The sequence below is a fragment of the Diceros bicornis genome, chromosome 5 (genome assembly GCF_020826845.1).
Source record: "Diceros bicornis minor isolate mBicDic1 chromosome 5, mDicBic1.mat.cur, whole genome shotgun sequence".
NCBI classification, from domain to species: Eukaryota; Metazoa; Chordata; class Mammalia; order Perissodactyla; family Rhinocerotidae; genus Diceros; species Diceros bicornis.
The window spans coordinates 28,346,659-28,490,837 of NC_080744.1; the positions used below are offsets into that span (position 1 = coordinate 28,346,659).

Genomic DNA, 144,179 nt, shown 5'->3' on the forward strand with positions numbered 1-144,179 from the left:
TTCTAGTTACAGCCCCAGGGCTACTTCAGGGAGCAGGGCTTGGGGAGAGCAGAGCCAGGATGGAGGCTGGCTTGTTGCTCAGGCTGGGTTGCATTTGGCCAAAGGATCTATGCTGTCTAGTTAGGCTCTGTTCCTCCTTAGCCACTGCTCTTCTGGCTAAAACAGAACAAGAGGACCCCTTCCTCATATGATCCGAGGCTAAAAAGAGGCTCAGGGAGTGAAGACGACTATTTGGGGAGCCCAGGAGTTGGGGCTGCCTTCCATTTGCTTGTCTTCACCCTCCAGGCCACGTGTGGGTTTGATTTCGCCAAGCACCACTGGGCTCCTGCTGTGCCGTCTCCCCACACATTGCTGCAGGTCCTCTTTGAGTGTCAGGCCTGAAAGTCTCAACTTTCACCTCTGGGAGATAAAGTGGGGGCAGTACGCCTTATTCAGCCCCACTGCCCCGTCCCTCCCTGTAGCTGGGCACTATAACAATACACTTGGGAGGAGAGACCCTCAACACCTCTCCAGCCGCAGATCCCCAACTCTAACTCTGCGGGACCCTTAGCCCAGGGCCTAGTACAGGGGGCCGCACGCAGGGGAACAAGCCTATGAATGTGAAGATTCTCATTGGAGGGTTAGAGAGAGCTGTGGCGATCCTTCTGTGGTCCTGGGGAGAAGAGTGGATAAGGGGCCGGGTGAGGTATTTATGAATCAGGTGAAGTGAGTGAAGAGGGAGAGGAAGCTGGAGATGCTTTCCCAGTTTGCGGCATGAAGCAGGTTTCTAATGGTGGGAATTTATTTTTATTTAATTTGAAGGGCTCGCCACTATTCTAGGCTGCTTCTCACTTCTTAGCTGTCTCACTTCGAAACTTTCTGAGAGTCAGTCCTCTCTTTATAAAATAGGATTGTAGAAATACTTGCCTTAACTCACACAGTTGTGTGAGAATCACATGAAAAAAGTTTTGTCATCCCTAAAGCCCTTTAGAAAAGTAAATTCTGGCAGTTACTGAGGAGCAGTGAGGTGAGGATTGCAGATCCTTCGGGATAAGATGGGATCTCTGCCCTGCGTCTAGAAGGAGGTAGAATGTGGCCCTTTTCTTGTGTGACAGCTCCCTCCACCTCAGCTCCTGGAACGAATCTAGACACAAGAAATATGATTAGGAATGTGCTGGGCCAGGGCAGAGGGATGGGAAGAAAGGAAGGAAAAGCTCTAGAGAAGAAAAGGAAGGAGGTGGGTCAAGGAGAAGAGGGTGTGATGGAGTGAATTTCTGAGATGGAGCATAAGAGGGAGTGTAGAAAAAGTCGGGGGGAGAGTGGAGAGGATTTGCAATATTACATTTCTTGACTAGGAGGAGGGGAAGACACGTGTCTCAGGAAGGGATGATCCCCACTTCATGTGTTTCACAGAAAACATGGTGCTGATGTGGGCCCTCCTCCAGTTCTGCTGCTACACCAGACTGTTTTCTCCCAGGCCCCGGGGCTTCTACAGGGTCCTCGTGACTACTAGAGGCCCGGGATCCCGCGCGGGTCCAGCCTGTAGGGCCACGTGAACGACGCAGCGCAGGGGAATGGTCTCCGGGGTCTGCAAGCCCATCAATACCTTCATTCTTCAGAGCTTTGGAAGGCGAAATGACACATGCAGCGCCCACCTCCGAGGTCTCAGAATCCTGCAATGGACAGCTGTCACCTCAGCCTCTGAAAACTGGAGATCACAAGCGCGAGGTCTCTCCAGGGTCCCGCCCCCCTTACTGACCTCACAGGTCGAGGGTGTGGTCCCGGAGCATCACCTGACCTGTGCGGAACCAGGCCCTTCATCTGGAGGGCTGGGTCCCGGGACACCACGCCCTGCCGGCGGTCTGGGGATCCCAGCACCCTAACTGGACTGCCTTCTGTGGTCCTCCCCATCATTCGACTTCTTCCCGGAATCTGCACCCCTCACTGACCCCAGTCCGCCAGCTCTCTCAGGGCGTCTCACGTGGTAGGGGGTGGGGTGAGGAGACATGGGTGGACCGCGGGAGAAAGGCACTCTGTTTCCTCCAGCGCAACTGCCCTTCCTGCCAGATGAGTGCAGGGGGCCCTGCGACATCCTAGGCTGCGACTCGGCTCTTCTCCAGCTTTTCCTTAGTTCCTCTTTCACCTGGGCAATCTTCGCTGCGTGCGCAGTGTGTCGGGGGGCGTGGGGGGAGCATCTACTTCTGCCAGCCTTGATCCCGCCCTAGGGTGCTGCTTTCTGAGTCATGGAGCCAATTTGTTCACGAGCTGCTCTAATAAAACTCCCGGAGGCGCTGATCCTTATCCAGGCTGGCGGCGTCTGTCTTCTGGCAGCTCCGCCGCCTTCTCGCCCAGAGGCGCCGCCCCCGCACTGGCCGGCAGGGGGCGCGGTGCTGCCTGCTCCCTGCGAGCTCAGAGAGCACCAGGTCTTTCCCTCTTGGTTCTACTTAGCAAGGCTGAGACCGGCTTTATCTTTTCAAAGTCTTTCTGAGCCCTAAGGAGAGCAACAAAGAAATAAACATATAAGATTTAAATATCGCAAAGCAGAATTAGCTCCCAAAGCCCAAGATTTTTACCCTTCCGCAGCAAACTGGCCCTCAAGCTCTCATTCTATCTGTGGCCTTGGGAGAGTCACACTTTTTTCCAAAGAGAGAAGGGCAGCAGCAGACACATCTAATGAGCATCGGCTGTGTGCCTTGAGCCTCCAACAGTGCAGCGAAGATGGAGGAGGATGAGGGGAGGAGTGAGAGGGTATAAGCAGAGCTCTTCGCTTTTCTGCTCCAGGAGCAAGGGTTCTCTTTGAGGAGATGACAGATAGATAGACAGCTAGACAGACAGATATGACAGTAGATGCATATGGTAAAAACATAAATTCAAACATTAGTGAAGCATATATAGTATACTGGAAAAGGATATCTTCCTTTAATCTGTGTCTTTTAGGGTCCAGTTTCTTTTAAAAAACAACAAGTATTCACTTTCTTTGTATCCTTTCACAGTCTATACGTAATATATAAGCCTATACACATATATAAGCTTATTGGTATGTATATTGGTTTGTGTGTGTTTGTGTGTATCTCGTCCATTTTACCTCCCACATAGTAGCATCCTATGCACAGCGTTCTGTGCATTTTTTCATTACTAAGAATATATTTTGGCAAAGGACGTACCTCACTCTAGTTAGTGGCTGCATGGTATTCTATTCTATGGCTATTTAATAATTTCTTTAACCAGTCCCTTATTCAGGGGCATATAGTTTGTTTCAATCCTCTACTACTGTAAACAAGCTGGAATGTGTATCCTGGAACAAAACAGCAACAACAAACCCTGTGTATTTAGCTGTTGACAAGCTCACTCCCATGCACTATCAGCGATCCTAGGACCTGGCATACTGAAGCTCCTGCATGGGGTGGGGTGGGGGAGCCATGGGTTGGCAACACCAAATCTTCCAGATGCACATCTGTGTCACTGACCCCAAGGAATCCTGGGAGAGTATTATTTTCCAGAATATAAACATGACTACCGGAATGATTCCCCTGTAACAAGAGCCCAGTAACATCTCTGCACATAGAAGTCAGCATTATCGTTTCAAAGCTCAGGTCTTTTAATACCGGAGAGAGAGAAGGTAATACCTGTTTATACGTGTTAGATACACTTAGATACAAGTAAGGACAACTAATTTAGTTTCTAATCACATACAGAAAATTTTAGAGCAAATTGCCAGCTCTCATTTTCAAGCAACTTCTATGGGGTAAGCACTTTACTTAAATGGAGTCATTTAATCCTCACAACAACCCACAAAGTAGAAATGCTACTGTTCTCATTTTAAAGATGACCAAACAGAGGCCCACACAGTTAACAGACAGTAGTGGCAGAACCAGGAGTGTCTCCCTCAAAAGCTGGAGTGTTCCCGTTTATTCCAGCTGCCTCTTAGAGGGAGCTGGGTGCACAGTACAATTACGATAAATCCTTTCCTTCTTGTTGCTGCTGTTTCTTTGTTTTTAAAATAGGAAAAGTTGACCAGGATAACCTATCGGTATTATCAGGCTTATTTTCTAGATTTACTATGTTTCCATAGTAAAATATGTATTCTAGAATGTGAGAGATGGGAGGGGGTCTTCATTCTGCTGATTCTCACCCTTTACAGCCCCAAGGACCCCTATCATCATCCCTGCCTGTGAAACACATGTTTTTGGAACATACTAAGTAAACTAGCATGTGTACTTGTGGCCATTTTTAGGGTCACATACATATGTAGTTGTCAAGCAGCACTTCCGATTACCTGATTTAAATGGTCTTATCTCTACAAAAACACTTTACATCCAAATCCTTCGTTAGCTCATACCATTCATCTGTAATGTGAGTAAATGTGTGTTTTCATTAGGGTTTTGGGGCTGTTAGGTTATATATCAGTTTCATCAAGCATAGCATCCTTAGGCAGAGGGGAAGGGGTTGTTCCACACTGGCACCTGATTTCATAGCTTTCCTACAGCTGTTTCTCTGCCCTGCCACTCTTTAAGGCTGAAAATCCAACACGGTTATCCATTATAGGCTATTATCCAAGGCAGTGGGAGGAGGATGTTAGTTGGAGCCGAGCTGTCAACAAAAACATCTGGGTTTGGTCACTGGGTCAGTGACTTTTCCTAGAGGTGCAGAACGGCAGGTGTTGCATTAAGGACTCAAATAAGGTTGGATTCCTGGAGGATTTTTTGAGTATTTACTAGGACACCCAAGAAGACTGTAAACCTATGTGGTGATCACTAATATATAATCCTGTGTTTGCCTGATTCATGAAGATTCCTGTATTAAGTGAGTCCTTTTCCTCTATTGCATTTGGGAAATTGCAGAATTTGGAGGCTTTAGAAGTATTGTCCTTATAGCCCTGCCTTCAGTAAAGATAAAAATAAACTGTCTTCATAAAGCTCTTCATTGCTAGAGAGACCGCAGGGAGAGAGGGGCCCTGGAGGTTGAAAGATCATGAAGAGAAACAGCTTATTTATGATATGGAGATAGTTTTGATTATTTTTAATTTCTGAATTAGTGGAATTCTTTACTGACTGCATTCGATATGCCCATCGTTGTGTTAAGGGCTAATACCAGGAGAGGAGTGGAATGTGTCATGGAAGGTGGTATCTTCTTTTCTTATACAAATCTTGTTCCAAATTTACATTTTGAACTTGGTAAGATGCCTTTATCCAAGCTCTGAAGGTACCGTGGGCGTCAACATCAACAAAATCTCCCGAGATTCTACAGGCCAGTGCAGCCTCTCTCCCTTCTTTTTAGTTCTACTCCAGCCCACCAAAGGGCCACGTTACATAAAGAGAGGCCTATACTTGGAACAAATAGAACCAGCGAGGGCTGTCTGCAAAGGAGGAACCCAGGTTCCTCTCTGTTTTAGTAACATCCTTGTTTTCTCCTCACACAAACACTCTCCGTCTGATCACCTCCCGATGCTGGAGACTCGAGTCTCTGAGTTTCTTGCTTTTCAAAATTCTGCAGAGAGTAAAGAAATTTGTTAAATTCTTCTGAGCTTTCCCTCTGCTCCACTTGCATTGGATTTACTTTTAGTTTTTAGTCTTGAACTGGATGATTGCCTCCACTCCGTGTCAACTATCAACCTGAGGAAACACAGGAGTCGTTCTGTAGAATCCGTAAAGAATGCATATCTGGTGTCGCATAAAGGACTCCCACCGGGGTTTCTAGAGTCCTGTATTCCTTCACATTGTGCTGTTTTCTACACAACTGTCGTTATATTCCCAGTGCTTGTTTTTCTTTATGCAAAATGGGAACTTTATCTTTACATATAAACCAGCATTTATGGACTGTGCACCCTATTCCTGAAACTGTATTAATCACAGGGTATATTAAGATACACGAAATGTAGTCTTGATCCCCAAGTAGCTTATGGAAAAATAGAGAAACTAAACATGTGATAGAAGTAATAACACTTGTATGAATGTGGTTTTATGGGAGATCAGGGATGAAGGAAGTTACTTTCCCTGATGGGGCCAGGAAGGCTTCCAGGAGGAGGCTCCATCTGAGCAGGACCATGAAGATGAGCAGGCATCTGCTGGGGCATTAGGGAAAGGATGGGCATTCTACACAAAGGGACTGGTGTGGAAAAACGCACAAATGTGGGGAAAGGCCTGAGTATGAGATAGATGTTAAATCCCTGGACCAGCTTCTAGGTGACAAAATGTGGAATTAGACTCTTGAATTGATATAATATCATCTTCCAACAAAATTAATTCACATAATTTTTTACTATCTTTCCATATCCTTGTTCCCTAAAATGCGATCACACCACTGTTGATGTCCTTATACAAATATGGACACGGATGGTGGTCTGGACAGGACTGAATGCAGAGCTAATAGTGCTTTCCTTTGTCATCTTGTTTTGTGGAATTCCTTAATTCCTTCAATTATTAAGCAATTTTTCATATTTATTGTGTGTGAAACATTTCTTTGGTGATGAGGATGTAAACATGAATTAGGTATAGTGTACCCCCTCTGTGATGCTCATCCGTAGTCTCAGTGGGTCGAAACAGCTGTACTCAGGGGCTTATGATATGAGGCAATAAACCACACACTGTATACCTGGCTCAAGAGCTGCTCTGATTGGTCTATTCAGTGGGTTTTGTTGTTGTTGTGTGTTTTAAAATAATTTTTGGAGTTGGTAGTGACCTTTCCAAATGGGGATTTTCACATAGAAAATTTGGATTCCTGGATTGCCTTAAAATAGCCCAAAATGTGGCCGCCATTACCTCAATGTAACTATCAGCTAGCGCTGAGTAGCAGCCACCGCTTCTCAAAGCTCAGGAGGTCTTCACTGATGCACTCCTCCCTCCTGACGCCCATCCTGCCTGTTCACTCAGCGATGACACCTGCCTGGATCCTGTAGACATTTGTGTTGACGAGCCATCAGATGTGTTACGTGTCCTGAGAGGGGTCTAGATGATACTCTACCCAATCCCTCACTACTCTCCTTTAAATTGTGTTCGGAGAACATCCCCCAACACACTTGCTGATAGTTTCTTCTTTCAAAGATTCCCTGTGCACATTTTTAACTGCCCTCCATTGCCTCCAAATTGAATCCACATGACAAGTTGACAGGAGAGATCTTGGGCTGTGGACCTGTGTATTTGAAACAGGAATCAGTACAAACCCATGTTAATGAAAGTACCCTGGATTATCAGACTGATTTTGTCTCTAGCATCAAAAGACGGGTAAATGTGAGCTTGGTCTGTTATTTCATTTAGTTTAATGACCACATCAGTGTCACCGTAACCACTGAATTATCAGCTAATGTCATTATGCCATTATTTGTAATCAAAAGACTTTGTAAGATGTAGTCCCAGGAGAAGGCCTTCTGCATTGTGGTAAGAACTACTGTTGAGGACATTGGCCACAGGGTTGCTCAAAGCCATCTCAGTGTCCAGCACTTGCGATTTCTTCAGCCCCTGGGTACTCTTGCAGTGTCCGCCCTTAACCTGCTGATAGGGAGATGCCAACCGTCCATACTTTCCCACACACGGCTTTCCTAATGCCACGGCTGTCTATGGGAATGACAATGCACACTGCTTGCTGGTACCACTGGAAGGACTGTCATAATAATAACACGGTGCAGGTTAATTTAGTTGTGATGAATAGAGGGAACGAAGTAACCTGAGCTCAAAAGTTAAATGGTGTACTGGTTTCTCCCTGGTCTCTTGGGCTCAGCAAGATGGCCAAGGCCTTCCTCCTTCTTGTATGGAGCCTCCTATATATCTCCTCTGAAGGCCATTGAAGTAAAGCAGATTTTGATCATTCTGATCAAGTTTCTGGAATGAAACAGGAAAGTACAGGAAAGACTGCAGTGACGTATTTGAGGTAATAACTTCCTGAGGGATGCTCTGAACGGATCACATTGCCACTGACACAGACGTGGGCGGTGGAGTAGGTCAGTGGTTGGGCCTCACTGAGGAAAGCTTTTGTATGGGAGGCCTTGTTGAGACTTCCTAGGGATCTCTCTCGCCAGTTTTCATCATTCAAGAGGGAATGGGAACGAACTAACTTCACTGTCTTACAGGGCCTTTTTATTTATGTTAGCCATTTCGGTCTCAAAAAACTCTGTGATGCTGACTTATCACTGTGTATCATAATTGTCTGTGAGCTTCCATTCTTTTGACTGGAGCTCTGGAGGACACAAATTGTTGTTCACATTTGTATCTCCAGTGCCTAGAGGAGGGCCGGGCACATTGTAAAACTTGAAATGTGTATGCTGAATTAATGAACAGTTAAACATTGTTAGAGTCCCTTAAAAATAAGCAAAGACTTATGAAATCAAATACACACAGCTAGGATGTAAGGATGTGGCTAAAACGCAGTTGGAGGGGCCGGCCCGGTGGCGCAGTGGTTAAGTTCACATACTCCACTTTGGCGGCCTGGAGTTCGCAGGTTCGAATCCCAGGCATGGGCCAACACACTGCTCATCAAGCCATGCTGTGGCAGCATCCTACATACAAAATGGAGGACGATGGGCATGGATATTAGCTCACAGCCAGTCTTCCTCAGCAAAAAGAGGAAGATTGGCAACAGATGTTAGCTCAGGGCCAATCATCTTCACCAAAAAAAAAAAAGAAAAAGAAAGGAAAAAAAAATGAAATGCAGTGGGAGCTATTCCCATTTGATGACATAATGGCAAAAGAAAAGTAATTTTACACATATTTTCATCATACATCTAGACCAGTTGTTTTCAGTAACTTTGTGGCTTTGAAATTTCTAGACATATTTTTGGTAACTATAATGATTGGGCAGGGAGCCAGTACTGGCATCTAATGGGTAGGGGCCAGATGTGCTCAGTGTACAGCAACAATGTGTAAGAGATCCCTGAAAAATGAAGAATTAGTACATGTCCTACACAACTTATGACTGTCCTCTTGGATATTAATGTGGGCAATAGGGCCGGCCCCATGGCTTAGTGGTTAAGTGCGCACGCTCCGCTACTGGTGGCCCAGGTTCGGATCCCGGGCGCGCACCGAGGCACTGCTTCTCCGGCCATGCTGAGGCTGTGTCCCACATACAGCAACTAGAAGGACGTGCAACTATGACGTACAACTATGACGTACAACTATCTACTGGGGCTTTAGGGGGGGCAAAAAAAAAGGAGGAGGACTGGCAATAGATGTTAGCTCAGAGCCGGTCTTCCTCAGCAAAAAGAGGAGGATTAGCATGGATGTTAGCTCAGCGCTGATCTTCCTCACAAAAAAAAACAAATGTGGGCAATAAATAGCTTATAATTATCTGAGACTCTAATCTAACTTCTTTACATTTTGCATGGTTTTCAAACACAAAGAATTTCTGGGAATGTAACTACCATGTATATTGAGGACTTCTTTCCTGAACTCTATGAAAAATACGAGGAACTGTCCTAGCCAGCAATTAGAAATGCTTCCTTAATGATGAGAATATAGAGCCTGCTTGGTTTAGCCTCTCTTTTGAACAGATTTGGATAAGTATGACCAAATCTTTGACCTTGGGCTTCATTTTTCCTACTGTCTTTGGGTCTTTTGTTCGTCTGTAAAAGCATTTTTCCAGGTAGAATTTTTCGAGTTCAAGCTCGAGATAAAGCTGTTTGCAAAAGTATGAAATGTGTACAACTGGTGGCAGGTGAGATGACTGACGTTAGGGAGTACATAGATAAATATTTCAAGTGTTAATTTTAATGTGAACGAATAATCAATATATCAAATCTGTGGTTTCATATGTATTATTGCTTAAAACAAAACTGAGAAAAAGTGAGTTGATAAAAAGGAACTATTAATCAATAATACAGATGGAAAGGAGCCACGGTGGAGAATGCCTGATGTCTGGGAAAGCCTGAGATAAACAGTCAGGCTTACCTGGCTCTATACCATAGCTGTCTGGTTTCTCTATTTGAGCTATTCCACTTGTTTCCCAACAACAATCATTACTGCTGATACTCTTAGTAGTTGGGGCTTTCCCTTGAATGCCTTTCAGAGCCTCTTAATTATCAAGGCATGTTCTTCCTCTAAAGTGGGCTATTTTCCTGCATAAAGCATCATTTCTCCTCCACCTTGGTCTCCTACTTGCCTCACATCCTCCCCTTAAGAAGGACAAACTTAGTTGTCTGTTAAAGTGCATGGGCTTTTTAAAAAGACAGATCAGAGTTTGACTCAGAGCTCTGCTATTCACCAACCATGTGACCACAGATAAGCAGCTTGCTTTCTCTTTTCTACCAGGGGAACAGTGTAATTCTCCATGATGCATAGACATACTAAATCTGACGGTGGTCACCCTGGATCCTGAGCACAGGTCAAAACACTAGAAATTGTAGAGAGCGTTACCTACTGGACAGCATTATTGTGAGGCTTAATCTCGATTTCCTTGTATGGAATAGGTGCATCAAAGAGGTGGTGGCGTCCTTGTCTATTTTCAATACTCTTTGCATTTATCTTCAATACTCCCTAAGGCAGAAAAATTGTGAATGATGCTGAGATATTTTAGGCCTTACAGCACCCATCAAAGCCTCCTTGTAGGTTTATTGAGTTTTAGGCCTCTCGTTTTCCTGTTAGACCAGAGGTTGGTGAACCCTATTGGAGATAGCCAGGGATGGGAGCTACTCCATTAATGTTTGCTGACTGACGGATATCCCCCAGTGCGTTAGCCAACTACAAGGTCTTCACATCTTGATGGTCTCAGAGGCGTAAGATCACCCTGCAGTCTTCTGTGCTGATCTTTTCTCTTGCTCAGTTGAACAAAAGCTCTGAGGGATAGGAATTTGCATGTTGCCTGCAATATAATAAATGTTTTTCTTGGTAATCTTAAAGCAACAACAACAACGGCAACAATAATAAACATACATGCTGCATTAGTCAGGTTTCCCCAGAGAAACAAAACCAATAGGATATATACTAAATATATATAAAGAGATTTAATATAAGGAATTGGTTCATGCAATTATAGAGGCTGGCGAGTCCCAAGATCTCCTGAGTGAGTTGGCAAGCTGGAGACCCAGGAGAGCTGATGGTGTAGTTCTAGTCTTGAAGGCAGGCTCCCTTGAAATCCAGGAAGAGCTAATATTTCAGTTTGAGTCAGAAGGCAGGACAAAGTCGATGTCCCAGTTTGAACGCCATCCAGCAGAAGAATTCTCTCTTATTTGGGTAGGGTCAACTTTTTTTTTCTTTTATTCAGGCCTGCAACTGATTGGATGAGGCCGACTCACACAGGGAGAGCAATCTGCTTTACTCAGTCTATTGATTTAAATACAGTCATGCGTCACTTAATAATGGAGATACATTTCAAGACATGGGTTGTTGGGCGATTTCATCATTATTCAAACGTCATAGAATGTATTTACACAAATCTAGATGGCATAGCCTACTATACACCTAAGCTTTATGGTACTAATCTTATGGGACCATCATGGTATATGGTGTTCCTTGTTGACCAAAACGTCGTTATGCAATGCATGACTGGATTAATTTCATCCCAAACAACCCTCATGGAAATACCCAGAATAATATTTGACCAAACATCTGGGTACCTCATGTCTCAGTCAAGCTGACCATAAAATTAACCATCACATATACCTACATATATGTATACATAATACAATAATTTTATTTCAGGTAATCAGGCTATTTCTTCTGGATTTAGGTATAATCTTGTAAGAAAATCAGATTTACATATTAGAAAAATTCAGAAACGTGGATTGCCCTTTCTGTAGACATTCCTCTATACACACACACACACACACACACACACACACCCCTACTCCTTTATCAGGAATTCAGAGAACTATAGGGGTCTGAGCTGGAAGGAATTTGTGAGTTCTTTTGTTCCAAGTCTTTCATTGAACAGCTGAGGACCAGAACAGTGGGATGCTTTGTCTAGCTGAAACAGAAAATTAGTGACAGAACTGGGAATTAAACACACAGCTCCTTGATATGAGGATTCCATTGGTACTATGTGGCAATTTAAAAAATGGGGTGGGTCTTTGTGCAACCTGTAGAGATCTCCAGGAGAATGTGCAGAGTCAAGGCAGTGGGATAAAGGAAGGAGGGAGGAGCTGAAACGGGATGCCTAAGAGGAAGGAGGATATGACAAAGTGAATTCCTCAGGTGAGTCCTTAGAGGAGTGTGGAGAGAGAAGAAAAGGAGCGAATGTGAAGTACTGAGGGTCTGGGGTCTGGGAAATGAGGGACTGGTAAATCAGGGGAAGTGAGACACAGATGCCCTGCCTTCTGTCTCTTCATTCCCTCTTCTAGGACGGAAAACATGACCCAGATGCGGATCCTCTTCCTACTCACTCCTGGACAAGACAGTCTTCTAGGCCAGGAACTTTGTAAATCTCCTCAATCGACACTCTAGACTCCTCAGCTCCAGCAATACGGGTAATGGGGTGCTCCTTGCATTTCAAATAAGCCCTCCCCACCCCAACAGGCTTGATTCTCTGTCCTCAGCAGCTCGAGGCACAGTTGGTCACTCCCTCCTCCTTGATGAGGCTGACCTGGGAATGGGGCTTCTTGTGATAGAAGCAAAGATGAAAAGCATTGTGAGATCAGTCCTGCGGCCCTCAAGGCACACAGTCATGTCAAGCTGCATTTTGGTCTCTGGGACATCACAGTCTCCTGGCTCTTCCATGACCTCACAGGGCTTTCATTCTCAGCCTCTTCTGCAAGTTCTTCCCCTTCTCCTTGGTATCTGGATTTTGGAGAGCCCCAGGGGTCAGTTATTTGTCCTCTTCTCTATCTACACACAATGTCTTGGTGACCTCACACAGTCTCAAGGCTTTAAAAGGCACTGATTCTCCAACAATTTCCAAATTTACACCTTTAGCCCAGCTCTCTCTCCTGAACTTTAGACTCGTATATCCAACTGTCCAATTGACGTCTTCACTGGATGTCTAACAGCACCTCAAATTTAACGTGTCCCAGATACAAACAATTTTCTTCTCCCCTACTCCTCCCTTAAAACTGCTCCTCCATTAGCATTCCCCACCTCAGTTGAAGGTAACATCATCCCTTCCATTCTGAGGCCAACAGCTTTGGTATTATTCTTGATTCCTTTCTTTTTCTTTTGTCACACTTCCAAACTGTTAGTCAAGTCAATTGTTGTCACCTTGAAAACACATCCAGCAACCAGTCATCTCTCACTGCCTCCACTGCCACCACCTAGTCTGAGAGACCATTTCTTCCCACTAGGGTTATTATAAAAGCCTTGGATCTGGACTCTCTGCTTCTACCCTTGACCTCACACACAGCAGCCCGAGAAATCCTTTTAAAACATAACTCAGATCATGTATCTCTGCTTAGAACCCTCTAGCACCTCTTTCATTCCGCTCTGAGTAAAAGCTAAAATCCTTACAAAAGTCCTTATGCTCTTAAGTGCGTTGCCTTCCCACACTCTTACCTTTCAGAACAAATCCCCTACTATTCCCGCTCTCACTCACTCTTCTCTAGTATCTGACCTTTTTGCTGTTCCTGAAAGACACTAGGCACATTCTCGCTTTACATTTCACCCTAGATATATGCAAGGCTAACTACCACACCACCTTTAAGTCTTTGCTTAAACGTCACCTCATCAAGGAGGCTTACCTTAACAACCCCATTTAAAAATGCTCTAACAGTGCCCAGCACATAGGTACTCAAGAAATGTTTGCTGAATAAGGCTCCCCAAATTAAGGGCCCAATTGCCACCGTACAATATTCCTGGGACGTGAAGGTCACTGACTGATTTGGGTTCCAGGCCAGCCCTTACCAGCTGCTTGTGTGACTGAATCTCCACCCTGGTCATCCAGGAGGCCTACTGGGGGCTGGCGAAGACCACCCCATGCCCTGTATGATAAGTGCTGGTGATCAACTCTTCTTTACCTGTGGGGAACTGCAATCCTTGCTTCTAATGCTTCCTCTCTGGAATCCGCACCCCTGGCTGACTCCAGCCCGCGGCCTCTCTCACAGCCTCTCGGATGGCTGAGGGCCCTTGACTGGAAAGCCCAGAGGGAGCTGGCCGCCCTCGGCGACCCTCAGTGACCGCCACGTGTAAATGCGCCTTCCTGCCAGGAAAGGGCGGGAGCTGCTGCGAGATCCGGTGGTGGGCTTGCGCCCGGCTCCGCTGGTTCCCCACCTCCCCAAGTCCCGCTCTCCCCCTGGGCGGGAATAAAGGAGGAGAGGAGGGCCGAGGAGTCAGTGCGTGCCTGGGCGCGTGCGCGGTGGTAACGGGGTCGGGGGCGTCTACTTCCGGAGAGCCGTGTTCCCATCCCGGGATGGGTCACGAACGGATTTGCCGGCGGTGTGCTCTAATAAAACTCCGATGGCGCTGACCCTGGGCCCCGAGGGAAGGGCCCACCGCGTTATGCTTCAGTTCCTTTCACCCCTAGAGGCTCCGCCACCGCGGGGGCGGGTTACCGGCTCCTAGGGAGGGGTCTGGAGGCTCTACACGGAGGTCCTCCCGCTTCCTTCATAGCAACAAACCCAGACTTTCGGGCACAGCCCGGAAGCGAGGCTCGGCCAGGAGAGGAGGGGGCGCGGAGCGGGGCAACCCCACCTCTGCTCTCAGCGCCTTTGCTGGCTCAGGCCGGTTTCCGCGGCCGCCGCCGACCTGGCCGGCAGGGGGCGCTGCGCCGCCTGGACCCCGCGGGCCAGAGGGACAAGAACATTACCTCCTGCTCCTTCTTAGAGATGACCTCGAACTTTCAAAAGCCTTTTATAGTCACTGAGGAAAACCGCTGGAGAATAAACAAATAGGCTTCAAATAATGTAAGCCTGCTGTGTACCATGAGCTCTCCTATACGAAGGTGGCTGGACGTGCGGAAGGAGGGCAGGACGAGGAAGGAGGGGGTGTCTGTAGCACTCTGCTTCTCTGCTGGCTGAGAGTGGGGGTTTCAGGTCAACTCTATGCTGCATCACCATGGTAGTTTTAAGTTTTATTTCATAACTTAGTTGTTTAAACTTTCTGTTACCAGGGACCCTTCCTTACCCAACTGAAAAAGGGCTACAGTGAGGCAGTCTGTTTCTTTCGTTTACGTATATAGATGCATTGGACATGCAAATGGAAGACATAAATTCAAACATTAGGAGAACAAATCTAGTAAAAAGGGTGTCTTCCTCTAGTTTTTGGTATTAGGCCCCAATTTTCATTTCCAGTCGCAATAATTATTCAGTTTTTCTTGTATCCTTTTACTGTCTTTATATATCTATATATAACAAGCATTTATAAGCTGATTGACATGTATATAAGATGTGACTATCTCCCCCTTTTCCCCATAAATAGTAGCATTCGATACACAGCACACTACACCATTACCTCTTTCCCACTAGCAATATATTTTGGACATATTCCATGCCAGTAGCAAGAGTGCATCTCATTCTATTTAATGGTTGCATAGTATTCCACTGTAAGGATATATGGTGGTATTCTAACCAGTCCCATATTCAGGATATTCTGTTTGTCTCCAAACTTTTGCTAGTATAAACAAGCTGGAATGAATATACTGGAACAAAGCAGCAGCATGAAGCCCAATGTATTTATCTATAGTGTGTGTGCTGTTGACAAGTCACCCCACGTACTGTCAGTCTTCCTAGGACCTTCTGAAGCTCCTACCTGGGCGTGGGGTGGAGAGAGCTGTGGGCTGACAACAGAAAACCCTTCCAGATGCACGTGTTGTCGCTGGACTAAATGAAGCCTGGGGAAAGTGAACATTTTTGACACGACTCAGTCATTTTTTCTAGTAAGGGGAACCCAGGAAGTCAGTATAAATTGGATCAAGTTTTAGTCTTTTAATACTGGAGGGGGTTAAAATAATAACCATTTTTATACATAGTGGACAAACTAAGATACCATGATGGACAACTAACTTCTTTCTATATTCACGTTGACCATATTCTAACGCAAATTGAAAGTTTCCATTTGTAGAACAGTTTCTTTATTTGAATTGACTCATTTAATCCTCACAAGAGTCTACCAGGCAGGTATGATTATCCTCATTTTAGAGATCATAGTAAGGCCCAGATAGTGATGTAAGAGTGGGTAGTAGCAGAACCATGAGTATCTCCCTCCAAGCTTGTGTATTCTCCTTCACTGTGGGCTGCTTCCTAGGGGGAGGCAGGATGCACGGTAGGTTTGAGGTAAGTTCCATCCATCCAGGTGCCTCTGATTCTCATCTCTAAGATGGGTATATCATCTAGGCTGAAATAGCTGCTTTATCAGCGTTTTGTTTTCTAGGTAATAGTGTTGTTTCCTTCATAAAATGTATTTGTGGAATGTGAGAGATGGAACTAGTCTCCATTCTAACGATTCTCTCACCTTTTACACCCCCAAGGATGCTTGTCATTCTCCCTTCATGTGGAAGCTATGTTTATAAACATATCAAATAACTGTATTTAAGAAGTAATAAAATTACTTTTGCCATTTTAATTGATCATCTATATACATATATAATATATATTATATGTAATTATTATATGTATATATAATTGTTATGTGATACTTTTGAGTACCTGAGTTAAATGGTTTTACCACATCGTAGACAACTGATGTTCAGCTATTTCGTTATCCTCCCCTATTCATTCTTATTATAGGTAGATGTGTGTTTCTTTTTGGGTATTTGTAATATTGTATAGTACGCTACTTGTCTCTAGTAAAGCAGTTGTCAAAGTGTGGTCCAAGGACACTGATGATCCCCCAAACCCTTTTCGGGTGTAGTTGAGGTCCTAACCTATACAACAATATATCTGTTGGAGGCTGGACTTTCTTTATACAGTTCAACAAAATAATGTTGTGCAATAAATTCAATGCAAAAGCAGATATGACAATCCAGCTGTCTATTTTTTTTTTCCTGAGGAAGATTTGCACCGAGCTAATATCTGTTGCCAGTCTTCCTCTTTTTGCTTGAGGGTCGCTGCCACAGCATGGCTGCCAACGAGTGGTGTAGATCCACGCCCAGGAACCAAGCCTGCCCTGCCAAAGTGGAGCGTGCTGAACTTAACTACTAGGCCACGGGGCCAGGCCTCTGGCTGTCTATTTTTAAGCCAGGAATTAAAGGAATTTTCAAAAATGTAAAACAATGCCATTCTTCATATTGATGTTTTGTTTTGGACAATTGGATTATTTTTCATAAAAATATGATATTAATGTCAATATACAATGGGTTCATTATTGTTATTTTAAAATGAATTAATGAGTAAATAGCAAAAGTTTTCCAGTGTTAAATTTATAATATGGTGAATATGAATAGATATAACCCCCAAAAGTTCTTTGGAATCCTCACTAATTTTTGAGAGTGTAAAGAAGAATCAAGAGCCAAAAACTTTGACTCCTGCTGCTCTTTGATTCCCATCTGGGTCATTTAGCTGGGCACTGTCCATTGTGGTGTGAAAAGGTGACGTCGGGTCATTTAGGTTGCTACTGTCCAGTGTAGTGTGAAAAGGTTACATTGTGTCATTTAGCTGGGCTCTGTCCAGTGCAGTGTGAAAAGTTGACATCCATGTCATTTAGCCTGACACTGTCCAGTGTAGTTTGAATAGGTGACGTCCAGAATATTGGGCAGAGTCTTGGAGTGTGTGGACGAGGTGGGGTTGTCCCACAGAAACGTGAATTCATATTGACCCTGCAACTGCTATTCTGCTTTAACACCGTGTAAGCCCAAAAATCCAAACGTGGTTTATCTGGCATCTGGCTGTTCTCCTAGGCAGTGGGAGGAGGATGTTGGTTGGCGCTGATCTGTCATTTGGAAACAACTGCATTTGGTCACTCATCGATGACTTCCCCAGAGTCTCAGAATGGGCACTGAGAAGTCAAATAAGGTCGTATTCAGTGAGGCTTTTCTGTGGTGTCTATCAAGATGCCTTAGTAGAAACTAAGCCTGTGTGGTGATCACTGAGATCTAATGCTTGTGTTCCACTCAGTCACAACTGAATCCTGCCTATACTTTTGTTGCATTTAGAGAACTGCAGATTTTGAGGACTAGGGAAGCATGTTCTGTTGTTGCCCTGCCCTCACTAAGAATCAATGGCAACTACCTTCATGAAGCCCTTTTGTTCTGGTAGTGTAGGCTTTAACATTTCTTCTACATGGTGAATAAACCCTGTTATAACTTGTAATATCAGGAGATCCAGAGTGGCTGTCAATAGGAACTCAATAACCTGCTTAACTGGGATTCAGAAAAGTGAAGTGGAGCCTGTAGTGACGGAAGAACAACAATGGCACTTGTGTTGTAAGGTACCAGTAATCTAGCAATGGGGCCCAGCTAAGGCATTGCATTTTCCCTCTCTAGTAGATTGTTATGGGATGGCCCCAATCTATAACCCTTCCCTGCATTCAACCCCTTGTGCAATACCTTCCCTGCTCACCAGTGACTCTGGGCTGGATTTGTGACTTATCTTGACCATAGAGTGTGGCGGAAGTGACTACATGCAGTGCTATGGATAGGCCTTGCTGCATCTGTTTTCACCATCTTGGAGACCTGAGCATCATGTGTAGAAGTTTGGCTCCCGTGCTGTAGAGTTCATGGCGGAAGTTGCAGGAGAGAAGCCCTAGATGGTGAATGACCATGAGGAGAGAGAAGGCCCTGTGTTCCAGCCATTCCAGCTGGGGGACTAGACATGAGACTGATATCATCCTGAATCCTGCAGCCTAAATTAGAGTTGCAGTAGTAAGCCCAGCTGACACTACGTGGAGCCAAACGACCCTCCTAGTTCAGCCCAGCTGACCCATAGAATAGTGAGAAATAACATATTGTTGTTATGGGTCACTGAGTCTGGGGGTATTTTGTCTGGTGGGGAGAAAGAGAGAGAGAGACAGAGAGAGAAGGACAGAGAGAGAGAAACAGAGAGAGAGAGAGGGAGGGAGAGAATTGAAAATTCATTTATTTTTGCAGTCCACCATTCATCTAATGGCAGACCCTAACAATGGCTTCCTCCTCTTGTGGATAATTCCTCCTCTGTGGATAGAAGGAATGACAGCTTCAATCTGATCATGGCACTTTCCAGCACCTTGTGAAACATCATTTGCTCCTTGGAGACGTAGCTACACCTTTATTCTATCTCTTGTCAGCCACTTGACAGCACCTCTCTTTGGCCTGGAGAAACTACTTTACATCTTCCCTTGGCTCTTTGGCTCCTTGACTGCGTGGCTATGTGAGCTCCAACAATTCCTGCCTTCTGGTATTTAGACCATTGTATAATCTCCTTCCCTTGAGTGTAGGTGGGACCTGTGACTTGCTACTAGCCAATGGAATAGGGCAAAAGTGATGGGACGTCACTCTCAGGGTTATGTTTGTTTATAAAAGACTCTGTCTTAGCAGATGGGAGGAAGAGACTCACCTTTGCTGGTTTTGTGAACTAAGCTGCCATGCTGTGAGAGGGATTATGGAGAAGAAGGGCTGTGGACAAGACACTGTTGACAGCCTCTAATAGCTGAGTGTGGCTCCTTCCTGACAACCAGCAAGAGAATCAACCCTCAGTTATAGCTGCAAGGAAGTAAATTCTGCCAACAATCTGAGTGAATTTGGGACTAGATTCTCCCTTAATGGAGCCTCTAGATGAGAATGCAGCCTGGCCAACACCTCTGTTGCATTCTTGTGAGACCCTGAGCAGAGGATCCAGAGAAGCTGTGCCTGGATTCCCGAGCCCACAAAAACTGTGAGATAATAATTGTATGTTGTTTTTAAGCTGTTAAGTTTGTGGTAATTTATTATGCAAAAATAAAAAAATAATACAATCTGTATCTCTTCATTTGTTCAAAAACTTTAATGAGCATCTGCTCAGCGCCAGGTACTGTTCTAGGCACATGTGATATAGCAATGAGGCTGGGGCATTTTATTCCGCATAGTGGGTCTCAGTCAAAACCTTCAACTATTTCTCCTTTCACTTAAGGGGAAAATGTCTCCATGACAGGTAGGTCAGTTGTGTGCACTCACGTGCTGACTGGGTCAAGTTAACAGAGGCCTATCCCAGGATATAGGTGGTTGATTAGACGTGTTCATAGCTGGACTTGTCTTGGGGCCCCAAGGCCAGTAGTACCTCTGCTTCCTCTCACCTAGGAATAGCCCCAATATCAAGACGTTACCAATTTCCATCATAGGCTTCTGAAGTCCCGGTCAGATAAAAGTGGGTCCCAAATGTCAGGCTGGGGACAGGTTATGTTGGAACCACCTGAAGAAAGATTTGGACGTGCTGAATCTTGAGCATCCAGACATTCTGTGTCAGTACATCTGGAGTGGAGCCCAAGAATCCATAGTGTGAAGACCTCCCCGGTGATTGTAATAGAAACTAGTCATAGAAAGTTTTTCACATGGGGCACTCTGCAAGCATGTTGGCAGAAAGAGCTACTCATGGGTTTTATAGTGTTTGATCATATAACTTACTGTGAAATAAAGTTGGCTATTGGTCCTTAGGGATTGTTCTGAAATATCTCAGTGAGACAGATTGAGTGACCTGAGTGTGGGGTTCTATGGATACCACTTACCCGTGGCTTCTTTTTAAGATAAACAGTGTTTTCCCTCTTGCTTCTCTATTAGACAAGACACCAGTGAAAGGAAGAAGAAAAAGCGTTTCTGTTCCAGGGGTATCAGATAAATTTGTACTTGATGAATGACTGATCTCTCTAGGTTTTCCGCAAGTCCACCAACCCAGATGGTCTCACCATCTCTTATTCCTAAGTATTGAAATAATTCCTCAAGCTTTTGTACTAGGTTTTCATCTCACCCAAATGCAAAGACAGTTCTGAGAGTCAGATCAAAACAGTTTCCTGGGGCTGGTCCAGTGACATAGTGGTTAGGTTCCAGCACTCTGCTTTGGCTGCCCACGCTTCATGGGTTCAGATCTTGGGTGCAGACCTACACACCCCTCATCCAGCCATGCTGTGTCAGCACCCCATATATAAAGTAGAGGAAGACTGGCACAGATGTTGGCTCAGAGACAATCTTCCTCAAGCAAAAAGAGGAGTATTGGCAACAAATGTTAGCCCAGGGCCAATCTTCCTCACCAAAAAAACACCACCAAAAAATAAGAAAAACAACAAAAACCAGCTTCCCTACTGTAAATATATTTTAATTTTAATGTGGAGTCTTAAAGTAATAATAAACTATGCATATGCAATTATTTAGTTTTATTAGTCATGTTTCTTCTATCAAATTCATGACTCATAAGAAAAAGCCAATATAATCATCAAACAATTTATGAATATGCACCCAAATACCGCACATACACCTCTTTAATAACATAGACACCTGCACACAGAAAATCATTCCCTACTTATAAACTCAAAGAACTGAAAAGTATCTGAGCTGGAAGATCATTTAGTACAAGAATTTGTACTAAAATTTGTACCATCATTTGTAAATGATGAACAGAATGTTGCATCCCAACATTCCAAAATTCCACAGCCAGGTAGTGGAAAATCTGGACTAAATCCCACAGCCTCTTGCCCTGGGAATTCTATTCCCTTAGTTGAGATCATGTCATGGCCCAATACCACAATCAGAAATATGGACATGCACTGTGCTTTGTGAAATAATATCACGAAGTGATTCCTTGTAGGCAATTTGTCCAAGGAAATCACTAGGTCTTATGCGTTTTCATCATGACTCACCATCCGACTACTACCTGTGTAAGGTCTTTGCACAATGTCTGTGCTCCAGGATTGGAGAGAGGTAGAAGAGACTCAGGTTTTACTTCTGCTGTGAGGATCCACAACTATGGGAATGACCCCTTCGAACATAACCTGTTGGGGATTCTCAGTCTTTTCTCAGTTCCCCTGAAGCAGTAGGAGCCATGTTGACTTCATCTCCACATGCCCAAAGCCTCACTCTGCTCTGAGGTCTTGATAGGAGCTTGATGTTTGCTGAAGTGACCGTGTCTGATCTACACTGTCTGTGAGTCTCAGTGTATACCCTCTTCCTCCACTTGGGCCACCAGTGAGACCAAAGAGAAACCAGATCAAGGCACAGAGATGAGAAACTTGTTGGCCAGGCATCCAACCCAGGACCGTGTGCAACAGGAAGTGCGTATCCTGACGGACTGTTCTCACGGAGGAACTTGAGACATTTTTCTGGGTCAGAGTTATAAAAGGGAAGACTTAAGATTGTACTTATTTAAACTCCAAATGTTCATACTTTCAACTGTGGAGCTTTAAGTAATGATGTAAATGTGAGATTAGAGAACACACCTACACAGAATAAGTTATAGGTATTAGTCAATCCACCTCATCCTTCCAGCTAGAAAAAGGGGGCAAGTTCTATGTCAAGGAATGAGAGGAGGTTTATGGTAGAGTTGAGAAGCAGTTGTGGAGAACAAGGGGATCGGATAGGGGAACAGTCAGTAAAGGAAGGTGCAGAGCTTCTTTCTTTAGGGAGATTCGACTGGCCCCTTTTTCCCACTTTTAGAGGACGTTGGGCCTATTGATCAGTTAGGACTTTTTTATGGCCATGTTTCCATCCCTCTTAGTCAAATGCAGTCTGATCAAAATGGAATGTAATAGTATAGACAGAAAATTCATGTACTTTAGGAATGTATATGCTGTTATAAGGATTGAGTGAGGGTCAGGATGCCTTAGAGAAACTAGAAAGAGAGTCTGGATCTGAATTCCGTCACAAGCTAGGTCCCAGCGAAAAGGTGAGGAAACATTCATTTTTGGCACAGCAGCCAAATTAATCTCAGGGCACTTTAACCTACCATTTAAACACTCCATTTGACCCTCATTTAGAAACCGTCTTCACGTCTCCACAGCCCTGAAGGGTCTGAATCTCATCAGCCTCCATCATTAATGCTCCTGGTTGTCATTGCTCTAGTCCTGTTGCAGTAGACTTTTATTTTTCCACCATGCCAAGCCTGTGTCTATTTTAGGGCCTTTGAACATGCTCTTCTCTCTGCTGGAGTGATTCTCCTCCTGGTCACTGTGTGACCAGCTACTTCTCATCTTGTTCAGATTTTGTTCCCTTGGAGGAGTCTTGCCTGCCTACCCTCTGCTGTCACTTCTGTGACACATCCAGACCCTTTCCATCATATTGCTCTGTCTTATTTTCCTCATGACACTTATCATTAGGGAAAATAACCTTATATGTTTAGTACATAGCCCCAGGATAATGTGGCACCATGAGAGCAAAACCTGTCTTTGTTTGCTTTGCAACATCAGTACCTAGAATAGTGCCTGGAACACACAGTGTACCCAATAGATAAGTACTGGATGGATGAAGAAACAACTGGGAGAAGGGATGAAGACAGAGGTGGAGGGAGCTTGGGACAGGTGGGTGACTGATCAGCCCTCTTCTGGGGTGTGGGAGATGCTTGTCCCTGACTGGGATGAGGCATATGATCTGGTGAGTGGAGTGACCGTGTTCTTCACAGGCCATGTGATTCCATCTCCTCTGTGTCCAGCGTCCTCCTGCTGTTCTGTGTCTATATGAAGGATGAACATACTTATGCCATGACTTATTTTACCTAAAGTCCATGGGTTCAGTTGAGTACTGCAATTTTCCAAAACCAGAGTCCCCGTACAATATCTTCAGTCAACAGACACTCCTGGAGGTGCAAAGCCACCCATGGCTTCTGCAGAGAAGATGCTTAAATGCAGCTGCTGTCTGTAATGATAAGAAGAGCAAGACTTAAGCCATCGTGGAGTGGTGCTTGGGATGGAAACACCATCTCTGGTCAGGGAGGTCAGGACTCCCAAGGCCAAGGACAAAAGTACAGATTCGGTGACATGCTCCCTCAGGTCTTTCTGAGTCAGACACCCCAAAAAAACCCACACTGTCACCAGAGCAATCCCTTGAATGCTGCATCTGAACACAGCCTGTAGGGGCTTTCCCTTCATGTTCCTCACTGATTCCTGAGTGCAGCCTTGTGATGGAGGTGGGGCAAGGGGCTCTCATTATTCACCCCTTCTTTCTGTGGGTCTACAATTCCATAATCCTGGAGCTTGGGCTCCTTCCTGACCTGAGTGTGAATGAGCCACTGATTCACCCTTGGAGACAGCCGTGGATGACAGAATGGGCCAGAGTGACTCATCCCCGATGAGACCCAATTCCCTGTTCTCCTCCTTTCCCTTCTTCCCCCAGGTGACTGGCTACCCCCTTCTCCAGGACGTAGAATTTTCTGGGAGAGATTCCCACCTCTTCTCCTCATTACTAGATTAGGTACACATTGCTCCCTGGACAATTTATTTTATTCCACATTTGACTTGGGCCATGGGTCACCCCTAGTATAATTACTCATACTTGGAGATTTGATGCACCAATTTTGAAAAAATAATCCTGAGGGTGAAATTTTCTTGATCTCATGATATTGATGGCATTCTTTTTGTCTTTTCCTTTCTTTTTTGTACAACCAGGTTCCCTTCTAACTTAAATTTATGATTCATGAATCAGACAGAATCAATCACATAAGCTTTGTAGTTATTCCCTATGGCCCTTTACGTTCTGGGAGGCAAAGAGGCAGATACAAATTGAGGCTTCAGCCTCTCAGCCTGAAGGAGAGACAGGGAAAAAATCTGTGCTGCTTCACGACACAAGGAGCTGCTTCTCTTCATTTCTCTCTATATCCCACAAACCTCAGATTGGAAGGTTGGAAAAATGTCCCAACCGATTCTGACTGAATGGCAGGAGAGGGGCAAAAACAGACACATAGTCTACGAGATGATTCTGTAAAGAAGTTTATTGCAAGAAGAATAAGGAGCTTCAGCTCAGCAAAGCTTAGAGGGGGTCGAGGGCTGGCGCGATGATGACTGATGCTGATATCCGGGGTGGATGGTGGGGTGGGACCGTGGCTGTGACTGTGTGGCCTGGCAGATGAGCTTCTCACAAAGCGCTGACCCAGAGGTTAGAAAATCGCATCCAGGTGAACTGGAACCACTCGATAGGTGCCATTGTCCCTTGGTGAACTGTTGTTACAGGCAACTCTGAAGTACATCTGTGCCTGTGTCTGTCCATATCTACATTTTGTATATCGTGGTGCCGGTGCTGTGAGGTTGCAGTATGTTATATTTACCCGAACTGGGCTATTATGACAATTTGTTGAGCGGTTCGAGCAGGTTACATTTGCGGTGCTACAAACATTAGCTACAAAAGCAAACGTCGCATTGAGGAATGTGTTCTTATCTTTGCATCTTTTCCAATACCAGTTAACCGCTCTCATTGCATCATCGCATCGGTTGTGTGTCATATTTATGTGCTGAATTTCAAACCACTGAGCCTTGGTTAACCCTGGTGGGACATGGAATGAGATCACCATTCCCAAGAGCCCCAGCAGCAGAAGGAGACAAAGCCGGGAATCCTGCTGTGTTGGAACCATGCTTCCTGTAAAAAGAGAAGAGAAGTATGTCCTGCGTCTGGCCCAGTAATGACACGCTCCCTCCTCACTCACCCTGCAGGACCCTCTGTTGTGACTCTGGATCTTATTTCCTTTCCCCTCCCCTCCTCCAAATCTGTCCTGTGTCCTGGTCACTAACTTCACCTCAGCCCTCCTGCAGTTGCTGTCCCATCGCGGTCCCTCCTGTCCCAGCTCTAGGGCTCATTCTCTTACCCAGTCTCTGCGCCATGGCTCCTGTGAGAACAGACTCAGCTGGTTGTCCTGGGGCTCGGGGGCTGCTGGTCTCCCCGCTACCTGGGACTGGAGATATAGAGCAGCCCTGTGGGTGGAGCCAGCAGAGACCGGGGGGATCTGAGTCTAGGAAATGAAGAAACCCACAGACTGGCACACGGCCCACTTGTGCGATTAGCCTTTTTGTTGATCATTTTCCAGTCAACACACACCCAAGGACAGCACAGCTCCTGCTTCTGTTGTAACAAAGCTAGTTCCAGGCATCCTGTGCAGGGCAGAGCTCTCTCAATGGTTCCGGTCTCCGTTGATGAAAAATATACACTGGCTGCAGAATGGCTACAGATTTTGTAACTCAACTTGGGGCAGGGCACTGAGGGATTGAAGTGCATAAAGGCAGGCCCAGGACTTAGAACAAATGGAGCCAGGGAGCGCTGTTTGCACAGGAGGAACCCAGGTCCACTTGTGATTTTAGTATCTCCCTGGTTTCCTTTCAGCAGATGTTCTCCGTCTCATCACCTCCCTGTGCTGGAAACTTGACCCTGAATTTCTTGCTGCTCAAAATCCTGCAGGGATCTAAAGTAGTTTGTTATATATCTTGGAGTTGCTTGTTGTTTCTTCTGGTCCCACACGTTGAATTCACTTTCTCTTGTTTTAACGATGGCCTGATTTTTGCCTTCACTTCCTGTGAAGCAGCATAACCTGAAAACACCCAAAGGAAAGTCTTTCTGTAAAACCTGCCAGAGAATGAACAATGGTGTCCTGTTAAGGAGATTGTGCAGAAGAGGAACGTGCATCGAGGTGGGAAAGGCCTCGAGCTAAGAGATGTTAAATCTCTGGTCCAGCTTCTAGGTTAGGAAACTGAATTAGACCCGTAAATGGTATCATATAATCTTCCAACAAAATTAATCCAGATCACTTTTTACTACCTTTCTTTTTCGTTTTTTTTTTTTGTGAGGAAGATCAGCCCTGAGCTAACATCCATGCCAATCCTCCTCTTTTTTGGCTCGGGAAGACTGGCTCTGGGCTAACATCCATGCCCATCTTCCTCCACTTTATGTGGGATGCCGCCACAGCATGGCCTGACAAGCGGTGCATCAGTGGGCGCCCAGGATCCGAACCCGGGCCGCCAGCAGCTGAGCGTGCGCACTTAACTGCTACGCCACAGGGCTGGCCCCTACTATCTTTCTCTATTACTGTCTTCTGGAAATGCAATAATCTTACTGTTGATGTCTTCATGTTAACAGGGACACAATGGTGACCTAGTCAGGACTCAGTGCAGAGCTAATAGCACTCTGCTTTAAAATCCTGTTCCTGCTGAGATTCACTAATATATTTTATCATGAAGCAAATTTTTTTAAATGTATGTTTTATCAAAATAAATTTTATAAGTGATGAGGATGAAAAAACTTAATTAGATGCAGTGTCTCTCCTCTGTGTTGCTGACAGCCACTTTGGGTAGAAAGACCTGTACTCAAGTGTCTATAATAAGAGGTAAAACACGTACCCTGCAGTCACAAGGGGTGTATCTGGGTCAAAAACCTGTTCTGATCAGCATATACAGTGTTACTAATAGTATTGCGTTTTGGATATTATCTCTTCAAATTGGGATAGTTCACATAAAAATTTGCATTCCTGTCTCATTTAAAGAAATCGGAAAATGTTGATTGTCGCACATTCTCCATTACCACAAGGGATCAATTAGAGCTGAGTGGCCACCACCTCTGTTGAAGGGGCGAATAGTTCAGGGGTCTCCAGTGACTCTGCTCCTACCTACTGATTCACTCAGTGATGACACCTGCCTGGCTCCTGCAGACAATCGTGTTTATGTCCCATCAGGCTTGTTACAAGTGTCCTGAGGAGCGACTCACACAACGTTCTGCCTCATTTACAACCGTGCTTCTCCTTAAAATGTATTCAGAGCACATCTTCTCAGATTTTTCTGATTGTTTCCTCTATACATTTTCAACTGCCCTCCTTTGCCTTCAGGACTAGTACGAATGATTTAGTTTGGTATTTGAGGCCTTTTGGAGAGGACTTCTTTATATAAAGCAGGAATAAATATAAGCCTATGTTAACCAAAGTACATTATCACTGCAGCATGATTTTGTCTTTAAAAGACAAAAGCCAGTTCTCATGGGCTCTTTCTGTTGTTTCACTGGCATAACTTCCCTTGCAGCCGAATTCAGTGGCATGATTCTGGACCTGATCTATACTTCCACTGAGGAGGAGAGCCAGAACTATGCTCTAGTATCATTAAATCAGTGTTTGGAATCTAAGAACATTGTAAGATATTGTCCCAGGAAAAAGGTTTCTGCATTTGTGGTAAAACCACTGTTGAGAACACTGGCCTTGGAGTTGATCAATGTCTCCTTTTACCAGGCCCATGTTCAAAAATGTGATGTTCAACACTTTCGCTTGCTTCAGCTGTGGTACTCTTGCAACATCTGCTGATAGGGAGATGCCAACTGTCAATACCTTCCTGCACACGGCTTTCCTAATGCAGCAGGTGTCTATGGAATGACAATGCACACTGCTCGCTGGTACCGCTTAAAGGACTGTGGTAATAACATGGTGCAGGTTAATTTAATGGCAGCGAATGGAGTGAGATTAACCAAACCTAAGTTTAAAAGACATTTGGTGGATGTGTTCTCCCTGGTGTCTTGTAGTCAGCAAGGTGGCCCCAGGCCTGCCTTCTTGTGTGGAGCTCCTACCTATCTCCACTGAAGACCATTGAACAAAAACAGAACTTGACGTTTTTGATCAAGTTTCTGGAATGAAATAGGAAAGGACTGAGTCTTTCTTTTTTTCCTCCACTATAACAAGTTCTTCCTCTTCCTAGAGAGGGCAGAAAGAGAGCTCAGATGGAATTATAGAGACGTATGTCTGAAGAGGGATGATAAAAAGCGTTTTCCTAAGATCTCGGAAAGGTGCCTGCAAGTGAAATTGACCCATTGCATACTGAGCATATGGAGGCGTTAACTGAGATCTCATGGCTCACAGGAAATTAACTAACTACATACGTAGGTTGACATCTTTGTAAATGAAATGATGATATAAGTTCTGTGGCACAGTCCAGGTGCCTTGCCCAGGTACCAGTCCTGACACCTATAAGAGACTCTTATTATTAGAGTTGGGCAGTTACTCATCCTCTCTATGCCACTGTCTTCTAATCCTTTAAATACTGATAATAACATATAGATACATAACAGTTTTGTGGGGGAAATTTAATGTGGTAATATACATGTGTGTGTAAAATATGTAGCATAGAGCACTGCACAAGGTAAAAAATTATCTCAGGAAGGAACGTCAGTCTTATTCATCAAGGTGTCAGTGTGGATCCAGTACTGCTCTCACCCCTCTGTGATGTTCACAATGGGCCAGAACATCTTGTTTGTTTTCCTTACTCCCAAAGGTGAAGGCGTTAGAACTACAACTCAGGGTTTCATTTCTTTTGACCAAGTTCTGCTTGGGGGGACAGCAACTCATTGGCAACTCTCTATTTCTCAGGGACCCTTACCCAAACTGAAATAGAAGACATCGCCTTTTAACATCTTGCTTTACTCATGAAATCAGAGCAAAGAGAAATCGGGGATCACAAGAATTACATCTTTCATCAGTTTAGTGGAAAATTTGAGGAACTCTCTTAGCAAACAATTAGAGCACCATTTCATAACGAAGAGAGCACTGTACCTGCATGATTTCGTCTCTCTATTGTGCAGTGCAGAATTTGATAAATATGGCCAAATTACTGACCTTGGGCTTTGTTTTTTCTATTGTCCTTGGGTCCTTTATTCTTCCGTGAAAACCTTTTTCAAGGTAGAATTGTTTGAGTTACAGCTCTAGATAAAGCTGTGTACCAATTATGAAATGTGTACACACGTGGGAAATGAGATGATTGATGTTAGAGGGTACACTGGTAAATATTTAAAAGTATTCATTGTCATGTGCTATGTGTGTAATTAGCACAGCAGCCCAAAATTTCATGTATATTATTGCTTAGGACCAAGTGGTATAAAGGTATGAGTTGATAAAATGGAGAATATTAATTGTACAGGTGGAATGGAGCTGTGGCCAGGGATGCCTGACTTCTAGAAAACCCTGAGATAAACAGTCGGACTTGCCTAGGTCTATATTCTACTTGCCTGAATTTCTCAGTTTGTGCTAATCCACTTTTCTCTCAACAATAGTCATTATTGCTGATATTTTTAGTAAACAGAGCCCTTCCTTCAGAGGCATCCTTGGCCTCTTACACTGTCAAGGCATGTTCTTCCTCCAAATCCGGGATATTTTCGTGCATGGAGCAGCACTCCTCCTCCACTTCGGCCTTCTGCTTGCCTCACATCCTTCCCTTAAGAGGGACAAGCTTTGTTGTCTGTTAAAGTGCATGAGCTTTTGAAAAAGACAGATTAGAGTCTGATCCACAGCTCTGCTATTCACCAACCACTTGACTGCAGACGAATAGCTTGGCTTCCTTTTGTACCAGGGAAATGGTATAATTCTTTATAATACAAAGACATACCAAGTCTGATGGTGGGTCACCCTGGATCCTGAACACAGGTAAAAGTCTATATCATCTCTAGAAAAGTGGAGGAGAGGCTTACCTACAGGACAGCATGGTTGTGAAGCTTAATAAAAATGTCTAGAATGAAATAGGTACCTCCATGTGGTGTTGGGCCCCTTCACTTCCAATGCTCAATGGAAAATTATAATGTATATAAGTGGTGAGTGAAGCCAAGATATCCTAGGATATATAGCACCTGTCAAAGTTTCCTCTAGGGTGCAGTAAGTTTTGGGCCTCTTGACTGCCTATTAGAGCAAAGGTTGGTGAAGGGAAGAAACCTTATCAGAGATAGCCAAGGATGACAACTACTACCTTGATGTTTGCTGACTGAAAGGTATCTCCCAGTGTATTGACCAGTCCTCTGATCTAGATGTCTCAGAGGCTAGAAATCATCACATAGTCTTTTGTGCCGATCTTTTCTCAATTGAATGACAGTACTGAGCGATAGGCCTTAACATCTTCCCTATAATAAAATTAGTTAAAAAATTGTTTGCATAGTCTTAAAATAATGATGCAATCTTTATATAAGAGCAATGTTATTTCAGATAATCATATTTTTTCTGCCTAAATTCATAATGATTTAGGAAAATCAGATTTACATAGACAAATAATGCATAAAGGTCAACCAAATTTCTCATACACTTTCTCCTACACACACACACACACACACCCACCCACCCACCCACCCATACTTTTTAATCAGGGTACTAGATTACTAAATACAGTCTGAGCTGAAAAGAACTCCTAAGGACCAAACCCCTCACTTTCTAGCCGAGGAACAGTCAAAGTAGGATGACATGTCAAGTTCATTTAAAAAATTAATGATAGAAATGCGTGTTGAAAAACACATCTTCTTGCTCTGAGAATTCTATTAGCACATAGTGAGATGGGTCTATCTGTCATCTCTAGAGTTCTCCAAGAGAACCTGCTGGGTCAGGGCAGTGAGATGGGAGGGAAGAAAAGAACTGGGAGGTAGAGATGGATGTGTGAGAAGGAAGGAGGATGTGATGGAGTACATTGCTCAGATGAATACTTAGAGGAGTGAGGAGAGACGGAGACAAACACAGAGAAAGTGAAGTACGGAGGGCCTGGGGGTATGAATAAGGAGAGATCCATGTCTCAGTAGAATGCAGGTGCCCTACTCTCGTGTCTAGGACAGAGACATGACTCAGGTGTGGACCCTCTTCCTACTCATCTCCTGGACAAAACAGTCTTGTAAACCCAGAAATTTGGACATCTCTTCAAACAATGCCCCAGAGTCCTCAGCTCCATCAATAGGAGTCATGAGGAGGCCCTTGCATTTGGAGTAATACCCCTCATCTCCTGACAGGGTTAATTCTTTGTGCTCAGCAGCATTTGACAGAGCTCACCCTGTGCGGGAAGGTATGGACGGTTGGCATCTCCCTATCAGCAGGTTAAGGGCGGACACTGTAATAGTAACCAGGGGCTGAAGAAATCGCAAGTGCTGGGCACTGAGATGGCTTTGAGCAACCCTGTGGCCAATGTCCTCAACAGTAGTTCTTACCACAATGCAGAAGACTTTCTCCTGGGACTACATCTTACAAAGTCTTTTGATTACAAATAATGGCATAATGACATTAGCTGATAATTCAGTGGTTACGGTGACACTGATGTGGTGATTAAGCTAATGAAATAACAGAACAAGTGCACATTTAGGAGTCTTTTGAGGCTAAAGACAAAATCAGTCTGATAATCCAGTGTACTTTCACCAACATGGGTTTGTGTTGATTCCTGTTTCAAATACACAGGTCCTCAGCCCAAATCTTTCCTGTCAACTAGTCATTTGGATTCAATTTGGAGGGAATGGTGGGCAGTTAAAAATGTGCACAGGGGCTCCTCAGAAGAAGAAACTATCAGCAAGTGTGTTGGGGGATGTTCTCCGAACACAATTTAAAGGAGAGTAGTGAGGGATTGGGTAGAGTATCATCTAGACCCCTCTCAGGACACGTAACACATCTGATGGCTCGTCAACACAAATGTCTACAGGATCCAGGCAGGTGTCATCGCTGAGTGGACAGGCAGGATGGGCGTCAGGAGGGAGGAGTGCATCAGTGAAGACCTCCTGAGCTTTGAGAAGCGGTGGCTGCTACTCAGCGCTAGCTGATAGTTACATTGAGGTAATGGCGGCCACATTTTGGGCTACTTTAAGGCAATCCAGGAATCCAAATTTTCTATGTGAAAATCCCCATTTGGAAAGGTCACTACCAACTCCAAAAATTATTTTAAAACACACAACAACAACAAAACCCACTGAATAGGCCAATCAGGGCAGCTCTTGAGCCAGGTATACAGTGTGTGGTTTTTGCCTCATATCATAAGCCCCTGAGTACAGCTGTTTCGACCCACTGAGACTACGGATGAGCATCACAGAGGGGTACACTATACCTAATTCATGTTTACATCCTCATCACCAAAGAAATGTTTCACACACAATAAATATGAAAAATTGCTTAATAATTGAAGGAATTAAGGAATTCCACAAAACAAGATGACAAAGGAAAGCACTATTAGCTCTGCATTCAGTCCTGTCCAGACCACCATCCGTGTCCATATTTGTATAAGGACATCAACAGTGGTGTGATCGCATTTTAGGGAACAAGGATATGGAAAGATAGTAAAAAATTATGTGAATTAATTTTGTTGGAAGATGATATTATATCAATTCAAGAGTCTAATTCCACATTTTGTCATCTAGAAGCTGGTCCAGAGATTTAACATCTATCTCATACTCAGGCCTTTCCCCACATTTGTGCGTTTTTCCACACCAGTCCCTTTGTCTAGAATGCCCATCCTTTCCCTAATGCCCCAGCAAATGCCTGCTCATCTTCATGGTCCTGCTCAGATGGAGCCTCCTCCTGGAAGCCTTCCTGGCCCCATCAGGGAAAGTAACTTCCTTCATCCCTGATCTCCCATAAAACCACATTCATACAAGTGTTATTACTTCTGTCACATGTTAATTTCTCTATTTTTCCATAAGCTACTTGGGGATCAAGACTACATTTCGTGTATCTTAATATACCCCGTGATTAATACAGTTTCAGCAATAGAGTACACAGTCTGTAAATGCTGGTTTATATATAAAGATAAAGTTCCCATTTTGCATAAAGCAAAACAAGCACTGGGAATATAACGACAGTTGTGTAGAAAACAGCACAATGTGAAGGAACGCAGGACTCTAGAAACCCCGGTTGGAGTCCTTTATGCGACACCAAATATGCATTCTTCACGGATTCTACAGAACAACTCTTATGTTTCTTCAGGTTGTTAGCTGACACGGAGTGGAGGCAATCATCCAGTTCAAGACTAAAAACTAGAGAGAGTAAATCCAATGCAAGTGGAGCAGATGAAAAAACTCAGAAGAATTTAACAAACTGGTTTAACCTCCTGTGGAATTTTGAAAAGTAAGAGATACAAAGACCCAAGTTTCCAGAATAGGGAGGTGATGAGATTGAGAATGTTTGTGTGACGAGAAAACCAAGGATATTACTAAACCCAGAGAGGCACCTGGGTTCCTCCTTGCAGATAGCCCTCACTGGCTCTACTTGCTCCAAGTGTAGTCCTCTCTTTATGTAATGTGGCCCTTTGGTGGGCTGGAGTAGGACTAAAAAGAACGGGGGAGAGACGGCACTGGTCTCTAGAATCTTAGGAGATTTTATTGATGTTGATGCCCACGGTACCTTCAGAGCTTGGAGAAAGGCATCTTACCAAGTGCAAAATGTAAATTTGGAACAAGATTTGTATAAGAAAAGAAGATACCACCTCCCATAACACATTCCACTCCTCTCCTGGTATTAGCCCTTAACACAAAGATGGGTGCATCTAATGCAGTCAGTAAAGAAAAAGAAAAATAATTTCCATATCATAAATAAGCTCTTTTTCCTCATGATTTGTCAACCTCCAGGTCTTCTCTCTCCCCACGGTCTCTCTAGCAACGAAGAGCTTTATGAAGACAGTTTATTTTTATCTTTACTGAAGGCAGGGCTATAATGACAATACTTCCATAGCCTCCAAATTCTGCAATTTCCCAAACGCAATAGAGGAAAAGGACTCACTTAATACGGGAATCTTCATGAATCAGGGGAACACAGGATTATATATTAGTGATCACCACATAGGTTTAAAGTCTTCTTAGGTGTCCTCGTAAATACTCAAAAAAACCCTCCAGGAATCCAACCTTATTTGAGTCCTTAATGCAACAGCTGCCATTCTGCACCTCTAGGAAAAGTCATTGACCGAGTGACCAAACTCAGATGTTTTTGTTGACAGCTCAACTCCAACTAACATCCTCCTCCCACTGCCTTGGATAATAGCCTGATAATGGATAACCATGTTTAGATTTTTAGCCCAAAGAGTGGCAGGGCAGAGAGGCAGCAGTAGGAAAGCTACGAAATCAGGCGCCAGTGTGGAACATCCCCTTCCCCTCTGCCTAGGGATGCTATGCTTGATGAAACTGATATATAACCTAATAATCCCAAAACCCTAATGAAAACACACATTTACTCACATTACAGATGAATGGTATGAGCTAACGAAGGATTTAAATGTAAAGTGTTTTTGTAGAGATAATACCATTTAAATCAGGTAATCGGAAGTGCTGCTTGACAACTACATATGTATGTGGCCCTAAAAATGGCCACAAGTACACATGCTAGTTTACTTAGTATGTTCCAAAAACATGTGTTTCACAGGCAGGGATAATGATAGGGGTCCTTGGGGCTGTAAAGGGTGAGAATCACCAGAATGAAGACCCCCTTCCATCTCTCACATTCTGGAATACATATTTACTATGGAAACAACATTAGAATCTAGAAAATATACCTGATAATACTCATAGGGTGTCCTGGAGAACTTTTCCTATTTAGAGCTGAAGAAACAGAGGCAACAAGAAGGAAAGGATTTATCGTAATTGTACTGTGCACCCAGCTCCTCTAAGAGGCAGCTGGAACAAACTGGAACACTCCAGCTTTTGAGGGAGACACTCCTGGTTCTGCCACTACCGTCTGTTAACTCTGTGGGCCTCTGTTTGGTCATCTTGAAAATTAGGATAATAGTATCTACCTTGTGGGTTGTTGGGAGGGTTAAATGAGTCCATTTAAGTAAAGTGCTTACCCCATAGAAGTTGCTTGAAAATGAGTGAGAGCTGGCAACTTGGTCTAAAATTTTCTATATGTGATTAGAAACTAATTTGGTTCTTGTTACTTGTGTCTAAGTGTATCTAACACATATAAACAGGTATTACTTTCTCTCTCTCCGGTATTAAAAGACCTGAACTTTGAAACAATAATGCTGACTTTGTGCAGAGGTTACTGGGCTCTCATTACAAGGAAAACATTCTGCTGGTCATGTTTATATTCTGAAAGATAATACTCTCCCAAGATTCCTTAGGGCCAGTGACACAGATGTGCATCTGGAAGATTTGGTATTGCCAACCCACAGCTCCCCCCACCCCACACAATGCAGGAGCTTCAGCACCCCAGGTCCTAGGACCACTGATAGTGCATGGGAGTGAGCTTGTCAACAGCTAAATACCCAGGGTGTGTTGTTGCTATTTTGTTCCAGGCTACACATTCCAACTTCTTTATAGTAGTAAAAGATTGAAACAAACTGTATACCCCTGAATAAGGGACTGGTTAAAGAAACGAAATAGCCGTAGAATAGAATACCATGCAGTCATTAACTAGAGTGAGGTACACCCTTTGCCAAAATATATTATTAGTAATAAAAAAATAAGGTGCGGTCCGGCCCCGTGGCTTAGCGGTTAAGTGCGTGTGCTCCGCTACTGGCAGCCCTGGTTCGGATCCTGGGCGCGCACCGATGCACCGCTTCTCCGGCCACGCTGAGGCCGCGTCCCACATACAGCAACTAGAAGGATCTGCAACTATGACATACAACTATCTACTGGGGCTTTGGGGAAAAAAAAAGGAGGAGGATTGGCAATAGATGTTATCTCAGAGCTGGTCTTCCTCGGCCAAAAGAGGAGGATTAGTACGGATGTTAGCTCAGGGCTGATCTTCCTCACACACACGCAAAAAAAGGTGCGGAACGCTGTGTATAGGATGCTACTATGTGTGAGGTAAAATGGAAGATATACACACAAACACACACAAACCTGTATACATACCCATAAGCTTATATATATGTATCGGTTTATATATTGTGTATTGACTGTGAAAAGATACAACAAAACTGAATACTTGTTGCTTTTATAAAAGAAACTGGGGCCTAAAAGACAAAGACTAGAGGGAGATGTCCCTTTCCTGTATACTGTATACACTTCCCTAATGTTTGAGTTCATATTTTCACCATATGCATTTACTATTGTATCTGTCATCTATCTATCATTCTATCTATATATATGTAATCTATCTATCTATCATCTATCTATCTATCTATCTATCTATCTATCTATCTATCTATCTCTATCTATCTCATCACAAGAACCCTTGCTCTTGGAGCACAAAAGCAAGGAGCTCTGCTGATACTCGCTCACTCCTCCCCTCCTCCCCCTCCATCCTCACTGCACAGTTGGAGGCTCAAGGCACACAGTGGATGCTCATTAGATGTGCTGCCCTTCTCTCTCTGGAAAAGAGTGTGACGTTCCCAAGGCAGCAGGTAGAATGAGACCCAGCTTGGGGGCCAGTTTGCTGCAGAAGGGTAAAAATTTTGGGCTTTGGCAGCTAATTCTGCTTTGAGATATTTATATATAACACATACATAATTTAGATATAGATATAAATATATAATATATTTATATAAATATAGAAATAAATATATTTATATAAATATAGATGTAATTAAATGTTATTTATATTTATATCTTACGTGTCTGTTTCTTTATGGTTCGCCTTAGGGCTCAGAAAGCCTTCAAAAAATAAAGCCGGTCTCAGCCTTGGTAAGTAGAACCAAGAGGGAAAGACCTGGTGCTCTCTGAGCTCGCGGGGAGCAGGCAGCACCGCGCCCCCTGCCGGCCAGTGCGGGGGCGGCGCCTCTGGGCGAGAAGGCGGCGCAGCTGCCAGAAGACAGACGCCGCCAGCCTGGATAAGGATCAGCGCCTCCGGGAGTTTTATTAGAGCAGCTCGTGAACGAATTGGCTCCACCACTCAGAGAGCATCACCCTAGGGCGGAATCAACGCTGGCCAAAGTAGATGTTCCCCCCACGCCCAGGCCACGCACTGCGCACGCAGCGAAGATTGCCCAGGTGAAAGGGGGAATATGGAAAAGAGCCAAGTCTCAGCCTAGGATGTCGCAGGGCCCCCTGCACTCATCTGGCAGGAAGGGCAGTTGCGCTGGAGGAAACAGAGTGGCCTTTCTCCCGCGGTCCACCCATGTCTCCTCACCCCACCCCCTACCACGTGAGACGCCCTGAGAGAGCTGGCGGGCTGGGGTCAGTGAGGGGTACAGATTCCGGGAAGAAGTCGAATGATGGGGAGGACCACAGAAGGCAGTCCAGTTAGGGTGCTGGGATCCCCAGACCGCCGGCAGGGCGTGGTGTCCCGGGACCCAGCCCTCCAGATGAAGGGCCTGGTGCCCCACAGGTCACGTGATGCTCCGGGACCACACCCTCGACCTGTGAGGTCAGGGGGCGGGACCCTGGGGAGGCCAGGCCCTTGGTGATCTCCAGTTTTCAGAGGCTGAGGTGACAGTTGTCCATTGCAGGATTCTGAGACCTCGGAGGTGGGCCCTGCATGTGTCATTTATCCTTCGGAAGCTCTGGGGAATGAAGGTATTGATGGGCTTGCAGACCCTGGAGACCATTCCCCTGCGCTGCGTCGTTCACGTGGCCCTACAGGCTGGACCCGCGCGGGATCCCGGGCCTCTAGTAGTCACACGAGGGCGCTGGAGAAGCCCCGGGGCCTGGGAGAAAACAGTCTGATGTAGCAGCAGAACTGAGGAGGGCCCACATCAGCACCATGTTTTCTGTGAAAGACATGAAGTGGGGATCAGTCCCTTCCTGAGACACGTGTCTTCCCCGCGCCCTAGTCCAGAAGTGTAGTATTGCAAATTCTCTCCACTCTCTACCCGACTTTTTTCTACACTCCCTCTTCTGCTCCATCTCAGAAATTCACTCCATCACACCCTCTTCTCCTTGACCCACCTCCTTCCTTTTCTTCTCTAGAGCTTTTCCTTCCTTTCTTCCCATCCCTCTGCCCTGGCCCAGCACATTCCTAATCATATTTCTTGTGTCTAGATTCGTTCCAGGAGCTGAGGTGGAGGGAGCTGTCACACAAGAAAAGGGCCACATTCCACCTCCTTCTAGACGCAGGGCAGAGATCCCATCTTATCCCGAAGGATCTGCGATCCTCACCTCACTGCTCCTCAGTAACTGCCAGAATTTACTTTTCTAAAGGGCTTTAGGGATGACAAAACTTTTTTCATCTGATTCTCATACAACTGTGTGAGTTAAGGCAAGTATTTCTACAATCCTATTTTATAAAGAGAGGACTGACTCTCAGAAAGTTTCAAAGTGAGACAGCTAAGAAGTGAGAAGCAGCCTAGAATAGTGGCGAGCCCTTCAAATTAAATAAAAATAAATTCCCACTATTAGAAACCTGCTTCATGCTGCAAACTAGGAAAGCATCTCCAGCTTCCTCTCCCTCTTCACTCACTTCACCTGATTCATAAATACCTCACCCGGCCCCTTATCCACTCTTCTCCCCAGGACCACAGAAGGATCTCCACAGCTCTCTCTACCCCTCCAGTGAGAATCTTCACATTCATAGCCTTGTTCTCCTGCGTGTGGCCCCTTTTCTAGGCCCTGGGCTGAGGATCCCGCAGAGTTAGAGTTGGGGATCTGCGGCTGGAGAGGTGTTGAGGGTCTCTCCTCCCAAGTGTATTGTTATAGTGCCCAGCTACAGGGAGGGACAGGGGGCAGTGGGGCCAAGTAATGGGCACTGCCCCACTATCTCCCAGGGATGAAAGTTGAGACTTCCAGGCCTGACACTCAAATAGGACCTCCAGCAATGTGTGGGGAGACGGCACAGCAGGAGCCCAGTGGTCCTTGGGGAAATCAGACCCACACATGGCCTGGTGGGTGAAGACAAGCAAATGGAAGGCAGCCCTGACTCCTGGGGTCCCCACATAGTCATCTCCACTCTCTGAGCCTCTTTTTAGCCTCGGGTCATATGAGGAAGGGGTCCTCTTGTTCTGTTTTACCCAGAAGCAGTGGCTAAGGAGAAACAGAATCTAACCGCACAGCATAGATCCTTTGGCCAAATGCAACCCAGCCTGAGCAACAAGCCAGCCTCCATCCTGGCTCTGCTCTCCCCAAGCCCTTCTCCCCGAAGGAGCCCTGGAGCTCTAACTAGAAGGCAGGAAATCAAAGGGCTTGGGGAAAATAATACTCAGAGTTTCCCAGTGAGGAAGGGTCCCCTCAAAGTCAGCTGGAAGGAAGGGAAGAGGGCCTGAGGGGCCGTTGTGGGGTGGGGGGAGCAGGAGCTAAGATCTGAGGGAAAGATCCAGTGCTGATTCTGTGGGCACCACCCTCTCTATTGCCCTCCCAGCTTCCCTGAAGGAGATCCCTGACCCCCTAGTGCTCTTCTCCTTGCACCACCAGAGCCAGAGCTTGGGTCTCAAGACTTTTTGCCGCGGTCCATGCTCTGGAAGAGCTCTCCAAATGCCTCAGCAACCTTATGCACTGCAGCCTGGCTGCCCCCTGGGACAGGCCACAGTCTTTGTTTCTCTGTTAGTTGGTCCTTTCAGCCTGACCCCTCAGTCCTGCCTGGCCTCCTTCCTCCTGGATTCAGGGCTTCCCTTGTGATTCAGACTCCACTCTGATCTGCCATAGGCCCTTAGACAGGAATCATTACCCCTCATCTGGAAAATGGAAGTAAAAAGATACATATTCACCTATGATGCATGGTGCATAGCACATGCTAAGTCAACCTTTACTGAATGGAATGGGGCCGCCTCAAGTGAACGGAGAGAGCCTGAGTCCTAAATCAGGCACCTCCTCCGCATACCTCTTCACAACATGGCAGGGTGATGACAGGGCTTCTCCCTTTTGTAGAGCTCTCCGGAGTCTCCTAGATCCCTGTTCTTGCGTCCACACGGTTCACTCCTGGAGAATCCTTTCTCACATGTGATGCTTACCTGAACACCTTTGGAACCATTGCAGTTGTGACCCCATTTGACTTGTTCTGTTTGAGGAGGAGGCACAATGTAAAAACAAACTGTATGTGACTCTTCATAGTGTTGCCAAATTTTTCTTTCCCCAAGTCCTCTCTTCTAACTTTTCCTTTGGTTAAAATTCCTAAGCTTTCAGTCATGTCTGCTGACCTTCTCTGGCTCTTCTACAGGGTCCTCCACCTCACTCTTGGCAATGCTGGTGAGCAGGAATGAGTCCATTCCTCTCTGGAGACAGTTAGGATGTGTCCCCATCACTTCCTCCTATACTGTGGCCTGATTTTTCCCCTACCAAGCCACCAGAGGCCCAGTGCCAGATGACAATGCCATGGAAAAGGGCAGGTACTGCCTATCCTGTGCCCTGTGGCCCCAGCTGCCAGTCTTTCCTACCCAAGGAGTCATCTCTGCTTCCTCTCAGGGGATCAGGGGTCATGAAGTCCTGCCTGGTGCTAAAGGGACCCAGGGAGCACAGCTCGTGCTTGCCAGTCGCTGCCACAGGGGGGTTTGTGGCCAAGGTGGCACGATTTGCCTATGTGTGTCCCAGGAAAGAGAAGGGATGAATATGCACCTCTGGGCAGAAAATAAAAACCAGAGTCAACGGAAAGAAACTAAATGTGTGAAAACTTTTTCTAAAGTCAGCCTGGAGAATGCCTGAATGACTTCCTGAAGTCCCCTCCAGGCCTGTCCTCCAGCCATGCTGAACCCTGGACAGCCACCTCCAGCTCTGCCTGAACATCCCTCCCCTGGAACTTCGTCTTCTAGGGAGAGTATTATTTATCCTTCCAGGTTCAGTTTGGTGTCATTTTCTGCAGGAAACCTTCCCTGTCCCCTGCCACACACTCCCCAGACCTGCAGTTAGGCCCCTTCCCTGCTCACCTTTGTGTTATTATCATCCAGTTATAGGTATGTGTTCCCCCAGCAGACTGTCAGTTCCTGAAGGGCACAACCTACAACCTCAGTCTCTGATGTCTCTGCCTAGAATGTTATCTGACATATGGAAGGGACTCTATAAATATTTATGGAACAATAAAATTGGTATCAATAGATCAATGGGCATGAATATCCTTTTGGCTCTTGACACATTGCAAACTCCTTTTCAAAAGGTTTGCACCTGTTTATACTACAATGCCATCTGCTATGCATAGAGTGTAGGTTTCACTGCAAACTTGCTATTTTATTAGGAGAAATTGTGACCTAATGTTTTAACATGTATATCACTACTAGTGAGATTTATAATTTCCCCAATGTTCGCTTCACTAATCATAATTCTCTACTGTGGATTGTCTCTTTATATCCCACTAATGTTTTCTGACAGCTTGTCAAAGCTACAGCCAATTTCTTTCTCCCCCTAAGCAAGGAGCCACAGGATCCTTCAATGGAGGACTTTTTTCTCTACACTGTGTAAATACATATCAATGTGCCTAGAAGGCAGTTTACAGTCTAAGTTTGCTGCAAGGCCTAAGACAGTTGAGATTCTCCACGGTACAGACTCTATTTTCTTGGTAGGAGCTACAGATAAGATATACAGTCTGATCATTTTCAGCAGATGCTTAAAATTTCTGGAAAAGTGCAAGTCTATAAAAATGATCCTTCCCTGCTATCCCTTGAAAGTTGCCCAGTGTGTTCTCTAGAACTTATCCCCTTAAACTTCTCTGTGGAGAGGGAGAGCAGGAGTAGGAGGAAGTGGCATCGTCAGAGCATAGCTCAAGGACATGTCCACACTGAGAATGTCTTAGCCAGCTTTGCAGTCAGTTGGTTAAGTTGTTGTGATATAAATTTGAAGGACAAAGTCTTTTTCTCTAAAAAGTGTAGCCTGAGATCCTATTCTATCCTTATACCTCCCTGGTATGAGTCTCCTGGTTTCCTCTGATGGACAGTTATGGAAAGAACACATGGTGTTTTACTATGGTAGTTAGGATGTGTCCCCATCACTTCCTCCTATACTGTGGCCTAATTTCGCCCCTGCCAAGCCACCAGAGGCCCAGTGCCAGATGACAATGCCATGGAAAAGGGCAGGGACCATGCAGGTACTGCCTATCCTGTGCCCTGTGGCCCCAGCTGCCAGTCTTTCCTTCCCAAGGAGTCATCTCTGCTTCCTCTCAGGGGATCAGGGGTCATGAAGTCCTGCCTGGTGCTAAAGGGACCCAGGGAGCACAGCTCATGCTTGCCAGTCGCTGCCACAGGGGGGTTTGTGGCCAAGGTGGCATGATTTGCCTATGTGTGTCCCAGGAAAGAGAAGGGATGAATATGCACCTCTGGGCAGAAAATAAAAAGCAGAGTCAAGGGAAAGAAACTAAATGTGTGAAAATTTTTTCTAAAGTCAGCCTGGAGAATGGCCGAATGACTTCCTGAAATCCCCTCCAGGCCTGTCCTCCAGCCATGCTGAACCATGGACAGCCACCTCCAGCTCTGCCTGAACATCCCTCCCCTGGAACTTCGTCTTCTAGGGAGAGTATTATTTATCCTTCCAGGTTCAGTTTGGTGTCATCTCCTGCAGGAAACCTTCCCTGTCCCCTGACACACACACTCCCCAGACCTGCAGTTAGGCCCCTTCCCTGCTCACCTTTGTGTTATTATCATCCAGTTATAGGTATGTTTTCCCTCAGCAGACTGTCAGTTCCTGAAGGGCACAACCTACAACCTCAGTCTCTGATGTCTCTGCCTAGAATCTGGCAGATTATCTGACATATGGATGGGACTCCATAAATATTTATGGAACAATAAAATTGGTATCAATAGATCAATGGGCATGAGTATACTTTTGGCTCTTGACACATTGCAAACTGCCTTCCAAAAGGTTTGCACCTATTTATACTACAATGCCATCTGCTATGCACAGAGTGTAGGTTTCACTGCAAACTTGCTATTTTATTAGGAGAAATTGTGACCTAATGTTTTAATATGTATATCACTACTAGTGAGATTTATAATTGCCCCAATGTTCACTTCACTAATCATAATGCTCTACTGTGGATTGTCTCTTTATATCCCACTAATGTTTTCTGACAGCTTGTCAAAGCTACAGCCAATTTCTTTCTCCCCCTAAGCAAGGAGCCACAGGATCCTTCAATGGAGGACTTTTTTCTCTACACTGTGTAGATACATATCAATGTGCCTAGAAGGCAGTTTACAGTCTAAGTTTGCTGCAAGGCCTAAGACAGTTGAGATTCTCCACGGTACAGACTCTATTTTCTTGGTAGGAGCTACAGATAAGATATACAGTCTGATCGTTTTCAGCAGATGCTTAAAATTTCTGGAAAAGTGCAAGTCTATAAAAATGATCCTTCCCTGCTATCCCTTGAAAGTTGCCCAGTGTGTTCTCTAGAACTTATCCCCTTAAACTTCTCTGTGGAGAGGGAGAGCAGGAGTAGGAGGAAGTGGCATCGTCAGAGCATAGCTCAAGGACATGTCCACACTGAGAATGTCTTAGCCAGCTTTGCAGTCAGTTGGTTAAGTTGTTGTGATATAAATTTGAAGGACAAAGTCTTTTTCTCTAAAAAGTGTAGCCTGAGATCCTATTCTATCCTTATACCTCCCTGGTATGAGTCTCCTGGTTTCCTCTGATGGACAGTTATGGAAAGAACACATGGTGTTTTACTATGGTGACAAAGACTTTTCACAGTACATCCTAGATAGCATTAGGGAAAATTTATGGATACCATCTCATGATGGTATCCATAGATCAGGTGTGCCACACCTGTTCGGGTGGCACAGTCTCATCAGGTTTTGAGGCCTGCTCTGGTTCATCTCCAAGTTCACATGTACTGCCAGTCCCTGTTGTAGGCCATAGCTATTTATCCCTTGACTTCAGAAGAAGCAGGCTTCTTTCAATCTCAACTCTGGGCCCAGCCTTCAAGGCTCAAGCAGAAACTACCTTCCTTATGTCCATGCAAAGCCAACTCAAGAGTTTGCCTATGTTTTGTTTAGAGAACATTTCTAAACTAGTCTCTTCATGGCCAACAGTTCTAAACTTCTCCTGCCCAGAAAGCTTTCTCGCCCTTATCTGTGCCCTAAAGAAACTCTTAAAATTCACCAACTATAGGGCATCCAAAGAGCCAGCAACACATCTTTTTCAGGCACTCATTCCAGTCACTCAAAAAATATTTGAGCAGGTACTTATTAGGAATCCGCTATGACCATGTACCTGACTTTGCCTAAGTGCTGAAGATACAGCCAGAACTATTCTTGGACCCAGAATATATAAAATAATAAATTTATTAATGAATACAGGGGTGCCTCTGTCCTTGGGGTCCATTGCAACCCATGATCCTAAATCTCTGTTTCATGATGGACTGGGCTCTAGTCCGAGGGAAACACTTCTACACGTGTCTTGCCCAAGATCCTTGGAAGGTGACAATGTCTGAGTGACAAGACTACTTGTAGATGGTGCCCCTACCAGGATAGGAGACAGACACTGCTTCCAAGTGCTAGAAGGATCTGGGCAACAGAGGTGTATGGGTAAAAGAAAAGACTAACTTGTCAAATTCTTCCTCTCAGATGGTGTAACTGAGATGCATTTTAACATTGTGATGTATGGTGGTGCCAAGAATCTATTTTCTTCTTTCCCTTTACGTTCCAGTGAACTTTTCCATGGGTACTCACGTATTAGCACAATGTTGCCGACAGTTGTACAGGGCAGCTGAGGCACATTCTGGAATATTCAACAATTTTACTTTTAAATTTATATATATGTGGGTTTGGACAACATGTGTGAAATTTGACACTAATTCTTTAAAAAACTGTGTATATCTAGATATTGTTTTAAGAAGTGGTAAAAATCACAATATAAGTCACAGTGCTTCATATGATAAAATTAAAATAATCCATAATATTTCCTGTGATCATGTTAATTTAATATATGCAACTCCATTCCAATTGTCTTGACATGAGTACAGCCATGTTTGGCCGCTCCATTGACCTACAGCCACCAGCACAAAAAGAAATATGAAAGCTGCTTTCTGCGTGGTGGGAACTGGCCCTTCTCTCACGGAGGGAGTTGCAAGTTGTAACATTTCAAGGCTCTTGGAGTGTCGTAGCACGGGATGGACTGGCCATCTGTGCCGGGCTGGGACGATAACCAAAGAGAACAATGCACGTACACAACTACTGGGCCGGGATGTTAGCCAGGGGGCTCAGTGCACGTACGCCACTGATAACCATTTTGTGCATGGGAACACTAAATGCTTGCTCTGCAAACTCTGTAATTGCTTACTCTGAAAATTACTGATGGTATAAAAACTGCTGGAAACTGAGACCCAGTGAGAGTTCCACCTGTGGAAGGGACACCTTGCCCAGGACATGTGATCCTTGCCCAGCCGCGTCGATTGACAGGGCTCTCCCGGCAGTGGGGCGTGGATGTTGTAAGTAATTGATTTGATATGAAGTAATTGATTTGATGTGTTCTCTTTTCGGTCAACCTGGTGTTTATCTTTCTGGTTGATTTGTGTCATTTCTCTTCAGTCAATGTGGGTGTTTTCCCTTTCCAGTCGGGCTGATGTTTTTTCCCTCTTAATATTTGACCTATTTGGATCTGTTTGCAGACTATCGCCTTTACTATCCTCTATATAATAAAATATACCTTCAGTCCATTTGTTTGGAGTGGAAAGTGTCTTTTACGTCTCCGATCGAATCCCCGAACCTCTCATAACACCAATGTTAGAACATGATATGTGAAATTCCAGGTTCATTTCCAAATCTAAATATTGCTTTAAAAATTTTTTGACACTACCAGTTGCTATGGCCTTCACAGAGCAAAATGTCTTCAAATAGAAATTAATTTTTAGAAAAATATGGAATAACTCCAGTGATTTAGGAAAGATTGGCTAATATGACATCCATTGCTGTCAGAAGAACATAAGTTATGTGAAAATCTAGACTGGAACAATACAGGGCTTTGGAAGGGATCAACTGGAAGGGAGACAATTAAATAGACATTAGAGAGCTATTTCTGGTATAGAGGGTTTGTATGACTATGGAAAGGAGGCTTGAGGAGAAGTACATTAGACTCCGGGGCTCTTCATATATTCCTGAGTCACTGATGCTATCAGCAGTGGAGGTAATGAGCAGAGGTTGGGAGATTTCAACCAAGAGTAAGTCATACACTTTTCACCTCCTCCCATCCCAGGAGCCCTTAGAATCCTCTTCAACTGCTTCTGCTTTCAGCGATTAATGCTTTCTTTTCTTCCCATGACCATTTCCTTTTCCTTTCCCAAGATCCTTACCAATCAGGACCAAAACCATTTTTAGTTGGAACCATATTGTATCAAGAGGAGGAATAAAGCTAGAGAGTGGCTCCATAGAGGGAACATTGGGATCAGGAAAAGGAACAATCTTGATCATTTTGAAAAGATATGAACCCCCAGCAAGGAGCCAGAGAGGACTATGAGGGAGCGGAAGATGAATGTGATTTCTGAATGAGCTTGAAATGAGGAAGGATGCAATGAGAACCACAGAACAGGAGGGAGAGCTGTGTTAGCCAGTGTGTGGTGACTAGAAGCCAGATTCAGGAGTGAACCTTGATTCACTCACCCTTGAGAGATATGTTGCAACCGAAGAAAGTCAGAATCATGAGAGTTGAAAAATAAAAAGAGGAGGGAATATATGCAATATAGAAAAGAGATAAGAGGAAGGCTTGTTGGAATAGTCACAACACAATTTATCTGGAAGTGTTTTCAAGTCTCCTCAACTCCTGTGCCCCTTCCCCACCCCTTATTCTCCATGCCCACACATGTATTTTTTATATATTTAAACAGGAAAAAAAAAAAAAACCCAGAAAACAGAAGAATGGGACCTCCAACTGCCCTCCCACCTGAAGCCAGCTTTCCATTTTTGCACCAATAAACGGTTCTCTGAAGTAACACTTTGGAGCTCCCCCACCTTTCTTTTATTTACAGGTTGGGTTGGATGTTCTAAGATGATAGTTTGTGAAGCAAGGGAGGTGGGGAACAGCACCAAAGAGAAACCAGAGTTCAGGGACTATCCCTGAGCAGGATAGGAGGATGTTGGTCAGAGACTAAAACACCGGAACCAGATACACCCAGGAACAAAAACCTAACAGCTTCGGACTCACTCTTATGAAACAATTCGTGCTATCTAGCTCCTCCCTGGAGGGCAGTTTCCCATGTCTTGCCTCTCTCACCATAGGAAACAGTTCCTGGCTCCTGGCTCTGGTCTGTTGGAGCCCAAAGAACGGCTGCTGGAATTGGAGTGGGTTGGTTTGTGTGAGCGTGCCAACCAGCCAGGCGCCCTGACATCACCCCGACTGACCAGAGTGTGAAAGCCCTGGCCACTAGCAAAGCCAGGACACAAAAGGGGTGCGTACAGGGCTTATGCCCCCAAGCCCCAGTCTGTGGGGATGCTTAAAGATGCTAGTTGTAGATCATTTCCTTTTTATTTCATTTTTGCTCTGAGTTACTTTCTTTAGATTTGTTGAATGTCAAATACAGAATGCATTCTACTTTTACTATATATTTATCCAATTTGGGGAAAATTCTCCTGTTGGTGAGGAGAGAGGATGCAAACAACTTACATTGCTCTAGGTGCCATTTACCCTGACCACACTCCTAGCCTCTAATCAGAACTGATTCTCACTTTCCAGCTGGCCCTAAAGTCTCTCTAGAAAGGCGGTGTCTGCCCCTAGGGCATTTTCCTTGACTATTAGAGGAGTGCTCTCTGAAGCTCAGCATCCTTCTCTCCTGCTTCAGTCCCACAGTTTTCTGTGTACCTTCAGAAAATCACCCTTTAAAATCTCTTCATGAGTTCCAGAATTCTCAAGCTGCAACCACAAGTCTCTCATCATGTGTTCTTCTAGTTTATTCTCCTTCCCATTGAGCCCTCTCTTCCCATCGAACCTCTCTTGTTAACTATCTTTGGTTTCTGTCCCTAAAGTCGGCGAAATGTATTCCTTGAGAATGAGAGGAAGAGAGAAACAGGAGTCCTAAGCTTGAAGCAGAGAGAAAACATAGGGATAGGGAGTTTGTGGCTCAGCTTCTATGAAGTCACCCCACCTCTCCGCTGAGCCACTGAACTCTGTTCTTGAGAATGGGCAGGAGCCGCAGACCACGGTATCAGGCCCTCCCTATGTAGCTTATTCTAGAATCACAAAGAACAATGGGAGACTTAGGAAGGGAACGGGCTGGGGAAAGTTAGGAAGAACCATGCCAACCACAGGGGGGCACTGTGTCCCCATGGGCTAGACTGGAATGTCCAGGACCAAAAATGAGTTCAGTCAAAGACAGCAAACTCCCTCTCTCTTGCTCCTAACAGAGAGCATCTCTCCGTCTACCCAACTCTAGGGTTTCTTATGCAGAGACAAATATAGGAGAAAGACACACAGTCACCACCCATTTCACACACCACCTCCATGACGGGTACATACACACACACTCACATATGTACACGTAAATGTAATTTTCTCCCTCTTCTGAAGATTACCCTACTAACAGTGTTATCTGTGCAGGCAGATGCGCTGAGAAGACGTGCCTTCCCTTCCATAATGCAGAGCAGCAATATTGTCAGTGAAGGCTGATGCTGGTTGGAGGTTTTTGCCTTTTCCTTGTGTTTTGCCACAGCTTAAAAATATCAGGGCTTTTATTGATACTCTGTCTGTCCTCATACTAAGCTCGTATGTTCTTCCTGACACCATGCTTTGCCTCATAAGAAAGAATGGCAGGAGACCAAGGGAGAAGTAAGTGATGATTCATCATTTAGAAAAATATTCTTACATCAAGAAGAGGTTCCCTGGATGCTATGTGCTCCTAATCAGCCTTCTGAAAGACAACAAAAAGAAAATTCCAGTTATGTAGAGAGTGAAGCATTTTTCTTGAGGAGTGCTTGGGGAAAAGAAGTGGATTTATCCCATAAAAGTCAGTCAAGAATTCTCCAAGCAAATCCCAGGTTTCCGAACACTCCTCTATCAGTATCACCTACCTGGAGGAGGAATCAAAAATTCTAGGTGAGTGTGTGGTCTCCACTGCAGCAAGAAGAGGAGTCTTTTGGGGCAGGAAAAGGCCTCAGAATGCCTGATTTAAGGAGCTAATATTTTAATTAACATTTTAATTTTTTTCTTATGAGAGAAGTGACACATATTCAATACCGAAATGTTAGAAAACCAGAAAAACTCACACACAAAAACAAAACAAAACAAAACAAAACAAAACAACACAAAACAAAACAAAACCCATAGCTGTAATCTCACCAACCAAAGATAAATTCTCTTCATATTTATAAATTTCCAACTGGTATTTTTTTTCTGGTTATATTTAAAACTAAAATGTGTGATATTGCATCCAGGTACCTGAGTGTTACTGTAAATAGTCAATAAAACATGATTACCCTTCGACCTTGTTCCCAGTACAGACGCAGATGAAAAGAAGTTAATCTTGTTAATTTGCTGTTTTCTTGTTTAACCTGAGGGATGACTCAAGGGTTACAAGGATTTATGAGCTTGTTTTCCAGAAGAAAAAGAATGCCTTTAAGGAGGTTATGACCACCAGATAACCAGTCCCCAGCTTCCACTGATGCCCAGAAGTCTGGTTGCCCAAGGGCTCAGCTGGAGTGAAAGAAACATGGACTTCCTCTTTGTTTCTCCGAAATTCCGCCTCAGAAGCCCATTAGCTCTAAACAGAACACCTGCTTTCTTGTTTCCTTAAGATGGATTTGAAAGAACCTATGGTCCCACCTTTTTGTTTTGGCCAATTTGAATAAAACTTTCTTCATCTCCAAGCATCAGTGTCTCAGTGATTGGCTTATTGCACATCAGGCATGAGAACTTGAGATTAAGAGGTTTTTTATCAATATTATGCATCATCTTATGGTCTACTTTGTGGCTTAACAATGTAAAGGGAATGTTTTCCCCTTCCCATAAACTCTCCTAGAGTGTAATTTATAGTGACAACATAGATTTCCATCCTAGAGATGTGCCATCACTTATTTGTCCTTTCTCACATAGCTGAGTATTTCAGTTATTTTCCGTACTCAGGACAACAGCCTGAAAGCTGTTAACTGTGCTTGAAATTTTGTCCTTAGTGGTGGTGGCCTCTTCCCATGAGATGTTTCAAGTGCATCTGATTACCAGGGTGGGGACTTATTTTCATGGAAGTTCTTGTTCTTTGTTTCGGTTTAGAGTGTCGACAACATACCTCACTGCTGGCAAAACACAAATTCATGCTCTTCTAACTGAAGACCCTTATTGATCAATGCATGGGAGGATAGCTGGGCCAGCCTAAAGGCTGCTGCTACTTTACAGATGAAAAAATGACAGTGCAGGAGGAGCAAGAACAACCCCAGTCTCATGACGTGCTCGCTTGACTTCACCTACGTACAATTTCATTCTTCTAAAACTTTTCTCAAAGTGAGCATAGAAGAAAATGGATGTACTGTTCCAGACTTTTCCTTTACCTATTTTATACAAATCATCATTATTTCACTTTCTGCCAGATTTCAGAGCTGACAGCCCAGCTCGACTCAGTAAGTGGTGTCCTCCAGGGTAGAGATGTTGCTGCAGGCTCCGTGGGAAGGGAATACTCTTTGCATTCTTTTTCTCCCATTGGTGAGGCTCTGCGCTAAGCCACTCATATTCCATCAGCCAGGTTTCCTTTAGGCAATGACAGGGAGCCAGGGATGGACACTCAGTTCCCTCAAAGGTGCATCGGTGCGCGCCCGGGATCCGAACCCGGGCCGCCAGCAGCGGAGCACGCGCACTTAACCACTAAGCCACAGGGCCGGCCCCAGTGGGATTGTGTTCTTGAGTTTTCTTTCTGCTAGTTCATTATAAGAGTATAGAAATGCAACTGATTTTTGTAAGTTGATTTTGTACCCTGCAACTTTGCTGTAGTTGTTGATTATTTCTAATAGTTTTCTGATGGATTCTTTAGGGTTTTCTATATATAGAATCATGTCATCTGAAAACAGTGAGAGTTTCACTTCTTCCTTTCCAATTTGGATACCTTTTATTTCTTTTTCTTACCTAATTGTTCTGCCCAAAACCTCCAATAGTATGTTGAATAAGAGTGGTGAGAGTGGGCATGGTTGTTTTGTTCCTGTTCTCAGAGGGATGGCTTTCAGTTTTTCCCCATTGAGTATGATGTTGGCTGTAGGTTTGTCATATATGACCTTTATTATGTTGAGGTACTTTCCTTCTGTATCCATTTTATTGAGAGTTTTTTTTTTTATCATAACTGGATGCTGGATCCTATCAAATTCTTTCTCTGCATTTATTGAGATGTTCCTGTGATTTTTATTCCTCATTTTGTTAATGTGGTGTATCACATTGATTGATTTGTGGATGTTAAACCACCCTTGCATCCCACCTGATCATGGTGTATGGTCCTTTTAATATATTGCTGTATTCGGTTTGCCAAAATTTTTTTGAGGATTTTTGCATCTATGTTCATCAGCAATATTGGCCTGTAATTTTCCTTCTTTCTGTTGTGCTTATCTGGTTTTGGGATCAGGGTGATGTTGGCCTCATAGAATGAGTTAGGAAGCATTCCATATTCTTCTATTTTTTGTAATAGTTTGAGAAGGAGAGATATTAAATCTTCTTTGATTGTTTGGTAGAATTCTCCAGAGAAGCCATCTGGTCCTGGACTTTTGTTTTTTGGGAGGTTTTTGATTACTGTTTCAATCTCTTTATATGTGATTGGTCTTCAGATTCTCTATTTCTTCTTGATTCAGTTTTGGGAGGTTGTATGAATCTAAGAATTTATCCATTAGTTCTAGGTTATCCAATTTGGTGGCATATAATTTTTCATAGTATTCCTTATAATCCTTTGTATTTCTGTGGTATCTGTTGTCATTTCTGCTCTTTCATTTCTAATTTTGTTTATTTGAGCCTTCTCTCTTCCTTTCATAGTGAGTCTGGCTAAGAGTTTGTCAATTTTGTTTATTTTCTCAAAGAACCAGCTTTTAGCTTCATTGATCCTTTCTACTGTTTTTTTTTGGTCTCTACTTCATTTATTTCTGCTCTAATTTTTATTATTTCCCTCCTTCTGCTGACTTTGGGCTTTGTTTGTTCTTATTTTTCTAGTTCTGTTAGGTATAGTTTAAGATTACTTATTTGAGATTTATCATGTTTGTTGAGGTGGGCCTGTATTGCTATGAATTTCCCTCTTAGAACCGCTTTTGCTGCATCCCATAAGAGTTGGTATGATGTATTTTCATTTTAATTTTTCTCCAGATATTTTTTGATTTCTCTTTTGATTTCTTCATGATCCAATGGTTGTTCAGTAGCATGTTGTTTAGTCTCCACATATTTGTGACTTTCCTGGCTTTTTTCTTGTAGTTGATTTCTAGTTTCATAGCATTATGGTCGGAAAAATGCTTGGTATGATTTCAATCTTCTTACATTTAATGAGGCTTGCCTTGTTTCCCAACATATGATCTATCTTTGAGAATGTTCCATGTGCACTTGAGGAGAATGTGTATTCTGCTGTTTTGGGATGGAATGTTCTATATATATCTATTGAGTCCATCTGGTCTAGGTTTTTGTTGAATTCCACTATTTCCTTGTTGACTTTCTATCTGGATGATCTATCCATTGATGTGAGTGGGGTCCCCTACTATTATTGTGGTACTGTTCATTTCTCCCTTTAGGTCAGTTACTAGTTACTTTATGTACTTTGGTGCTCCTGTGTTATGTTCATATATATTCAGAAGTGTTATGTCCTCTTGGTGGAATGTCCCTTTTATCATTATATTCTGCCCTTCTTTGTCTCTCAATGTCTTTTTTATCTTGAAGTCTGTTTTGTCTGATATAAGTATGGCAACACTTGCTTTTTTTTGCTTGCCATTTTCTTGGAGTATCACCTTCCATCCCTTCACTCTGATCCTGTGTTTGTCTATAGAGCTGAGATGTGTTTCCTGGAGGCAGCATATTGTTGAGTCTTGTTTTTTAATCCATCTGGTCACTCTGCATCTTTTGATTGGAGAGTTCAATCCATTTCCATTTAGAAAGATTATTGATATATGAGGGCTTAATATTGCCATTTTATTTCTTGTTTTCTGGTTGTTCTGTATTCTCCTTGTTTCTCTTCCTGTGTATTTCTTTTTTTTTTTTTAATTTTTTTGTTTATTGCAGTAACATTGGTTTATAACATTGTATAAATTTCAGGTGTACATCATTATACTTCTATTTCTGCCTAGATTACATCATGTTCACCACCCAAATACTAATTACAACCCATCACCACACACATGCCGAATTATCCCATTCGCCCTCCTCCCTCCTCCCTTTCTCTCTTGTAACCACCAATCCAATCTCTGTCTCTATGTGTTTGTTTATTGTTGTTATTATCTACTACTTAATGAAGGAAATCATACGGTATTTGACCTTCTCCCTCTGACTTATTTCACTTTGCATAATACCCTCAGTGTCCATCCATGTTGTCACAAATGGCTGGATTTCATTGTTTCTTATGGCTGAGCAGTATTTCATTGTGTATATATACCACATCTTCTTTATCCATTCGTCCCTTGATGGGCACTTAGGTTGCTTCCAAGTCTTGGCTATTGTGAATAATGCTGCAATGAACAGAGGGGTGCATGTATCTTTACGCATTGGTGTTCTCAAGATCTTTGGATAAATACCCAGCAGTGGAATAGCTGGATCATATGGTAATTCTATCCTTGATTTTTTGAGGAATCTGCATACTGTTTTCCATAGTGGCTGCATCAGTTTTCACTCCCATCAGCAGTGTATGAGAGTTCCCTTCTCTCCACATCCTCTCCAACACATGTTGTTTCCTGTCTTGTTAATTATAGCCATTCTGACAGGCGTGAGGTGATATCTCATTGTAGTTTTGATTTGCATTTCCCTGATAGTTAATGATTTTGAACATCTTTTCATGTGTCTGTTGGCCATCTGTATATCTTCTTTGGAGAAATGTCTGTTCAGGTCTTTTGCCCATTTTTTAATTGGGTTGGTAGTTTTTTGTTGTTGAGATGCATGAGTTCTCTATATATTTTGGAGATTAAGCCTTTATCAGATGTATGGTTTGCAAATATCTTCTCCCAATTGTTAGGTTGTCTTTTCGTTTTGTTGATGGTTTCCTTTGCTGTGCAGAGCTTTTTAGTTTGATGTAGTCTCATTTGTTTATTTTTTCTATTGTTTCTCTTGCCCAGTCAGACATGGTGCTTGAAAATATGTTGCTAAGACTGATGCCGAAGAGCGTACTGCCTATGTTTTCTTCTAGAATTTTCATAGTTTCAGGTCTTACATTCAAGTCTATAATCCATTTTGAGTTAACTTTTGTGTATGGTGTGAGGTAAGGGTCTACTTTCATTTTTTTGCAAGTGGCTATCCAGTTTTCCCAACACCATTTGTTGAAGAGACTTTCTTTTCTCCATTGTATGTTCTTGGCTCCTTTGTCAAAGATTAGCTGTCCATAGATGTGTGGGTTTATTTCTGGGCTTTCGATTCTATTCTATTGTTCTGTGTGTCTGTTTTTGTGCCAGTACCATGCTGTTTTGGTTACTATAGCTTTGTAGTATATTTTGAAATCAGGGAATGTGATACCTCCAGCTTTGTTCTTTTTTCTCAGGATTCCTTTAGCTATTTGGGGTCTTTTGTTGTTCCATATACATTTTAGGATTCTTTGTTCTATTTCTGTGAAAAATGTTGTTGGAACTTTGATAGAGATTGCATTGAATCTATAGATTTCTTTAGGGAGTATGGACATCTTAACTGTGTTATTCTTCCAATCCAAAAGCACAGAATATCTTTCCATTTCTTTGTGTCTTCTTCAATTTCTTTCAGCAATGTTTTATAGTTTTCCGTGTACAGCTCTTTCACCTCTTTGGTTAAGTTTATTCCTAGGTATTTTATTCTTCTTGTTGCAATTGTAAATGGGATTGTATTCTTAATTTCTCTTTCTGCTACTTCGTTGTTAGTGTATAGAAATGCAACTGATTTTTGTATGTTGATTTTGTATCCTGCAACTTTACCGTATTCGTTTATTACTTCTAAAAGTTTTCTGGTCGATTCTTTAGGGTTTTCTATATATAAAATCATGTCATCTGCAGATAGTGACAGTTTCACTTCTTCCTTTCCAATTTGGATCCTTTTTACTTCTTTCTCTTGCCTGATTGCTCTGGCTAGGACTTCGAGTACTATGTTGAATAGGAGTGGTGACAGTGGGCATCCTTGTCTGGTTCCTGTTCTTAGAGGGATAGGTTTCAGTTTTTCACCATTGAGGATGATATTAGCTGTGGGTTTGTCATATATGGCCTTTATTATGTTGATGTACTTTCCTTCTATACCCATTTTATTCAGAGTTTTTATCATAAATGGATGCTGTATCTTGTCAAATGCTTTCTCTGCATCTATTGAGATGATCATGTGATTTTTATTCTTCCTTTTATTAATGTGGTGTATTATGTTGATTGATTTGGGAATGTTGAACCATCCCTGCATACCTGGAATAAACCCCACTTGATCATGGTGTATAATCTTTTTAACGTATTGTTGTATGCCATTGGCTAGTATTTTGTTGAGGATTTTTGCATCGATGTTCATCAGTGATATTGGCCTGTAATTTTCTTTTTTTGTGTTGTCCTTGTCTGGTTTTGGTATCAGGGTAATGTCGGCTTCATAGAATGAGTTAGGGAGCTTCCCTCCCTCGTCAATTTTTTGGAAGATTTTGAGAAGGATAGGTATTAAGTCTCCTATGAATGTTTGGTAGAATTCACCAGAGAAGCCATCTGGCCCTGGCCTTTTATTTTGGGGGAGGTTTGTGCTTACCGTTTCGATCTCCTTACTGGTAATTGATCTATTCAAATTCTCTACTTCTTCTTGATCTAGTTTTGGAAGGTTGTATGATTCTAAGAATTTATCCATTTCTTCCGGATTGTCGAATTGATTGGCATATAGCTTTTCATAGTATTCTGTTATAATCTTTTGTATTTCTGAGGTGTCTGTTCTAATTTCTCCTCTTTCATTTCTGATTTTACTTATTTGTGCCTTCTGTCTTTTTTTCTTGGTGAGTCTAGCTAAAGGTTTGTCAATTTTGTTTATCTTTTCAAAGAACCAGCTCTTGGTTTTATTAATTTTTTCTATTGTTGTTTTGGTGTCTATTTCATTTATTTCTGCTCTGATTTTTATTATTTCCCTTCTTCTACTGATTTTGGTCTCTGTTTGTTCTTCTTTTTCCAGTTTCTTTAGGTGCATGGTTAGATTGTTTATTTGAGATTTTTCTTGTTTGTTGAGATAGGCCTGTATTGCTATAAACTTCCCTCTTAGAACTGCTTTTGCTGTATCCTATAAATTCTGGCCTGTCGTATTTTCATTTTCATTTGTCTCCAGGTATTTTTTGATTTCTTCGTTGACCCAGTCGTTGTTCAGTAGCATTTTGTTTAATCTCCACGTATTTGTGGCTTTTCTGTTTTTCTTCCTACAGTAGATTTAGTTTAATACTGTTGTGGTCAGAAAAGATGCTTGGTATTATTTCAATCCTCTTAAATTCACGGAGACTTGTTTTGTGGCCTAATATGTGATCAATCCTGGAGAATGTTCCATGTACATTTGAAAAGAACGTGTATTCTTCGGTTTTTGCATGGAATGCTCTGTATATATGTACTAGGTCCATCTGTTCTAGTGTGTCATTTAAGGCCAATGTTTCCTTATTCATCTTCTGTTTGAATGATCTATCCGTTGGTGTAAGTGGAGTGTTAAAGTCCCCTACTATTATTTTGTTACTGTCTATTTCTCTTTTTATGTGTGTTAATAATTGCTTTATATATTTAGGTGCACCTACATTGGGTGTGTAGATATTTACAAGTGTTATATCCTCTTGTTGGATTGTTCCCTTGATCATTATGTAATGTCCTTCTTTGTCTCTTTTTACAGTTTTTGTTTTAAAGTCTATTTTGTCTGATATGAGTACTGCAACCCCAGCTTTCTTTTCATTGCCGTTTGCGTGGAGTATCTTTTTCCATCCCTTCACTTTCAGTTTGTGAGTGTCTTTAGGTCTGAAGTGTGTCTCTTGTATGCAGCATATATATGGGTCTTGTTGTTTTATCCAATCAGCCACCTTATGTCTTTCAATTGGAGCATTTAGTCCATTGACATTTAAAGTAGCTATTGATAAGTATGTACTTACTGCCATTTTTTAACTTTTTTTCCCCTCAGTGTTTTAGTAGTCCTTCTCTGTTCCTTTCTTCTTCTATACAGAATTGATGGTCTCTTTAGTTTGACCTCTGTCTGAAAGCTCTACTCTTTAACTCCCCTCCTCCCTCCTTTTATGTTTTTGATATCATATCTAACCTCTTTTTTGTGCATTTGTATCCATTACCCTCTTATCATGTAAATAGATAATTTTTCCTATTTGTGGTCTTCTCTTTTCCCCTTAAGTCAGTCCTTTTAATATTTCTGGTAGCACTGGTTTCTTGGTGACAAACTCCTTTAATTTTTGCTTGTCTGGGAAATTTTGATCTCTCCTTCCATTTTGAATGATAACCTTGCTGGGTAGAGTATTCTTGGCTGTAAGTTTTTTCCTTTTAGCACTTTAAATATATCGTGCCACTCTCTTCAAGCCTGTAAGGTTTCTGCTGAGAAGTCAGCTGATAGCTTTATGGGGTTTCCTTTGTATGTAACTTGACTTTCTCTTGCGGCTTTTAGGATTCTCTGTTTATCTTTAATTCTGGACATTTTGATTATGATGTGTCTTGGTGTGGGCCTCTTTGGGTTTATCTTGTTTGGGGCTCTCTGTGCTTCCTGTACCTGGATGTCTGTTTCCTTCCTTAGGTTAGGGAAGTTTTCATCTATTATTTCTTGAAATAGATTCTCTGCCCCTTTGTCTCACTCTTCTCCTTCCGGGACACCTATAACACAGATGTTAGTGTGCTTGATGTTGTCCCAGAGGTCCCTTAGACTGTCCTCACTCTTTTCAATTCTTTTCTCTTTTACCTGTTCAGCTTGGGTAATTTCTTCTAGTCTTTCTTCCAGCTCGCAGATCCGTTCTTCTGTATCCTCTACTCTGCTTTTGAGTCCCTCTAGTGAATTTTTCATTTCCAGTATTGTATTCTTCATTTCTCATTGGTTCTTTTTTATATCTTCCATTTCTTTGTTGACATTCTCACTGAGTTCATCTATTCTTCTCCCCAGATCAGTGAGCATCCTTGACACTCTTTGTTTGAACTCTCTGTCGGGTAGGTTGCTCATTTCTGTTTCACTTAGTTCCTTTCCTGGGGTTTTGTCCTGTTCTCTCACTTGGAATGCATTCTTTTGCCTCCTCATTATGCCTCTTTCCTTGTGCTTCTGTCTACATATTAGGTAGGTCAGCTACGTCTCCTGCTCTTGGATAGGTGACCTTATGTTTAATGACGCCTTAGGAGGCCAGTTGTGCGCTTCCCTCAGTTCTCAGTGTTCCAGGGGTGACCCCTATGTGGGCTACGTGTGTCCTTCTGTTGTGGCCTGTTTGCTCTCCCTGTAGGCGCCCAGGGAGGCCGAGTTATGCTCCTGGCCAGCTGTTGTAATGCTCAGCTGCTTATAGTTGTTGTGGGCCCTTCAGTCTCTTTATCAGGTGTGGGGAGCCCCAGCACAGTTGGCTGCAAGTTCTAATACCACATTTGTGTTGCAGTATTTCTTTTAAGTGAGTAGGCCCCCAGCGTGGCAGCTTGTTAGGCTCAGGACCTTACAATTGCTATAAGCATCCAGACTTTAGGTCTCTTGTCAGCTCTCTGAGGATTGCAGCTGGGTGGGACTGGCCTCAGGCACGGGAGCACCCAATTGTTTCAGGCTTTGGAAGGTGGGGCAAACCCCCTATGTGGGTCTTTGAGAAGCACAAGTCTTCTGCAGCTGACAAGCCCTGCCGCCCACTGGTCCACACACGCAATCAACACAGTCCTGCCCCATGTGCGCTCTCTGACCCCCCAAGGCGGACTCAGTCTCTCCATAGCTGGAGCCCCACACACTCGACCACCCCTCCACACTCTCCACCCGCTTCTTGTGCATGTCCTGCCCCAATGAAGTGGGCTAAGTTGCCAGGCTGCAGAGAATCCAGTCACTAATCCATGCAGGCCCACAAGTTGCCTGAGGGCTTGTTGTTGGGTGGGGCCAGTCTCTCTAGGGTGGGCTGCCTGCCCTGGCTGAGCTGAATTAAATCAGTGCTCTAGTGGATGGGGCAGACCCTGGGCTAGCACGCCCCAGGGAGAACTCCAATGGCGTCTGTGTCAGCACACCCGAATCAGGCCACAACAATGGCTGCTGCCAATGTCCCAGTCCCTGGAGAGGTCTCACCTCTCACCGAGATGCACTCAGGGCCTATTAAGTGAGTCTCTTTTCACCAAAGCACTGTGCACCTTTCTCTTTGGTGATTTTAGGTTGCTTTCTCAGATGGGTGAGTTTGCGCATGGGCCCTTTAAGAGCCGTTTTTAATTTCTTTGTGAACCAGCTTTTCTGGGGGTATTCCCCAATGTTTTAGCAGCAGGCAAAGTCAGATATTATGCCACTTGTCTCGATTGTGCTGGGTCCACAAAATGCCCACAGTGCGGGCACTCCCCGGGTCGGGGCCCCGCTCCTCCAGGGAGGGCTGCATACCTTTGGGCTGCTCCTGGGTGGCTATGAGGCGCTGCGGCTTGTGAAGGCAGCATTTTTCCTCTCCAGAAGAGAGTTTCTGCCTCTTCTACCTCAATTAGGATTGTCCTTTGTTGCAGGAGTTCCTCTTATCCAGCTTTCACTTCTCTCTCAGGGGTAATTTTTCCACGAGTAGTTGTAAATTGGCTGTGTCCGCGGGAGGAGGTGAGTTCAGAGTCTGCCTATGCCACCATCTTGACTTCATCCCTCTCTTCCTGTGTATTTCTAACTGCCATTTCAGTTTGGTGATTTTCTATGATGGTTTTCTCAGTTTTTTCTTTCTTTATCATTTGTGTCTCTGTTCTGATTTTTTGTTTAGTGGTTACCATGATGTTTGTATAAAAGATATCATAGATGAGCTAGTGCATTTTCTGATACCTTCTTATCTCCATTAGCCTAAGCCGGGCCATCTCTTTCCTCTTCTCTGTCTAAGTTATTGTTGTCACAAATTATGCCATTTTGTGTTGTGAGTTTGTGATTAAAATGAAGTCTTTATAGTTATTTTTGATACTTTCCTTCCCTATGTCTTTAATTTTATAATTAATGTTTGCTAACCTATTCTGATATAGAGCTGCAATTTGCTGATTTTTTTCTGTCTATTTATGTCCTTGCCCAAGGCTTTGTAAACTTTTTCGTTTTTGTTTCAGGAGTGAGGCATTCTTGATTGTTTCTTGTGGGAGGGGACTTGTGGTGATGAACTGCTTCAGCTTTTGTTGATCTGAGAAAATTTATTTCTCCATTGTATCTGAAGGATAGTTTTGCTGGCTAGAGTAATCTTGGCTGAAAGTTTTTGTCTTTCAGTATTTTGAATATATCATTCCACTCTTTCCTGCCTGTAATGTTTGTGCCTAGAAGTCTGCTGAAAGCCTGATGGGCATTCCTTTGTAGATTATTCTCTTCTGCCTTTTTGCCCTTAATGTTTTTGGTTTGTCATTGACTTTTGCCAGTTTTACTAATATGAGTCTTGGAGAAGGTCTTTTTGCATTGATGTAATTAGGAGTTTTATTGACTTCATTTACTTTGATTCCAGTTCCTTTCCCAGGTTTGGGATGTTCTCAGCTATTATTTCTCTGAACAAGCTCTCTGCTCCTTTCTCCCTCTGGAATACCTATAATCCTTATGTTGCATTTGCTAATTGAGTCAGATAGTTCGCGGAGAATCTCTTCATTTTTTTTTATTCTTAGTTCTCTCTCCTCCTCCGCCCGAAACATTTCTATATTTCCATCCTCTAAATTACTAATTCTGTCCTCCATAATGTCAGCTCTGTTTGTTAATGCTTATAGGTTGTTTTTTAAAATCTCATTCATTGTTTCCTCATCTACAGCATTTCTGTTTGTTTTTTTTTTAGAGTTTCAATCCCTTTTGTGAAGAAATCCTTCTGCTCATTAATTTTATTCCTGAGTTCATTGAACTGTCTTTCTGAGTTTTCTTGTAACTCCTTGAGTTTCTTTATGATAACTATTTTGAATTCTCTGTCATTTAGATTGTAAATTTCTATGACTTCAGGATTGGTTTCTGTCTTGTCGTTTTCCTTCTGATCTGTAGTGTTAATGTATTTCTTCATGGTGTTTGATGAAATGGACCTTTGCCAGTGCACAGTGGTAGTATCTGGTCAGAGATTCCACCTACCACCACTGTGGAGGGCAGGAGCTGTGTTTTCTGAACCTGCCGCAACTGCTGGAAGTTGTGCCCATCCACTGGAAGTTGTGCCGATAGGGCTTGTCTGCCTTTGCCTGGTGGTCACCACTGCTTGGTGGGTCCCACACACAGGCGTGGATGCTCTGGTGCTGATCCAGTGCCCTGGCCGACTAGCCGAGCTGGTGCACCAGGTGGGAAGGGAAGAAAAGGGCACTTTCTTTCAAGTGTGCAAGCCAGCTCTGCACTCACTGGTGACCCGCCTGGGCTGCTGGGCTTGGTGTGGGCACCCAGGTGGTTGCTAAGCCACCTCAGTGTGGAGCATTTCTGTGGGCTGGGATGCGACTCTGAAAGTGAAATCCTTCCTGCAGAGGCCTGCCTGTTCCCCCATCTCCTCTTAGACTCCCGTGCTGGCCGCTGTGTGAGGTCCTGAGCCCTACATCGCTGCCGCTAGGGAGGGGGAGGATATCTGCTCACATCCTTCTATGGCTTCCTGGGGATCCAGGCCCCCCAACTTCAGATGTATGGCTGTGTGGATCTCTCAGATGTCCTATTGTGCTGTGTGGGTGTCATCTGTTGGTTAATTAATGTCCTTTCAGTTGTACCTTAAGGGGGAGAGACAGAGGGAAGAGCTCACTCTGCCATGATGCTCTACACTTGTTATTTTTTAGAGAAATTTTTAAAATAGAAAATGTGTTTATAACTGAAAAATGAGTAGCATAAACATGTTGTTTATTTTCCAGAAAAAGTCTGTGGAAGAACTGATGAGGATCTAGGCTCAGGCTCTTGGCTGCAGTAACCCTCAACCCCTGGTAAGAGTTTTAGCATAAAAGCCTGGGCAGCCATACCCTCCCTGAACTTTGAGCACTGAGTACCAACTCCGTGCACTTCTAATGGGGAGACATGAATTGGGATTTCTGTAGACCATTACCCCCAGTCTTTGAGTGGACTGCAACTTCTTTGTGCAAAAAGAGGAAGAAAATCTTGCAGGTGGAGGTCACTGATGAATTAGCTGGGCATCAGCGGTGGTCTGGCACCGAGACACTGATTGCTCCTGTTAGGTTGGTGTGTGTCTGTCCCTTGTGTCCTACCCTATGCATTTGCTAGCTCCCTGCTTAGCTAATTGACAGAAATAAATGTAAATGTTGCATTAATAAAGTGTGTGTGTATGTGTCATAACTATTTTCTCTTAGTATTGCTTACACTTTGGAATGCTGAACCTAAGGGATTTGTATTTAACCTTAAGTTATTACTCAAAATAAAACACACATGCTTTCTTCTTGTAGTTCTTGGCCAAAATGGCCTGCTGAAATCTTGAAAGCCATAAGAGAGATGGATGGCACCCTATTCTTACTCAACTTGGTCAATCTAGTGAGTCTTTGTCATTCTCAGAGAATTCTCCTGGCCTCTTCCTCCGCTCTTGGACAACCATCACCCTGAGACCAGGTTCAGGTTTAATTGCATTCCGGCAACACAGAAGTCCAACAAGTAGAAATGCACAACGCCTACTTGTTGAGTATCTAACGTGGTCCCTTAATTTATTAACAGGACCTACTAACCTGAAAGAGCACAAAATCTCTATTTTGGAATATATTAATATTTTTATAACTCCCCATTTCTACACTGGAAAAAGTACAGTTTACAAAGCTCAGTCAAATGCCAGGAACCTAAATATCTAAACATTAGAACGAGTTTCTAACTCAGTTGATAATGACACTGTCTTTAATTACGGGGGAAAAAAAGGATAATGCATCTCACTTGATTCCCAGAGAATCAACCTAAAATATACTGAGAGGCCAAAAATGGACATAAAACACAAGACACAGAATCAACAATCCAAGATAGAAGAAATATTCTTTGGCAAGAGGTGGGGAGCTGGTGTTACAAATAGATAGGTAGAGTCCCACCATAAGCAGAAGCACACAAAAACATTGCCTTTTGAAAAATGTCTAAGACATAACAAAAGAGAAGGCATTCTGAAAGTTCCTAAGTAGGAAGAGCAGGCCACCAGGAGTGGAATACAGACAACAGTAGTCCAGGGCATTCCACTAAAAAACTAAAAACTACCCTCTGGACACCAGGAAACAAAGGATACTTTATCTACTTAACTTTTTATTCTTCTGTGAGGACAACAGAGAGACATTCTTAGGTTACTAATATTTATTTAACTGACATCTCTGAGTGCCTTTGATGTGACAAGCACTGTGTGAAGTGCTATGTGTATTGTGGTGAACACAACAAAGTGCCTGCATTTCCAAAATTTTGCCCCACATGTCTTGCTTGTGACAACAATTATAGAGCACAGGCCAAATATTGCACTGTAAATCTGTGAAGGAAGGCATGAATGAAGATGCTGCCTATTTATCACAAGTGATAACCAGGGATATCAGTATCTACAGGTCTTAGAAACGAGGATTGGATATTTCCCCAACTAACTCTGAGGGCTATATTTTAACCTGTAGAAGAAAATCTTTCTATTGTAGCAGTTAGTTATGCCCAGTGAGAGCCCACTTTCATCACCATCATAACCAGAGATATTACAGGAGAAAGAATGACCTTGCCTTTGTCACTAAGACTATGGCTTGGGACCTCCTGTGTGGCCTGAATTAGTGGATCAGATGAGGGTAATCATTTATCAAATCTGGGAAAGATAAAAGGTATACATCATAAGAAAAATAGGTAGTGCAGGTCATTACCAGATGGTTCTGCTGGCTTGATAAGTAAAATCAAAGTCACAGAGGGTATAACCAAGGAGTTTCTAGTTTCAAAGTTCAGAAAGTTGTGAACCAGGGTAGTGGCCTCCAGGCAGGGGGCGGGTGGGAATTTGGAGGAGGGCCCCAGTCAGCTATGCAAGACTGTGCAAGCAGAGGCAACACAGAACAGAAGGAAGATCCCAAAGGCCTCCTGAAATTCAGGAGACTTGACACTCTAGATTTGACCACCTAAGACACCACTCCTCTAAAGATTACGACGCCCTTTGTCATTCTGAGGTCTCTGCTTGTCCTGTACCCTAAGGAAGAGGCCACTTCTAGGAGTAAAAATTGGCTGCCTGTTTGCCCTGCTGGCTCTCACTCTGGTCTGTGGCCTTATTCCCATCTGCTTCAAGTGGTTCCAGATAGATGAAGCCACTGGTGTAGCCCTACCACATCTTTGTTCCCATAACCTAAGTCTGACTTTAACCCTATCACCCTATCCTGATACCTTGCTTTGATTCTCTCACCATCCCCAAGCTTGGGATATTGGTTGCTGCCTGTTGCTCTTTAGTCACCTTTGTCTAGCTCCTCATTGAAAACTGGGTTGTAACTCCCGCTTTTTGTTAGGTCATCACTGCCGGGTCCTTCGTCTCCTGAGCTGCACTTCTGCTGGTGTTTTCTTGGGAGCAGGGTTCATGCACATGACTGCTGAAGCCCTGGAGGGAATTGAATCAGAGATCCAGCAGTTTGTGATGCAGGTGAGCTGCAGAGATGCTGAGCTACAGGGCTGTGAGTCCAGAACGATGAACAGAACCAAGGGAAGAAAGGGGGAAAAGTGATGGAGCGGGGGACACGGGTGGAGCGACAGGGAAGATGACAGCTCTTGGGATGTGTGGAATGATGAAAACAGGTCAGATTGGGCTTCAAGGAAAGCGGTGCCACGGAAGAGACAGGACAGGAAGCTGAGCTGCTCCATCCCCATCTAATTTTTGCTTTTTTCTCCCTAGAACAGGACAGAAAGTAAGAGAAATTCTTCTGATGATGCTGATTCAGCTCAGGTAAGTGTCTCCCACCAGCCCCAACCTCGAGGGTGAGGAGAACCAGAGACTCCTTCCATACCCAGACCATTTTGAGGGGAGTATGCGGGGAATACCAAGAATCCCTTCTGCTCCTCGGCTCAGATGTTGTAGGGGAAGGGAGAAGCCAACCCAATCCTTTTGGGTTTAGGGAATCCCAGAAAAAGCTCTTGCTCTACTCCTCCATTCTTTCCCTGGACCCTTGACTTGCTTCACATCATTTTCCCATATCTCTAACCCTATTGATATTGTGCCCCTAGTCCCTCTGGCCTTCCTGTTGTTGCATGTCCACATCTACTCTGGGCTTCATTCCCCTCCTGTTTTTATGTTCTATTGCCACATTTCACTTCTCTTCACTCTCTCAATGCCATGTCCATCCAGTGCACTTCTTCCCTTCCTCCCCCAACTCACAGCCCCTCTTTCTGTTCCTAGATGGAGTATCCCTATGGAGAGCTCGTCATCTCCCTGGGCTTCTTCCTTGTCTTCCTCTTGGAGTCACTGGCATTGCAGTGCTGTCCTGGGGCTGCTGAAGGATCAACAGTGCATGAGGAGGAATGGGGTGGGGCTCATGTCCTTGGACTCCACAGCCATGGGCCTCTGCCCTCACCCTCACAGGGTCCCCTTTGAGCCCTCGTCCTCTTGCTCTCACTCTCCTTCCACTCGGTGTTTGAAGGTCTGGCTGTGGGGCTGCAGCCCACCGTAGCCGCTACCGTGGAGCTCTGTCTTGCTGTCCTGGCTCACAAGGGGCTCATAGCGTTTGGCGTAGGACCGCGGCTGGTGCGGACAGGCACTGGATCACGATGGGCCATGTTCTCCATACTGTCATTAGCTCTCATGTCCCCTCTGGGCCTTGCTGTAGGGCTGGCTGTGGCCCAAGGAGACTCTGAAGGGGGTCGAGGCTTAGCCCGGGCTGTATTAGAGGGTGTGGCAGCAGGCACCTTCCTCTATGTCACCTTCCTAGAAATTCTGCCCCGAGATCTAGCTGGTCCTGAGGCCCCTCTAGCCAAGTGGGTCTGTGTAGCTGCTGGTTTTGCCTTCATGGCCTTTATTGCCCTGTGGGCCTGAAAGAATCCTGACTTTTCTGATGGACTTATCTAGAATGTCCTCCCTACCCACAGGAGACACCTCCCAAATATGTTTGGCCTTCAAATATTTCTTCACTGAGACATTCACTAGGCATCATCTCCATTGACTGGAACCCAGCATTTCCCTACATGAGATCCCATTTCTCATCCAGGGCTGAGAAAAGGAGTTTAGGTTGACTGCCTATAAATTGAAGAATTGACATAAACACCATCTCCAGATTTGACTCTTGTCCCATTTATGCTACTGTGTGTAATCAATGTCCGTTTCACCCTTCCCCTTCAGCCGTGCTATGCTTTGTTTCTCCAGGCTGCTTAGGAGCTTCCTGGTACAGGACATGGCGGAGTGGGGAGTGGGAAGGGCGAGTGTTGGGTGCAGTATTTTCTTCTGGAATCAGGGCCACTAGCCATTCTGTCAGTTGCAGGCCATGCCCCCCAGGCATGGGAGCATTGCTGAAAGTTCAACAACCCGCTACCCACCTTACCCACAGGTCTTGAGAAACTGAGCCAGAGTTTCCAGTGTTTAGAAGCAGGAACCATGGGGATCTAGATTTTTCCTTCAATAACCACACCTACCCCACTCCCAGTACCTATTATCAGCCACCCGCAATGTGTCCTACAGACTTGAGATCAGGCTAACTGACTTCCTGTTTTTCACACTGTTGCCCATCTGCTGACTCATGAGATGCAGGAGTAGCTCAGACTTAGTGGAGAAATAGGGAAAGAGAAATTGTGCCGTATGAGCTCAATCCTTCTCACCAGTTTGCCCTTCCACTATTTTCAGCGTGGAAGCCCAAGTGGCCTTAACATGGACAAGTCTCCCGAGTTTCATTTTCATCTCAGTCTGTCTCCTGTCCACTGCATTCGACTCCCATGAATTAAGATAAACAAACCTCTTCACAAGCCCAACTTACCCACCAGGGATCGGGGAGAAGGCAAGCTTCAGGCAAAACTAAACATAAATGTCTGACACAGGAAATAATTTCCCTGAAGCACCATCCTATTCTGTTTTCTCTTCAGTATTCAAGGCACTCACATGAAAAACACTCAGAAAAGTGTCTTATATTTAGTAATAATAATAGAGTTTCCACGCTGAGTACCCACGGTGTGCCAGGCCCTGTGCTATTGCTTTCACAGATATTATCTCACCGTCTCAACCCCGCCAGGTCGATATTATCCCCCTTGTAAGTCTCTGGGGCTCTTCATATATTTCTGAGTCAGTGATGCTATCAGCATTTGAGGTAAACGTGCAGAGGTTGGTAGATTTTAAGGAAGAGTGAGTCATGCACTGTTTGCCTCCTCCCATCCCAGGAGCCCTTAGATTCACTTCAGCTGCCTCTGCTTTCAGCTGACAGTATTTTCCTTCCTTCCCGTAACCATTTCCTTTCCCTTTCCCAAGGTCCTTACCTACCAAGACAGGAACCATCTTTAGTTTAAAACATATTGTATCAAGAGGAGGAATAAAGCTAGAGAATGGCTCCATAGAGGGACTATCAGGATCAGGAAAAGGAACAAGCTTGATCATTTTTAAAAGATATGAATCCCCAGCAAGGAGCCAAAGAGGGCTATAAGGGAGCAGAAGGTGAATGTGATTTCTGAATGAGCTTGACACGAGGAAGGATGGAATGAGAGCCACAGGACAGGAGGGAGAGCTGAGTCAGCTGGGGAGTGGTAACTGGAAGCCAGATTCAGGAGTGAACCTTGATCCACTGTACCTTGAGAGATAGGTTGCAACCAAAGAAAATTAGAATCACGAGAGTTGAAAAATAAAAATAGGAGGGAAAATACACCGGATGGGAAAAAAGATAATAGTCACAAAAGAATTTGTGTGGAAGAGTTTTCAAATCTCCTCAACCCCTGTGCACCTTCACCAGATTGACTCGGTAAGTGGTGTCCTCTGGTGTAGAGACGTTGCTGCAGGCTGCATGGGAATGGGATACTCCTTATGTTCTTTTTCTCCAATTGGTGAGATTCTGCTCTAAGCAAATCACATTTCATCACCCAGGTTTCCTTTATGTTGGTGACGGGGAGCTGGGAATAGAAACTCAGTTCTCATGTGAAGGACATTGGTTAGAATCAAACTTCTACTACTTATGAGTAACGAGGCCCTATACTCTGCCAGGTGGAGCACACCAGGGGTTGGATACTTTAAGCCCAATGGCCACTTATGCAGGGCCAAAAATGCTTGAAATTGGAAAATCTGTAAATAATAACACATACTTCTCAGAACTGTTGTGTGAATTAAACAAGAAAAATTGAGCGCAGTAAAGTTCAATACTAAAGTTCTGCTGTAGAGTTCACTGTGGAAGTTGTAGGGGAGAAGCCCTGGATGGTGCCTGACCACAAGGAGAGAGAGGTGCCTGGGTTCCAGCTGTTCCAGCTGATGCACTAGACATGAGAGTGATGTCATCTTGAATTCCGTAGCCTAAATTAGAGTTGCAGTAGCAAGCCCAGCTGACACTATGTGGAGCCAAACGGCCTCCCGGTTGAGCCCAGCTGACCCACAGAATAGTGAGAAATAATGTATAGTTATTATGGGTTACTGAGTTTGGGGGTGTTTTGTCTGGTGGGGAGAAAGAGAGAGAGACAGAGTGAAACAGAGAGAGAGAGGGAGAGAGAGAGAATTGAAAATTCACCTGTTTTTGCAGTCCGCCATTCACCTAATGGCAGACCCTGACAATGGCTTCCTCCTCTCGTGGATAATTGGAGCTTTGCCTCATCTTCCTCTCCCAGAAGGAATGAAAGTTTCAACCTGATCATCAATTTCCATCTCCTTGGGAAACATCATTTGCTCCTTGGAGATGTGGCTACACCTTTATCCTGTATCTTGTCAGCCACTTGACAGCACCTCTCTTTGGCCTGGAGAAACTACTTTCCATCTTCCCTTGGCTCTTTGACTCCTTGACTGCATGGCTATGTGAGCTCCAACAATTTCTGCCTTCTGGTATTTATACCACTGTATAATCTCCTCCCCTTGAGTGGGAGTGGGACGTGCAACTTGCTTGTAGCCAATGGAATAGGGCAAAAGTCATGGGATGTCATTCTCAGGGTTATGTTTGTTTATAAAAGACTCTGTCTTAGCAGATGGGAGGAAGAAATTCACATTTTCTGGTTTTGTGAACTAAGCTGCTATGTTGTGAGAGGGATTATGGAGAGGAGTCATGGAAAAGACACTGTTGACAGCCTCTAATAGCTGAGTGTGGCTCCTTCCTGACAACCAGCAAGAGAATTGACCCTCTGTTACAGCTGCAAGGAAATAAATTCTGCCAACAACCTGAATGAATTTGGGACTAGATTCTCCCTTAATGGAGCCTCTAGATGAGAATGCAGCTTGGCCAACACCTCTATTGCAGGCTTGTGAGACCCTGAGCAGAGGATCCAGAGAAGCTGTGCCTGGATTCCTGAACCCACAAAAACTGTGAGATGATAATTGTATGTTGTGTTTAAGCTGCTAAGTTTATGGTAATTTATTATGCAAAAATAAAAAATTAATACAATCTATGTCTCGTCATTTGTTCAAAAACTTTATTGAGCATCTGCTCAGTGCCAGGTACTGTTCTGGGCACATGTGATACAGCAATGAGGCTGAGGCATTTTATTCCACATAGTGGGTCTCAGCCAAAACCTTCAACTATTTCTCCTTTCACTTAAGGGGAAAACATCTCCATGACAGGTAGGTCAGTTGTGTGCACTCATGTGCTGATTGGGTCAAGTTAACAGAGGCCTATCCCAGGATATAGGTGGTTGATTAGATGTGTTCATAGCTGGACTTGTCTTGGGGCCCCAAGGCCAGTAGTACCTCCACTTCCTCTCACCTAGGAATAGTCCCGATATCAAGACATTACGAATTTCCATCATAGGCTTCTGAAGTCCCGATCAGATAAAAGTGGGTCCCAAATGTCAGGCTGGGGACAGATTATGTTGGAACCACCTGAAGAAAGATTTGGACGTGCTGAATCTTGAGCTCCGCATCCAGACATTCTGTGTCAGTACATCTGGAGTGGAGCCCAAGAATCCATAGTGTGAAGACCTCTCCAGGTGATTGTAATAGAAACTAGTCATAGAAAGTTTTCCACTTGTGGCATTCTGCAAGCATGTTGGCAGAAAGAGCTAATCACGGGTTTGTTTATAGTGTTTGATCATATAACTTAGTTGGCTATTGGTCCTTAGGGATTGTTCTGAAATATCTCAGTGAGACAGATTGAGCGACCTGAGTGTGGGGTTCTATGGATACCACTTACCCGTGGCTTCTTTTTAAGACAAACAGTGTTTGCTGTCTTGCTTTTCTATTAGACAAGACACAATTGAAAGGAAGAAGAAACAGTGTTTCTGTCCCAGGGGTATCAGATAAATTTGTACTTGATGAGTGACTGATCTCGCTAGGTTTTCCACAAGTCCACCAGCCCAGATGGTCTTACCATCTCTTATCCCTAGGTATTGAAATAATTCCTCAAGCTTTTGTGCTAGGTTTTGATCTCACCCAAATGCAAAGACAGTTCTGAGAGTCAGATCAAAACAGTTTCCTGGGGCTGGTCCAGTGACATAGTGGTTAGGTTCCAGCACTCTGCTTTGGCTGCCCACGCTTCATGGGTTCGGATCCCGGGCGCAGACCAACACACCCCTCATCAAGCCATGCTGCGGCAGTGTTGCATGTATAAAGTAGAGGAAGACTGGCACAGATGTTGTCTCAGAGACAATCTTCCTCAAGCAAAAAGAGGAATATTGGCAACAGATGTTAGCTCAGGGCCAATCTTCCTCAGCAAAAAAAAACAAAACACTACCACCAAAAAGTAAGAACAACAACAAAAAACAGCTTCCCTACTGTGAATATATTTTAACCTTAATGTGGAGTCTTAAAGTAATAATAAACTATGCATATGCAATCATTTAGTTTTATTAGTCATGTTTCTTGTATCAAATTCATGAGTCTTAAAGGAAAAAACCATTATAAATAATCAAACAATTTACAAATATGTACCCAAAATACCACGCATATACCTCTTTAATAACATAGACACCTGCACACAGAAAATCATTCCTTACTTATGAACTCAAAGAACTGAAAAATGTCTGAGATGGAAGATCATGTAGTACAAGGTCATCATTTGTAAATGAAGAACAGAATGTTGGTATGATCTTCCAAAATTCCACAGCCAGGTAGTGGAAGATCTGGACTAAATCCCACAGCCTCTTGCCCTGGAAATTCTATTCCCTTAGTTGAGATTATGTCATGGCCCAATACCACAATCAGAAATATGGACATGCACTGTGCTTTGTGAAATAATATCACGAAGTGATTCCTTGTAGGCAATTTGTCCAAGGAAATCACTAGTTCTTATGTGCTTTCATCATGACTCACCATCCGACTACTACCTGTGTAGGGTCTTTGCACAATGTCTGTGCTCCAGGATTGGAGACGGGGAGAAGAGACTCAGGTTTTACTTCTGCTGCGAGTATCCACAACTATGGGAACGACCTCTTCAAACATAACCTGTAGGGGATTCTCAGTCTTTTCCCAGTTCCCCTGAAGCAGTAGGAGCCATCTTGACTTTATCTCTGCACGCCCCAATCCTCACTCTGCTCTGAGGTCTTGATAGGAGCTTGATGTTTGCTGAAGTGACCGTGTCTGATCTACACAGTCTGTGAGTCTCAGCATACACGTCGTTCCTCCACTTGGGCCACCAGTGAGACCAAAGAGAAACCAGATCAAGGCACAGAGATGAGAAACTTGTTGGCCAGGCATCCAACCCAGGACTGTGTGCAACAGGAAGTGCGTATCCTGATGGACTGTTCTCACGGAGGAACTTGAAACATTTTTCTGGGTCAGAGTTATAAAAGGGAAGACTTAAGATTGTACTTATTTAAACTCCAAATGTTCTTACTTTCAACTGTGGAGCTTTAAGTAATGATGTAAATGTGAGATTAGAGAACACATCTATACAGAATAAGTTATAGGTATTAGTCAATCCACCTCATCCTTCCAGCTAGAAAAAGGGGGCAAGTTCTATGTCAAGGAATGAGAGGAGGTTGATGGTCAAGTTGAGAAGCAGTTGTGGAGAACAAGGGGATCGGATAGGGTAACAGTCCCTAAAGGAAGGCGCAGAGCTTCTTTCTTTAGGGGGATTCGACTGGCCCCTTTTTCCCACTTTTAGAGGACGTTGGGCCTATTGATCAGTTAGGACTTTTTTATGGCCATGTTTCCATCCCTCTTAGTCAAATGTAATCTGATCAAAATGGAATGTAACAGTATAGACAGAACATTCATGTACTTTAGGAATGTATATGCTGTTATAAGGATTGAGTGAGGGTCAGGATGCCTTAGAGAAACCAGAAAGAGAGTCTGGGTCTGAATTCCGTCATAAGCTAGGCCCCAGCGAAAAGGTGAGGAAACATTCATTTTTGGCACAGCAGCCAAATTAATCTCAGGGCACTTTAACCTACCATTTAAACACTCCATTTGACCCTCATTTAGAAACCGTCTTCACGTCTCCACAGCCCTGAAGGGTCTGAATCTCATCAGCCTCCATCATTAATGCTCCTGGTTGTCAATGCTCTAGTCCTGTTGCAGTAGACTTTTATTTTTCCACCATGCCAAGCCTGTGTCTATTTTAGGGCCTTTGAACATGCTCTTCTCTCTGCTGGAGTGATTCTCCTCCTGGTCACTGTGTGACCAGCTACTTCTCATCTTGTTCAGATTTTGTTCCCTTGGAGGAGTCTTGCCTGCCTACCCTCTGCTGTCACTTCTGTGACACATCCAGACCCTTTCCATCATATTACTCTGTCTTATTTTCCTCATGACACTTATCACTGGGAAAAATAACCTTATATGTTTAGTACTTAGCCCCAGGAGAATGTGGCACCGTGAGAGCAGAAACCTGTCTTTGTTCGCTTTGCAACATCAGTACCTAGAATAGTGCCTGGAACACACAGTGTGCCCAATAGATAAGTACTGGATGGATGAAGAAACAACTGGGAGAAGGGATGAAGACAGAAGGTGTAGGTAGCTTGGGACAGGTGGGTGATTGATCAGCCCTCTTCTGGGGTGTGGGAGATGCTTGTCCCTGACTGGGATGAGGCATATGATCTGGTGAGTGGAGTGACCGTGTTCTTCACAGGACATGTGATTACATCTCTGCTGTGTCCAGCGTCCTCCTGCTGTTCTGTGTCTATATGAAGGATGAACATACTTATGCCATGACTTATTTTACCTAAAGTCAATGGGTTCTGTTGAGTACTGCAATTTTCCAAAACCAGAGTCCCCGTACAATATCTTTAGCCAACAGACACTCCTTCAGGTATAAAACCACCCATGGCTTCTGTGGAGGAGATGCTCAAATGCAGCTGCTGTCTGTAATACTAAGAAGAGCAAGACTTAAGCCATCGTGGAGTGGTGCTTGGGATGGAAACACCATCTCTGTTCAGGGAGGTCAGGACTCCCAAGGCCAAGGACAAAAGTACAGATTTAGTGACATGCTCCCTCAGATCTTTCTGAGTCAGGCACCACAAAAAACCCCACACTGTCACCAGAGCAATCCCTTGAATGCTGCATCTGAACACAGCCTACAGGGCTTTTCTTTCCTGTTCCTCACTGATTCCTGAGTGCAGCCTTGTGATGGAGGTGCGGCAAGGGGCTCTCATTATTCACCCCTTCTTTCTGTGGGTCTACAATTCCGTAATCCTGGAGCCTGGGCTCCTTCCTGACCTGAGTGTTAATGAGCCACTGATTCACCCTTGGAGATAGCCATGGATGCCAGAATGAGCCAGAGTGACTCATCCCCGATGAGACCCAATTCCCTGTTCTCCTCCTTTCCCTTCTTCCCCCAGGTGACTGGCTACCCCCTTCTCCAGGGCGTAGAATTTTCTGGGAGAGATTCCCACCTCTTCTCCTCATTACTAGATTAGGTACACATTGCTCCCTGGACAATTTATTTTATTCCACATTTGACTTGGGCCATGGGTCACCCCTAGTATAATTACTCATACTTGGAGATTTGATGCACCAATTTTGAAAAAATAATCCTGAGGGTGAAATTTTCTTGATCTCGTGATATTGATGGCATTCTTTTTGTCTTTTCCTTTCTTTTTTGTACAACCAGGTTCCCTTCTAACTTAAATTTATGATTCATGAATCAGACAGAATCAATCACATAAGCTTTGTAGTTATTCCCTGTGGCCCTTTACGTTCTGGGAGGCAAAGAGGCAGATACAAATTGAGGCTTCAGCCTCTTAGCCTGAGGGAGAGACAGGGAAAAAATCTGTGCTGCTTCATGACACAAGGAGCTTCTTCTCTTCATTTCTCTCTGTATCCCACAAATCTGAGATTAGAGGGTTGGAAAAGATGTTCCAACCGATTCTGACTGAACGACAGGAGAGGGGCAAAAACAGACACATAGTCTACGAGGCGATTCTGTAAAGAAGTTTATTGCAAGAAGAATAAGGAGCTTCAGCTCAGCAAAGCTTAGAGGGAGTTGGGGGCTGGTGCAATGATGACTAATGCTGATATCCAGGGTGGATGGTGGGGTGGGACTGTGGCTGTGACTGTGTGACTTGGCAGGTAAGCTTGGCACGAAGCGCTGACCCAGAGGTTAGAAGATCACACCCAGGTGAACTGGAATCGTTTGATAGGTGCCATTGTCCCCTGGTGAACTGTTGTTACAGGCAACTCTGAAGTACATCTGTGCCTGTGTCTGTTCATATTTACATTTTGTATATTGTGGTGCCGGTGCTGTGAGGTTGCAGTATGTTATATTTACCTGAACTGGGCTATTATGACAATTCGTTAGGCCATTAGAGCAGGATACATTTGTAGTGCTACAAACATTAGCTACAAAAGCAAATGGAATGTGTTCTTATCTTTGCATCTTTTCCTATACCAATTAACCACTCTCATTGCATCATCGCATTGTTCGTGTGTCATATTTATGTGCTGAATTGGAAACCACTGAGCCCCGGTTAACCCTGGTGGGACATGGAATGAGATCACCATTCCCAAGAGCCCCAGCAGCAGAAGGAGACAAAGCTAGGAATCCTGCTGTGTTGGAACCATGCTTCCTGTAAAAAGAGAAGAGAAGTGTGTCCTGTGTCTGGCCCAGTAATGACACGCTCCCTTCTCACTCACCCTGCAGGACCCTCTGTTGTGACTCTGGATCTTATTTCCTTTCCCTTCCCCTCCCCCAAATCTGTCCTGTGTCCTGGTCACTAACTTCACCTCAGCCCTCCTGCAGTTGCTGTCCCATCGCGGTCCTTCCTGTCCCAGCTCTAGGGCTCATTCTCTTACCCAGTCTCTGCGCCATGGCTCCTGTGAGAACAGACTCAGCTGGTTGTCCTGGGGCTCAGGGGCTGCTGGTCTCCCCACTACTTGGGACTGGAGATGTAGAGCAGCCCCTGTGGTTGGAGCCAGCAGAGAGGGGGGGATCTGAGTCCAGGAAATGAAGAAACCCACAGACTGGCACATGGCCCACTTGTGTAATCAGCCTCTTTGTTGATCATTTTCCAGTCAACACACACCCAAGAACAGCACAGCTGCTGCTTCTGTTGTAACAAAGCTAGTTCCAGGCATCCTGTGCAGGGCAGAGCTCTCTCAATGGTTCTGGTCTCCGTTGATGAAAAATATACATTGGCTGCAGAATGGCCACAGATTTTATAACTCAACTTGTGGCAGGGCACTGAGGGACTGAAGTGCATAAAGGCAGGCCCAGGACTTGGAACAAATGGAGCTAGGGAGGGCTGGTCCCCTTTCGATTTTACTATCTCCCTGGTTTCCTCTCACCAGATGTTCTCCATCTCAGTAGCCCACTGTGCTGCAAACTGGAGCTCTGAATTTCTTGCTGCTCAAAGTCCTGCAGGGAATTAAAGTAGTTTCTTATGTATCTTTGAAGTGGCTTGTTGTTGTTTCTTCTGGTCCCACACGTTGAATTCACTTTCTCTTGTTTTAATGCTGGCCTGATTGTTGCCTTCACTTCCTGTGAAACAGCATAACCTGAAAACACCCAAAGGAAAGTCTTTCTGTAAAACCTGCCAGAGAATGAACAATGGTGTCCTGTCAAGGAGATTGTGCAGAAGGGGGACGTGTATTGAGGTGGGAAAGGCCTCGAGCTAAGAGATGTTAAATCTCTGGTCCAGCTTCTAGGTTAGGAAACTGAATTAGACCCTTCAATGGTATCATATCATCTTCCAACAAAATTAATCCAGGTCACTTTTTACTACCTTTCTCTATTACTGTCTTCTGGAAATGCAATAATCTTACTGTTGATGTCTTCATGTCAACAGGGACACAATGGTGACCTAGTCAGGACTCAGTGCAGAGCTAATAGCACTCTGCCTTAAAATCCTGTTCCTGCTGAGATTCACTAATATATTTTATCATGAAGCAAGTTTATGTAATGTACGTTTCGTCAAAATCATTTTTATAAGTGACGAGGATGTAAAAACTTACTTAGATACAGTGACTCTCCTCTGTGTTGCTGATAGCCACACTGGGTAGAAAGACCTGTATTCAAGTATCTATAATATCACGTAAAGCACGTATCCTGCAGTCACAAGGGGAGTATTCAGATCAAAAACCTTTTCTGATCAGCACATACAGTGTTACCAATAATATTGGGTTTTGGATGTTAACTCTACAAATTGGGATAGTTCACATAAAAATTTGCATTCCTGTCTTATTTTTAAAAATCTGGAAATAATGATTGGCTCACTGAATCTCCACTACCAGAAGGGATCAATTAGAGCTGAGTAGCTACCACCTCTGTTGAAGGGGCCAATAGTTCAGGGTTCTCCAGTGATTCTGCTCTGATAAATATATGGCAAGCAATAGGATATACTGGAGCATATGAGAAAGCCATTTGGTGTAAAAGGAATTCACCTAATTTGGCCTGAATTTGTTTTTCCAAAAGGGCTTGTTGCCTTTAAAACATACATTGTGTATGTGCTTTACCATGTCCCAAAGAGAAGAGTAAATGCTCTTAAGATAAGGATGCAACTTCCCCCACATTGGCATTTCCTTAAGGATAAGCATTTCTCCCTAGGCTAGGATTTTATTGCTGTGCTCATCCTGTGACCACCCAGCATGAGACAACAGACCTGACACAAGCCATGCCCATCAAGACAGCAGACCTGCTCCCAACTGTGTCCATCAATAGCTATTCTGGCAGTGTAATTTGGCAGGGAGATCTTGTGGCTATTGTAAAAGGGACATTGCAATCATATGTGATACATGCTCTTTGATGGTATATAACTGCTCTGTGCACCCCACTTCTTTAGTACCCTTCCTTCCTTAGGGATTTACATCGACAGCTCCTACCTACTGATTCACTCAGTGATGATAACTGCCTGGCTCCTGTAGACAATCGTGTTTATGACCCATCAGGCTTGTTACAAGTGTCCTGAGGAGCGACTCACACAACGTTCTGCCTCATTTACAACCCTTTTACAATAGCCACGATATTGCCCTGACAGCACGGTGATTGAGGGACACAGTGGGTATCAGGCCTGCTGTCTCCATGTGTGTGGCTGTTGTCTCGAGTTGGGTGGTCACAGGATGAGTGCAACAATCAAATCCTAGCCTAGGGAGAAATGCTTATCCTTAAGGAAATGTCAATGTGTGGGAAGTTGCATTTATATCTTAAGGGCATTGTTCTTGTCTTTGGGACATGTTAATTGCTTAAAGCGGATATACAATGAATGAACAGAGGCTACAGGCCCCTTTTGGGGAAAAAAAAACAAAGTCAGGCCGAATTAGTTTTACACCAAATGGCTTCCTCGTATGGTCCCATATATCCTATTGCTTGCCATTTATTTATCATTTTCCCTCTTTTGATCTATAATCTTTGATAGAAATCATTGATGATCAAAATATTGTCCCTTGGCACCAGGGTGGTTGCTGCCTGCCCTGGGTCTGTCATGTCCCTTGGTGCCAGGCTTTTATCTCATTTGCTGCCTCTGGTCTAAGTGGATATTGCCGAATATTAGGTAGAGGCTTAGAGTTGTCAACAGTCACCTTAACAGGAGTGGCTGATTTAATTTTCCCAATATCTGAAGATGATGATGACCCTAATTCTCTAGGCACTTGTAGTAACAGGTCATCAATTTTCTCTTCTTCTATTTGAGTCATTGATTTCACAATCATCAACCTTTCAGTAATTACATTCCGGTCAGCATCCCAATTTTCTAAATCTAAAAGCATTTCGCCCTTTTGTGAAAAGGCAATATGGGCATTGTATGCTTCTAGGTCGAATCAAATGAATTGGAGCACTTTTAACCAGGAGAAACACATGTTTTCCTCTGATGGTTCCTAACTGAAAAATTATTGGTTCTGATTTAAAAACCTGCATTGGAAAATTTGAAACCCCTACTATTTGAACTGTCTGTTTATTCCGAGGGAGAGGGCAATGAATAAGGGTAGGGTTGAGGACAGATAAGGTAGCCCTGGTGTCTACAAGGGCCTTTAAAGTTTCCCCTCCAATAGTTATCTCAATTTCCCCTAAGGCATTTGTGAGGAAGAGGGGAAATACCCTCTCGTAAAGCTTGGAGCAGCCCTATTCCAGTTTATTGTTGTCACGCCCTAAATCCCATTTGAGTTTATGGCAGTCTCTTTTGAAATGACCAGGATTTTTGCAATAGTAACAGACACAGTTATTTTCTTTCTAGGTAGATTTTAAAACGATGTCTTTTGTTGGTTCACTAAGCTGTTGTAGCTGTATACTCATAACCTTAGTGGCTTTTTCTTTTTCCTGGAGGATTTTAGATAGTTTATCCGTAATAGTGACAAGAGCACTACTGTGCATTAAAGTCCAATCCATTCATGTCTCTTAACTAACTTTGCTAATTCCTCATCTAATCCTTCTAAGAAAATTGAATTTAAAATTGAATCATGTTGATGATCCTCAAAACTTTCAGGAGCCATCCCAGAGTGCTGTTCGAAGTTTTTCTCAAGCCTTTCAAAATAATCAAAGATAGATTCCTCAGGTCTATGCTTGCATTGAGGGACCTTAGCCCAATCTATCTTCCTGGGAAAAACTACTGGAATGGCTTTATGTAAGTTTCAAGCAATATCTCTATACTCCTTATGGTCATGAGGCTCATGCTTACAGAAATCCTCCAGGGGGTCTCTCCAATCTGCCCCTTTTGTCCATTCATTTGCTTTGCTCTCAGACACCAGCAAATGCACAAGCTGATATAAAGCTGAATATCTTGGTGCATATGTTCTAACAATTGAATCAAATTTTCGAGCAAACCCTAAAGGATCTTGCAAAGCGTCTGGGAAGTTCTTCATCAAATTCTTAAGTTCAGTTCTAGTCCAGAGAGTATACACAAGAGCAGGCTCACCTCTCCCAGTAAAAGGTTTCTCCTTAAAGGGAGACACTATAACTTTAGGACTTTCAGTATCTGCTCTCTGAGAGTTACTCCTTGTTTTCTCTGGGGGGGAGGTGGTGGGGAAGGAGGAAGAGGAGGTGAGGGAGGAGGAGGAGGAGGAGGTAGAGTGGATAGGTCAGGGTATGGAAGCTCAGAAAGGAAAGGATACAAGGGTGCTGAGGGAGAAGAAGGAGATGAGCTCTGAGGTGCCAAAAGTGACAGTGGAGGAGGTAGAGGAGATGAGGGGGATGGGACAGCTTCTGACTTCTTATCTCTCTTTAAATCAGAAATAGTCTCTGTCAATTTATTGTTAGTCTCCTGTAAAGAAGTCATTTTATCATTATTACATTTTGAAACCTCTAAATGCCAACCGTAATAAGCTTCCCATTCTTTTGTTTTAGGTTTATAGCTGGCTTTTTCAACCTGTGTGTGCAAATACAGCAGTTTTGGGAGGCCAAACGTTCCCCGTTTTAGCCATTTACGACTTAAGTCATCCTTAGTTAATCTTTCCCATTTAGTTAAATACTTGCAAGCATCGTTTCCATATGCATTACGCATGAAACCCGCTGGAGTCCTAGTGGGAGGTTGTCCCTCCAGGAGCTGGCCAGCTTTTGAAGCACAGTTTCCCATTTTCTTTTAGTTTTGTTTGTTCATTTGTTTTTTATAAAGTCTGAACAACTTCTAGGAACTGTTTAGTGGGTCACAAGTGTGCTGCTTTGAGTGTTACTCCCTAAAGGAAGGTCGTAATCACTCTCTTACGTGTCTCGGTTTCTCCTGCTGCCAGTCTAAGACCACTGTGGGGGTTCGGAGTGTGATGACCAACCCTCATGTGCGTGTCCCTGGATGAACCTATAATTAATTAACATGAATGATAGTGGAGTTCCCTATAGGACTGCTGCACGTCATGAGGATTGCCTCTGACACTCCTGCTGAGGTTTTTTTCAGTCACTTGAAAAACGCCTTTTTGGCCAGGAAGAGCAATGTCCCTTTTCTTCAGAGCTGAACAAGTTCAGACACCCATTTCTCTATCAAGCAGTTCTTTTCAGACCTTATTAACATAATTCTTTCCAATTTTAAATCCAAATTAAAAGGGCAACCAACCCAGTTCACTCCAAGCTTCCCGTAAGCTCCCTTGGCCTAGGAAATTCCCCCCAGGTTTTTCTCCACCTAGGAAATGTACTAGTACCCTTCAAAGCCTCTAGTCTTAAGACCTTAAAACAGCGCAAATAAACTCTTGGACCATCAACTTAAAATAAGGAGGTCCAGGTTTCAGGAGAACTCACCCAGGGTCACCTGAAGAATGCAGTGATCCGGGTGGGGCTCAAAGGGCCCCTGTGGTACCAAGTGCCAGTTCAGTGAAGATTCTAGGTGGTCTCTAGTGGGTTTCTCTGAAATCCTGCTGCAACTATGCCAAGAAATGTCGACGCAAATAATCCATAACCAATCTATAAATCAAAATTGGGGTGAGTTTATTATGAGCCAACTTTTGAGGAACATATAGCCTGGAATAGTCCTTTCACCAAGAAATGGAGCACTCCAAAGAAGTGGGGTGTACAGAGTGGTTATATACCATCAAAGAGCATGTATCACATATGATTGCAATGTCCCTTTTACAATAGCCACGACATTGCCCTGTCAGCACGGTGATTGAGGGACACAGTGGGTATCAGGTCTGCTGTCTCCATGTGTGTGGCTGTTGTCTCGAGTTGGGTGGTCACAGGATGAGCGCAACAATTAAATCCTAGCCTAGGGAGAAATGCTTATCCTTAAGGAAATGCCAATGTGTGGGAAGTTGCATTTTTATCTCAAGGGCATTGTTCTTGTCTTTGGGACATGTTAATTGCTTAAAGTGGATATACAATGAATGAACAGAGGCTACAGGCCCCTTTTGGGGCAAAAAAAAAAAAAAACAAAGTCAGTCCGAATTAGTTTTACATCAAATGGCTTCCTCATATGGTCCAATATATCCTATTGCTTGCAATTTATTTATCAAGCTGAAGATGGTATCTAAGGTGGCGACCTCAGTCATTCTGGTGAGTTGCTCAGTTTTTCTGGGTTTCTCCCATGTATACATATTATAAAGCTTTGTTTGATTTTCTGCTGTCATTATGTCTCATGCCAATTTAATTCATAGCCCAGCCAGAAGGACCTAGAGGGTAGAAGTCTTGTCTTCCTCCCCTACGCTACTAACATGCTTTGAAGATAAATCCTGGTTATAAACTGAACATTCTGACTATAGGACAGGAAAAATAATTTTCCCTCTATCCTTCTAGGTTCTTGGCTGAGACCACGCCTGTAATAAAAAACAGAATAACAAGATTAAAAGAAATAGAAGTTTAATAATATGTATATCTCCTGTATACATGGGATATACCCAGAAAAACTGAGTAAAACTCACCCAAATGACCCAAACTACCACCTTAAATACCATCTTCAGCTAAAGACAAAAGAAAGATTGTGGGGGTGGGATACCAGTTATGGCAGATGACCAGGAAAAGCACAGCAAACAAGGATAAGGTTGTTATGCAGATTTAAGTCCTTGCCTTCTCCATTGATAAGAGTTTCTTGTGATTTAAAGTCATCCTCTTCCTGGTACTGAGAGGGAGATACTCTTACAGATGGAAATTCCTCTTATAAACGTAAATGTCCCTTACAAAAGGGTAACATCTAGTAGGTTTTCAGAGCTTCTACTGTGTCTGCTGTTTCTCAAAAGTAGCCAGCTCAAAATAATCCTTATGCCAAAGAGGCGTATTTTGGGGTGGCATATTTTGCTACTCTTCATGGCATTCTGATAACAAGGTGGCCCATTGAGAGACTCAACCAAGGTGGCTTAGCTAGGAGCAGCCCTTGAGAAATATGTTGATAGAAAACACATTCAAGGATCTCACTTTATCAATAAATTGCACCTTTGACTAGATACTCTTTCACTTCTCAGTGAAGGTCCCACAGTTCACAACTCCAGAGGTGGTTTTCCCCACTGAAGTTCCCATAGAACATAGCCTAGCTATTCAGGGACTTTCCCCCAGAAGTTTGTTGGGAAGTGAGTTTAGGAGCCAGATCTCTGGTTGTCTCTGCATAACTCCAGATAACCCCTCTCTGAGGTTACCTCTCCTCAGGGCCTTGCAACTTGTTTGTGCCCAGAAGTCAGTCTTTGATGTTTAGCACCTTTGCTCCAGGCTATTCTCAGAGTGAACCCAAGTGTTCTAGATGAGAAGATATAGGAACAGGTTCACATAGTGAGGCTGTCCCCTCTCCTCCACCAACTGCCAATCAGTTGGAGTGCTGTACCCCCCCACTGCTACTCTTTTTCCACTGCTGCAGACTTCTTGGTTCTAAGAAAACGGGAAGGACACAGACTCTCTGCTCTTCAGATTCTCATACTGATCTCCACTACCATCAGTGACGTGAGTGTTGGATCTGAATAGGTTGAGTTAGAAGGGCTGGTGCTAGGGAGTTTGGGGCAAAGACCGAGGAACACTTGAATGGGCTTGATTGAACCTCTGGATGGTAGAGTTAAGAATGGAACATGATCCAACTTGTAGGAAGCAAAAGTCTGAATAGAACTCAGCATTAATCTCACTGATGCAGTCCCTCTTCCGCTGCCACCCCCAACCCCCTCACCAGACTTCCTCTCCAATCTTCCCAAGCATAATACACTGAAGCAGGTTCAATCCTGGTCTTCTCATCCTGTTTAGGCCTTTTAGACCAGGGATAGGGCACCACAAACGAGAAAGTGCCTACCCCTTGTGCTGTGCCTGATGTAGCACTTGACACCCTCAGAGGTGCTCTCATAGACGTATCTCACTAGACGTTTACAGGTCTGTGGTTTAAAGGGAAGCTTTTTTCAAACAACTCTACGCCCTAACTTTTGACCAGAGTAGCTCCTGTGAGGGCAGTTTCAATCTTGGTACTTGAGCAATATTTCAAAACTGGAGTTCCTTTATGACAGCGTTCTTAATGACAAATCAAGATCATTTATAATGATGGTAGTTAGGGAAATGGCCTGTGAGAAGAGATGTGGTTAGAGAAGTGAGAAGTGTTTCACACAGGCTTTGGGGAAGTGTTAGAAGGAAGTCAAGATCAGAGAAGCACCATCTTGCAGAGTCAGCGTAATTGCAGCCTGAGATTTTAGGGAACCAAAGACTTCTTGTTTGGAAAAAACCTCCCAAGTCCTTATTCATCTTCTACATTCCCTTGAAAGGTGACAACCCTTTCCATTCATAGACGTGAAGCTTAAAATATCATTCTCTTTTATTTTTTTAATTTTTTGTGAGGAAGATCAGCTCTGAGCTAACATCCATGCTAATCCTCCTCTTTTTTGCTGAGGAAGACCGGCACTGAGCTAACATCTATTGCCAATCCTCCTCCTTTTTTTTCCCCAAAGCCCCAGTAGATAGTTGTATGTCATAGTTGCACACCCTTCTAGTTGTTGTATGTGGGACGCGGGCTCAGCATGGCCGGAGAAGCGGTGCATCGGTGTGCGCCTGGGATCCGAACCCGGGCTGCCAGTAGTGGAGCGTGTGCACTTAACCGCTAAGCCACGGGGCTGGCCCCCCATTCTCTTTTGAATACATGCTCTTCTGAGAAGTGACCTGGCCTATAAAACAGAGCTAGCTATAGGGCGACTGGTCCCTCAGTTTCAGTGGAAGAGAGGGCAAACAGGAGGTGTTTGGAATTCTCAAAATAAACTTCATCCATTTCTTACAATTTGGTGCTTGTATCACTCAGGCTTTAGTATATTTTCAGTTCTTATAAACTTTATTATCTAATGAGACTTATCTTCTATTTTGGGAACCAAATGGTAAAATTGGGCCCAAGTGCCTACATTGGCAGGGAAAGGAATTTGAAGGTGGAGCTCAGCTCTTAGGGCAATGTCGAGATAGATAATGCTTTCCTCTCTCTTCCCTGTGGACTCATAGGTGGCTCTCATAGGTGACTGAGATGGCATCTTCTCTAACGGTCCTAGGCCCTCTCCTGGCCCTGCTGTTCCCCCTATGTGGGCTCCTTGTACACAGCCAGAGCCTTTCCTGGAAGGAATTCATGAAACAGCATCACCTGAGCACGAGCTTGGAATTCAGTGAGTACAGATGCAATGATCTCATGAGGGAAAGAGAAGCTCTCAGAGGCAAGAACTATCACATCTTCATCTATACCTTTTGGCACAAAATAGAGCATGTATGCATCAGGAACTGGAGAGATCGCTACAGAAATGTATACGTATGGGCCCAGTATCCCTTCAAAATACTCAAGTGCTACCAGAGGAATAACAAAAACAGCTACAAAGAGCACAGGAGCTACAACTACATTGAATTCCATTGTGGCATGAATGGGTTTGTTGATAGCATAGAGGACATCCGGTTGTTAGAGATTATCAGCAACTAGAATGTCTACCCTCACCCCCAGGTTTCTAGTAGAGTGTTCAATGCTTCCCTAGTGGTGGCCCCTGCCTGTATCAATAGCCCTTGCTACTCCTCACTTTGCATTTATGGCCATTGTTTTCCAACTACTTAGAGTTATGTACCACATGGTTTCTTGATATCATAACTTTGCCTATGTTGTTTCTCTGCCTGGAATATCCTTCTGTCCTCATTCACCTCATTTACTTTTACATTTTTTTTTAAGATTCACCTCATCCGGTATCTCTTTTTGACTAACCGAGGAATTTTCCTGCTATTGACTCTCCTTGTACCCACCCAAGCTGAATGATCATCCTTTCCCTAAATAAACTAAATCGTCCCAATGTATGTGACATTTATATTTGTTATGTGTGCAGAGTATGTGTTGTGTGATTAGTAGAAATGTTATAGGTGTGTGTGACACAGATTATGCTTGGATGTGATTTGTGCTGTGTGTAGGTTTAAGCTGTGCACTGTATGTGTGTGTCTAATGTGTATAATATGCTTACCTGTATGATGACAGTGTAAATGTTTATGTGGAAGATATGTATATGGGGAAGAGTTGTGACCTAGGCTTGATTGTGGTGAAATGCTGATGTCCAGCCAGGTTGAGGGGCGTGGGCAGAGCTGACTGGGTATAAAACATGTAGCATTTTCCTGGCTCATAGTAGATGCTCAGTCAGTTTCGGTTTTCTTCCTTTCCCATCCTTTGGCTGGTACATTAATTTTAACTTTGATAAAACAAACATGACCAGTGCCCATCAATCATCTCTTCTCTCTAGCTCTAGAAGATGGGGCTTTTTAATATAAATATACTGGGCCAGTCCCCTGGTATAGTGGTTAAGTTCAGTGCACTCCACTTCAGTGACCAGGGTTTGCGGTTTCGGATCCTGGGCGTGGACCTACATGACTAGTCAGCCATGCTATTGTGGTGACCCACGTACAAAATAGAGAAAGACTGGCACAGATGTTAGGTCAAGGCTAATCTTCCTCAACCAAAAAAAAAAAAAATAATGCAGTAGCTTTCATCTCTATGGAAGCTATAAATTCCCAGGATTAAAAAGGACCTTCTCCACCAGCCGCAGACTGACAGAGGTCCCTACTGGACTCATTCCTTAAGAATGTCTCAAAGGAGGCTAATGCATTTTAGATAGCTTAAGGCATTATGTTTCCTGCGGAATAACACATTAATAGAAGATATTAGCACAAATGGTTTATCTGATAGTAACCATTTTCACTTGGCAGAGAAATAGGGTGGGGTTAGAGAACTTTAAAATGCAACTCTTCTCAAGAATAGGGCTTAAGATAAATTTTGTAGGAGGGAAGAGGAAGTGAATTGGAGAAGGAAATGTTGAAGACACAAGTAAGTAGAGTCCATGAGAATTCTGTTTGCTAAGTGGGGGAGAGAGATACAGAGTAAGAGAAATGTTCACTTCACGTAATTTACCTAGGGCAGGTATGAGGAGGAAGAAATACTAAACATTAAAATACGTTGTGTTCTTCAGCCTCCTGCATTGTTAAATGACTCCAGCCTTGAAACAATTGGAGAAAAGACCAAGGTTTCATCATTTTCAATTAGGTGACTGCACACCTTCCTAGAACTCTGGCCTCAATGAGAAGCCAATGAATCTAGGTTGCACATTATGTTCCAAGGACAGCTCCTTAGCTTTGCAATTTTTCAGTGCACCTAGGAACAAGCAGACACCTGGGAGACGATGACCTATACCAACCAAACTCACAAGAGATTAGTGTTAAACCACTAGTTCTTCATCAATGATCAATTTACATATACGGAATACCGATTTTTTTCCTCATCTGATAAATGCTGCTTCAAAACATAGTGTAGGACAGGAAAAAAATCTTTTTCTTCTACCCTTCCAAGTTCTACAGCACGAGTGGGAAAAGACAGCAGATTTGAAGTTTTCTAACTGAATTTACTCTTCAATTATATCAATTTTGGTACGATTATAATATAATTTAACAATTATAATAGAATGCAATGAGTGCTGTAGAGTCTGAACAAATGAATGCTGGAACAGGGGAAGAAGGACGAGGGAAAGCTCAGAGGAGAGGACAGTTGAGCACAGCCTTGCAAGATGGGTAAGAAACCAAGCTGACTAGGTTAGAAGGTTATTCCAGGCAAAGGAAATAACACATGTAAAAGTACGAAGTGTCAAAGTATAATTTTTTCTAAAGGTTAAAAACATGGCTATCATGAAATTTTTAAAAAATAAACCCATCACATTGATTAAACTCATAAATAAACCCATTTTATTCACTCATTCATTAATGAGGAAATCAGTAACTTGTTAAAATTTTGGTTTATAGAAATTTATATCCTCTGCCAGACAAAATTCATTTCATTGCTATGAACGGGAAACATCTGGGTTGTTATCAGTTTTGTACAATTTCATTTCTACCCTGCAAGTCAATCAAAGATATACTCCCCAATAGTGTCTGCTCATCCCCAGTGGGTCTGCTAGACAACTCCAGTACTCCAATGAAAGGATATCTTGTAATCTCTTTTGTCTATTTCCAAGTCTTGGACAATTTTCCCCTTCAGATGATATGGAAAACTTATGACTTGTGCAGGAAAATATATAGAGCTCCTATGACTCATGTGGAAAGGAAGAAAGGCATTGTAAGAAATAGTATGACCTAGCAATTGGACAAAAAAATCGTATCATGTGCCCAAATTGGCCAATAGGCTAAGAGTTGGGGGCCATTTTGAGCATCAGGCCTTCAGCTCTGCAGAAACAATAGAACTAAACCTCACAAAGGAACTTAGAACCCTTCACTTAGCATCAGCCTCTGACTCACTGTTCTGGCCACTCACTGGTCAGATGCCTGACACAGAAATACCTCAGCAACCATGGAAGAGGGAGTGTTTTAAGAGGTCTGAATATGGCTGATGATTGTTATAATAAGTAACTGTTTGGTTAAAGATACTAATCTTCTGTTACTCCAGTGACAAGGGTTTGGGGCCATTACTTTTGCAGTCAGCAAGCATATAAAGGTCTAGGGAAATGAACAGACCAAATAACGGGTGGGAGTGTGAAGACTCAGGTGTGTTTAAATAGAGACCTCATAAGTGGCACACCTCATATGCCTTGAACCTGCTTTAGAAGTGTAGGGCTGGCACAGGGCCAAACCAACCACCAGGGTCCATTTTCTATGCAGGGAGCTTCTGACTGGGCTCAGGACAAGCTACTCCAGAGTATGACACTTTGGCATATTGACTATTTCAAGCTGAAGGAATCTGAGAAATGGCAGGTGCAGGAAGAACTTTCTCACCTTCCCCTGAAGCAGGTCATAAGATCTTCACGTGAGAGGTGCCCTCCCTATACCCAGAGGAAAGGTGCATCCTTATCTCTGAAGATGGAGAGATGCTGAGAGGAATCTGAACAAACAGGTCTTGCTGAGTTTCCCCCAGTTTATTACACTTAGCTCATACCCTTTGTTCTACCACATCTTTCCATGACTTCCCACTCTGCATCAAACCTAGCATAAAAGTGCTCAGATCTAAGTGCTTCTTCAGGTCTTCATTTCCTTAGGAAGGCTCCTGTGTCATGTAAAACTCATATTAAATAAATTTGTATGCTTTTCTCTGTCTTTTGTTACAGGGGGCCCCTGCCGAGAACTTAGAACTTATTCGTCTTCCCCTTCTGTTCCAAGATTTGGGATAATTTGAAAGAGATAGGTGGCTGGCCCCATGGCTCAGTGGTTAAGTGCGGGCGCTCCACTACTGGTGGCCCAGGGTTTGGATCCCGGGAGCGCACTGATGCACTGCTTGTCTGGCCATGCTGAGGCGGCGTCGCACATATAGCAACTAGAATGATGTGCAACTATGAAATACAACTATCTTCTGGGGCTTTGGGGAGAAAAAGGAGGAGGATTGGCAATAGATGTTAGCTCAGGGCTGGTCTTCCTCAGCAAAAACAGGAGGACTGGCATGGATGTTAGCTCAGGGTTGATCTTCCTCACACACACACACACACACACACACACACACACACACACACAGACAAAACAAAAGAGATAAATAAGAGAAGCAGACTCTCCCATTCATGCCCTCCCCCATCTGTCTTACACGGTACTCATGGTAGCAAGACAGGAATTCACCCACCTGAATTAAGACAAAGTGGAAATTTCATCTTAGAAATCAGGGAGAAGTGCAGTTCTGAGATCTTGGGCATTGGGTGAAAATAAGTGTCAGCCAAGAAAAATGATTCTTAAGTGGGAATCGGTATCAGAATCACTGTGGAGCTTATTAAACACGGACATGCAATGGCCCTACCCCCCAAGATTCTGATTCAGTTGGCCTGGGATCTTGGCATTTTTAAAAGTTCCATAGGCAATTCTGATGTGAGGCCAGGGTTGGGGACCCCTGCCTAAAGACGTGGGTAACTTGATTTTGTTTTCCTCTGCTCATGGGATTAGGGTACTATCAAGTTGTGGAACTGCAGAGAGAAAGGGGACTATCCTAATACACCTGGCTGTAGAATAGGATATACGAGTGCTAGGTGAACAGACAGCCTTTTTTTTTTTTTGAATTAATAGACTTATTTGCTCAGAGCAGTTTTAGGTTTACAGGAAAATTGAGCAGAAAGTACAGAGAGTCCCCATGTGCCTCTTCTCCCTTCCCCCCTCTTAACCACATGGCACACAGTTTTCCTATTATTAACATCTTGTGTTACTGTGGTACTTTTGTTATAACTGATGAACCAATACATCAATACATTATTAACTAAAGCCCACAATTTACATTAGGGTTCATTATTTGTGTGGTACAGTTCTATGGGTCTTGACAAATGCATAATGTCATTGTAGGGGAGGAAAAAGTTTTCCTTGACCCTCCTAGGGTTCCTGGCTGGGTCTGAAAATTATACTGACAAAGACAGTTTAACAGCGGAAAGCATATAAATTTTATTAAATTTTTACAAGTGCATGGGACCCTTCACAAGAGAATGAAGAACCAAATAAGTGACCAGAGATGGAAGCTTTTATATCTTTTAGACAAAGAAACAATAAATTTGTGAAGAATTGATAAGATAAAGGGTTTTGGTCTGTGGGTAGTAGATGGTGAATAAGTAACAAGGTTTGTTTATATAGCTTTCATGGCCCTAAATTCCCTATCTCTGGTGATAAGGATGTCTCCTCTCCTCCTCGTATAGGGAGGGTACCTTTCACATGGGAGATTTATCTCCTGCTTTAAGGGAAGAACGGGGAGGGGAGATGTGAGAGTGACCTCCCTGCTTCTGCTGTTTTCTTAACCTCCTTCAGCATAAGAGAGTCAATATGCCAAGGTGCCATGTTTTGGGGTGGCACGTCATAAACCCCATGATCATGTTTCCACAATTACAGTATCATACAGGACAGTTTCAGCACCCTAAGAATCCCCCATGCTCTGCCTATTCACTCATTCCTCCCACCACCTCCCAACCCCTGGAAATCACTTATCTTTTTACTTTCCCCATAGTTTTGCCTTTCCTAGAAAGTCAAATAGTTGGTATGGGGGAGGAAGACAATTCCTCTACCCTCTAGGTCCTTCTGGCTGACCTAAGAATTAAATTGACATGAGACAGAATAACAGGAAAAAATCAAACATGTATACATGGGAGAAACCCAGGAAAACTGGGTAACTGGTCAGAATGGCCAAAGCTGTCACCTTAAATATCATCTTCAGCTAAAGACAAAGGAAGCTGTTGGGGGTAGTGGTTTGTGGCTTCAAAGGGGAGGAAGGCAATTCACATGGAAATGGAAAAGCAAATGTTTGGTAGCTAGAACTTTGGTTAGAATGGGCTTAGCAAGGACCCTAGCAGTCTACCAATACCCACGGTCATCTACAGTGATGGCCTGTCCTTGGGGCAGGTCTTTTACCTTAAATTTCTTTTAGGCAGTTGGGGGGAAGTCAAAGGTTCTTTCAGTCTTTTGTTCTTAAAAATAATCAAGCCAGGGTCTGGCCCGGTTACGTGCACATGTTCCGCATCAGAGGCCCGAGGTTTTGAACTCCCATATAAAATAGAGGAAGATAGGCGTGGATGTTAGCCCAGGGCCGGTCTTCCTCTGGAAAAAGAGGAGGATTGGCATGGATATTAGCCCAGGGCTGATCTTCCTCACACACACACACACAAAATTCAAGCTATAGAGATACATTTTGGAGTGACCAATTCTGATCCCTCACACCAGGAAATGTGAGAAATGTGTTAGGCACTGTAACTTGATCTTGGAAAAGACAGACAAGGACCCTACTCTTTTGAAACACGTATTCAAGTGGAGACAGAGAAATTTAAGTAACAAATAAATAATTACAGATTATAATAAGAGCTATGAAGGAAAAAATAAGATGTTATGATAGAGGCACTGGTGGGTAGAAGAGAACTGCTATAGAGTGAATGTTTTTGTCCTCTCAAAAATTCCAAAGTTGAAATCCTAACCCCAAATGTGATGGTATGAAGAGGTTAGGCCTTTGGGAGGTAATTAGGTCATGAGGTTGGAGCCCTTGTGAATGGGATTAGTGCCCTTATAAAAGAGATCCTGGAGAGCTCCCTGGTTCCTTCCACTATGTGAGGACACAGTGAAAAGACAGCCGTTTATGAACCAGGTAGCAGGCTCTCACCAGACATCAAAGCTGCTAATGTCTTGATCTTGGACTTCCCAGCCTCCGGAACAGTGAGAAATAAATTTCCAGTGTTTATAAGCCACCCAGTGTATGGAAGCTTGTTGTAGCAGCCTGAATGGACTAAGACAAGAGTATAGACAGCGTGGTCAGGGATGAATCTCTGATGAGGGGAAATTTAAACTGAAACCTGATGGATGAGGAGTCAGTCATATTAAAGAACTTTCAGGCAGAAAGAACAGAAAGTGTGAAAGTCCTGAGGCAGGCAAAACTTGGCATCTTCTAGGTACCTAAAGAGGCCAATGTGACTGGGGTGAAGTGAGTGAGTATGAGATGATGATGATGAAGAGATGGAAAGAGAAGAGATACCTAGTAAAAAGAATCCAGCTGAAGAGTCAGGAGATGATTCTCCAAGGAATGGATTTCCTGTCATAGAGTTGGCACGGCTTCAGGTAAAGGGAAACTCCCAATTTCTTAAAGAAAGAGACAACACTGCAGACTGTCATTTGACTGAAATTTGGATGAGCTCACAGCAAAGAGTTATGCAAGATCCAACCTGAACAGCAGTAACAGCAAAAGCTCAGGTGAAACTCTTTCTCCACAGAGCCCCTTAAAGTGAGGAAGGGTGTCTCTGAGGTTCTGAGGTCTTCTGCAGGAGGATTAATAAATTTCATGATTCTTCAGGGAAAAATCATGTAATGAGCCTTATTACTAGACAAAGAGGAGTTGAGCAATGCTTGCTTTGGAGGAGCCATACTAAGCATTCTGACATTAGCAGCAGTCATTAGGAGGAATGTTCATTGAAATGACAGCAGCAGCAACAACAAATTATGTTAAATATTGGCAAATTCTGTACAGATGTTAATTTATCATAAGTGCTGAGAATAGAGAAAAATTAGTTGCATCCAAAAGGCAAGCACATTTTCCAGCAATTATTATAGAGCAGCAGAGAAGGGCTGTGAGATGCTCTACTGGATTACTAAGGTTGAATCTCCCCATATTGTTTCTCTCTATATGGTTTTCTTTTTGCCAAAAAAGAGGAAGAGAAGGACTGATCTCTAAAAGAATCAATTATCTCATACATTAGTGATAATGAAATATCACTGATAGAACAAAGAGCTTCTGTTTGATTTTCCCCTTCTTTCTCAGTGGCCTAATTTCCTCCTTCATCAGCATCATGTATCGTGGTCTGATCAGTCTGTCCATGCAGAGAGCACACAGTCCATTTTCTCTGGGTGCATGGCCACTGTGTGCAGCCTGCCCAAGTGGCTGACAACTTGTTCTCAGGAAGGGTTCATTGAACTCTAGCAACCTTACAGACTGTCTACATGTTCCTGATTAATATCAAGGCATCCTTCTTATTTCTCTGTCTGTGGAAAACCCTGAAACTACCCCTGCCCCGCTCTGGCTCCTCCTGTCTACAGCAACGGCTTTAATCTCCTGAGGTCACCCACCTCCATCTCCCTTTCCTGTGCATTCCATCCATAGGGATGGGTAGGGTGAGGCTTGTGGCTCTCATGCAGAAGGCCTGGAGGCATAGACTTGGAGGTTATGCAGAAGCCTTTGCTGTGTCACCTATGCTTTCTCAGATGTGTACCATATTAAGACCTTGCCAACAGTTCCCTGGCCCCCGGTGAACACTTAGACGTGCTTTTCAGGTCTCAATTTAAGTGTCAACTACTCTGTGGAGCCTTCCTTGAAACAATCCTTATTTCTTCCCTTATGTTCCTTGCACGTTTAAAATTTATTTATAGTTCGGCTCCCCATATAGAACTATAAGTCGCTTGAGGGCAGAGACCATGTCTTATTTATCTTTGTATTAATAATAACTAGTGCATAGTAGATGCTTGATAAAGAACTGTCAAATAAATTAATTATAGTGAACATCTATCATAAGAAAGGTCTATAAGCTAGAAGGAAGCATAACGCAACATTCTCGGTTTTAGTTTGTTTTCAGTTTAGTTGGAAAGAAAGATCTCATACATTTATATTGGGAGACAACTGAAAATGCCAGGCTATAAAAGCATGACGTAAGCAGTGCAGAAACAGGATCTCCAGGTTCAGAGGAAGATTTGATCACCCAGGGCTGAAATGGTTGGCAGGTCTTCCAGGTGGTCATGGGGTAGGTAGTTGAAGTTTGAAGGTGGATAGGACGTGAATAGATGGGCAAAAGCTCTCCAGGCAGCAAGAGTGGCAAGTGATTCAAAAGGAAAATTCAGACAATGGTAAATAGATAAATTCGGCCAGAGTGGTAAATTTAACCCTGATGCAACGCTTTTATCAAATCTTTTATCTGTTTGTATATAAATTTGTCACTTGGCCCAATAATATCCTTGATAACATATTTTTCCCCTCTAGTGCAGGTTCTAGCCTAGTGTCGAGTGTCAAATTTAGTTGTCTGTCTCTTTAGCCACCTTTAATCTGCTACATCTCCACAGTCTTTCCTGGTCTTTGAAATTTATGAAGAAATCGGCATCTGCCTTTTTAACTTTTCTTTTTAAATAGACTTCACTTTTTAGAGCAGATTTAGATTCACGGCCAAATTGAGCAGAAAGTACAGAGAGTTCTCATATATCCCCAGCCACCCTCCCACATGCACAGCCTCCCCCACTATAAACATCCCCTACCAGAGGGGTACATTTGTTACAACTGGTGAACCTCCATTGACACGTCCATAGCCTTACACTAGGGTTCACTCTTTGTGTTGTACATATGTACATAACTAAATCTGCTTTCTTCCCTTGTTAACCAGTCTTTCGTCAGTTTAATTTGTAGGTCCACTGAACCTAAGCGGGTAGAGGAAAAAATTTCTTCCTCTCCTGCATTGCTTTCCCCCATTCCGTAATCACATGCCCCTTCTTCCACAGGGTGAACCCTGGCTCTTCACAGCATTAACCCTTGTATTCATTTGCTCGCTCTTATAATACATATGAAAGAGTTTGAGAATTGCTTTGCCCACACTGCTATAATAAGCAAGACTACTAAAAATGTTTAGGATATGTTTGCAATTTTTCCCTTACTCCTACCCTGCTTAAGAGTGAAGGTTTACACTTAAACCATAAAATCAGGAGATACAATAAAAGTACTGTTGTTTAGTAAGTGGGTTATGCAGCAATAGATAACCAATACGAAGTTATTAGCCTCAGGTTATACTGTGGCATTGGGGCTCAAATTCATGCCCATGCTTTTTTTCACTACATTGTATTACACAAAGTCGCAAATGAAGAGTTAAGTGGGCATAGAATCAGGAGTAGGAAGTGGTTTAGAGACTGAGATGATAACATAGATAAGCAGGCACAAACTTTTGGCCATCATAGATGTCTCTCTTCTCTTTCCTTCGGCTAGCCATTGGACAGGATGGACCGATTACAAGGAGCATGCCCTAAGGAGCTGGAAGGTCAGTGAAAGTTCAGTGCAGACCCCAGACCTCCTCCACTACTCCCCACTCCCAATCTAATTTTAAATACTTTACTTTGGAAGAGGACATTTTCTGGAACTTGAGCAATCAGCAGCAGCTCAGAAATGTTAAACAAATACTCCATTGTTCGCTGAGAACTTGGGTCAATAACAATTTTATTATTCAAGTGAACGAGAGCTGCGACTGCAGTCCTCTGAGTCCTTCAGAGCTGGAGGACCAGCTCTGAAGCTGGTCTGTTTTTCTGAGGCCAGGGTACATCTGGGAGCTTTGAAGATGCCATAAGGCAGCCTCCCCCAGGAGCCTAACAAGGATTAAGGGCTCTTGAGAGGGAGTTCAGGAGAAAGAGCTTGACAGGGGACGCAGGCAAGCCTGCTGCCTCTCTGGGTTTGTTCCCTTCCTCTTCCAGGCCACTCTTCTGTCCACCACACAGAAGTCAGTATCCAAAGGCAACCTTCAGGTGCAAGGAGAGCTGCCTTGTTTAGACACCTCTTCCTCAGGCCTTTATCCTCTCCCTTTACTTCCTTTTTACAATCTTCTCTGTTCCATTTTTCCCCTGGGAGACTCAAGCACTGCCCTGGCTCCCGCCACCACCCCTGTGGAGTTAGATTCAGTTGTACACGGTGTCCCAAGTCTCTCTCAGAGGCACTGATTTCAACTTCTCACTGCCTGCTTCGTATTACCCCAACATTAATCTCAGTGCACCTGTGGTGACTCATGACCCTCACAGATGCCCTAACCCTGGATCTACCTGCCCCGAACTCCCTGACATGGCCCCCTCCATTTGGGATGCTCTCCGATTCTTTTTGTGTGTGTGTGTGAGGAAGATTAGCCCTGAGCTAACATCTGTTGCCAATCCTCCTCTTTTTGCTTAGGAAGATTGGCCCTGGGCTAACATCCATGCCAATCTTCCTCTACTTTATATGGGACGCCACCACAGCATGGCTTGATGAGTGGTGTGTCAGTCCACGCCCGGGATCTGGACCGCTCCACCAAAGCAGAGCGCAAGAGCTTAACTGCTATGCCACCAGGCAGATTCTATACAAAGATAGAATTTAGAGACCTGCCAGTCTATCCCTCTCTCTCAGTCAAAAACTTCAATTGTGGTCACACCTACTAATTCAGAATTTAAACTTAACTTTTAATTGTGACTCTTTAGGAAACAATATCAATACTGGTAATAATAATAATATTATGACATCTATTAAGGGCTCACTATGTGTTCTGAACAGGGTGACTATATAATTTACTGTCTGACCTGGGACACTTTTGAGAGTGAAAAGGAGCACTATTATTAATTATGCCAGGATAGCAGGCATAAATAGGGATGGTCCTGGGCAACCAGGGACATACAGTTTCAAAGCTATCAACCACTGTTTCTTGCTATTACCTTACATGGTGTGGGTTGAGGGAGCTGTCTAGGATCTCATTTCTAAGGGCACTAATCCCATTCATGAGGGCTCTACCCTCATGAAATAATCACCTCCCAAAGGCGGCACCTCCTACTACCATCACATTGTGGGTTAGGTTTTCATATACAAATTTTGGGGGGTCAAAAACATTAGGTCTACAGCATACTTTGAGTAAGGTACTTTAATTATCCCCAATTTACAGATAAGGAAACAAACTAAAGAAGTTGAAAGATTACTGATCTTTAAAACGGTAAATCAGGACTTCTGTGCATAAATCTGCAGTCATCCAGAAAAATGCTAGTCAGTGTGGCAGGAGTCATTAAAAAGGTGAACTGACTCCACACCCCATCCAAATCCACCCCAACATATATACAGTTAAATTATCCTTTATTATTGCTTTGCCAATTATCCAACCTCTTTGTTTTATAGATGATGAAACTGAGGTCCAGAGAGGTGAAACAATTTTCCCCGAACACAGCAAACCAGTTGTGAAGCTGCAACTAATACATTTGGTCTCTTCACTCTACTGGCCCTACTCACATTCTTGAGAGCAATTTATGGAAATAAACATCACATTTTATGTGTGTAAAGAAATTACACTTGTAATATATGTCAAATTATTAGAGAAAAATTCCTGGAGATTAATACCACATTTTAATATGTGTAATGAAGGTAAACACTGGAGCTGTGATTTAATGCATAGGAAATGAGCCCTCTCAGTAACGGATCACAAACTCCTTCCATACCAGGTAACTTTCCTCATGACCTAGAGAGCAACAGAGATGAGGCAGACCTTTTCAGAACCCTGTTTCAAAACAGAAGTTTGAGGCAAAGTGGAGAAGTCACTCAAGTCCCACTTGTACAAGTAGATTCCATTGCTGAAAAGGACTTCCTATTCTGCTCATATTCTTGCTCAACTTTCCTGTTTCTCAGCTGCATCCCCTTCTTTATCTGGTACATACCTCTCCCCTTTCTGCCGTTCTCACAGGCAGGACAGTCTCCTGTTCCTTTACCTGTGAGCTGGATCCCAACTCTGCCCAAGTCTTGGGGCTATGCTCTATCTCTGCACTCTATTTTCAGTGTCTTCTCCTGTATAGACATTTTCCTCAGGATATGCACACCTCTCCCCAGCCCACCCTATCAAGCTAGTGCACTAACAATTCCTTCTCTCCATTGTCAGGCTCTTTGTTAACTCTATTTCTTTACTTCTGATTTTCCTTCAATTTACTGCAATAAGGACGCTCTGAAACTACTCCAGCAAATAACCCAGTGATCTCCTAATTTTCACCTCTAATCATCTAATAAAATATTTCCTTCTTAAGCATTTTTAAAATTGTAAGGTATATCATATATATGTCAGAGATATCATCGTACATATATCATATATATGATATATCTATATCAGAGTGCCAAAAACATTCATGTACAAAAAATTTAAAGAATATCTCTGAGGCAAACACCCTTGTAACTTCAGCCAAGGTCAGAAATAGAACACTGCCAGCATTTCCAAAGCCACCAGCCATGTGCTCTTCCCTGACCACAGCCTGTTCTTTTTCTGTAGAAAAAATCGTCATATTTATAGCAGTTTCCTTTCTTCTTTTTGTAGTTTTATTTCTATGCACACATTTTTAAACAATACAGTTTCATTTTGCCTGTTCTTGAATTTTATATAAAGAGAATCACAATGTACATATTTTTTGTGGCTGAACTTAACGTTGTGTTTATGAAATCCATTCATGTTGCTACAAGTAGATATTTTTTCATTTTCATTGCTCTATAGGATTCTAATGTACAAATGTGCCACAATTTCCATGGTATATCTTTTCTCTATTTTTTTGTTCTCAAACTTTCTGTATTCTTACGCTGTTTAGTGTCTCTTATGAATAACAAAAGGTTAGATTTTTTTTTTCCCTATCAATCTTGTCTTTTAACTGGGCCGTTTAGTCCATTTACATTTATTGTAATTATTCACCTTCATCTTCCTCAGTGTGTATCTACCATCTTGTCTTTTCTAACTGTCTCATTTGTCTGGTATTTCTATTTCCTCTCCTTTTGGATTAGTTGTGTATTTGTCAGTCATTCTATGAGAGCCGTTAAAGCTGTTCACAAATGTTTAGGTCTCTTGTTCCAGGTAACTAGAAGGATCCTACTTCCTGTCTCTTGTACTTAGATATACTATGTGACTTTCTCTGGTCAATGAAGTGCAAGTAGAAGTGACAAGTGTCATTTCTGGCAGAAGGATTAAGAGCTGGCCATGGGTTGCCATGTTCTCTCACCTCTGCCTCTGTGATTGTGACAGTGTGTGTCAAGACGAAGCCTGTGTCAGCCTGTGTTCCCAAGTGACTACCGTGGGCAGAACCCCTGGGCTGGACTGGGATGGAGATGTAGTAGAAATGAGAATTAAACTTAAAGCCACTGAAGTTTTGAGGTTGTTTGCTACTGCAGCACAACCTAGCCTATCCTGACTGATCCACATTCCAGTTATTCCCTCTGCTAGTTGGGAATTCATACACTGTGTTTCTATTCTTTTCATTATTTACCTTAGAAATTCCAAAATGCATGCTAAACACATAAAAGTCTAAAGTTAATCAATACCTTTAGTCATCTCTTGAACACTTGACACTTTAGAATTCTTCCAAATTATGTTACTGATGTTGTATATTTTAATTTTATGTTTTTAATTCAGCAAGACACTTTTGGTTTATATAGTAAATATAGTACATATAAATATATTTGTTATATAATAATTAGACATTATTGTTTTATATAGTCAAAAATTTTTTATATTTACTCACTTATTTATCATGCTCTTTGTTTTTTATTCCTTCCTGAATTCCAGACTTCCATCTGGTAGTTTTTCTCTTCAGCTTGAAATACATTTTTTGAAATTTCCTTTAGTGAAGGGCTGCTAGTTATAAACTTTATTAGGTTTTATTCATTTATTTGTCTGAAAATGCTTTATCTTGCCTCCTTGTTTAAATGACAGAGTAGATAATCTAGGCGGTGATTTTCTTTGAGTATTTTAAACATAATAGTCCCCTGTTTTCTGGCTTCCATAGTCTCTATTGAGAAGTCAGCTATCACTGTCATTTCTGTAAAGATAACCTTATAAACCTCATGGTCTATCTTTCTCATTGTACTGGATAGTCCTCCTGCGTTCTTTGTCTTTGTAAACAGGTCACCTAATACAGAATCCCGAGAGTTATCACTTCCTTGGACTTTTGCAACCCCTCTGCTGTTAGACATTCCATTAATAACAAAAGAGGACCTGGAAGACACTTTATCTGCCTCTTTGCTAAGACCTCTTATTCAAGTGTCAGCATTTTTGGACATCTATAAACATCTATGGATAAAAACTTGAAACTCAGAAAACTAAGATAGAGTCATAAACTTTTAAGGTTAAACAGGAATTGATATTTTAAAAATTATTATTTATTTTTTATATCTTAAACCTGATATGTGAAAATAAATGCCCAGTCCATTATATTTTAGTTAATCTAGGTTTGAATAGCAAATCTATTGCTTTCTAGCCTTAACTTTGACAAGTTATTTAACTTCTCTGAGTTTGCTTGTCTGTAAAGTAGATATGATAATAACACCTATCTCCTAGTGTTGTTGGGAGTATTAAATGAAAAATTAAATTGCTACATAGGACAATGTAATCCTAGCATTCTATTTGATGTCTCCCTTTCTCTCATTGCCCTAAACCAATAAATCACCAAGTTCTGGAGTTTTACCTCTTTCATATCTTTAACTGTCTACTACTTTTTTTTTTTTTTTTGTGAGGAAGATCAGCTCTGAGCTAACATCCATGCTAATTCTCCTCTTTCTGCTGAGGAAGACCGGCTCTGAGCTAACATCTACTGCCAATCCTCCTCCTTTTTTTTTTTTCCCCAAAGCCCCAGTAGATAGTTGTATGTTATAGTTGCAACTGTCTACCACTTTTCATTCCCCTGCTTATTTCAGGCCATCATCATTTCCTCTAGCTTATTTACTGTAATTGCCCCTGGTCTTTCCCTGCTGTCTTTTCTAGCTCCACTTCTTCTGACTCCAGCCCCACAGGCCCTCCAGAGCTTTCAGGGTCCAAAGAGCCATGCCTTCCCTCATCTAGATCTTTAAATTGCTGCTGCCTTTGCTTGGAAAACTTTCTCTCAACGTTACTTTACTCCTACTCATCTTTTGGTCCCCACTCAGCTGTGACTTTCTCTGGGAAACATTTCCGAATCCCACGAGAGTAGGGTAAAACACTCCGTCTGTGTGGTTTTTAGCACTAGCAGTCTTTGTCATGTAGCAGTTTAATTTCCTATTTACTGGACTCATGGTCACTGAGGGCAAGAATTCTGTCTGATTCACTCTTATATCCACAGTGCCTAGCACATCCCTACACTGGGCAGGCACTCAATTAATGTAGCATGAACAAAGATACTGCCCATAAGCTACTCATCATCCCCCTATCTTTGTCTTGTACTTAGGCAATTGGTTTTCTGCTCCCAAGGCAAAAATTGGTACCTGTGAAATTTCATCTTTTATCTTCTTGAATGTAATCCACTGCTTCAACCTGGCAAGAGATTTTTGGATCTTGATTCTATCATCCATGTTATTTTCTCTCTCTGTCTGTCATGCCATCTGTTGTGATAAGATTTGTCATCTTCATCCAAGCATTTGTAAATATGATGACCAAGACAGGCCTGAGGAGGCAGCTCTGAGTCACAACATCACAAGACCTGGTTTAACCAGTTAGGAAGGTAGCCAATGTACTGAGACACTTTGTCAAATGATTTCCTGAAGTAAAGATGCAAAATATTCCTTGCATTTCCTAATTTTACCTTGTCAAGGCAGGAAGTGAGATTAGTCTCATGTGATTTTCATGTGAATCCATGCTGACTGCTATTTATCATCTTTTTTATTTCAAGGTCAAATGGTAAATCAGAGCTTTAATAGACCTGCTTGGAATGTGTGAAACAAATTGACAACAGTGACTCCATTTTGTACCCTGGACTCCATCTTGTTAACAATATGAAACCGTGCTGACCTTGCTGACTTGCCAAAAGGGAGTTATTTGCTGAGAAAAACTTTCTGACGGACTGTGCAAAAATAACCTTTTTCTGATAGCAACAAGATGTCCTTGAGTAAGCCAATGAACTGTAACATAAATTTGTCCTCCCTAACAAACAACTGAGGTGATTACTCTGGGCTCCCCTTTTTCCTAATAAAAGCTCTGACTTTTACTTCTCAGGGTCGTACTTTTCTGGCTGCTGCTGGAACCTCTGTTCCCCCGAATTGCAATTATAAGACCCCAAATAAACGCTCTCCTTCTGTTTTGCAGCTTCCTCTTTTTTCTAAGTTGACAAGTGTTTCTTGGAATTAGTGTATTGCTTCTGGACTTCATCTACTTCTCTTTTGTTTTCACTTCTTCTGGCCCTTTACCAGGCCAGAGACCCACGACCACATTCGAGCCTGTCCTCACAAGCATCTTAGGTGATCACTCAGGACCATCCCACTCATGCCCTTTGTCTCAGACTTTCCTGTGCTCATTCTCACCTCTGGTTTTGAATATTTTGCAACATGCTTGCATTTGAAATTTTGACTCAGGTCTTCTTAGATTAGAAGTCCTCTGTCTGGACTTTCCCTCTATGATATATTTTTTTAATATGATTTTTTTTTCATTTTGAAAAAAAAATTAAAATTTACATAAAAGTTGTGAGTAGAATTCCAAGAGCTTTCTTTTTCTTGAACAAATTAGGACATAAACCAAATTGAAGACATGATGCCCACCACCTCCTGCCACCCCATACCCCCACCAAATACATCAGTGTGTATTTCATACAAACAAGGACATTCTTCTAGTTAACCACAATCCTCAAACAGCCACCAAAATCAGGAAATGAACATTGGTACGTTACTACCATCTAATTCTCAGATCCCATTCAAGTTTTGCCAGTTGCCTCAATAGTGTCTTTTATAGCAAAAGATTTCAGTTCAGAATCATATGTTGCTTTTCGTTGTAGTGTTTCTTTATTTCCCTTAAATCTGTAGCAATTCTCCAGTCTTTTCATTGACTTTCATGACTTTGACAATTATTTTGTAGAATATGTCTCCTTTTGGGTTTGGCTGATGTTTCCTCATAATTAAATCCAAGTTGTGCATCTTTGATAGGAATATCAGGGAAGTGATACTATGTTCTTCTCGTTATGCCTTATTAGGTGGCACATGATATTTAGACTTGCCCCATTAATTATGTATTCACTTTGATCATTTATTAAGGTAGTGTCTGCCAGGCTTCTCTGCTATAAATTTACTCTTTTCTCCTTTGTGATTAATTAATGTTGGGGGGAGGCACTACTTTGAAACTATGTAAATATCTTATGCCTCATAAAACTTTCAATTTATTCATTTATTTATTATCCCAGTGTGGCCTCATGGTTTTCACTTTTTTTAGCAGGTTATAATCTGGTTTTATCATTATTTATCTTTATGCTCAAATTGTCACAGGTTTGGTCAGTGGGAGCCCCTTAAATTGGCTTCTGTGTCCTTTTGACATGTTCCCATCATTCTTTGGGTACTTCCTTGCTTTCTGGCACAATAAGATATTCTAGTCTCATCTTGTGTGCTGCTTGCCCCAGCGTGGGATCAGCTATTTCTCCAAGGAGCCACTTCTCCAAGGTTATTTTTAGTTTAGTGTATGATATTTAAAAGCCAAGCTATGGGTGTTAAGTGTGCTTCTCACTATGCAGTGTTGCTATTCCCAGGCTCCCTCAGTGAACAGATCTAGGGGATATATGAACGTAAATTCACACACACACATTTACATCTCTATTTTATATCAATATTGTAAACTATGACTTCACACTGTTACCTCCGGTTTCAATCCAACACTATAGGTTTCCTTCTAGTTTTCTTGCCTTTCGCCTTCGTAACTCTTGTCTCCTAAATGAGAAACCTGGATGCAAATTTTTCTTAAAATAATTATTTATTTTATAAATCCCTGAAGGGGTCTATAATGTCTCACAATGGCATGAGAATTATTTTCAGCTGAAGACATTTGAGAATCAACAAACACTGGAAGAAGTTTTCTCTGAATTCCCCTTACCTGCCTAAAAACAGATAATAGCTCAATTGTCATAAATCCGCTCCTCATGAGTTTCCTCAACTAGAGAAAGTTGAGGTCTCACACAAGAGGAGACCATAAGTCGTCCCCACCCAGACAGACATTGTCACGATCTATCATATCTCTCATATATTCTCCCAGGGGCTCATCCTCTTTCCTAAAATTCATTTGCTCTCCCGTAAGTGTCCTTTCTTCCCCTCCCTTTCCCCTACTAAGATGTTATATAAACTCACCTTTTCTTTGGGTATTTACCTCTTTCTGTGATGTGTAAAATTAAAAATTAATAAATCTGTATGCCTTTTCTCCTGTTAATCTGTCTGTTGTCAGTTTAATTCACAGGCCCCTTTCCCCCTTCAGCCACTGAACCTAAAAGGGTAGAGGAAAATCTTTCCTCCTCTACATCCCTTTATGTGTAGTGAATCTTCTTTCACCATCTTTGTCCCCTCCCCCATGTGGATGACCTCCTGACTCCCTGTTGGGGATCAGAATTGGCCACCCCAAAACATGTCTCTTTGGCATGAGGATTATTTTTGGCTGGTTATTTTTTAAAAAACTGAAGACATGGGAAAAGCTCTGAAAAGCAAGTAGAAGTTACCCTTTGTAAGAGACATTTACATCTGTAAGGAAAATCTCCATTTGTAAAACTATCTCCTTTTCTGTACCAAGAAGAGGGGGATGACCTTATCTCTAGAGACTCTTATCACTGTGGAAGGCAAGGACTTAAAGCTGTATAATAACCTTACTCTTGTTTACTGTGCTTTTCTGGTAATAACCCATAACTGACTCCCTCGACCCTCAACATTCTCCTTCGTCTTTAGCTGAAGATGGTATTTAAGATGACAACCTCAGCCATTTTGGCAAGTTACCCAGTTTTCCTGGGTTTCTCCCATGTATACATATTATAAAGCTTTGTTTGTTTTTCTCCTGTTAGTCTGTCTCATGTCAATTTAATTTGTAGCCCAGCCAGAATGACCTAGAGGGTAGAGGATTTGTCTTCCTTCCCTACACTCCTATTGGGCTCTAACACCCCACGAAGAATTAGCCTCTATGTGGATATTTTTTTTACCCCGTGTGGGCTCCCACACCTCCAGTTGAGTCTCCCCTTTCCCTCCCCAGTGTGGATGCCCTCTACTTTCAACTTTGGCTCTGACACCCAATACTGGGTCACTCCTCCGTTCAGAAGCCTACTTTGCTTTGCCTCATCTAATGGCTGTGGAAGTGAATTTTTCAGAGAGGGGGAGAAAAGGGTCCTGCTGTTGTTTGAACCTCAGTATTCTCATGACATTCTTGGCCTTGGCCCAATAGACCCACCCACGCTGCCCTGACCAATCTAACCCTGGTAAAAAGAGGGATGGATTTGAACACACTTTCTGAAAATTGAAACCTTAAGGGCCCATCTCCAGTCTTCTAGAATCTTTTTCATTCTATTTCATTAAAAATTGGGTATAGCAGTCACAGAACTCCAGGAGCTAGTGGTTGGTGGGAGAAAAACCTCTATCCACTTAGGTTCAGTCACGACCATGTGAATTAACTGACAATATACATATTAATGGGAGAAAAGACAGGTTTGTTTACACATACACACATGCAGAAGTTACTCAGTAATGAGTAACTCCCTGAAAAGCCAAAGGTAAAGGTTTATATAGAAATTTAACAAAAAAAGGAGAGAGGGTTAAGACTCCAATGGGGAAATATGGAAGGTTCTACTGGGCTTTTTGATACTAATGTGCAGCTGAATTCACACTTCCCATGCAAAGGATACAGGCTTCTGCCCAAGTGGAAACTCCCACAGAGGAGGGTCAATGGCAGCTGTGTTTTTGGGAGTTTCTGCTTAAGTTTAGATCATGTTTCTGTGGCTTTTGATTGTTCTGATGTCTTCAGTTTAAAGTAATTTTAATCCCTTCATAGTTCTAGATAATTTAGTTAGAGCAAATAAATCTCTTCTATGCTTTCTTCACCCATTTTTTCCTCACTTTTAAAAACTTTTATTTATTTTTAGAACATTGTAGCACTCCAGTGTAAGAAGTACCTCAAAATCTCAACCCTTTGCCACAAGTGTTTTCTTTTTGTGTCCCCATTTGGTCTATCCATTGGCTTAGTCTTTGAGTTTTTGTTGTTTCTCTATTATTGGGCTTTTAGGTTGTTATAATTTCAATGTCATAAATCATTTTGTACATATAACATTCCCTGATTGGAGATTATTTCTATATAAGAATCCAATGTTTGGAATTAGTGGTTCTTATGGCATGCACATTTTATAGCACTTAATACATAATGCCACATTTTTTCAGAAAGCATTTTAATAATATACATGGTCACCAGTGATGTGTGTGTGTCTCACTCCACAAGTATGAGCTAGCTGATATAAGTGGAACCGGAGGTTTTGATAGATACCAGGTAAGGGCAGAACCCAGGGGGAGGTACAACTGTTCCACCAAGCTCTGCTCCCATCTTCCAGTGGACATCAAAGCAGCAGAGTGTTCAAAGTACCAGAGCTGCATAGCAGCCCATGATGAAGTGGGGCAAGGGATGCCTCTAACTTGTTTCTTGATTCTCTGTTAAACAGGGTTTAGTGCTGTAAGTCTTGTGCCCCTGTGTTTTTTTTGGCTATCATTATTAAGGTTTACTCAGGTGATTTAACAATTTCACATTTGGAAAATGCAATCAATAGATATACTAAATCAAATCGAGCATTTGTACAAACTTTTGTCAAGCTTTTAGACATTATATAGTTATTTTTTGTGACCCTGTGTTTTATAAAGTTTTTAGTGAAACAGATTCTTAGGTTTATACTTATTGCTTTTTGTAATCTAAGGATTCAAATATAAATCCATATGTAGCACAGCATACTCACAATAGTGACTCTGACTTGTGCTCCTTCACAGTAATTCGTTCCCTCCAAAGACTCAGGTCTTGCTTCTGTGTCAAGCTCTTGTGCCTTATGGCTTTCCTTAACATGAGTTCTTTTCAAGGGGATCCTCAGTCCCTCGTGTGAGATGGTGCCTCTCTAGGTTGTCAGAAATGCCCGCACTATCTAAATTTTAGCCTGAACTTTTATAAAAACTTTTGTTACATAAATTTAAAAATGTGTGAATCAGATGGGGTATGGCAAGGACAGTCAGTAATGAAACATGAAAACATGGAACCAAATAGGTAGCATTGGCTGTGGGTCCATTGAATGCTGTACCTTGACCCAAATATTTCACTGGACAGATTCCCATTGTTGTTAGCAAACCCAAACCCATGTTCATTTACCCATTGCACAGGAGGGCCAGTAAAGAAAAAAACCCCTGAAACACCAGGCTTGTGGCAAGAAAAGAGGTTTACTATTATCAAAAGGCAGCCAGATGAGAAGTTTGGAGTTAGAACTCAGATCCACCTCCTCGAAGGGAAAAAGGTAAAGATTTTTATCTGGGGTTTTAGGTAGGGGAGGGGGAGTATGTGGCCTTGCTGGTTGGCACCTTCCCACCAGCCTGCATTTGGCCTTGAAGACTGAATTTCTCTTTCCTTGACTGTCTGGACTTTTCTGCTTAGTTTTTATTTTCAGCCTGTGTTCCATCTTGTGAGGCTGAATCTTGATGTCAGGACCTTGACTTCCTGGGAAAGACAGCTCACTCATATGCTAAGGAGGGACAGAAAGACCTGGTTAGTTTTGAACAACAATTGATTATGTTGAATATGCACAGCTGCAGTTAGCAAAGCTTATCTTAAAGTTTTTGCTCTAGGGAAGATTTTTTTTAACTCCTTAGTTCTCAGTTTCACTATCACTTAATGCCAATAAACATTTCAGTTATTCAATCAGCTTCTTTCTCTCTAACTCTATGCTCATGAAGTAACCTTCTAATTAAAATCTGGCTTCTTTAGATTGCATTAGTCATACTGACATCTGCATTTCAGGAAATGTTATATTATCTGTCACAAATTAAAAATTATCATTCTGGGTGATCTATGAATTTGTTTAAACTCACATTTTTTACCCCCCAGAAACAAAACCAAGCTTTGAGCCAACAAACCTGGAGACTATAATGTGATGAATTCACCAAGACAAATTCACTATACTGTGAGTATTATAAGCACTAAGATCAGCAAGTATTCTCTATTGCTATCTTTATCTTGCCTGCTTTCAAACATTAGCAATTTATAAATAAAATGATATTTTTATAACATGTCACATTGAGTTTATATATGTATATGTGTGTATTCATCCTCCTCTCTCTCATAGCACAATTGTTTAATTGATACATAACTACTTCATATGTAGAACTATTTAAAATAAGATAATCATATACACACATTTATATCTGGCCATTTCTAAACTCTTACTATAGTTTTAAAAGTTTTAAATTGACCCATGCTTTTTTCCTACTTAAATAATATCACTTAGAGATAATGCTATAGTATTTTCAAGTTTTCTAACCACTTTTTCTTTCATCTCTTATTGATTTGGCCAGGTCTTCCCGAATAATATCAAATGATAGTGTAAGTGAACATAAGTGAGGCCATTTTGTTACACTAAATGGCCCCAGCCCCTCCACTGTGTGACTACTTGCTGCTCTGCACGTACTCTAAAACAATTCACATGCTTTCCTGATTTATGGCCTCTGCTTAGGTATGTAATCCCCTATAGCTTGATAAATTAAAACCTTGTTCTATGAGTTTCTCCCCAGGAACAGAGGAGACCAACATCCCTGGATCCCCTCCTCACTTTCCATTTTCCCTATATAACTACCTTAAGATCCTGTAATTTTGGGGGCCAGCCCAGTGGTGCAGTGGTTAAGTGCACGCACTCCGCTTCGGCGGCCCAGAGTTCACAGGTTCGGATCCCGGGCACGCACTGACACACCACTTGTCAAGCCATGCTGTGGTGGCATCCCATATAACATAGAGGAAGATGAGCACAGATGTTAGTCCAGGGCCAGTCTTCCTCAGCAAAAAAGAGGAGGATTGGCATGAGATGTTAGCTCAGGGCTAGTCTTCCTCCCCCAAAAACAAAAAAAAAAGATTCTGTAATTTTTGCTGATCGTTTTATTTGAGACATTAGTCTGTCGTCTTCCCAATTATGCCAGCTAATCGAATTGAAGCTTCCTTTCTCCATCCCTAACTTCTTGTGACCAATTGGCTCAGATTAAGGCAAGCAGAGTGAGCCCATTGCTCAGTAACAAATTTCTGGTGACCCAGATGGGACTACAGCCTCTGCCCATGGCTAGTCGACTTGGAGGAGGCTGTTTCGGGATTTTCCCCACAGCTACCGGGCAGCTTCTTTTCTTCTGCCCAGGGAATTCCCCTTGTGGCTTCCTTGTTTACCAACTGCCTCTAATGCTTCAGTGATTGGGAAGTGAAGGACTGGATTGTGACCTGATGAGCTCGAGTCTGCAGCTAGGTGAGTCATCCAGAGTGCACTCTTGGGTACTATATTCCTTTTTCCTTGTCTGGGGGTCTTGGTCAGGTCAAGGTCCATCTGGTTTAGGTGGCCTTCTTTAGGGAAAAAGGAAAGTAAAGACTGCCTAGCATATTATCTGGAAGACTAGTCTCTGGTTTTTCTGTGGTGTGCACACCTGTATGTTCTGTTCTCCTGAGTGTGTGTGTCACTCCACTAGTCTGTGTGTCAGTTTTTCTCTGTGTCAGAATCCCACAGCATACTTCCAATGCCTGTTACATCATCTGTGGGAATATGAAGTCTGCCACCTTTTCTGTCAAGTGTCAAGCTGGAATTGTACATCTCAATGGGGGTGCTGCTGTTTGTGTGTTCCCCATCTTGATCATATTCGGGAGGATGTCGTGAGATCACGGCCTGACCATCTTTTCCCCCTCTTTGTCTGTCTTGTCCAGCACCTTCTTTGCTGTCATTGTGTGGGGTTTGGGCTTAAAGTAAGCCAGACTTAGACTTCCTGCAAAATAGAAGGTTAAAAAACTTTCTGCCAGGCACCTGACCTCCTACACTGGTGTTGGGAAATTAGATCTTACCCCACTTTAAATGATTACCTCTTGCCTCTTCGGCTTGTCTTGCAGTGGTGCAAAAACTGTGTGCTTGGGCAGAGTGAGATTTGGATAAGTCCCATAGTTATCTGGACGCCTGGAGTCAAGCCCTGCACCCTCTTCCTGGTCCATTCATTGTTGGACATAAGCTTTATCGCCATGGGTGCCACCTCATCCGTTCCAAATAAAAGGCCCACTAGGGTGCATGCTGGCCAATTGGGCTGATTTCAGTTATGAGCCCATGACAAAGAGAAGGACGATCTTTTACTGTAACGTAGCCTGGCCCCAGTATACGCTAGGCTCAGGAGAAAAGCTCCCAAATGGGTCGCTCTGTTACAATACCATCTGTTCTGTAAGAAGGAAGGAAAGGAAGATAAAATCCCTATGTTCAAGCCTTTATGCTGCTATATCTAGATCAGAGAAGGGAGGACAATGGACTGAGGAGTCCCCTGGCTCCTTCTCCCACTTTTTCCAGGCCTACTGCTTGCCCAAGGGAAAATACCTGAGGGCTTGCCAGGTCCAAGAGAGGGACTCTCTCCTTCTCAAACCTGGAAAGGAACACAATTTGGTCAGGGGGCCCTTCCTGGATCGGGGCAATTTCCACTGCGACAATATCCCATAGGCATAAATGGACAAGAGCAAATGGCTGGCTTCGTTTGGATGCACTCTCCTTTCTCTACCTCGGATCTTTTTAATTGGAAAAATTTCATATGTCTGAATGCCTTGTTCCCCTCCTGGGATGAGACGTTCTATGTAAACTGAATGCTCAAGTGACTTTTGCTCCAGGCCAGCTAGAGGTGCAAGTGCCTCTGAAACAATCATGCTCATGATTGCAGATGGCCCTGCTAGGTGTTCAAACACCACAGCCAGACCCACTGCCACTGGAAATTCTCAAGGAGGTAAGACCAGACATGTGGGCAGATGGGAAGTCTGGGAAAGCAAATAATGTCCAGCCAATACATATACCCTTAAAACCCCAAAAGATAAAGGCTAGCCTGAAACAATATCTGCTAAAACAGGAGGCTCTGCTAAAACACTGGCATTCAGCCAGTGCTGTAGAAATTCCTGGTGGCAGGATTAATCAGACTTTGCCAGTCGCCATACAATACTCCTATTCTCCCGGTTAAGAAATCCAATTCAGAGGTATATTGGTTTGTTTAGGACTTTCATGCCATAAATGAGGCGGTTCAGGACCTGCACCCTCTGGTGCCCAGCCCCTACACCTTGCTAACCAACATTCCAGGTGAATATGGCTGGTTTTCAGATTGGGACTTAAAGGGTGCATTCTTCTGCATACCGCGTGTGGAAGAATTGCAGCAATTCTTGCCTTTGAATGGCGTGACCCAGATACTCAGGCCACTCAACAATATTATTGGACAGTGCTCCCCCAGGGTTTTGAAAACTCCCCTACACTATTTGAGGAGGCCCTAGCTAAAGACCTGAGCTACTTACAATTACAAGAAGGATTGCTGTTACAGTACATGGATGACTTGCTGATAGCAAGCCCCACTTATGACCAGTGTCTGGCCAACACAATAAAGACCTTAAATAATTTGGGTAAATATGGATACAAGGTCTACATGAAAGGCAGGGAATAAACTTGGGGGTTTTAACTAAAAAACTGGGCATGAGCCCCCAGCCAGTGGCTTATTTTTCCAAGCAATTGGATCACACTATCAAGGGCTGGCCCCACCACCTCAGGGCAGTGTCTGCTACCTGCAACATCCTGCAGGAAGCTGAAAAATTCACCCTGGGCCAACCCACCACGGTACATGTGCCACATCAAGTACTCACATTATTGGAACAAAAAGGGGATTACTGGCTCACTTTGGGAAGGATGCGCAAATACTAGGCCATCCTTTTGGACCATCAAATGTATGGATGCAAGTATCATCCTCCTTAAACCCACCCACCTTGTTCCCTAATAAGACATCAGAAGCCTTAGAACATGACTGCTTACAAGTTATGGAGACAGTGTATTCCAGCTGACCTGTCTTCTTGGACTGTCTGTTGGAGAAACCAGACCTGGAACTCTTCACAGATAGCAACAGCTTTGTGGATCAAGGTAAGAGACATGCAGGGTACGCAGTCATAACTTTACAAGAGACTTTAGAGACTAAGCCCTACCCCCAGGGACATTGGCTCAAAAGGCAGAAATCATTACTCTCACTTGGACTCTACATCTAGCTTGAGGGGAAAAGTCTCGTTATGCCTTTGCTGTAGTTCATGGTCATGGGATAATCTGGAAAGAAAGGAGACTCTTAACAGCAGGGAAAAAGGAAATCAGACATGGCCCTAAAGTCTTAAAACTGCTTGGTGCCATTAATCAGCCTGCTCAGGTAGCTATCATGCATTGCCCTGGTCACCAGAGGGAGAACACCCCTGTTTCCCAAGGAAACAGTCCGGCTGACCAAGTGGCCAAATGGGCTGCCAAGACAGACACCCCTGCTATGATGGGATCCCTACTGCCACAGATAAACCTTACTGCCTACAAGCCGATATATTCTAAAAAGAATAAGGAACAAACTAAAGAATGGGAATACAACATTGAACACCTAGGAGGCTAGAAAGGGGATGCCCGCGGGGTGATTCTAATACCTGAAGACCTCTTATATCCTATCTTGAGACAAGTACATGAGAGCACCCATTATGGAAGACACGATACCCTCCAGTGTGTCCAGAAGTACATCATAGGGCCTCACTTACAAAGGACTATACAACAGGCGACTAAAAATTACATAATCTGTGCAAAGAACAACCCCAAGACTGCTTCTGGTCCCCACATCTGGGCACCCAACATAAAGGAAATTGGCCTACTGAAGACTGACAAATAGACTTTACCCAGATGCCCTGGGTAATTTCAGGCAACTGGGAATTTCAGGTTTTTGTTAGTGTTTGTGGACACCTTCACCAGGTGGGTAGAAGCCTTTCCCACTTGGACTGAGACAGCATCAGAAGTCACTCACATGTTGCTGAAAGAAATCGTCCCTAGGTTTGGTCTGCCTAATACCTTGCAGAGTGATAATGGATCAGCTTTTGTCTCCCAAATAACCCAACAAGTGTCCAAAAGCTTAGACATCTGATAGATACTACATTCAGCTTGGAAACCTCAATCAACTGGAAAGATCGAGAAAACGAGTCATACCTTACAGAAGACCGTTGCTAAAATCTGTTGGGAAACACAATTAACTTGGGATAAGGTACTGCCCCTTGCCCTGCTATGGGTTAGAGTAGCTCCCTGAAGAGGACTCAAATTGAATCCTTTCAAAATTCTATATGGGAGACCCTTTCAGGCTTCTTCCCCTGGGACTGAATCTCTGGATGTTTTAAGGAATGTTATAATTGCTAATTATGTTAAATCATTAAGCTCTGTATTAACTTCTATCTATGAGTTTGCTTCTCACAGGTTTGCATATCCATCTGATGTCCCATTACATGCCTTCCAACCTGGTGATCATGTTTTGCTGAAAACTTGAAAAGACCAGGAACCCAAAAACCAGTTGTCACCCAAATGGCCCCTTTGAGACTCTTCTCACCACTCACTCATCCATAAAACACACAGGGGTGAAACCCTGGATACATCACTCCCAGATCAAGGCAGCCCCCAAATCACAGGAAAGTGTCACACCTATTTTGAGGGATAAGTGGGTGGCAGAAACCCTTGGCGAGCTAAGATAGGTCTTTAAAAGAAAACTTGGCTCTGTTCTATCTAAACCTTCTTTTCACAGTTCTGTTCATTGGAGCATTAATCTTTCTCCTTCTTAAGTTGGGTATTAAATGCCTACCTGCCATAAGCTCCAAATTGCTCAAGTCAACAACATGATAGTTCCCCTTAAGGGACCCCTCCAACAAATTCAAATGGAAAGTGGCTCTTTTCCATGCTATGGTCTTCTATGATGTCCCGATTCAGCAGAAAGTAGCTAGAGAAATTACGATGCCCTGTCTTCCCCTTAACCATAAAATTATGGGTTACTACTGACAGGGGGGAAATTGTAAGTTAGCATAAGTGAGGCCATCTTGTTACGTGAAATGGCCCCACCCTCTCCTCTGTGTGACTACTCACCGCTCTGCACGTATTCTAAAATAATTCACATGCTCTCCTGATTTAGGGCCTCCGCTTATGTATGTACTTCCCTATAGTTTGATAAATTAAAACTTTGTTCTACAAGTTTCTTCCTGGGAACAGGCTGACCACAGGCGAGAAACACACCTACAAGATATTCATCATCATTGACAGAAGAAAAGAACAGTGAAAGATCCTGGAGTCTGTCACGTCTGAAGGCTAATATTTCTAAACCTCTCCTTACTGCCCATTTTCCTTATATAACTACCTCAAGATTCTGTAATCTTTGAAGATGACTTTTTTGAGACATTAGTCTGCCATCTTCCCGATTATGCCTGCCAGTTGAATTAAAACTTCCTTTCTTGATCTCTACCTCATGTGATTAACTGGCTCAGATTGTGGGGAGCAGAGCAAGCCCATTGCTTGCTATCAATTGTAAATATTGCTGGTGTCATTATCTGCTTTTAATTTTAGAAGGATCAATATAGATAGATAAATGTTGGTAAGTACTTGATGCTCCTTCCCACTCTTTTTCGTAGTAGACTTGACTGATTGATTACAGAGCACTACAGATAACTGCCACAATTGATTAGATTTGGCACACCAGAGGAAGCCACTAGTCATCTAGACCTAGATACCTCATTATATTAAGGAAACATCTTTCCATTCTTTGAAAAAATCAACATTTTTTGAATCTTATCAAATCTTTAAAAAAAATCTATTGATGTGATCCTGGTTTCTAAGAATATCTGATTATCCAGACTTTCTGGACCCCTGGGTTTTGCCCTGCTTCTTTCTTGAAGAAGGAAAACAATTGAGCAATTTTATGAGGAAATGTATCTTCTGTGCAAAGTGTCCACTCCTGTGAACAAAGAAAGGAGGGAAGAAGAGCATTTATGGAAATAAATAGTATAAACTTGGCTATTGGGAGTAGAAGGTCCTGGAAGCACTCAGACTTTATGAGACATTCCCATCTCCTTTCACATGAAGTTAGTTAGCTGTTTATAATTAACAAAGCTAGAAGGGTAAGACGCCTAGAAATTGTGACAGCTCCTGTGGAAGCTGTGTGTTGCTGTGAAAAGTTGAGAAATAACTCCCAACCCTGTCACTTACTAGCTTTGCGATTTAGAGCAAATTACTTATGCTCCTCCTGGGCTTCAGATTTTCCGCTAATAAGCCAGAAACAGGATCCTCACTCCAGGTTTGTGTAGAAGTGTGTAAAGCTCTGGGAACACGGTGGATGTTCAGTAGACAGTCAATCCTCACACCTTCCTCTTTGGGGTCTACTGTAGGGTAGGCACCTCAAGGTAACGTGAAATTGACCACGGACTCTGGGGGCCATTTAGCCACTACAAGATCAGAAAACTTGACTTTTGTAAGCTAGACACTTTTATGCCAATTGTATCCTCTATGTTTATTACCATGCTGTTTTCTCAGTAACTATAGCAGTCTTTGGAAAGATTCAGCTCAGCTCAGCCTTGCTAAGAAGCATTGAGAGAAAAGGTTCTGGTCTTCCCTTGGCACTCGCGGTCCAGGCGGCGGGGCGCCCCCTGCCGGCCAGTGCGGTGGAGGCATCGGAAGCCGATCTCAGCCCACCAAGGTTGCCACGCGCGGTGGGGGTGGTAGCAATCACCCCTGCTGAGTGCACCCGCCACTCCCGCCAGCGCCTCCTTCCCAAAAAAGTTTTACTTAAAGGCTTTCCTCCTCTGGCCCATCCCGTTTGTTTTTCCAGCTAATCATTTTAGAATTCCCCTGCTTATCACCGATCTCCTTTTTCCCTAAATTTTTCTGTGGACCTCTAGTAGAAACCCAGAAGCCTCTGGCGTATGATAACTAACTATCCTGAGCTCTTCAAAGTGAGATGCCAAACTCATACCAGAACTCTGGGTCCAAAGTGGTCAGAAATATCTGGAATTTCACCTGGCCATGATATAAATAATAGCTATAAAATAAATGATAAAAAGAAAAGATCCATGTCCCCAGCCCCCCCAAAACCCCCAGATATTAAAAACCTTCCTCCTGTTGTAAATTTTGAGAGGTGGAATATACCATTTTACACAAACCAGGACCAAAGGTAGTACTTTTTTTTTTTTTGTGAGGAAGATCAGCCCTTAGCTAACATCCATGCCAATCCTCCTCCTCTTGTAGAGAAAGAGGGGCTCGGAGCCAACATCTATTGCCAATCCTCCTCCCCTTTTTTCCCCCCAAAGCCCCAGCAGACAGCTGCATGTCACAGTTGCACATCCTTCCAGCCGCTGCACGTGGGACGCCGCCTCAGCCCGGCGGGAGAAGCGGCATTGGCGCGCGCCAGGACCGAACCCGGGCCGCCACTAGCAGAGCGCGTGCACCCAACCGCCAAGCCACGGGGTCGGCCTGCTAAAGGTAGTACTTTAAGATGAGTTTGCTTTTTTCTGATGATGATGTGCTCCTGGGACTTCCTCATCACTTTAACGGCTAATCTGGTACTACCTGCCGTGTGTTTATGAATGGGGGGACCTCCAAGAATGTAACTCTTACAGAGTGTCATCAACACAACCTTGCCCTACCCAGAATACAGTTTCAGGTACTATTATCAAGCTATTGTCTCCAATGAAAATCTAGATTGACCTAAAATGACTATTGGCAGATTTAATTGTCTAATTCATCAGTTACCTTGGACTTCTGACCTGTACTGTTGTGCTTACAGGTAAATTTCAATTTAATCTGAGAAAAATTTGTTACCCATTCTGCTCCTAGAACCGTGTTTGACCCATGTGGGAAGTACTTAGTTTGATGTAAGACTCAATTCTTGCATTCAATTGCAACATAATTAGCCATATGTCAAGAATGGTAAAAATTTCTATCCAGTTCAAGAAATGGTACCCATTAAGAGCCTTGAGGTAGGAAAAATGTATTTGAATACATTTATATTTGTCTTGTTCTCACTGGCTGTGAAGCATTTTCATTATGAAAGATCTTTAAGCACCCAAAGATCTTTAAACCTGTTTTCAGCCTTTTCTTTCCATTAAGCATCATAGCTTCTACTTCTGGTGTCATGGAGTTGTGCATGGTTCTGAGGAGAAATTCAGAATCCTGCTTTGCTATGATAGGACACACTAAGGAGATGAGCTCACCTTTTCCTCAGTAGAGGACTCTGGGAATTAGAACCTTGGCCAGCTCTTTTCCCAGGTAGCTCTATAGACCTGGGGACTTTGCTTATCTTTGCTCATTTAGAGTCAGAGAATTATAGAACAAATGAGTTGTAAGAGAATTTAGAGATAAGCCATACTAATATCCTCATTTTATTAATTATTTTATTCCCTCTCTCATTTTACACATAAGGAAATTGAAAGGTAAAGTAAGTTGGTGAAGAGATTTTTCAATCCTGGTTGAACATTTGAATTACCCAGAGAGATTTAAAAATAATGAGCATCAGGTTTACCCAAGACTAACTATATTAGAATCTCTGGTGGTGGCACCTAGGCATCAGTATTTTAAAAACCTTCCAAAGGAATTTATAGTAAAGTCCCATCTAATTATAAGCAGTAGAGCTGGGAACAAAACACTTTTTCCCTGACCATCTGTGTTACCTGAGCTGTATCTGCTACTTCTCTGCTTTATAATAATGTAAAGCACCCCTTCTACAGTAGCAACCACACATTAGTGCTTCTTTCTTAGGGAACTTGGCTTTCCATTTGTTCTTTTTCAGATGATATTATGAATATCAAATATCATGATACCTTCTTCCTCCACGAAAAACACGTTCCATTACTCCCACGATCACCTTTTGATTCTGCAGTATGTCTGATATCTTTTGCATGGTGTTATCTCTTTTTCTAGTCAGTCTGTCTCTTGTGTTTCTCTAGCCTTCTACAATGAGGTATTAATTCATTTAACAAGTATTTATTGGAGACCTACTGTGCACATGGCACAAGGTCAGGAAATATAAGTGTGAATGAGGCATGGTCTTTGCCCTTGAAAATGCACAGTATATTGGGGGAGACTGAGAAGAAAGAATTCCCATTGAATTCGAGAAGTGGTATAATCAAGGTGTGTGTGAGATGTTGTGGAATCACAGACAAACGAGCAGACAAGGTCATTACAGTACATATAATGTACTGTTGTTTGGCAGAGAAAAAAATTACCCTCTTGATCTCCTATTAGAATTGAAATATTGATAACCTTTATAGAGGACAATTGATAACATCTAAAGCATTATCAAAAGTCTAGGCCCTCTGAACATATCTAGGAATTTATGCCAAGGAAGTAATAGGACAAGGTGTAGTGGATGCTGTGGTGTGTGTCCCAGTTCCCACACCTCAGGACCAAAGCACTCATTCCCCAGCTGCTGGAGTGGTGATGACAGACAGCTCTCAGCCAAGTGCGTCTCTGCGAATTGCCCACATTGGCAGATAGCCATCCTGCCTAAGGTAAAGCCCCCTTCCCCCAGGGCGGTCCCCAACTAGTGAATGGTCAGCGAGGAGGTGTAAAGGCCTGGCCCTTTACTTTAATTCAGGACAACCCTGAAGCATTGTTCTAGCTCTAGAGCTTCCTGTGGGATTGGCTGAGACCTTTGTTGTGACTGCATCAAAATTCAACTTCTCCTTTTGCCCAATCATGCTTCCTTCACTCCCTCTGTAGGTATTAATCCCAAGACCATTCCCCAATAAACTTCCTGAATGCAAATCTTTATCTCCGCGTCTGTTTGCCAGAGAAGCCGACTTATGACACAAGAGTATAAATGCAAATGTAGAGGGTTTTTATTTTAGAATGTGTATATGTAAAAAGTTGTAAATGTTATAAATGTCCAACTATAGGGAGTTTGTTTAATGGATCATGTTACATCCATAACATGAAAGACTTGGAGCCATTCAGAATAATGTAGATATTTGTTGACTTGCAATAAATGCTTAGGATGCTTTTTTTTTTTCCTTTGGTGAGGAAGATTAGCCCTGACGTAACATCTGTTGCCAATCCTCTTCTTTTTGCTGAGGAGGATTGGCCCGGGGCTAACATCCATGCCCATTTTCCCCTACTTTATACGTGGGACGCCTGGCACAGCATGGCTTGATAAGCAGTGCATAGGTCCACACCCAGGATCTGAACCTATGAACCCCGGGCCACCAAAGTGGAGTGCGCAAACTTAGTCACTACGCCACTAGGCCGGCCCCTAGGATGCATTTTTTGAGTAAACTTTGTTGAAATATAACATAATATATGCAGAAAAATGCACAAATCATAAGTATCTAGCTCAATAAATAATCCAAACTGAACACATCTTTTTTCACCACTATCCAGGTTGAGAAACTGAATATTACCAGGACCCTAGATACATTTTAAGAGAAATGGCAGAATCTGAAGCAGTATATAGTATCCCATATTTTATAAAAATATGTACACAGCATAGACAAAAGTGTAGAGAATTACACACTAAAAATGTTAATAAATGTTTTTCTAGATGATGAAAACACAAGTAATATATTTCTATTTGTTTATCAGGAGTTTGAATATTTTGCATCTTTTTCAATACTTGCCAAGTAGGTCACTTGGTAACTTAGATATATACTGGAACTTCCTAATGAATAATTGCTGATTATTGATTGTTCCCAAAATTCATTAATGAGTACCCTCTAATTCTGTATTATAAACTCTATTACTAGATTTGTCTCTAATTTCTGGGTCTCTGATAAGACTATATTACTGAAACTTTCTATTTACATAATGAATTGATAATGGAACCATAGACAGGCAAAAATTGTTTCTTCCTTATTTTTTATAGAATCATATAGAAATGAACATATTGTAGAAATCAACACATAATACATTAATATGTTAAATTACAATGCTTGTTCTTTGTGCCACCTCAGCTACACAATTAAAGTTTTAAACTTCTTCAAATGTGACTACACTGAAGATATTTAATTTTTTTCATAGAAAGATGAGAGTTTGTGTAGTTTATTTAATGTGAAAATATGTAGAATCTATGTTAGGATAAAAATCCATTTCTTGCTGGCCTTTGACAGGAATTCAGGAGGGTGAGGTGGGGGGAAGGCGAGAGCTTTCCTCTCCCTTTCTATGAACCTGTGTTTCCGGACTAAGGTGTGCGAATGGGTTTGTTTTTCAGTTAGACAAAAGACAATTGGTGAATACAGCCACAAAAGCAACTTTGGCTCTGTGAAAAGGATGAAAGTCTTAAGGAATAGATCTTATATTGAGATCCAACGTTTCTTCCTGGGAGCTATTGAGACAAAGATCTTTAGAAGAAGAAAACATTTCGAAAGAAACAAAACAATGTTTTAACTGGGAGCGATCATAGAGATCACCTTTCTTCACTCTTTCATTACTCAGAAAACAATATTAAGGCCCAGAGAGGTCACATGTCTTGGCCACAGTCAATGCATGATCTACCGCCCGACGCCTCATGGCCCAGTTTGTGGAGAAAGTTGGGTTGTCTGGCACCCACACTTTTCCTCGCCCATGTGTATGCTGAGGGTGAAATACACTCTTCTGCTCATATAAAACAACCATAGCCCTGCTGAGGCCTGCTTTTCTAGCTCCTCTATGAGAGATAAAATTACTAAAAGAAAAAAAAAAAGTGGAGTTGAGTTTGGGGCAGAACCAGAAAAGCTGAGGGGGATTGAGGATTAGCCTTTCCAGAGACGTGAGACCTATATCCAGAGAGAAGGAACTCAGGCCGGATCAGATTGCAATGAGGGAACTCAACAGGACTATTTAATCCAGAGCTCAAAGCAGGTCAGCCAGGGGTCAGGAGAGGGTTGGACTTAGTGGCCTGATAACAGGCTCCTCTTAAGTAGATGTGAGACTTGGTAAATCCCCTAAACTGGATATGACTGGGCTCTCTTCACTTGGTATGCCTACATGGACTTCCCCATCTACATGGTTTGTCCCTTGACAATATCTCCCACCTGTGGGAAAAGAATCACTGTGCTCATTGTTACAGTCCTAATGATTAACACAAGGAGGAAAGCAGGAGATGGAAGATGCGTGACTGGGGAGCTTTCTAAGCAAATCACTTTTCTCAAGACCTTGCTTCATTGATGGAGCTGGCATGTGAGGCCTCTTAAAGAGAGGGAGGGATACTGCTTGGAGTAGCTGTCCTCCTGGGGGCCTCTTCCTTCTAAATAGGCTCTCCTTCCACCAGGGTCCCCAGTAAAATCAACAAATGCGCCCCAGGGACTGGAGAGCTGGGAGCCCTCACCCACTCATCCCCTCCCTGCCTTCTCTCCCCTTGCTCCAGCTGCTTCAATGGAAGTGCCCCTGATTGCACCTCAGTGTGTGCCACTAGCCCCTAACTCCACAGATAGGGTCAGCAGCAGAGCCATCTCTGCCTTCTCCCACCACACTTCTCCCCTGTGGGAGAATTCCAGCAGAAATCCAGACCCAGAAGAAGACATCAATTTCACAATGAGAGATTGCAGCCCTTTGGGTGCACGTCCCATGGGGAGGTTCCCCACCCATGGCACATCAGGCAGCATAGCGTAGTCTGTCCCGGAAGTTGGGGATATGAGGATGATTTCCGCTTCTGCTGTCAAGGTTTTGTCTGACCTTAGGACTGCTCTGGCCCTCAGTCTCCTCGTGTGTATAATGGGAGACCTGGAGGAAGGTCCCTTCCACTGCTTGCGTCCTTCCATTCCTTGAGTTCAAGGTAACTGTCTATATCTTTTACGTAACGAAGTCTTTTGTATGGCATTCAAGATACTTCTACTCTGGCCTAAATGTTTTTTCTGTGCCATCCCCTATCTCCTCCCAGCCACACGAAGAAACTTGTCATTTTCTAAACATATAGTGCTCTGCCATGTGTGTCTACTTCTCTTTCTGGCCTTTTTTCTGTCTGAATTTCCCTTACTCTGCGTCTAACAAAAAAAAATCTATTTATCCTTAAAAGTCCTCTCCAAGGTCATCTTTGCTATGAAACTTCCCTGATTGCCCCCACTCCACCCCTTTCCTCCTATTGCTTCCCAATAACCCCAACCTCACCTCTACTGGACCTCCTATCAAGGTCTGCTTTGTATCGCAACTCTAGGGGCTGCTTCTGTTGGGGAGAATTCTCAGCACTTGGGCCTTAAACAAAGTCCGTGATTTAATTGCTTAGCTCTTCTCAGGAGAAGACAAGGTCTGTGGCTCTGGTGGAGACTGCAGATTCCAGGCTCCCAGATCCCTCAGGTGCCCTGCCTTCCTCTCTTATCAGCTGTTGTCTTTCACACAAGAGTCCCCGTCAATAATTAATGCCACTGTGATAAACTATCAGCAGAGCTGGCGCAAGTGGGCTATCCCTGATGCTTGCTTTAGAGGGGATGGGGGCTCCCCTAAATGGGTGAAACCAAGAGACCACTGAACAATGCAGGCTGAAAGAGAATTAGGTCTTCTCTAACAAGGAATCACAGACACCCAAGTCTCCATTTTTCTTCAGACACCTGGGCAATATCTGACCTTCATTTAAGAAGACTCAAAGCTGGTACTTGGGAGTGGGAAAGGACATACGGAGATTGCACTGTGTCCTGGGGGCTGAGGAAAACAATGATAGTGTTGGGAGGCTGGGAGGTGGAGGCGGGAGATGGGGCCCATCTCTGTGTGTTCTGGAGATCAGGCTATTGACCACACCTGGTGGGCTCACAGGCAAGTCAGAGCCACCCTCTGGGAAAGTACAACCTGTGCCTGGTTGGCTTCAAACAGGGGCTCAGATGTTGGAACCCCTTTCTTTTCCAGTTTATGCTGTTGGGTATATGGAAGTGGCATGGGCAAAAAGAGAAATGAGAAGTCTTATAAAATGAGAATAATCAGCAGGAATAATAACCTGCACATCCTTAAAAGCTTTTTGCCATCTTGTAGTTGATTTGTCATGTGAGGTGAAATGTTGGGGTGTGGGCAGGAGGCTGAAATTGGGAGAAGATTGTACAGTGTTTCACTGGAGAAGGGGCTTCTCAATTGAGGCCTATAAATGCATAACATTGTGACAGGCTTGAGGGGCCACACTGTTTGTCTCCTGAGAGTCTTTAGCTTTATAAGAGCGTAAAGTCTCCCAAGTTACTGCAAAACAAATTGACCTTTGTCTCCATGGGGTTAGCTCCAGAGAGTCCAGAGCCTCTCTACGGAAGAGGAGTCAGGAAAACTGGGCATAACGTGGGCGAGGGGCAGGTGCACTATTTGAGAGAAGAGCGTGGGGGGCATGGGTGGCCCTTGCCACAGCCTTTTTGTAAGGAGGCTCCTCTGGGCCCAGAGTCCACAGATGTGGTGTAGTTCTAATATTCCTGGGCTGGCTTTGAATTTAGGAGGGTTTCAGAGATTAATTTCCAGGCATTCTGTGGAGGGGGCAAAAATGCACTTCCCTGGGTGCATGCCTGGGATCAGGCCAGGCACTGAAGTGGCTTCATGATGTGATGTGGTTTTGGGAGCCTGCTTGGAACACTCAGGTTTGTCCTCACTCCACCCCTCCCGAGAATTCAGACTTGGAACCTGGATAGCTGAGCCATGCTCAGTGACGGAAAGAGTAGTGGGCATTTTGGGAAAAGTCATAGCAAATCCAACACTGCCTAGTCACTTCTCTAGGAGGACAAGCTCAGGATCCCAAGGGCTCGGATATGTCGGTTGCGCTCATACCTTCTGGAACTCACTGGACACCATCCCCTTGTTTCTCACTTGCCTACAACCGGATGTCCCCCCAACACACCATCCCCTTCACACTCAGGCTGATCAACAGGCTCCTCTGAGAGATTTCAGGGTGCCAGGAAACGCTTCCCTCTCTTCCAAAAAAATCCATCTATATCCACCCTCATAAAATGAAGTTCTGTAATAAGAAGATAAAATATTTAATTCTACATTTGGAAATAAAGCTTAAAATATATGTTATATTTGATTGGGTTCTACATGGTTTTGGATTCTTAAGGAGGAAGATAAAAGAAGAGACCAGGCAAGGAGCATCTGCACAGATGTGTGGAAGAGAAGAGAAGAGGGAGAAGCTCAGAAAGGAGAGGCTGAGACATGAAGACAAAGGACATCTTTGCCGAAGTTGCACCTCTGCCCCTCACATGCCCGCAAATACTCTCAGACCCAGCATACTTTCTCACACATGATTGTTTGAGAATCAACTCTTAAGTGTATATGTCCCAAACTCTTTTTAGTGTCTGAGGCCAACGGGAGTGAAAGGAGAGGAAGAGTCCCCAGATGGAGGGGCCTTAAGATGGAGATCTCTGGCTCTGCCTCCCTCCCTGTAGTCTCTTGCTCAGTTCTGCTCTATCACCTGTCATAGGTCAGCACTAGCCAGGGAGTGGCTTAAGTGCAGAGAGTTAGGGAAGAGAACTCTGCAGGCCAGGCTGGAGTTTTCTACAAGGCAGGAAGAGCTAGAGGTGGGAGAAGTGCTGCTCATTATCTTGGCTTAACCTCCACCCCTGTCCCTTCCACTCCCCATATAATCAGTCTTTAAAAACCAATCTTACATCTTCGGTTTAGAATCACATGTGGGATTTCTGGATGGAAAAAGATGAGTTGAAGGATAGCATCTTGGCGGTCACCCCATTTCACCTCTGTGGGCATCTGTGTTGTAGGAAGCCATGGCAGGGGGTGTCAGGGGAAGCACTGGATCAGACATCTTTTTGGGTATTTCCTCCATCCTTTCCCCTCGCTGCCTTCCCCTTTCAATCATTGCTCACCTCCCTTTGCCTGCCTCCACTTTTCCATCTTTTCCTGTTCTAATTTTTTTCTGCTTCCTCTTTTCTGGGTTTGACAAGGAACCCCTGAATATCATCGTGTGTGTGTGTGTGTATGTGTGTGTGTTTGGGGGGCTGTGTTGAGCCAGCCTAACAACAGGACATCCTTGAGATTTTTCTGAACTTTCCTTGTAAAAACATCCATACCCTGTACATATGCCTTTCCTTGGTCTTGTAAAGATCGTGTGGAAATGAACAAAATCACTCAAATGAAAACAAAGTCTACTTATTCAGAGTTTGTTATGGAAGGAAGCCAATCACCATCACTTGTGTTTGGCAAAGACTCAAGGGCAGGGAAGTGGGAAAACTTTATGGTGGAAGAAAGGGAAGCCTTCAGGTGTGCCCTGATTGGAGGCTGTTGGCCTGGGGAAGCTGGAGGCAGGCTAACTAGAAGCAGGACAACCTGTGTGATTGGTTAGGAATGCTATTTGGCTTTCTCTGGTTTGTCCTAAGTTGGGGAAGTGAGGACATAAATTATGGAAGCTTTCAGTTATTAATCAAGTCCCAACTATTTTGGGCCAAATGCACCCGGGGTTGTTGTTTGGCTTCCTGGACGGTTTGCTGTGTACAGTGGGTTGAATTCGTGGACTTACTGTGGATCCCACAATTCCTGCACATTGTGGGTCAGAGGTTTATTTTTATGTATAGTTTGGCCATTGTCTGTTTGTACATTCAGTCTCTCAGTCTCTCTTTCTATTCATTTTCTCACTTCCAAGAAGTTGACAAATTTGGAGAAAGCTATAATTCCAGACCTTCACTGCTCAGAAATTGTTCAGGTATCTTCATGGCTAACTGTATTGCAAGATCTTCTTGATCTTTCTGTTGTATCATCACAGTGATTATCTGATAAGAGAGGGGCTGCGTAGAAGCATTTAAGACTCTGGATAAAATGCAACAGACCTGCATAATGACCACTATCACTAAAACAAGAACAAGAGTCCCTCTGAGACACTTCAAAACCAGGAAGCCCAAATGCCCAACCCAGGCTAAGAGAAGAAATTCCAAAGGCCATGAGGATCAACCTTAGATATCCAAATAGCTTTTTCTTTAAGGCAATGTATAGCTTGTTATACTTTACCTGTTTCATTGACAAATATGACAGAAAGTATTAGGAATGGCACAGACATCACCATGACTAGCCAACAAAAAATCTAAAGCAATGTGATTATCCATCACTGCTTGTGCTAATGAGTTGAGAACAATCTGTATTCCATCTAGGGCAGAGGTGGTATCATTAATAACTTCTACTGGATTTAGTGATAGGTTTCTTAAAGTCTTTTCTATTTTTATGATCCCCCTGATAGGAACACTGCTCTGATTATTTGAATAAAAATTGAGTCAGTAATTCCCCTAAGTAGTGTGCCTTAATAATCCAAAGGCCTCAGTTTGGACCTCATGTCTGAGTTGGAATTTCCAGCCTTGGTGATTTATAGAATTAGGGTCTGTGTGTACAGACGAGTCTTGGAATACTGTTCCTAAAGTTCATGAGGTGTTAGTCTGAGCAAACAGGATCAGGTATCCTGACCACAAAGGAAGTGGTATCCAGTAGGGGCACGTGGAGATCCAGGAAACAAGGAGTTGTTCATGACATGAGGTTGGAACCAAGGCCTTACATTACATATTTGGATCTCTACTAGTCTTTTCTAGGTGCCAAGAGTTCAGCCCATCACCCCAGGGAGGTTGTTGAATTCAAATTTAGAATTAGGGTCTGAACAATAGATTATAATAATTGGTTCTATTTCTGGGAGAGAGGGATACTAGCAAAGTCACAGATTGACTTGTTTAGAGTCAGTTGTCCTTGTAGATGCAAGTGGAAACACCATCGGCTGTGATTGCCTATGGTCTCATATAATGACATCAGAATTACCCAGAGGTTTTTATCATGGGGATCTGGGGGTGGGTGGCATATTCCGCAGTCAGTAAGATTGAAGGCAGTGGCTACTGTTTGGGATAATCTAAAAATGGTATTAGAACAAGTTTGTTCTTTTTGGGTTTTTTTTTTTCCAGCTTTATTGAGGTATAATTGACAAACAAAATTGTAAGATATTTAAAGTGTACAATGTGATGATTTAATATATGTATACATTGTGAAAGGATTCCCCCCATTGAGTTAATTAAAACATCCATCACATCATATGTTTACCTTTTTAGAATGAGTATATTCTGACCTAACAATTATAATAAAGTAGGAAGAGAAGAGAAAAAGGCTCATTATGGGCAGATGACAACAAGAGGTATATAGAAAATAATGAGATTATAAGCAAGCATATTAAAAAAAAAACAACCAGGAATTAGACAGGAGTCTTGCTCCAACATCATGTGTGGAACCGGTCCATTATCCATGGTTGTCGGCTTGTTCCAAGGGTCTTAGGTCAGCTGTCTGCTTCTGAAGATCAGCTGTTTCTGGAGGATCTCGGAGAATCCTGTTTTAGTTCCTGTATTGGAGTAACCTTCCAGTTACGCAGAATTCTGAATTGCTGATTTAGTTGTGAACCATGGACCCAGTGATTGACTCCCCCGGAGTTTCACTGCTGTATTTGTAGTTAACAGAATTTGATAAGGTCCCTTCCAACAGGGTTCAGGAACAGTTTTTCTCTGATGGCTCTTCCCATAGATAAAATCCCCCGGTTGAAGATCATGAAGAGATTGTTTAGAAAGATGTTGTAGGAAGGTGGCCTTAACTTGTTGGCAATAGGAGTGGGTACAGTACGTGAGTCCCTTGCAATATTTTGTTATGTCTGCATGCAAGTAGGGCAGGTTGTAGTATTGGAGGTGAAATTCCTAAGTGCGTGGGCCTTCCAATTATCGGTTCGTAGGGGGATAACCCATATATTTCTGAGAGAGTGGCTGATGGCCATAAGGGATAGTGGGTAGGAGTACCTTTGGGCAAGAGAGTTCAAGGGTTTCTGAAAATGTTGCTAATTTTAATTTAAGGATGCCATTGGTCCTTTCAGCCTTTCCAGCGGATTGTGAATGGTAAGGACGGTGTAGTTTTTGAGTAAAGGGTAACAACTTGCAGAGATCTTTTATAATGGTTCCCTTAAAGTGTGTGCCTCAATCACTTGATATAAAGGTTGGGATGTTCTAGATTGAAAACATAAAATCAAGCAGCTTTTTAGTGACTATAAGGGCGGTAGCTTTTTGGCAAGGAAATGCTTCAAGTCACCCTGAAAATAGACATATAATAACTAAAACACATTCAAATCGCATCGTGGGTGGAAGCTGGATAAGCGGCTAAAGGTATCCAAAGGACCCTTGAGGCTTTGGTCCTGGCCATGTGCTACCTTTACAACTTTTCCAGGATTGTGTTGTTGACAGGTAACACGTGACCTGAAAATAACCTCAGCTTTCTTTTTAAAGTTTCTCTACTAATGTTGATTTAAGATAGTAGGCAAATTGTTTATTCCGTGATGGGTATTTCATGGTAAAATTCAGATTATTTCTTGAGAGTGCCAGGGATTATGCAAGTGAAGGGTACAGCCAGATTTTTTCCATTCTTCTTTTTCATAATCAGGGGCTAAATGTTGATATTTTATAACGGCCTCTTTGAATTTGTCCAGAGATTTATCTTTTGAGGGTTTAAATAGACTCATAATCTTAATTAAAGCAGTTTATTTGGCATAATGATCTGTTAGAGCAATTCCTTTCGCTTCCATATTATCTCTTTTAATGTGGGCCTCACTCTATAATAACCACCTGTCCAGGAACTAGGAGTGCATCTAAAAGTTCCTTAACTTGCCGTCCATTTTGATGCTTGTTTCCAAAGCATCCCAAAGTCATGTACTTCTCCAAAAGCACACCTGCTGTCTGTATATAGCTTTATTCTCTGGTCTTCGGCTAGTTGACAAGCTCTAGTAAGTGCAATAAGTTCTGCCATCTGGGCTGATTTACCTCAAGCAGAAGACTATATTCTGAAGAGCTTTGGTTAGTGATAGCATATCCACTTGATAACCTCAAGTTTCAGTTTTGAGGTATGATCCATCAACAAATAACGTTAGGTCAGGCTTCTTAATAGGAAGTCTCTAATAAATAGGAGTCTCTAATAGATCTAAGTAGGATACAGAAAGTTCCCTACCTGAGATAACATGATCACAGGGCTCCCCTTCTTCTGGTAGGAGCAGGAGAGTGTCAGGATTCAGGTGTTTCCGAGGTGAACAGTATGTGAGAGGGAAAGAGTAATAGAATCTTCTAAGGGGTTACTTGGCTGGCTGAAAAGTGTTGTGTATTCTCAGTCAGTAGTAGTGTCTTACTGCATGAGAAACTAGGAGCAGGGAGCCTAGAACCAGTTCAGCAGAAGCATCAACAACATTGCAGTGGCAACTATTGCCCTAAGACAGGGGGACATGCCTTTGCAACTGGGTCAAGGGTAAGGCTATAGTAAGGATGGGTTTTTGATGGTTCCCATGAAGTGAATTAAAACCCCGAGGGCTTGTCTAGATTGTCTACACAAATAGGCAAAATGGCTTCTTATAGTCAGGGATGCCCAGGGAAGGAGGCTACTGAAGAACTTTATTTGGGTTACAGAAGGCCTATTCATATAGGAATTGTGATTCTGAAATCTTCTTGTTGGACCGACTCCCTGAAGAAATTCTTCTGACATTGGCAGGGTACCAGAAGAATGACTACTTTTGTGTAGCCATGCCCAACACCTCGGTGGGACTCACCTGACCAATGTTACAATCCATCTCATCAGGTATCTTTAGGGCAGGCCCTGTGACTTATTTATCTCTGTACTCCCACTGCTGAATGACTGAATGAACAAATCCTAAATTGACCATGGTAGGGACCTACTCGGATTCCCAGAGTTGATTGAAGATTATTTTAAACTGAAGATATTTGAGACTCAGTAGATGCAGAAAGAAGCCTTTCGAAAGCTCCCCTTATCTGACTAAAGGCAATGTCTTCTGAGAGTGAGTCTGCTATAAATTCCCTCTCCTGGGGAGTTTTACAGCCAGGAAGAATATAGACCACTCACTCTTGCATAAACAAACAGCATCACAAACTATCTTACCTCCCATTTGTTCCGCTAAAAGCTCATTAATCTTTCTTTAAAAAACCCATTTATTTTCTATAAAGCCCCTATTCACACCCACCTCCCTTCTTTCTCCTATTAAGTTAGTGTATAAACTCTTATCCCTAGCTGTTCAGTGAACTACTTCTTTTGTGTGCCTCCATATGCATATGAATAAACTTTGTCAATTCTCCTGTTAATCTGTCTTTTGTCGGTTAATTTGCAGGCCTCCTGACCAAGAACATAAATGGATAGAGGAAAAGTTTTCCACTCAACACCACTCCAGATGATATGAGTACCATCTAAGGACTAAGAGACAAACAAAGCCTGTATGGAGGGTGGGGTGGTGGGTGAACTGTGAGAACGTGAAACTAAAATCTTGGCCACACCACATTTCCTTAGCCCCACTTCTTCCAAATTCATACTCATTGACAAATGTTACTTTACTAAAAATTTCTTGGATATCATATGGCAAAACAATTTAAAAATTTCCTATTAAAGAATTCTGTTCTTCCCTTCAAGTTCTCTCTCTTCTCTCCTCTTCTCCTTTCTTTCCCTCCCCAGGGCTCCAAAACTGCCAGCTATTTTCAGCTCAGGTTTTTAGCAAAACAAAAGCCTGGCAGTTCTTTGACTCTATCCCCTGTAGAAAGCGATTCAGAGATCACTCAGTGTTATTTAAACAGATTCCTTGGGAGGATCTCAACACCACCTGGCATGACGCATCATAAGACCTAGCATTTATGGATGCTTTCAAAGCATTACTCTAAGCCCTCTGCCCATCTTATCTTATTTCTTCCTAAAAACAAATCTAAGAGGTATATATTATTACCCTCATTTTAGAGATGAGGAAACTGAGGAACAGGGAAATAAAGTTCTGTAACTTGCCCAGCTCTTAAGGTATTAAACCAGAATTTGAACTGAGACAGTCTAAATCCAGAGCGTGGGGGGATATTTTGATAATTCTCACTCCAGAGGTATCAAAATTGTCACCTAGTACAAACAGATCTCTTTCTAGGAGGGATGCTGCTGATAAGAAATACGATGTTCTCTATCTTTTCTCCAAAAGGTATTTGGGTTTTGGTTCATCTTTCGTTCCTCTACTCAACTCTCACCTACCAGATAAGTGGTCACTGTAGATAAGATCTACCACACACTCACATTCAACACCCAGGAATGTCAGAATGTCGAAGTGGCCAGAACTGGATGAGGTCCTGTGGAGGCTTCCTTCTTTTCCTCCCTGTTCAGGCACTCTCCCCCTCCTTCTCCAGATCTGGGAAGCGTTCTAGCTGGGGGCGGCTGGACACCTCTCCCCCCTCCCCCCAGGAGAGGTGCTGGAGAGAGATGTGGAATCCCAGCTGACAAGAGATTTTCACATATAGGGGCATACAGGTTAACTATTCGGATTCAAAAGTGATTCGGCTTGAACTAAAGAAGTCTAATTTATGGCCTATCAAACATACACTGTACATCCGCTTTAACCATTAAAGTAAACAATGTGGTCTCTCAAGATAAGAATGCATACTTCCCCTCTATGCCATATTAGTAACACCCTATCGGTAACGCCTGGGTTATTCCCTTTCCCCGACTTTGAGATCATGTTGGCCTGCTGATTTGCAACTGAATACCTCTTTGAAACTTGGATGAATATGTATCCTGGGCGTGTTTAATGTATGTTCTTTGTTCTAAAAAGATCTAAGACTGCACTGAAAACCATGGTTCTCCAGAAAGCTTTCTTCCTTTCTGGAAAAGTCCTTCCCGGGTTATAATTCTCACTCTGGCTCAAGTAAGACTCACCTCTCTCTCTTATCTATAGAATGGTTATTGGGTATTTTGCCTTAACACCGCCAAAGGGTCTCCAGGACTCCTGGGGAGAGAGTGGATCTCCCTTTCCCTCTGTCTCATATGATCACATGTTAAGTGTCCTTTCTAACCTCCAAGGGCTATTTGGTGAAAATGGCCCTCAAAGAGATAACAAGGACTTGGTTGGGGATTCAGACATCAGTGCTGTAGTGGCTTTCTCTGCTGCTACTTGTGAACCAGCAGACAGATAAGATTCGTATGGTAAGAAAGGCTCCTATAGGCAAAGACTCACTCTCCCCAGCAGCCCTGAAAAGAGGGTGGCCTGGGCAACTCCTCACCTCTTCCTCACAATGGCCTTGCTTTCCTCCGGACTCAGACCCAGATGCTCCTCCCACCCTTCCCTTCTTGGAGGCCAACCCCCCTTGTAATCTGTATAATGTCCACACCTCAGGGATTGACTGGTTGCAGAAACTGGCCTTCCGGCTCTCTCAGAGACCAAGCTGGAGACCCAGGTAAGCCGCCCAAGAGGTGGTCTCAGGAGCTACTTCTGCTTGAGGGTTGTAGAGGAGGGAGCCAGGCGGGTGAGGCTAGCACTGAGAAAGCTTGGGCCAGGCAAAAATCAGCTGTGGCCAGAGCTGGGTCAGGAGGGAGCATTTGAGCTGCAGAGAATCCATGGGGCTGGAAAAGAAGCAGCCCCCAGGTTGGGGGAGACGAGCATCTCTCTTTGGAATACAATAGCATCCTTTGTGATGCCAGTGTCAGGCACTGGGCTGAGTTTCCCTTGTGCTGTAGGACAACAGGGCTCTGTCAACCATGATCCTGGATGACACTTGGTGGTATCTCAGGGATATAATTTGGCCTCTTCAAAATTTGGTTTATTTAATAGTTTATTCAAAAGGATCTTCTAATGAGCCACTTTTGAGCACACATTTGAGCATTGAGTACAAATGTATTTTACTTTTCAAATGTATTTGAGATAAAAATTTCTTCAGTGTTCAAAGGGAAGACTTTCAGGGTTTTAGATTACTTCCGGGGTCACCACCCAGAGGGGAGGACGGCCTCTGTAGCGAGTGGGAGTCAAATGTTCTTAGAGAAGAGGACATGTGAATGTCTCCTTACTTGGAAAAGCTCGCAGGAAGAGGGATGTCTTTCTGGCTGACTGTAAGGTGGGAGGGAGACTGTGAGGTGGAAGACCACAGGTGGAAGTGGGGCTTCTCTTTCTAAGGCAATGCTTTTCTTCCTCTCTGTCTTTCCTGGCTAGGCTCCTTGGGCGGAGTGAGGCCACTATGGCTCAGGAGAAGTCCCTTGTCCTGTTCCCATTGCTAGTCCTGGTGCTGCTGGTGCTGGGGGTGGTCCAGCCTTCCCTGGGCAGTGAATCAGCGGCCATGAAGTTTGAGCGGCAGCACGTGGACTCTGACGGCACCTCCAGCAGCAGCTCCAACTACTGCAACCAAATGATGATGCGCCGGAATATGATACAGGGATGGTGCAAGTTGTTGAACACCTTTGTGCACGAGCCCCTGGCCGATGTCCAGGCCATCTGCTTCCAGGAAAATGTCACCTGCAAGAACGGGCAGTCCAACTGCTACCAGAGCAGCTCCAGCATGCGCATCACAGAGTGCTGCCTCACGAGCGGCTCCAAGTACCCCAACTGTGCGTACCGGACCAGCCGGATGGAGAGATACATCATCGTGGCCTGTGAGGGGAACCCGTACGTGCCAGTCCACTTGGACGCTTCTGTGGAAGTCTCCACCTGAGGCCGGGAGCAGAGAGATGCCCCACCACCTCATCATGGTGGCACCTGTCTCTCCCCTCTTCCTTCCTTCCTTGCCCTGGGGATGCAAGGAATAACTCAAGATCCAACACACACACACAAACACACACACACACACTCACACACACACACACACACGCACACTTCCCTGGCCTGAGGCTTCCCCCTACAAGTGGTTTGGAGGGTGAAGGGTGGGTTGTGAGGTATGTCCCATGTTAACCACTTCATTGCTTCTTTCAATAAAACACAGTTGCAACCACCTGGATTCCTGAAGCCGTCCCCATCCAGGTACTGTTTGCATGATTGCCTGCCTGCCAGGGCTGAGGACTGTAAATCTGGTTAGCTTTGGTGAGCAGCAAAGGGAATCGTTAAGTGCCTTCTCTTCTGGCTCTTGGTTTTTAGTGACCTGAGATAATTCCTTTCCTTGTGGGTTCCTTGATGCCAAATGTAAAGTTTTTAAGTGTGGGCTATTTTAGATAAAAGGGAGCTACAGTCTGGGACACTGTCATGCTGGGTGAACTGACAGAGGGCGAAGCTAAATACAAAAGTCTCTGGCACAGAAGGAAGGTCAGTGTGACCTCAGGAAGATCCTACTCAGCCTCAGGATGGGGAGGAGGAATGTAGGAAAGTAGGATCCTAAATTTCCATTTTCCTTGTTTTGAGTGAGTTATTACTAAATCAGAAAAATGGTCATCTCTTACTTTGAAAGTTGGAACCTTCCAGCTTCAATTTAGGAGCTGGAAGGCATTTAGAAATTATCAGATTGAGGGAGAGTAAGTACATTTCAGCTTGTGTACCAACTCTAATTGGAAGTACCTGTCTAGAATGCTGTAGAAAAACTTCTAAACGGTCATGTGGTTGAATTGTAGCCTCTACTGAAGGCGTGAGAGAGGTAAGGGTGTGTGTGCCACCCATTTGCCATCCCTGACCTAATGTAACCCCCACCTTTTACAGAGGAGCAACCTGAATCTCAGAAGGGTTAAGTGACTTGCTCATGGCTGCTGCTAGTTGGTGGCACAGCTGGGCCTAGACCCCAGGCCTCCTGGCTTCCCAGTCATTGTTCTTTCTGCTACTAGTGTCTAGTCAAGAAGAAAATTCCCCAGTCTCTCTCCTTCATGAAGTGCTGTGGAGTCAAGACTCTCTCTCCCTGAGCTTGCTGGCAGCTCTCTCACAGGTTCCCAAAGTCCTTGGGCTGTGAGTCTGCTCAGTTCTTGACAACCCTTCTTTATAGCCACTGAAAAGACTAGACTTGGCTTCTGTCATCACTTCATCATTTCATTTGACCCCCTGTTTGCAGTTGCACCTGGCTCTAGACAAGGTCATAGAACTAGAGAAGGGTCCTACTTCCAACCAGTTTGACCAGTTCTGTCATTGTCTTCATATACTACACTGATAAATGTTGGAAGTGACTGTGTTTTTCTTTTGTAAAGTGAATCCTCAGCCCTGCGGGCTTCTGTGTGAGAAGGCCTGCAGGTGAGAGGCAGCCAGCTATCTCTGCATTTCTATGGTAATGGGGATCTCATTCCTTCCTAGCAGTGAGGATGGAGGAGGAAAAAAAGAAACTTTAAGTTTCTAGATGTTTCCTTCATCCAGAATTTTTCTTAAGTTCATCTCACCCTTGTTCCCAAACACAAAGCTCCTCATTTTCCCTCCTGCTAGTGCTAAGAGCACACTTCAGTGGAGCTTTTAAGAACACTCACTTGGAGTTTTGCTGCATCTCTATCTGCACATTCACTAGCCCAGGCTTCTGGCTCCCTGCACATTCCGGGCTACAAGATCGCTGGGGGCCTCCTTCTGGGGAATGAAGTGATAGGTGATGATGGATGGTCCAGGTGCAGATGTGCCCAGCCAGGGAGCCAGTGGGGAGGGAAAGAGCTCTGAACAGGAGGACACCAAGATAGATAAGACCGACTCCTGTCCTGGAGAGGGTCAGGCACAATCACGGAGAGAAACACCTCAGTTGTCTGGAGACAAATCAGATGTCTCTATCTGTAGGGAGACTATTGCTACCCCACAAATAAAGGAGTACTAGCCCCTTCCAGGAGACTAACCTAGGCAGATTAATCTTAAAATTGAGGTGCTAACATGTTAAGATGGGTATCTGCTTGAAAGCAGAAACGACCATATCCAGTGATTCTTCTAAGAAGGATAATTTTCAGAAGATTCTTTAAACCAAACACACTCCAGGAATTCTGCATTCTCAGTGGGTAAGTAGACCTATCTCAGCGTCCCTGCTCCTCCTTACCCCTGAAGCTTGTGTACTGACAAAATCATAGTGTCTTCTGCCTCTTCTGGCCTGCTGATCCTCTCCCGCCTCTTCCTCTGGTAAACGCTCCCTTCAATTCTGGAAGCCAATAGTTCCCCAGCCTAGCACCACCCCACATCAAAACAGATCAGTCATCTACACCTAAAATGAGTCCTTCATCAAACGGAGTAAATGATAATCGCGTTATGTTCTTTCTTTCCAAGTGCTGCCTCATCAGGATTTGCACTTTGAGCTGTCTCTCTAACTGTGAAGTGAAAGGCTGCTCCCCATCCCCACTCTTACCTTCTTAGACTGATTCAGACCTCACAGAGCAAGGGGGAACACAAGGGGGCTCTGAGTCTATTCACTCATGGTGGAAAGCACTTCAATATTGCTTTTGGAAATCAATCATGAGGGTGGGACAGCCCTCCACATGCACGATCCATGATTGATTCATGTTGGAGGTCCTACATAGAAGGCGCAGAATGAAAGTACACCTCCTGAAGATGAGATAGTGGCATACCTGGAAGAATCTCAAAACTGTTTCCACTTTCTAGGGGACAAATTGCATAGTACCTCTGCAAATCACTCAATAGATTCACGTTACTTTGGGTTTTTTTGTGGCTTGCAGTACGTGTAGGCGGGAAGGTGTCTTCTCAGCTTCCTCCCTCCATGCTTACCTCCCTTCCCACTCCCTTATTATCTTCTTAGTTAACAATGAAAGAGTTGTTCATCTGAATGGACAGAGCCACTCGGTGCTTTTTTTACTAGAATGTGGTGACTGTATTTAAAGCTCATCACACCTATACGTCATTCTCTAGTTTCTTCTGCTACCAGTCTGGGCAGGACCTACACTTAGGGTCAGTTTCTTTCCTTTTCCAACTTCCCTGAGTATGCAGCTGGGTGAATAATTGGGCCAGGGTACCTGGTTTGTCCTAGCCCTACCATCAGCTCCCTGTGTTCCTGAGGCAAGTCTGTAGCCCTCTTTAGATCGTAGTTTTCTAATCTGTAAAACCAGGGGGATGGATTTGGTAATCTCAAATTCCTCTTATACTTATGACTTTCCAGATGAGCATCTACTCGCTTTCCAGCAGAGCTGGGCAGTGGCATGCAGTTTCTGGCTACATGTGAGTAGGCATCTCTAGAATAGTTACATCATTGAGATCTGGTTTAGTTCAGCTCTTGTCACAAAAGAAAAGCCATATTTAGAGATCTGGATCATCCTAGCAGACTTCAAACACCCTTCTAGGGCAGATTTTCCTCTCAGGCAACTTTAGACAGCCTCTGAGAGTCAAAGCTGGCAGTTAGCCTCTGCCAGAGCTTGTCAGGCTTCCTGGATTTTTAGCTTGACTCAGAGCCCACAGAGGGTGTTACTGAACCAGGTTTGTTTTTGCACGCCACCCAGAAAGCCAAACACTGAGATCACAAGATTGCAGCAGAGAGAGGGTTTAATCACAAGGCATCCAAGTGAGGAAAAAGAGAGAACAAATCTCAAATCAGCCTCCCTGATAATGGGGACTCAGGGATATTTATGGGGTAGGCAACAAGGTGGTCTGAAATGTGGAGATAGGTGATTGGAGGCGAGGAGGGTTGAGGTAATTGATGATCTGTGCAAGCACAGTCAGATTTCATGCCTCTTCATAGGACGCATGTTCACAAAATGGTGGCATTAGCATGACCTGAGGGTGGAGTTTTTAGCCTCTTGACATCAAAAGGTCACTTATTGGACATCTGCAAGGGCCCAGTTGATAGGTTGGTGGTCTCAACTGGTCTGAAGTGGACAAGGGGTTCTAATTCCTGAAAAACAGCTCAAACACCCATTACCATGGTGATCCAGGCTCCAGGGAGACATTATCTATAGGAATCTAGTGGGAGTCAGCATATTGCCTAAAGAGCACAATTAACAATGGGTGGGTAAACAGCTAAAAGCTATAACCAGTAATTGCAAAAAGGAAAAAAAAAAAACTTCAGTTCCTAGCTACTTAATCATCAATGGCTAACTGTTTTCCAGTTTCAAGGGGAGAGACTAATGTGGAGGCTAGATCAGGAGAGCAACAAGATAATGCAGGAGTGACATTGATACCAAACCTCTTAATCTCAAATTTGTGTGCCCAATGCACAGCAAGCCAAACACTGAGACATTGGTGCTTGGAGATGGAGAAAGGTTTATTCAAATTGGCCAAAACAAGGAGGCGGGAGCCTGGGTTCACTCAAATCTACTTCTCCAAGAACAGAAAGCAGGGGGGTTTATGGAACTAAGGGGCTTGGCAAGAGGAGCTTCAGAGAAACAAAGGGGTTACACCTGATAAGCCCCTAGGCAATCTGACTTCTGAACATCAGCAGCAGCTGAGGGCCAGCCACCAGGGTGATCACAATCTCCCCGAAGGCATTCTCTTTCTTCTGCAAAACAAACTCTCGCACATCCTCTGGAAAACAAGCTAAGAAATCCTCAAGATCCCTGCGTCACTCCTCAAGTTAAACAGGAAAACAGCAAGTTGGTTTAATAGCTACAGTACCCCTCAGGTACCTGGCTTCAGGATCAGGAATTTCCTGAACTTCACTGGAAACATGCCTAATAGAGGTTGAGAGCTGGGCCCTGTTTCAGGCCAGCGTGTTTGGCAGCCTCTCTTCCCTACCTCCCTCAAGCTCTTCCTGCCCCTCCCACAAACACCACTGAACAATTAAGGGGAGGGAGGGCTCTGGGATAAGGGGAGCTTGGGCTGTTGTAACATAGGGACAAAATCTGTTTGCATGGGACCATAAGTGTGTGTGCATGTGACTAGATATATATGTGATAATGTTTGTAGATCTGTGAAAGGAAGGAATATCAGGGTAGTGAGGGGAGGGCCTTTTGTGATCTGGCTCCAAAACTTTCATCTTAAAGATAGAGAAACTGAGGCATGAAACCAAGAATGAAAAGAAGAAAACCAGATCTGTTTATTCCCAGAGTGTGTGCTTGTATGCCTTGCCTCCAAATTTTCTTTTTTTTTAATTCAAAGAAATTATGATACAATAAAGTTGATATTTTTGATGCACAGTTCTAGGAATTTTAACTCATGTATAGAGTTGTATAATCATTATCACAACCAAGATACAGAACAGTTCCATCACTCCCAAGTCCCCTTGTGCTGTCTCTTTATAGTCAACAAATTCCTCCTTCAGGATGAATTCTTGAACTCATGGAATGCATCTGCAAGTCTTCTCAAGGAAGATAAGATTATCGGGACAGAGACCTCATTCCTGGCAGTATCGTCTTCTGCATTCCTAGGTTTTAATGGCTTATTTCAACAAACCCTCACACCAATGACTATGTTGTACCTGGAATTTGTTAAAAGAATTTCCTTTCAATTTTTTTTAGTTGCCTTTGTTAGCCACGACTATAAAACCTTCCCTCTCCCTTCAACGGCTGAAACACAATTCAAATAGCACTTGAATCTGTGTTCTCAGGCTGCAATCCTAACAAACTTCGAATAAACTTCCTTTTGTTTAAGTCTATCAGAGTCTAGCTCGTATTTGGTTGAAACTTCCAAGACTGGCTTCTTTTACTCAGCATAGTGCCTTTGAAATTTACCCAAGTTGTTGCGTGGATCAATAGCTCATTCCTTTTTATTGTTGAGTAGTACTCCATTGCATGGATGCCCACAGCTTATTTATCTACTCACTCATTGAAGGACATTTGAGTTGTTTCCATTTTGAGTAATTATGAAGACAGCTGCTTTAAACATCTGTGGTACATATTTCTGAGTGATTTGGTAGAATAATAGACACATAGATCAGTGAAACAGCATAGAGAGCCCAGAAACAGAGCCACACAAATATGGTCAAATGATTTTTGACAAAGGTGCAAAGGAATTCTAGGAAGAAAGGATAATCTTTTCAACAAATGGCAGTTGAACATCCATATGCAAAAAAACCGCCAAAACTTCCAGACCCTAAATCTCCCTTCCCCTGCCCACTCTTTCCACAGAAGCAGCTCTGTATTGGTGGAGAGACCTACGATATTTTTCTAAGTCTTAGATCCACCAGTTGGATCTGTCCTCAGCCACATACTGAGTAAGGGGGAGCCTTGAGGTTGGGACAAAGCAGGCAATGAAAAAGGCAGAGGAGGTTAGAAGAAGGAAAGTAGGGGAATTATTATGGATATAGTGTCAAGGAAGTAAGTATGGATGAGACTTGGAGGTAAAAAAGGATGAGAATACAAGATCAGAAAGGATGGCATAGTTGGGTGCATAGTTCCCTTGTTTCTGCTGACTATCTTGTCTTTAGAAGGTTATAATTGATCAGGTCACACAGGACTAGGAGGAAAGTCTATTTTTTTCCTCACAGGAAATGTAGCTCTGCTTTTCTGGAATTCTTCCTTCTTCTCTTGGTCTTTTGGGCATGGCGGACCCACTCGATGGCAAACCTCAATGTTTTACCTAAGCTCAGTAGTGTGACAGCCAGGACTGGCAGTTTTTATAGCCTCCATGTACTCCTGCAATTCCTGTAGTCAGCTGAGGTAGTTGGAGATGTAAAACCATCAATTCTTTCCTCAATGTTTCTTTACATAACTGCTGTCTGTGAAATCCCCAACACCATTGGTAGGCACCAGATAAACAGTTGTCATCTGAGCGGGGTACAGGTTAACTTTACCCATTGTATCCTCACCACAGAAAAGTGGCCAAACAGCAGTTAGAGACTGAAATATATGAATGCCTCACACCATTGCTTGGGTCCTTGGGGGCTCTTATCAACCTTCTCTTTATACCCTCTGTTATGGGCTGAATTGTGTTCTCTCAACATTTATATGTTGAAGCCCTAACTTCTCAGAAATGTGACTGTATCTCAGAACGTGACTGCATTTGAAGTTAGGTCCTTTATAGAAGTGATTAAGTTAAAATGAGGCCCTTAGGGTGGGCCCTGATGCAATCTGACTGGTAGCCTTATAAGAAGAGGAAATTCGAACACAGAGAGACATCAGGGGCACGTGCGCATAGAAGAAAGACCATGTGATGAGATAGCAAGAAGGCAGCCATTTGCAAGCCAAGGAAAGAGGCCTCAGAAGAAACCAAACTTGCCAAAGCCCTGATCTTGGATTTCTGGTCTCCAGAACTGGGAGAAAATAAATTTCTGTTGTTTAAGCCACTCAGTCTGTGGTACTTTGTTATGGTAGTCCTAGCAAACTAATACACCATCTCACCAATTCTTCCAGTTCTCTTGAATTGAATCTTCTCATCTCTTGGATCAGTGCTCTATGTGGCACCTTTTCATCCCCTAGTCCCCTAAACAACTTGTTGTCCTGTTGTACATCTTGGACTAGAACATTGGAGCTTGCTATTAGTGAGGACAGAAGGGAAGGCTCCATCCTTTACTTCTTCATCCCAGGAATGGCAACAACTTGATGAGGACCACTTTCGTTATACCAAGGTGCCATATTTTAGGATAGCACATCCTGAACCCCAGCAATATTAAAAACCAAAAAATTTGCCAGAGAATTTAAAGACAACCTAAATAAGTGGAGAAATATACCGTGTTCATGGGGCCAAAGAGTCAATATTATTAAGATGTCAATTATCTAAAAATTGATCTATAGATTCAACTCAATCCTAATAAAAATCCCTGGAGGACAAGCTAATTCTAACACTCATATGGAAATGCAAAAGACCTAGAACATCTGAAACAACTTTGAAAAAGGACAAAGTTGGAAGGCCAGCACCACTTGATTTCAAAACTTATTATAAAGTTGGGGGGGGCAGTAAATCGAGAGGGAGGGATTACAAAGTAGTATGAGAAAATTTGGGGGGAAGATGGATATGTTTACTATCCTGATTACAGTGGTGGTTTCATGAGTATATAAATATGTCAAAACTTACCAAATGGTACCTTTAAATATATGTGGTGTGTTGTGTGTCAGCTCTATATCAATAAAGTTTTAAACATAATTAGGAACTGTTGTCCTTTAAAAGAAATGATAGGAGATGAAAAGACAAGCTACTAGGTAGGAAAATATTTACAAGTCAGATGTCTGATTTTTAAAAATGTGTATCCACTTCAGTGGGGCAGGGCGTGCACAAGGAGCGGGTGGAGTGTGGGGCGGTGGTAGAGTGTGTGGGGCTCCCGCTGTGGAGAGATTGGGTCCACTTCAGGAGGTCGGGGCACGCACACGGGGCAGGACTGTGTTGACTGTGTGTGTGGACCTGTGGGCGGCAGGGCTGGTCAGCTGCAGAAGACTTGTGCTTCTCAAAGACCCACATAGGGGGTTTGCCCCACCTTCCAAAGCCTGAAACAATCGGGTGTCCCTGGGCCTGAGGCAGCCCCACCCAGCTGCAATCCTCAGAGAGCTGACAAGAGACCTAAAGGCTGGACGCTTATAGCAATTGTAAGGCCCTGAGCCTAACAAGCTGCCACGCTGGGGGCCTACTCACTTAAAAGAAATACTGCAACACAAATGTGGTATTAGAACTTGCAGCCAACTGTGCTGGGGTTCCCCACACCTGATAAAGACACTGAAGGGCCCACAACAGCTACAAGCAGCTGAGCATTACAACAGCTGGCCAGGAGCATAACTCAGACTCCTTGGGCTCCTACAGGGAGAGCAAACAGGCCACAACAGAAGGACACACATAGCCCACACAGGGGTCACCCCTGGAACATTGAGAACTGAGGGAAGCACACTGCAGGACTCCTAAGGCATCACTTGTATAAGGTCACCTATCCAAGAGCAGGAGACATAGCTGACCTACCTAATGCCTAGACACAAGCACAGGGAAAGAGGTAAAATGAGGAGGCAAAGGAATACATTCCAAGTAAGGGAACAGGACAAAACCCCAGAAAAGGAACTAAGTGAAACAGAAATGAGCAACCTACCTGACAGAAAGTTCAAACAAAGAGTGTCAAGGATGCTCACTGATCTGGGGAGAAGAATAGATGAACTCAGTGAGAATGTCAACAAAGAAATGGAAGATATAAAAGAGAACCAATCAGAAATGAAGAATACAATACTGGAAATGAAAAATTCACTAGAGGGACTCAAAAGCAGAGTAGAGGATACAGAAGAACGGATCTGTGAGCTAGAAGAAAGACTAGAAGAAATTACCCAAGCTGAACAGGTAAAAGAGAAAAGAATTAAAAAGAGTGAGGACAGTCTAAGGGACCTCTGGGACAACATCAAGCACACTAACATCCGTGTTATAGGCGTCCCGGAAGGAGAAGAGCAAGACAAAGGGGCAGAGAATCTATTTCAAGAAATAATAGATGAAAACTTCCCTAACCTAAGGAAGGAAACAGACATCCAGGAAGGAAGCACAGAGAGACCCAAACAAGATAAACCCAAAGAGGCCCACACCAAGACACATCATAATCAAAATGCCCAGAATTAAAGATAAAGAGAGAATCCTGAAAGCTGCAAGAGAAAGACAAGTTACATACAAAGAAAACCCCATAAGGCTATCAGCTGACTTCTCAGCAGAAATCTTACAGGCTAGAAGAGAGTGGCACAATATATTTAAAGTGCTAAAAGGAAAAAACTTACAGCCAAGAATACTCTATCCGGCAAGGTTAGCATTCAAAATGGAAGGAGAGATCAAAAATTTCCCAGACAAGCAAAAATTAAAGGAGTTTGTCACCAAGAAACCAGTGCTACAAGAAATGTTAAAGGGACTGATTTAAGGGGAAAAGAGAAGACCACAAATAGGAAAAATTATCTATTTCCATGATAAGAGGGTAATGGATACAAATGCACAAAAAAGAGGTTAAATATGATATCAAAAACATAAAAGGAGGGAGGAGGGGAGTTAAAGAGTAGAGCTTTCAGATAAAGGTCAAACTAAAGAGACCATCAATTCTGTATAGAAGGAGAAAGGAACAGAGAAGGACTACTAAAATACTGAGAAAAAAAAAGTTAAAAAATGGCAGTAAGTACATACTTATCAATAGCTACTTTAAACGTCAACGGACTAAACGCTCCAATTAAAAGGCATAGGGTGGTTGATTGGATAAAACAACAAGACCCATATATATGCTGCATACAAGAGACACACTTCAGACCTAAAGACACTCACAAACTGAAAGTGAAGGGATGGAAAAAGATACTCCACGCAAACGGCAATGAAAAGAAAGCTGGGGTAGCAGTACTCATATCGGACAATATAGACTTTAAAACAAAAACTGTAAAAAGAGACAAAGAAGGGCATTACATAATGATCAAGGGAACAATCCAACAAGAGGATATAACACTTGTAAATATCTACGCACCCAATGTAGGTGCTCCTAAATATATAAAGCAATTATTAACAGACATAAAAAGAGAGATAGACAGTAACACAATAATAGTAGGGGACTTTAACACTCCACTTACACCAACGGATAGATCATTCAAACAGAAGATGAATAAGGAAACATTGGCCTTAAACGACACACTAGAACAGATGGACCTAGTACATATATACAGAGCATTCCATGCAAAAACCAAAGAATACACGTTCTTTTCAAATGCACGTGGAACATTCTTCAGGATTGATCACATATTAGGCCACAAAACAAGTCTCCATAAATTTAAGAAGATGGAAATAATACCAAGCATCTTTTCTGACCACAACAGTATGAAACTAGAAATCAACTATAGGAAGAAAATCAGAAAAGCCACAAATACGTGGAGATTAAACAAAATGCTACTGAACAATGACTGGGTCAATGAAGAAATCAAAGCAGAAATCAAAAAACACCTGGAGACAAATGAAAATGAAAATACGACATGCCAGAATTTATGGGATACAGCAAAAGCGGTTCTAAGAGGGAAGTTTATAGCAATACAGGCCTATCTCAACAAACAAGAAAAATCTCAAATAAACAATCTAACAATGCACCTAAAGGAACTAGAAAAAGAAGAACAAACAAAGCCCAAAATCAGCAGAAGAAGGGAAATAATAAAAATCAGAGCAGAAATAAATGAAATAGAGACCAAAAAAAAAAAAAAATAGAAAAAAATAAAACCAAGAACTGGTTCTTTGAAAAGATAAACAAAATTGACAAACCTTTAGCTAGACTCACCAAGAAAAAA

General features: G+C 43.2%; 2 protein-coding genes, 1 long non-coding RNA gene and 1 pseudogene across 3 annotated transcripts; 3 read left to right on the forward strand and 1 right to left on the reverse strand.

Moving 5' to 3' along the window:
* Positions 1-24,604: 24,604 nt before the first annotated feature.
* On the reverse strand, positions 24,605-25,565 carry LOC131405829 (uncharacterized). Its single transcript, XR_009220029.1, has 2 exons — positions 25,490-25,565; positions 24,605-25,263 (listed from the first exon to the last, which is right to left on the reverse strand). It is a non-coding gene; the product is annotated as an uncharacterized LOC131405829 (long non-coding RNA).
* Positions 25,566-37,511: 11,946 nt separating this feature from the next.
* On the forward strand, positions 37,512-66,502 carry LOC131405522 (zinc transporter ZIP2-like; annotated as a pseudogene).
* Positions 66,503-82,919: 16,417 nt separating this feature from the next.
* On the forward strand, positions 82,920-85,335 carry EDDM3B (epididymal protein 3B). Its single transcript, XM_058541059.1, has 2 exons — positions 82,920-83,024; positions 84,540-85,335. Exon 2 carries the CDS (start codon positions 84,562-84,564, stop codon positions 85,000-85,002), a length of 441 nt encoding a protein of 146 aa, XP_058397042.1. The 5' UTR covers positions 82,920-83,024; positions 84,540-84,561; the 3' UTR covers positions 85,003-85,335.
* A 45,248-nt stretch (positions 85,336-130,583) lies between these two features.
* RNASE1 (ribonuclease A family member 1, pancreatic) lies at positions 130,584-134,439 on the forward strand. The gene is made up of 2 exons (XM_058541058.1): positions 130,584-131,635; positions 132,385-134,439. The coding sequence occupies exons 1-2, from the start codon at positions 131,382-131,384 to the stop codon at positions 132,878-132,880; spliced, it is 750 nt and encodes a 249-aa protein (XP_058397041.1). The 5' UTR covers positions 130,584-131,381; the 3' UTR covers positions 132,881-134,439.
* The last annotated feature ends 9,740 nt before the right edge of the window (positions 134,440-144,179 follow it).

What these genes read in the sequence shown, in the direction of transcription:
- RNASE1 (XM_058541058.1), top strand. Translation starts at nt 131,382, where the DNA reads ATGGTAAGAAAGGCTCCTATAGGCAAAGACTCACTCTCCCCAGCAGCC. An exon ending in AGACCAAGCTGGAGACCCAG is followed by an intron (nt 131,636 to 132,384) that starts GTAAGCCGCCCA and finishes TTTCCTGGCTAG; the next exon opens with GCTCCTTGGGCGGAGTGAGG.
- EDDM3B (XM_058541059.1), top strand. Translation starts at nt 84,562, where the DNA reads ATGGCATCTTCTCTAACGGTCCTAGGCCCTCTCCTGGCCCTGCTGTTC.